We start from the raw sequence: 144,179 nt of genomic DNA on the forward strand, positions 1-144,179 counted from the left end.
ATGCACGTCTTGCTGTTATCGAGGAAAGCATTGTTCTTGACGATGCCCTTATTGTGTCAATGGCGGCTTCACTGACAAAATCTGCCGCGATCTTTATGTCTTGTGCTGCCGCTAGAATATCCTCTTTTTCTCCTCCTGAATTAACCAGATCTTCTATGTTCTTTCCCCATGTCTTGATAGCTTTTGCCACTGACGTTAATGCGATTGCCGGCTTGGTAGCTCCTGTAGATGAGAAATATACCTTTTTAAGATCATTGTCGATTCTTCGATCTAACCCATCTTTAAACATAACCGAATCTTCCATTGGGAGCGTCAAATGTTTAACCAGGTTCGAAATAGAGGCATCTACTGCGGGGCAAGATGATAAGAACGGAGCTTCTTCCTCTGGTACTGGATATAACTTTGACCATCGATTTTGGAAGGATGGTTTTTTATCTAATTTTTCCCAATCGTCAGTCATTAATTCTTTTATTTCTTCCATAAGAGGGAATGTGGCTCCTCTCTTCTTTAAATGTTGATAATATTTTCGAACTTTATTCGGATCGATTTCCATATCTTCCCACTGTATTGCTGATTTAACCGCCTGAATGAATGGTTCCACTAGAGCAAAATCAAAGTTTGAGGAGACATCCTCTTCCTGAATTTCACCTTCTTCTTCTTAATTATCATTAATCTGCCTGACCTTCCATGCCTGAAGGAGCCGTATCAGGGGTACCTTGCATAACGTGTTGTTCTGTAGAGGGTGTTGTCTTGGATATCATTTCTTCCAAGACTGTCTGTCTGATTAATTCCACTATACTTCTTGGACTAAATTGTTGCTGACTCGTTGTTGCCAACTGGGAGTCTGTCTCATTATATAACACCGATCCTCCTCTTGGCGGCGACTGTGCTCTAGGAGCATGGTAGTATGTGTGTCTAGACGTCGATCTTGAACGATCTTTCCGATGATCCGCACGATATCTGTCTCTTGATCGAGATCTTCTTGGCGACCTTCTATGTGATCTAGATCGTGATCTGTGACGTCTTTCTCTTGACCTTGATCTCCTTTTAGGAGATTTGCGAGATCTTGAAGAGAGAAAAGAAAAAAAGGACAAATTTTATTTGTCAATAGAAGTGAATATATCACTAGAGGTAATAATACCTCCTCCTTTTTTTTTATTTTTTATTATTACCCTTTGGAAGACTTTTTAGATGATTTTCCCATAATGGATCAAACGGTCAATTTGGATCTGCAGTGTTTGTGGGCACAGTACACACCCTAAGCAGAAGTATAGAAATACATAATTGTATTAGAAGTAATAAATATATATCTATATGCACATAATACATATATAGAGGAAATGGAGATAAGCAAGGTAGGCTAAGAGACCTTATACCCACACACTTACTGAGAGTAATATTTATACTGGGCTTGGCAGAAGCGAGGCTCCGATCAGCAGTGCTGACACTCTGTGCACCGACAGAGAATGCTAAGCACCTCGCTCTGTCTCGCGCCGGCCTTTAAACCCTAGGCCAATCAGCAGCGAGACAATCCCCTCGCCCATAACCAAGATGGCGTCCGCTGCCTCTGCCCTCAGTTCGCTCCACCAATGGGCAAAAGAACAGCGCATGACGCACTTCCGGAAAGACGGAGGAAGGCGGAAATGGAATGGCGGCCAGCCGCGGCGAGACGCCGAGCCGACCCAAGACTCAGGGACCAAACTAGAATGGTAGACAACCACATGTACACGGAAAAGGTAAAATCTCTAAACCTACCCCTATTAGCATACTGTGCCCTCACTGCTTGCCTCATTGCCGGATTTACCAAGCATTGGGCCCCAAGGCATTCACAGTGTTAACATGGCAAAAACAATATCTCTCACCACACTGTTATAAGAAATACCTTCATGGAGTGTCGCTGGACAGATAAAGGGCTCATTTAGATGCCATGCTGTCAGAACAGTAGGGGAAGGGTAACCCCTAACACTCCAGGTAGACCTGCTGTTTAAACCTTCGCTTTTTCTATCCATAACATGATCCTAGGAGAGAGGACAGAAAAAAGAATGGCCATAGGCCTGCTGGGTAAAACTTTTATAATCATGGTCCTATTAGAGTTAAGGGGGCGGAGTTAACCATCAGTATGTTGCCATGGAGGCACCAGGGAAAAGTGGTTTCCCTGATAGCGGCGCATATACAGGAAGTAAGTACTTGCACCGTTACAGGAGCCACTCTCCTGTCACATCAGCTCAGCGCGAGGGGCCGGTGAATGTATTAGAGGAGGCGGCCGCTGCCGAGAAGAAGGTAAGACGAGCGGCGGACGCAGGAAGGGGGAAGCAGAGTGACTACCTGTACTGGGGCAATTATGCTACCTATATTGGGGCAACTATACTACCTATACTGGGGGAAACTGTGCTAGCTACCTATACTGGGGCAACTATACTAGCTACCTATACTGGGGGCAACTACACTAGCTACCTATACTGGGGAAACTATACTACCTATACTGGGGGAAACTATGCTAGCTACCTATACTGGGGCAACTACACTAGCTACCTATACTGGGGCAACTATACTACCTATACTGGGGGAAACTATGCTAGCTACCTATACTGGGGCAACTACCCTAGCTACCTATACTGGGGAAACTATACTAGCTACCTATACTGGGGCAACTATACTACCTATACTGGGGGTAACTACACTAGCTACCTATACAGGGGAAACTATACTAGCTACCTATACAGGGGGGCAACTACACTACCTATACTGGGGACAACTATAATTCCTATACTGGGGGCAACTATACTAGCTACCTATACTGGGCAACTATACTATCTATACTGGGGACAACTTTACTACCTATACTGGGGCTACTATACTACCTATACTTGGGGCAACTATACTAGCTACCTATACTGGGGCAACTATACTGGCTACCTATACAGGGGAGAACTACACTGGCTACCTATAATCTCCTGTAGCATGTTCTGTCGCTGGCAGTGGAGCTGCAACTGGGCAGTTCTGACTTAATCTGCTTCCATTCGGTTGTGCAATCGCAATGAGTCTCATTGTCATTTGTGATCGCTCTGCAGTTCAGGGCAGCTTAGGATGCTGTCATCATTCCACCTATTGCTTGCTGCAGCTGAGTTGCAGCCGGATAGCCCTGGATTTCCTACATGCATGTTGTTACATAATACTGCATGTAATTCTTAGGAAAGTCCTTTGCATTCAGTCAGCTAGCAGATCAGACCAGCTCAGAATTGAGTGATTACCATTCAGCTGTGTGGGAATTTGCATGCCTGCACTCATTGGCTCAGGTCCACATAAAAGTCTGCCTCCCATTTTAGACCCTGCCCGACATAGCGGTCAGTACGCTGGTCACTTTGTCCCTCTGTAATAGATCTGTTAATGTAGTTCAATGTGACCTTATTACTTGTGCTTTAGCTAGTTTCTTGATAAATATATATGCAGACTTGCTAATATATATTTATCTGTTAGTTGAGCCATTTGTTATTTTTCTTTATTATTGTGTATTGCCTTGTTTCCATGCCTGATGGACGTTTGCTGCATCTGCGGTGGGTCAGTGAAGTCCATTATCCTGATAGTTTGGATTCTGCCATCACCATGTTGGTGACTGGTAGTATTCCTGCTACTCTAGTTTCTGGGAACGTAACTATAGGCTACGGTTTCTATTAGTTACATTATTTCCTGTAGTCTTGCCTGTGTGGATGCTTGCTGGTGACTGATTGTTAACCTGCTTGCTCTGCTTTTGTGGACGTGACTGTGAACGGTGGTTGCTACTGGTTACGCTCCAATCTGCCGTCCTGTCTTTTATCTGTCTGAATGCTTGCTATCGCTAGGGCAGCACTTAGTCTTGCTAGCGTTCTGTCTGTCTGTTTGTTCTTTGTCTGGTTACTCAGACCATAGGCAGTGCAATATCACACTGCGCTGCCATTGTGTCTTATTTGTAGCGATATCGGAAGCTCAGAGCTGTAGTTGCTCTGGACAACCTGTGTAGCCTCTTCCATTATCCAGCTGCTTAGCCTTGTTGCGCTTGGTGGTCAGAAAGTATGGCCCTCCAGCTTTACACCTATACTGGGGGCACCTATACCTGACTACCTACCTACCTATACTGAGGTGAACACTTTGTGTGATCATTCAAAATGCTTTATATATACTAATGAGCCAGTCGAATTGCAGTGGCAGCTCTACTGAAAAGAACAAAACACTTGTATCTGGATAATGCAAACAATCCTGATAATGGAGAGTGTTGAAAAGTCAGACTGGCATGGCTGCTGAGCACGTTCAGACTTAACCTCCTGGGCGATAATCCCGAGCTGAGCTCGGGGTATATCGCGCAGGAGGATTTCTCAGGCCCTGGTGGGCCGATTTGCATATTTTTTTTTTGTTACACGCAGCTAGCACTTTGCTAGCTGCGTGTAACTTCCGATCGCCACCGCTCACCGCCGATCCGCCTCCCCCCCCCCAGACCCCTTGCGCCGCCTGGCCAATCAGTGGCAGGCAGCGCTGAGGGGTGGATCGGGACTCCCTCTGATGTCACGACGTCCATGACGTCGGTGACGTCATCCCGCCCCGTCGCCTTGGCGACCGGGGAAGCCCAGCAGGAAATCCCGTTCTGAACGGGATCTCCTGCTCACTCTGATCCCTGAAGGCGATTGGAGTGGGTGGGGGGATGCCGCTGCGCAGCGGCTATCATGTAGCGAGCCCAGGGCTCGCTACATGATTTAAAAAATAAAAAAAAAAATTTAAAAGTGCTGCGCCCTATCCTGGGCGATGTAATTGTATCGCCCAGAGGGTTAAAATGTAACCACTTTTGAAAATAAGAATATGAGACTCTAGGAAAACTTTATTATTGCTGCTACACATATAATATATTATTTCATAAGTTGTTTTTTTTTAAGCGTAAAAATTTCACTCACCACACTAAAATGTGAAACATTGTATATTACATATTAGAATATGTCACCATATGGAACATGAAATGAGTAACTTTACTCCACTCCCTGGGGAGGGAGGATTCCTATTGGTCCATTTCAATCCAATGGGTAGCTGATGGGTCCAATTGGTATTGCATGGTGTGTTCCCAGCTACAGCAATGGGAAAGCAGAAGAAAGAAGGACAGATGAAGGCAGAAGGTGATGAGACAAGAGAATGGATAGGGAGAAGGTCTAGTGAGAGCAGACACTTACCATCCCCACGGGTTTTCACTATTTCCGTTGGCATCCGCTGCTCAGTGGTGTTCAAAAAAGTTGTGTAGGTTTGAGCTAGGAACACACTAGGCAGAAACTCTAGCCTTTTTGTCGCTAATGAAAGTCTATGGGCTGCATGTAAAAACGCATGTATATGTGCGTTTTACATTGTGCATTTTTAAAAAAGCACAACTTGCTGCATAATTTTCAAAAATGCATGTAAAATGCACATAATGTATCTCAACAGAGACGCAGAAGAATGCATTTTTAAAAATATATACATTACTGTAATTTACTCCATTGAATAGGGAAATTAATAAAAAATGCAAATGCAAAATGCACAAAAAAGCATGAAAAATGCATTCAAAACGCAAATGTGAAATGTAATCGCAAACGCAAATACAAAAAATGCACCAAAAAAATAATACTGCACAGTGCCGAAAACGCATGGTTTTCTGCACTGCCTAGTGTGCTCCCAGCCTCAAGTTTGTGTTCCTATTCCGCTGTATATTAAACGGAGGTGTTTAAAATGGTCAAGTCTGAATGCCTCCTAACGATAATATACAATACATTTGTAAAGCACTTTTGTCCCATAGGATCTATTGAATTGTCCATTTATCCGTTTTTCTTCTCTATGAAAAACTCAACGTTTTTCTGTCTAGTGTGAACCTAAACTCAGTCATTTTTGTTGAATAAAAGTCAAAAATAAACGTGAGATAATGCTATTTATAATAGGGAAATCTTGGACCACACCATCTTTCGTGATCATGTTGAGAAACAATGTTTAAAGTGAACCTAAACAGGAAAAAAAAAAAAGAGTTTCACTTACCTGGGGCTTCTACCAGCCCCCTGCAACCGCCCTGTGCCCGCGCCGTCACCGAACGATCCTCCAAGTTTCCCGCAGCTCCCTAGTTTTGATGCATGGCCCTCCTTCTGATAGCGTTCCTGTCCATGGGAGCGATCTGAGCATGCGTAGTAACAAGCAACAAGAGCATTATTGAGGATGCACGCAGCCGCACATGCGCACTGGCCTGTCGACTCGCCAGTCAGCTGGCTGGAAGAGGGTCGCTGCGGGTGACTGGAGGAACACTTAGTGACAGCGAGGGCACAGGGCGGCTGCAGGGGGCTGGTAGAAGCCTCAGGTAAGTGAAACTCTTCATCAAAAAATAAAAAAAAGCCAAAAATAATTAGTGCCTCAAAAATATATTTAAACCCCCCTTTTTTAATAGGTCTCTATTTGCTCTGCATTTTTTTTCTTTTTAACTGGTCTGGTTGATTTTGTAGTGACAATGGGATTGTGGGAAGGTTTGTGTTTTAAAGCTACAGTAGCAAGCTTATCTCAGCATGCAAATAACAGTAAACTTCCTATTTCGAATAAGATAAGGACACCATGACCACAAGGTAATTGAATCCCTCCTCCCTTTGAAGCGTTTACACAGTGAGGTAAGCCTGTTTTCTACAAGATGTTTACTATGGGAGGGACAGTAAGCTTTGACAGTAGGGAGGGAAAATTAACACTGAGCTGGGCAGGGGGGGGGGGGGGGGGATAGCAGAAGTGGTGTCACTTTTGGCATCACAGAGAAATAAAGATGGAAAGCAGCAGAAATATTATTTACATTTTCTCATATCACATTTCTTCCAAATCAGTGAGCACTAAATAAACAAGTAATGTCTTTGTATTCTTTTTATTTTTTTCAGATAATACAATACTGCATTTCACCCCACTTTAAGTGATACATGAGCTTTAATATTATACACCTGCAAAATAAATGAATCTGCCAGACCTACAGCACAGCTTCCTCTAACCTCTTATGCACATAGCATAGGCCACACATGGCATTAAACCACCACTGCATAATAACTGCAGAGTGCAGAGACTCAGCCCCATATAGTGTTGGGAGACATACAGATTACACCACGAAACAAAGCAGAGTAATCAGTTCATTTATACAGAATTAAAACTAAAAGGAATAATACCTTTACTGAAACAGAACTGCAAAGTACCTTGCCTTCTTAGCAGAGAATCAGACATGTATTTGCAGTACTACTTACAGCTCATGTTGAAAAGACAAGACCCTTAAAGGAAATCTTACAGCTTGTCGGGGGATTTTTAGGGAAGCCAGAGCTGGATCCCAGAGGCTCAAGAGAACGGATAAAGCCTCAATAGGATCCTGAGGCTTCCCACTCCAAAAATAAGTACCCAATAGGGGCACTTTTTTTTCTAACAGATTAATTTTAATGTATCGCTCCAGGATAGTAGGTGGAGCCATGCAAAGCATTCTGTTATGCCTTCATAAGCTACGTAAGTGCTCAGAACGGCTGGTTTATAGTTTCGAAACAGACCAAAACACTTGTCTGTATTAAATGTAATGTAATATTATTCATTCATTCATAATATGCTAAAAACCAGCATTTCTGGAAGCTAGTCTGACCCGTATAGCCATAAAAGTACAATTTTCATGTCTTTGCTCACTCTCTCAATGGATCCTTATGGGTTTTGATTTTCGAACACACAGGAAGTGTAACCTGCAAAGTCTTTAATATTGGGTGCTGAAATAATAATATGTGTGCTGCCCCAGTGAATAAATAGAAGCTGAAAAATATAGTAAAGTTGGGCTAAGAACTCTTAGCTGCTGCTAGCAGTCCTCACATCTCTCACTGTAAGTGAGGGCAAGTCTCTCTCTGTTTAGACATTAGCAATCCTATGCATATGGATTTGTACAAGCAGCTTGGGGAACAGTGATACAGAATCTCACTGAGCCTCTTTGAAGAGATATTCCAGGTCTGGTTGCCGGAGACGTTGTTCCATCTCTCGATTCTTGGCAAATTCCTGAAGTAGATGCATGATCTCATTGTTGAACTTCTCAGGAGGTTCCTGAGCTCCTGGAAAGGAAATGACACAATACACATTAAGCTACAGACATAGGGCTCATTCACATAGCTGTGCCCCTAGCTGGTTTACACTGCCAGGAAATCGCCTGGAAAACATTAAGGTGTACCTGAAGTGACATGTGACTGAATGCACAAAGAAACAATAAAATTGGTAGGAGTAACGGCGTAGGGGGCATCATGCATTACCCTATTAGGTCAGTGCGTGTTACTGGGGTAATGTGCGCATTGCTATGGTAACGCATGTTAGGCCTCGAGCGTACCACATGTTACCATAGCAACGCCTGTGTAACCCTTGTAACGCACATTGCGCTAATAGGGTAACACGTGCTACCCCCCTGCTGTTAGCACCGATAAAATTCCGGTGCACTGCCTAACGATGCCAATTTTTCCATTGCATCATGTATCAGACCCATGGTGAGATAATTTTGGGTACATATAGAACTAAGCCTACTAAGAATTTTTCTGTGTTCCTTTTTATGTTTATTGAAATAAACCAGTGCTTTATCCATGCAGATGAGGCAGTTTGGACTAGCAGTGAATGCTGACCAAACACTCCTAATAACAGGATAGGGCTGAAAAGAACAAAAGGTAACTGTTTTGTAGTGTGGGAGCTGAACGAACCAGATTTTACTTCACACTGACATGGCTGCTGTTTACACCTCAGACTTATAAATTCACCAAATTGATCACGCTTTTCTCCTGGCGGACTCAAAGCGCTTCAGAGTTGCAGCCACATAGGGCGTTCTCCACGGGCAACCAGACTTCTTACTGTTTTACGAACTGGCTTGAGCCAGGATTCAAACCCTGGTCAAAGGCTCAAACCTTACATCAAAGGCAGCACCCTTAACCAGTATGCAACAAGTGTGCCTCAACATGACATCAGATGGCAGTTTTCACTGGAGCTCATTCAGCCTTCCCTGACAGCTGTTGCCCACCCTCTGCTTGGATCATTGGCTGTATTGATATTGTAATCTTTGTGGTGGGACATTCCCGCTTGTTCTCCCCTCTAAAAGGGACAGAATGGGCTGCTAAGCAAAAGGCTAGCAGCTTATCTGTACACCAATCAGAAAAAAAACAGATCATGAAAGATCACTTTGTGTGACATTTATCCCAGATCAGTAACTTTAGTATATCAACCCCAGTTTGTTCTATCAGTATGAGATCAGGCAGGGGATATGGCAGATGCCACTAAAGTGACAGAACTGAATGAAACGGAGATGTGTCATTAGTCAAGGTAAAGCTAGCTAAAGGAGCAAATATAAATCTTCAGAAAAATTATAAGTTTAAAAAGTATTTTAACTCTTACAAAAGCCCAACTGTGGTGATCTTCTATAATCAGAGTTCACAAAGAGTATCCTACTGCCACCAGTAGTGTGTCATAAGTGGTAGCTCCTTCACTTAGAGCAGGGGTGGCCAAACTTTTTAGGCCAAGGGCAATATCACTATTCTTGAGAGTGTAGGGGACGAACTAACGAAATGATACACAATTTTTGCTGATTGCCATTAGAGATACTATATTTTGACAAAACATTTCTATGGGAAATAACCCATATACTGAGTGCTATTCTATCAAGATGAAACAGGCACACCATCCGACATCAAATTCTCGGGGTGCTTGGTGAGGTGGCATAGGCAGTACCACACTTAAAGTCCACAAGATCTCACCAACACACCACCAGTTAAAGCACACCTTTTATTGTGCCAATATCCACAGTATTCCAACAATTGTTTCGGGGGCCATGCAGGGTCCCCCTTGATCAAGGCATGTGGTTACCACATGCCTTGATAAAGGGGGACCCTGCGTGGCCCCCGAAACAATTGTTGGAATACTGTGGATATTGGCACAATAAAAGGTGTGCTTTAACTGGTGGTGTGCTGGTGAGATCTTGTGGACTTACATATACTGAGTGCAGTTAGCACAGTGGTAGCTGCTAATCAGTGGCTCCTGCCCGTTTCTATGGGCGTGCAAATAGTGCGACCACCCAGGGCGCTGGCCAGAGCAGCGGGGGGAAAGAGGGAATAGTGGATTTACAACTCACCTTCCGTAATCCCCTGCAGCCTCTTTTTTCTTCATTGCATTGGTAACAGCGCCCTCTGTAATGACGCAACCCATGTAATCACTGGGTGCAATTTAGCCTAGAAACTGCCCTGCAGTGGGTGTTACTGCTGTTGGCACAGTGGCAGCTGCTAATCAGTGCCTGTTACTGCTGCTGGGCCCTGTATGTGGCCCCACAGGTATGGCCTACGGATCGCATGAATTAACAACTGTAGAGAGCTTTGAGGACCACCAGAAATGGCCGGACTTTTGACAGACTTTAGACATGCATGACTTAGAGGAATGCTGATCAAATACAGTATCTAAGGCTACCATTGGTCTGTGCAGAGTTAAAGGCAGAACAGGATAGTGGTGATACTTAGAATATACAAAGCTACAATTCATCAGTGTTGGAGACTTACCTGTGGCCCAGTAGTATATATCCCAGTCATTACTCGGCTCATTAATTAACTGATCATACTGTGACAGTTGAGAGTTGGTCATGGTGGCCAGATATTTTTTGGCAAAAAGACTGAGGAAGGAAGAAATATTTTAAGGGTATGAACCCAAAAATAAGCAACGGTAACAACATACCTTCTTAATAAATAAACATTTCCAGATACCATCCTACTTGCAATTTGCTCTCTAACTATATTCTCCTGTCTTTCTCTGAGATCCTGGACAGGTATTTTGGGCGCTGAGTGGTGTCCGCGATTTCTAGGCCGTAATGTGAATTATGGCTATAGCGGCGCTCATGATGTCATTCAGCCAGCAGCAATAGCTGCAGCCTGAATTACGCTTCCTCCTACACAATTAAGTTCTCAGTAGGGGAATCGTTTTGAAAATAGCCGGGAAATTTGCAAAAGCATTGTGAGCCATCTATCAGCTTCACCCTGTGCCCAAACTTCCCGCCTTTTTTATATGCACACCTGTGATCACCCATTCTTACTCCTGCTTACAAGACTTCTTTTGATCCTCTCCCCTCCTCTGGAAAGCCCTCCCTCAATACATCTGACCATCAACTACACTTTTTTAGGTGCAACCAAAAAACTCAACTCTTCAGGCATGTATACTATCTCACTTAGCACACTTTGGCCACTTACCACCATTTTACCATCCCATACACAGCTTCCCTTCCCCTATTAACCCATTAGAAAGTAAAGTCAATTGGTCAGGGCTCTCTTTCCCATTTTTCTCTTAAAGAAAACCTGCAACTAAATAATGGACAGCATTTATACTTACCTGGGGCTTCCTCCAGCTCCCTGTGGGGCGTGAGCCTCTTGACCGTCTTCCAGGGACGCTCCGATCCTCCACTGGCTGGCCTGGTCTATTTCTTCAGTCAGCCCCAGTCGCGTTGTAGTGGCCACACGTGTGCCCCCATCATGCTAGAATTGCTGGGAGCACACTGCGCCTGTGCAGTACCTACTGTGCAGATAGGGATGTGATAGGTGCATGCAGCGGCTGGACCACACATGCGCATTACAATACAACTGAAGAATGAGGCCGGGCTGGCCAATGGAGCTGGCCGTCCCGAGAGGAGGGAGAGGGAGCCCATGGTCTTAGGTACACTTTAATGCTGTGTAATGTGCATACCCCTATGTAAAAATCTGCAGCTGATTTGTTCATTACATGAATGGTAATCCACTATTGTCTTGTACAGTGGAACCTTGCTTCGTGAGCATAATTCGTTCTGGAAACATGCTTGTAATCCAAAGCACTCTTATATCAAAGCAAATTTCCCCATAAGAATTAATGGAAACCCAGTTGATTAGTTTCACAATCCAAAATAGTTATAGTAAAATAGTATAAAATAAAAATGTAAACTAGACTTTCACTATAACTAACAAGTTTATTGCCATCTGTTGGCTCACCCCAACCTTTTTGTGGCTTTAACAGGTAACTTATCCAGTGACCGTTACTTTTGGGGATTTCATGTAAATGTGACTTTGCACAGTCTCTACACTCAGATTAAGTACAATCCTGCAGCGCCAAAGGGAGAACAACCATTGGCAACGTTGTGATGATGTGACGCATGTATACTTTTTTTTTCTTGTATTTCAAGACGTTGCTTGTATATCAAGTAAAACATTTCACAAAAATGTTTGCTTGTATTGCAAAGTGCTCTTAAACCAAGTTACTCTCAATGATAGGTTTTACTGTATTGTTAACTGTTATATTGTGTACATTGTATTGTATCTTATGTCCTCTTTGTACCTTATATCCGCTTGTACAGCACAAAGGAAGATCTTGGCTCTATATAAGTTAATAATAAAACACAATATACAGAATATACAGTGGGATGCGAAAGTTTGGGCAACCTTGTTAATCGTCATGATTTTCCTGTATAAATCGTTGGTTGTTACGATAAAAAATGTCAGTTAAATATATCATATAGGAAGACACACACACAGTGATATTTGAGAAGTGAAATGAAGTTGATTGGATTTACAGAAAGTGTACAATAATTGTTTAAATACAATTAGGCAGATGCATAAATTTGGGCACTGTTGTCATTTTATTGATTCCAAAACCTTTAGAACTAATTATTGGAACTCAAATTGGCTTGGTAAGCTCAGTGACCCCTGACCTATATACACAGGTGAATCCAATTATAAGAAAGTATTATATGAGAAGTATTTAAGGGGGTCAATTGTACGTTTCCCTCCTCTTTTAATTTTTTCTGAAGAGTAGCAACATGGGGGGGTCTCAAAACAACTCTCAAATGACCTGAAGATAAAGATTGTTCACCATAATGGTTTAGGGGAAGGATACAGAAAGCTGTCTCAGAGATTTCAGCTGTCTGTTTCCACAGTTAGGAACATACTGAGGAAATGGAAGACCACAGGCTCAGTTCAAGTTAAGGCTCGAAGTGGCAGACCAAGAAAAATCTCGGATAGACAGAAGCGATGAATGGTGAGAACAGTCAGAGTCAACCCACAGACCAACACCAAAGACCTAAAACATCATCTTGCTGCAGATGGAGTCACTGTGCATCGTTCAACCATTCGGCGCACTTTGCTGTATGCGAGAGTGATGCAGAGGAAACCTTTTCTCAGCCCACAGCACAACTTGAGGTATGCTAAAACACATTTGGACAAGCCAGTTTAATTTTGGAACAAGGTGCTGTGGACTGATAAAACTAAAATTGAGTTATTTGGGCATAACAAGGGGCGTTATGCATGGAGGAAAAATAACACAGCATTCCAAGAAAAACATCTGCTACCTACAGTAAAATATGGTGAAGTTCCATCATGCTGTGGGGCTGTGTGGCCAGCGCAGGGACTGGGAAAGTTGTCATAGTTGACGGATGCATAGATTCCACTCAGTATCAGCAGATTCTGGAGACCAATGTCCAGGAATCAGTGACAAAGCTGAAGCTGTGCCAGGGCTGGATCTTTCAACAAGACAATGACCATAAACACTGCTCAAAATCCACTAAGGCATTCATGCAGAGGAACAAGTACGTTTTGGAATGGCCATCTAAGTCCTCAGACCGGAATATAATTGAAAATATGTGGTGTGAGTTAAAAAGGACATGTGCGCTCCCACACGCTCCCGGCCGCGGATCGTTAGCCCAGGAATCAATGAATCGGCCATGGTGCCCGATCACTGATTCCTCTCCCCCGCAGAAAAAACGACAGCTTCTCTCGGAAGCTTCGCTTTTTCTACCTCCTATGTCCCTCTAAGTGTACATTGTACGCTTAGAGTGACGTCATGTAAACAAACTCAAGGTTGCTATCTAGTGGCCAAAAAGTAAAACTACATCTAAATGTAAAATTTTTTTTTAAAATACACATATATTTACCCAAATCAAATACTATTTACATCCCACCCTCCCAAAAATACCCACATAAAATGTTTAATAATAAAAAAAAAAACATTACAATAAAAAAAAAACAACACATAAATATTTACCTAAGGGTCTAAACTTTTTAAATATCTATGTAAAGATGAAATTTCTAATTTTTTTTTATAAGCTTGTAAATAGTGATGGATGCAAAACGGAAAAAATGCTCTTTTATTTCCAAATAAAATATTGTCGCCATACATTGTGATAGGGACATAATTTCTGTTTCAAAATTTTTATTAAAGGTTTTCAATAAAATAAGTGTACAACACCAGTAAGGGAATCAGTGTTCACTCAGGACTGGACCACATGACAATGAGAACATAAAAAGAGAAGGCATAACATTTACACAAGGCTAATGTTGTCTTGAGGAACCGTATCAACAATAGAGTGGGTACGCCTAAGGCGTAGCCTGAAATCAACTGGCTGGGAAACTCGACCCAGAATGGCCGGGATCCCCACAGAGTGTGAGACCGGTAGTCCCCTACCCATTGCCCGCCCAACCCCTTCCCACCGCCCCCCCCTCCACCCACGGGTCCCACCCCCACCCCCTTCAGTTCCCCTCCCACACCCCATCCCGTCCCCTCCACCACAATGGGGTGGAGAGGGGGGGAACAACATAAGAGGAGAAGGAAAGAAGAAAGGAAAGAAGGAAAGGAAGAAGAAGGTCAAGAAAAGAAGAAGAATAGAGTGGACCTAGACGGGAGATCAGATACCCCCACCTCTGGAGTTAGAGGACCATCGTTCACCCAAATAATGTTAACCTCTCCCTATTATGACCAAATAATCCTTCCATGGTTGCCAAATCCTCTCTACCTTAGTTAGCTTGTCCAGGAGAATGCCTGCTAGCTTTTCCTGGGTCATAAAATTAGTTAGTCTGTTTTTAACTTCCTCAAAGGGAACTAGTTGCTGCTTCCAGGCTCTGGCAATTGTTTGTTTGGCGGCAACAAAGATGAAGTGTACCAAAGCCCTTTGATGCTTGGAGAGGGAATCTATGCGGAAATGTAGTAGAGCTGACCAAGGGTCTTTCTGTAAGGAGATATGAAAGACTGCTTGTATTAGTTTGTAGACCTTGGTCTAAAAGTGGGTTATCATGGGGCATCTCCAAAAGGTATGTAGTAAATCACCCTTGACAGTACAACCTCGGAAACAGCTGCCAGAGCCCCCTAAATGAGCCAATCTGGCTGGCACCCAATACCATCTCATTAGAACTTTTAGGGAAGATTCAATAAGGTTGGTATTAATTGATATATGGTTAATGGTGTCCCAAGACATCCTCCAGTCCTCTATAGGTTTGGTGCCCCGTAGATCTTGTTCCCATTTTTTGGCGTATGTATGGACAAAACCATCTGGGGGGCTATTTAAGGCAGAATAAAAGGTGCTGATTAGGCTGCGGCCTCCTGGATTTTGTATGCACGCTCTTTCAAAGCAAGAGAGATTAATATCCTGGTCTTGGTGATTTACTAGTAGGGACTCAATCCAGTGCTTCAGCTGGAGGTATCGAAAATACTCAGAGCTCGGGATCTGGTATCGTTCCTGAAGGTCCGACCAGGGGATAATCTTGGAGTTTTTAATCAGGTCCCGAACCAGGAGCACCCCTTTAGAAGACCACCAACGGAACGCAGCCGGGCTTTCATAGGCCGGGGCAAAAAGCGGATTTTCCAAAATGGGTAGTAGTGGGAGAGTGGGGGAAAGGAGGCCTTGGGAGTACTTGAAGGAATCCCATACAGAGAGCAAATGTTTAAAGATTTTACCCAGAGTAGAGGGTCTGGACCTAGGAGGGAGCCATATAGGACATTGGACTGACTGTGGGGCGGCAGCTACAATTTCAAATAGGGACCAAAGTGGCATTTTTGGGCCTTTATAAAGGCTTACTAAAGGAGTGATTTGAGCCGCTTGGTAGCACTTAATAATGTTTGGGAAACCCAGACCCCCTTGATTCTTATGTATGAAAAGAGTAGGTTTAGCAATCCTGGGCCTAGAAGCTCCCCAAATGAAGTTCATCAGTTTAGTTTGCAGAAGCTTTAAGAAGTGCGGGGGGACCCTAACTGGGAGGAGACGAAATAAGTAGAGGATCTTGGGTAGGATAGTCATTTTTATGGAGTGGATTCTCCCAAGCCAGGACAACTGTAAGGGGGACCATCGGGTTATTAAAGTGGTGATTTGCTTAGAAAGATGGTAGTAATTAGCTTGGAATAGGGAATCATAGTTTGAAGTGAGGCGTATCCCTAGGTATTCTAAATGTGCTGTGGCTATCTTGAAAGGGCAGGGCCGGATTTACAACACTGGAGCCTATAGGCACAGAAGTTCTGGTGCCCTAAGCTCCGCCCCTCAGCACAGGGCACCCCCCAATTCCCTCTATTCTTAAGACAAAAAACACACAAGGTGATGGAGATATTACCAAAAAATTGTGATAGGTTCTACTCACAGGAAGGTAATAAAAGTAGAATATAGCGATTGGTAGATTCTAGTGATAGGAAGGGGGTAGTAGGCAATATGGATGGTTAGTGAGATGATTTGAATTTAGTTACTAACCCAATCAATCAGCTGCAATGGCATTGGATTGGTCCAACTTCTCTCTTCACCAATCTGAACAGCAGTGCAGTTCAGCACGCATTTTTAAAACACACAAAAACATACATAAGCTGTTACTTCAATATAAACTTACACATACTCCTATGTACGCTCTTCAGCCTTTTGAACACACACACGCTGACGCACACACACTGACACACATACACATACGCTAACACACACAGATGCACACATGCTGACGCACACACGCTAACACACACACAGACGCACACATGCTGACAGACACATACACACATACGCACTCACACACACACTGACACACACGCACAGACGCACACACACTGACAGACACATACGCAGAAACAAACACACTGACACACACACGCTAACAGACACACTGACACACACACACGCGCGCGCTGAAACACTCGCTGTTAATCCAATGTAAGCTTTCCTCCTGCATTTACAAGGGGGTGATATTTGTGAAAAAAATTAAAGAGCAAACTTGCCTTTTCCTCTCATAGTCCTAGATGTGGTCAGCTCTGCAAAACATAGGCTTGCCTAAGCATTACCATACCATAAGAGCTGGTATTACACAATGTGCTGCTCCTCGGATGTAGTTATTTGGCAGATATAGCATTTGGCAGCGGACATGTATGGCCAGAGAAAAGTAAAACATCCTGTATGTAAATATTAGGATTTATTGTGTCAGAATTCTTTAACGTTTTATGAAAAGCCAATTTCGAGGTGTTTTGCTGCCATAAATCACACATGGCAGAGATCAGAGGACACCACTATGCAGATACATGAACAGTGAGGACAGGGGGGTCAGCACAGATTCTCCATCTTACAGCCTGTCACTTGCAGACAACGGGAAACCTCATCCTTGACCCGTAATATTCAGGAGATTCAAATACCATCCGGACAAAGCTAAACAAAAGAGATCTGTCGAGAAGAAAGACAAATACTCCCCCATATACACCTTTCAGCTAGAGATACACTTTTCAGGAGTGACTCACTCTGCTCTCTGATGCCATTCTCACGCTTCTGGCCGCTGACACTGGAGGGAGGATTTCAGAGGCGGTGGAAGTTCAAGTTTCCCTCTCCTGTGCTTCCTCTCCCAGCCACTTCCCGTGTTCTCTGTGGTGATGATAGGAGGAGCCAGGAAGAGATATCATCAGAGAGACTCCCGCTCTGCACTGCAGCGGCTGCAAAAGCAGAAGGGTGCAGCGCCCCACATAGCTGTTTCAATGAGGCGCTGGGGACACATGCGATAATGCAGAGCAGATAGCCTCCGGCTGTAGGCAGCATGGAGCGGGCTATAACATTAGCGGCAGTTATGTTGTAACCGTAAGTGCGGGGGCGGAGCAGGCAGGACTCGAAGGAGATGTAAGTTAACTATGCACATTGCTACCCGCCCCTGCGCACATGGCGCCTGTAGGCTCATGCCTACAATGCCTATTGGTAAATCCGGCCCTGTGAAAGGGTAATCCTTTATTAAAGAGGACCAAGAGTTACTACCCATTGATATATTCATAAGAACTGATTTATGGGGGTTAATGGTCAGTCCAGATACCTGTGAAAAATTTTGAAGTATTGTCATTAAGTGTGGGATTGAAGATTGAGGGTCTGTGACAAATAACAACATGTCGTCAGCAAAGAGATTGATCTTGTGCTGAATACCCGCCAATTCCAAACCCTTTACCTCCGCTGCATCTCTGATTACCTGTGCCAATGGTTCTAAGGCAAGGATGAACAAGATGGGGGAAAGGGGGCAGCCTTGCCTTGTTCCCCTTTCGATGTGAAAAGTATCTGAGGAATATCCAGCATATTGCACTTTGGCTCGGGGCAAGGAGTAGAGAGCTTGTATCCATTTAATGAATGGAGAGCCAAATCCCCAGCGTTGCAATGCAAACTGTAAATAGTCCCACGAGAGGGTGTCAAAAGCCTTGTATATGTCAAGGCTAAGGCATACTCCTGGGATCTCTCTGGCTCTCAAACATTCAAAAACTTGGATGGCGCGAAAAACTGCATCAGTGGCTTGTCTGCCAGGGACAAAGCCCACTTGATCTCTATGTATCAGACTCTCGAGGAAAGTATTCAACCTAGTGGCCAGTATTTTGCTCAATAGTTTCACATCAACATTTAAGAGAGATATGGGCCGGAAGTTAGTAACATCAAGTGGGTCTGAGTCGGATTTGGGCAGCATAGCAATATCTGCTAGAAGGGAGGTTGGGGAGGGGATGTTGCCTTCTCTGTACTCATTAAAGGTCTGCCTCAGTATTGGGGCTACTGTGGACGCAAATTTTTTGTAAAATAGGGGTGAGAACCCATCTGGGCCAGGGGTCTTGGATGTTTTTAAAGATTAAATTGCTATTAGGACCTCTTCTGTACTAATGTCAGAAGATAAACTTTCGATTGCTTCTGGAGGTGGGCAGGGAAGTTGTATGGGGGCAAAGAAGGCTTCCAAGCTGGAGGAATCTGGGCGGTTGCCAGATTTATACAAATCTTGGAGGAATTCTTGAAAAATAGAGACTATTTTATGGGGGTTTGCTGTAGGCGGGTGAGCGGGGCTACGAACCCGTAAGGTTGGGGGTTTATAGCTACAGTTCTTCAGTTTGTTCGCTAGGAGTGTGTGTGGTTTATTGGCCCAGCGATAATATTTATTTTTCTGCCACCTAAGCTGTTTTTCAACCCTTTCACTAAGCAAAGCATCTAACTTTGTGCGGAGATTTTCTCTTGCTAGCTTTAGTGGCGCCGTTGGAGCCGCTTTCCAATTGCGTTCGGCCTCCTCTAGCTGTGTTGTCAGGTCAGAAATGGCCTGGGTTTTTAAATTTTTCATATGAGTAGCAATGCTAATAATGCCCCCCCTAACTGTAACCTTTAAAGAGAATCTGTATTGTTAAAATCGCTCAAAAGTAAACATACCAATGCGTTAGGGGACATCTCCTATTACCCTCTGTCACAATTTCGCCGCTCCTCGCCGCATTAAAAGTGGTTAAAAACAGTTTTAAAAAGTTTGTTTGTAAACAAACAAAATGGCCACCAAAACAGGAAGTAGGTTGATGTACAGTATGTCCACACATAGAAAATACATCCATACATAAGCAGGCTGTATACAGCATTCCTTTTGAATCTCAAGAGATCATTTGTGTGTTTCTTTCCCCCATGCACTGAAGTTTCAGGCTGCTCTTTTCTTCTTGCAAACAGCTTTGCCCTTGTTTGTAATTCCTCAGTATGTGAAAGCCCAGCCAGCTCAGAGGACGATTTATCCTGCTGATTAGAGCAGCTTCTCTCTTCTCTCTTATCTAAATAACACACAGGCAGTGTGCATAGAGGGGCCAGAAAGGGTGAGTTCATAGCAGAACCACAACACTGAAGAACTTGGCAGCCTTCCAGACACAGGCCGACAAGTCTGACAGGGGAAAGATACATTGATTTATTACAGAGACTGTCATAGTAGAAAGTGCTGCAGTTAGCCAGAACACATTAGAATAGCTTTTGGAACATGTAGGATGATAAAAAACAGGATGCAATTTTTGTTACGGAGCCTCTTTAAGGCTTCCCATAGGATGGTTGCTGAGCTCACTGAGCCTTCATTGTGGTCTAGGTAATCAGAGATGCAGTTTTGGATTTTAGCTAGGCTGTCCGGGCGGGACAGTAAGGAGTCATTAAGTCTCCATTTAAACATACGACCTCTAGGGATCAATGAGGAGACCTGTATTTGTACAGGATCATGGTCTGACCATGGGACTGTAAGAATTTTAGCTGATTGAATGTTCATGATAAGTGATGAGTGTATAAAAAAGTGGTCAATTCTGCAAAAGCTTCCGTGTGGGTTTGAATAGAAAGTAAAATCTCTTGCACTAGGATTCAACTCGCGCCAGGCGTCTATTAGATCTCGGTTAGAGAAAAGCTGCTTGACTGTTTGTGAGGTGGAGAAGGAAAAGTGCTGGGAAGCTGTTGCAGAATTAGGACCTGCTGCTCTGTCTAAGTCTGAATTTAAAACCACATTAGTGTCACCACACATGATAAGAATACCCTCAGCGTGATGGTCAATAACCTGGAGTAAATGTGATAGAAAACGGTCTTGGAACCTATTAGGAGCATAGTATGACACTATTGTCACTTTGCTGTCAAACAATGTACCCTTTAACAGAACGTATCTCCCTGTTGGGTTGAGTAGGGAGAAATCACAGATAAAAGGGAGGTTTCGCCTAAAGGCAATAGTAACCCCTCTCACCTTATCCGGGGCGCAAGAATGGTAAGCCAGGGGGAAATGCCGGTTAAGGTAGGCTGGGTGACTATCCCTGGAGAATCTAGTCTCCTGGAGGCATACAATGTCCGCATGGCATGCTTTATAATAATGGAAGGCTTTGCCTCTTTTTTGGGGAGAGTTGAATCCCTGGACATTATGTGTTATTATCTTTAGAGGGAGACTAGCCATGATTGTTTATTGTAACGCGGATATATATGAAAGGAAAGAAAATATAGGGATAATGGTATTGAGTGCCAGCACTTCTCCGAACAGAGCCAGTGCAGGGGTAGCGTCTCACGTCGTTGGTCCAAAGGAGGGTAGAGTATAATAGAAGAGGAAAAAGGAAAGGAGAAATGAAGAAGAGAAGAAAGAGAAAAAACAAGAGTGAAAGTGCCTCTATGCCCTCCACAGTCCAGAGGGAACAGAGGCTAATCTGCGTAACATTTGGGCTGTTTAGCTCGGTGGAGATACTCACCAAGCCCAGGCCATAGAGTAGGCGAATCCTAATGTTGGCGCCTACCCGGGGAGGAGGCCCTCCCCGGCTGCATGGGTTACAAGGTATAAAAACATTATAGTTCTAAAGGCATCTAGTCAATAGCCATAACAGATAATACACATTGATATGCAACCCCCCCCCCCCTCGAAAAGACATAGAGATACGAGTCATTAGTCCCTATATATATGAAAAGAAAGGGATCTACAAAACTTAATTACAGAAAAAGAAGAATGGGCAAACATTTTGGAGCGTACGCTGTCTGAGTGGGAGCCCCAGACCCAGTTCCCCGGTAGCATTCTATGACCAATTAAAAAAAAAAAAAAAAGAACCCACTGGTCTAACAAAATTAAGGGTTTCTCATGTGGGGAGGTCTGAGGCCCCCTATCAGAAGCGCAACTGGTGTCAGATCATGAAACATGCTTTTTTGCTGATTGCAATTAATAGCTAGAATTGCCATATAGACCTTGACAAGTAACCTATTACTCATAACCTAGGAGTAGAATCACTAGCAAAAGTATGCGGAAAACAACTTGCAAGCTTAAGGCGTAGTTAAGCAAGGCTAGGACTTCCATTAAGAGCAAGCCCAGCCAGAAATGCACGACACTGGAGTGTTTCAGCATGTAGCGGCACAAAGTCAGGTCCTCACTCCTGGAACCTGTGCAGGGAGAAAAGATTCAGCCTGGGTCTGAAGATGTCGTAGGTGGGGGCTTATTGCCATGGTCGTGAGTGCGTCGGGGTTTAACTGTCTCCCAGAGTGGTTGCGATCTTTCCGAGCACTGGCTCCGAGAGGGTGATGCTGCGGGAAGAGAAAGCTTGAGTTTCTCGAGTTTCTTTAAAGCATCCTCTGGTGTAGACACAGTGTGGGTATTGTTTCCGTGCGTGAATATCAACTTGAACGGGAAGCCCCATTTGTACTTAAGGTTATGTGCCTGTAAGATCTTGATGGCAGGTTTCATGTTCCTGCGGCGCTGAATGGTGGCGGGGGCAAGATCTGCAAAGATTTGGTATTGGTGCCCCTGGAATTCCAGCTTCTCATTTGTTCTAGCAACTTGAAAAAGTGTTTCCTTCGTTTTATAGAATGTGAATTTGATAACAATGTCTCTTGGAGAGCCATCCGGCCGCAAAGGCCCAAGGGCCCTGTGGATTCTGTCAAACTCAAGCCTTTCTATGGGAAGAGTATGGTCGAGCTCCTGAAACAGGGCCGTTGCAGTGGAAGTGAGATCAGTGATACTTTCGGGAAGGCCGCGGATACGTAGGTTACCTCTACGGGAGCGGTTTTCAAAGTCTTCCATGCGGAGATGAGCTTCCTGGAGGTCAGTCTGCATCTCGCCCATATCTTTTTCATGTTCATCGATCACTATGTCTACATTGTCCATACGCCTCTCTAAGTCGTTAGTTCTGGACCCCAGTTCTTTGATTTCTTAAGATAGGCGGGTAGCAAGTTTACTAGAGGCCTCCGCCAGTTCCTTCTGCAAAATGGCTTTAAATTTTTTTAGCAGGACCCGGCCGCGGGAGTCATCCTCCTTGTCCCTCTCGACTGTTTCCCCGGGTTTCTGTCTGCGGGCTTGGGCACCCCTCGTACCCGAGTATCGGCTATCAGCGTCGGACTCACTTTCTGCGTGTTCCGAGTCCTCATGTCTGGTACTTGGCGCCATCTTGGTCTTCGGGGTGCGCGCTGAAGAGGGCCTTTCAACGCCAGAGTTTTCACCCTGCCGCTTTCCTTTGCCGCCCATCTGAAGGCTGGGGTGATCAGAGGGGAGATGTGTGGGGGTCCGGTCTCAAAAGGTGGCTTCTAGATGCCGTAATCAGCTCCGATGCAGCCGGGAAGAGCAGAGCTCACTCAGAACGCGTCCATCTTGAGCGGCTGCAGGCCACGCCCCCCGTGATAGGGACATAATTTAAACTGTGAAATAACCAGGACAAATGGGCAAATACAATACGTGGGTTTTAATTATGGAGGCATGTATTATTTTAAAACTGTAGTGGCCGAAAACTGAGAAATAATGAATTTTTTCAGTTTTTTTCTTATTCTTACTGTTAAAATGCATTTACAGTAAGGTAGCTCTTAGCAAAATGTACCACCCAAAGAAAGCCTAATTGGTGGCGGAAAAATCAAGATATAGATCAGTTCATTGTGATAAGTAGTGATAAAGTTATAGGCTAATGAATGGGAGGTGAACATTGCTCGGATGCATAAAGTGAAAACGGCCAAGGGCTTAAGTGGTTAAACAATTATTGTGCACTTTCTGTAAATCCAATAAACTTCATTTCACTTCTCAAATATCTCTGTGTGTGTCTCCTATAGGATATACTTAACTGACATTTTTTATCGTAACAACCAACGATTTATACAAGCTAATCATGACGATTAACAAGGTTGCCCAAACTTTCGCATCCCACTATATATATATATATATATATATATATATATATATATATATATATATATATATATATATATATATATATATATGTGTGTGTGTGTATGTATGTATAGTATTTTTTTTTTTTAAGGCAGCCAATCAAAACACTGTACTTTTCAACCAATAAGTTTTCAGTGGTTATTTTAAATCTGCCGCCTGGTCCATCAAGATGCACAGCAGGAGAAGTAGAGACAATCAAGCTTAGTGTACTTATGTTTATGTGTTTCAAAGTAAACTATTCTTGATAATGCAATATATTTGTACTATTGATTTTAATTCCGTAGAAACATTTCACTTCTATAATTAATATTGCAAAATGTCTCGTATACTCACGGTTAGCCGAGGTCCAGATAAGACCTGTATATGGATACGGAGAGGGGAAGGGAGTCATACCAGGAAAAGGAGGGGGGAGTACTCAGGAAGTGGGAAATAGTCAGAATAACAGGGATCAAAATACACTACAGCTAGTTTGCTATCAGTATATGCAGAGAGCTCCTTATACTGCACATACCAAGGTGGACATTCCAGAGTCTTAACAAGACAGTAAAATCAATATTGCAAGTATATTGTCCTATTTCTGCTGTACTTTTTCACATGAACATCAACATTACTGATGTTTCAGGCCGGTTTTGCACCTGGCCTGTGTGATGCTCCACCTGTCGCATTGCACAAAACGTCAATCATATGACCCTTCAGTATAGTGCACCAACAGCGTCATATGCATAGAGCCACCCCCTGCCCAGTGATGTACTTCCTGCTGCACAGGAAGTATGCCACTGAAATCCCTGGGATTTCCGGATTTCCCCATCATATTCCCGTACTTTTGTGCATGTGCCTCACACCACGTTTACTTTTCCTGCTTCACCTATTGACTCACATAATTTCTGCAGCGGAACTCCGACGGTAACATGGTTTGACTTTGCGGTGACTCGGCAGCCGACTGGGCACTTTCGCCGCAACACAACATCACGGCGTAAGTGTACTGGGCCCCATTGCCTTGTATTGTCGTTGCGGTACCCTGCGGTAAAACAGGGTAACGCAATGCAGCTTTGCAAGACAAGTGTAAAAGGGGCCTCAAACAACACATCAACTATGTATATATTTGTACGTGTATTGCTGGATGTCGTGATTGTACGGTGTTTTGAACTTCTCATGTATCTATCGTCCCCAATATAAGATGTTGGTGCTGTACAAATAACAAATATGAATAATTTAAGCCTTTCCAAGATCACTTAAATACACTAATGCTTTATTTTTTTTCTCATTCTGATTTCATCTGACTTCTGTACACTGTTTAGGGTGTCAGGACGCAGGTAGATGCCTAAAATGAAGCAACATGCCCTTGTTTATCCCCTGATGACTGCAACCGCCGAAACTAGTCAGGCCAAAAGCAGGCAGCACTGAACAAGGGTCGATTTTTGAGGTTCTTAGTACCACATTGGGTGGGAAGCGCTACATGCCAAGGGAGGTTCCTAAGTGGATTAGGACCCTCTGGAAGTAAGTGTTCACCTCACCTGTACTGCCTTTTTATCCAGAAATAAACGAATTGATACTTTTCCACTAAAAGCACCCCTGTCTGCTTTGTCTGCACTCTGAGTTCACACAGGTGGTGGAGTGGAAAGGCATATATCAGAAGAAGAATATACCTGCGCTGTGATTTACTGCTAAAATATGACCTGCGCAGTGCCACACAGACAGTGAAAGCTTTCTTCCTTTTTTTGAGCCTGGAAGACACTGCGCAATAAATACACAGAATAGGAATTAGCTGAGAAGAGAAATTAAGGGTACCGGTAACAACAGGATACTGAGGGTGAGATTTGGACTTGCCACTGTGATAAATAAGCTGATCTTTTTGTAATTGGATTTGCCAGAGGCAGTAGACGGCCATGTTAAAGTATACCCAAAGTGGGCCGGGGGAGGGGGGCGGGATGGGACACGGAGGCATGTTTCTTGCTGCAGGATCGCTACCCCACCCCCGAAATTGGTGACATGCGATTGTCGCCAATTTCAAGGGGACGGGAGGAAGGTATTGCCTGCTTAAACATTCGCTGGGGGCGTTCCTGAAGGCCTTCCTTAGCTGCCATTGGGCAGCTCTGTCTCTCGCTGGCCGCTAACCCGCCTCCCTGCATGCTGCTCTGTGTGTGATGTGAGACACAAGGAGCAGCTCTTCCAACGTCGTGACATCAGGGGATCGGGTAGCATTGTTTTTGTTTAATCCCCACTTCGGGTTCACTTTAAATAGACAAGCAGGAACAGAGGATGTGCATGGGATTATATGTAGCTGAGGGGGATTCTCAATTTCGGAGATTTTCTCCTAGGAGATAATTTTTCATCTTTTGTTTAAAATAATCTGAGTATTTTCTTGCTTGCTGGTGGCTTAAAAGGCATTTTATTAATAAGGTATGACAATATCACCTAGGAGAAAACAGAGGAGAAAAACTGAATTGATTATGGGTTGCAGAGTATCAGCAATGGACAGCCGATACATTGTCAAACATCACCATAGGAGACTGATTTGATCACAGAGTAGAATGTCTGCTTGATTATGAGATATCATGTAATTTTATCATTACCTAAGCAGGATACAGTTTTCCAGCATGCCTCTCTTTCGGCTCTCATATACAAGTCTTGCCCTTTTAATTTCTGGGGTTTCACCACTGCGCTCCTTCCATACAGGTAGTTGGATTTCTGCTTCATATCCTGATGTATCACTCAAGAACTTCGGCCCTTGTCGTACAACGAAGGCCGAGAGAAAAGAGCTCTACAAATAAAGTGTGTAGAATGTTAACAGAAAGTTCATATATCACCTAGCGTTATGCGGGATTGTCAGCCACAAAATCAAATTCCATTTACCCACTTCTCTGTGTTTATTATGCAGTCTACAACCTGACTCTGAATTGCAAGCATTCCAATATAATCATAAATGTTTCTGCTCTAATGTATCTTATCTCAATCAGCCTGGCTCCTTTTTGGTACATTGCCGGGGAGAAGGAAACTTTTGCTTTTACTTTTATGGGTGTCAAAGTGAAAGAAAATTGGCACTAGTATGGTTGCAGTGACCCAGCAGGATCCCTTATAGGGAACAGTTCTTTAATCACAGCAGCCTCTACAACTTGAAGCATTCCATATCTCCCAACTTTTTGCGGTGACTTTAAGACACGCCCCTGCCCCTCTAATCATGCCCCCCTCCACCACACCCCTAGCCATGCATACCACTAAATATTCATAAGGAAAAGATGTAGTTTAAGAATTTCACACAGGTCCTTTCTATTATCACTAGTTTTTCTTCATATTAACATTTGAAATAAATAAATAAAATATATACATCTAAAGGATGGGAAAAAAGTTTGAAGCCAATTAAAAACATTCTTTTAGAAGTAAAATACCGTAATTTTTTTTCCGGAATTTTCGGAATATAAGGCACATTTCATCTTCCCTGGAACTGAGGGGAAAAGTGGATGTGTTTTATATATAGATACGGTATTGTGGGGTTAGTGTATTGTAGTGTGTAGTATAGTGTAGCTTAACTGGTAGGTGTAGCAGGGATTGGTGTAGTGCAACTTAGAGATAGCTTGGGGTGGTCCATTCCCTAATGTGTGCCCTCTAAACCTAAGTGCATCTTATATACCGGAGCATCTTATTTATTTATATTTATACCTCCAAAAAAGGGACAGATGGGAGGTATGGAGTTCTAATTGGCCGAATAGTGTGGACGTAGTTATTACCCCAGACTCTAACAAGCTTCTCATCCATGCCCTCATCATCTCCTGCCTTGATTATTGCAATGCCCCACTGTCTGGCCTCCCTTTGAAATGCATTGCACCCCTTCAATCAGTCATGAATGCAGCAGCTAGACTCATCCATTCTTCACCCCGCTCTGCCTCCACCCCCCCCCTCCCCCAGTGGAGCCCTACACTGGCTCCCTATCTTTTTTTAAGATCAGTTTTAAGATTCTGTGCCTTACCTACAAATCTGCGCACAAGACCAGCCCATCCTACATCTCTGATTTCATCCAGAGATATACCTGCCCGCCCCCTCCGGTCCTCCAATAATATCCTCCTGACCACCCCACACATTTCTCACTATCATACACGCCTATAGGACTTCTAGCAGTAGTCAATTCATTAGTGGGATTTCGCTATGAAATTTCTCACTGCCTCAACTATAGAAGCGCCAAATGAACACACCATTTTTCGTATTACGCCATGCACCTCTAGGAACAAGAAATCTTGCCAGTGACACAGACAAGAATAAAATCCGCCAAAAGTTTCTTATATTTTTTCACACTATTTAAAGCTAAAAGAAAATATATTTCATATAATTATTACTTTGTATAAATCTTTGTTGCACTTGTCAACTAATTATATTTTGAACTACCAAAACTAAAAGTACTCCCTTTTAGCTGCAATGCCATTGGCTACCAGTGCGAGCTTCTCTCGGGGGTAAGGAAGAGGTCACAGGACAAGGTCAAACTGTTGTAGTACCTCAAATCCCCCCCACCAGCACCATGGCTTCACTCACCCTGCATCTGATCAGCGACAACATCTTCAGCGTGTGACGTCACTCCGCAGCCCGGATCTCCTATACCGGAAGCTGGCGGATAGGGGTTGTCGCTCAGCGGAAGTTCCGGTTGGCGCGGGATCCTGAGAGACGCTAGTGTGAGGCCGGAGAGCTGAAGCGGACGAGCAGAGCAAGCGGGCACAATACCGGACTCGGTATCCCGGCTGCCGGGCATGGCGGACGGGACGGACTTGATTGATATATACGCCGAGGAGGAGTTCGTCCAGGTGAGAAGAGGCGCTTCCCCTTGCGCTGTGCACAGAGCCCCACTCCCCCTCCTGCTAGCGCCAAGCATTGCTATAGCTCTGCTCCCCCCCACTCCCCCTCCTGCTAGCGCCAAGCATTGCCATAGTTGTGCTTCCCCTGGCGCTGTGCACAGAGCTCCACTCCCCCTCCTGCTAGCGCCAAGCATCGCCATAGCTCTGCTTTCCATGCAGCTACGCTGTTATTGCTTATTACCATTGCAGACAAAGATCCTCGCTGTATCCTGAAAGTGTGATCCTCCGGTTGGTGTGTACTTCCCCCCTCTCTCCCAAGTTATAACATTGCAGAATAGCCAGATAGCTCATGGGGTCCAGAACCACTAGGAGAGTATAAGGGGCTAAAAGAGACAGAGAAGCGTGATGCTAAATATAACTTTGCCTTCCTAAGACCGAAGGTATTTGCAATCATTCAGCTTTAAGTGTAAGTGTGGTTTTCCATGATACATTGTTGCAGAATTGGCGCTGATCTAGTTTAGAGCATAGTTTCTTAACATTTTATTGGTATGTACCTCTTTTAAAACCCTGTACTCACCAAGTAACCCCTAGCATAGTAAACATTATCACAAGTACCCCATGGCAAATATATATTTAATCATAATACATAATTGGTTCTAAACAGTTTCCAAGCATTTACTATTGCTTTTAATTAGCTTAAACACTAATTTGGCGCTTAAATAAGATTTATCATTTTCTAAAACTATACATTTGTTATTGGCAAAGTATATCAAGCCTGAGTACCTACTGGAACCATCAGAAGTACCCCTGGGGTATGTGTACCACATGTTGAGAACCTAGGCCATAGAGCAGTGTTTCTCAACATTTTATTGGTATGTACCACTTTTAAAACCCTGGACTTGACAAGTACCCCCTAGCATTGTAAATATTATCACAAGTACTCCTTGGCACATGTATATTTGTAGTACATGATAATTGCTTCCAAACCATTTCCAAACATTTACTATTGCTTTTAATTAGCTAAAATACTAATTTGGCGTTAAGTAAGATTTATCATTTTCTAAAACTCTAAATTTGTTGTTCTTGGTTAAGTATATCAAGCCCGAGTACCCCCTGGAACCATCAGAAGTACCCCTGGGGTATGTGTACCACACGTTGAGAACCTAGGGTCTAGAGAACCTAACGGGGGACACAATGGGCTCTATTCATACAAAATTTGTGGTGAAAAAACTCCTGGAGGGAAAATACCGCAGCTGTATTTTAGACTTCTGGGTGGTCATTCCTAAAAATTTTGCCAGCTGCTATGCAAGTGCGGAGATCTCCCGCTGAAGGCTGGCGGTAAGCTGTCGGAAGGCATGCGGAAATACTTAAGCCGGCAGAGTCCCTCTGTGCGCTGCTCTCTCTGGGAGGTCTGTTCCATTCACTTGTATGTAATCCGCAGGCTTCTCGCTAATCAGAGGAAGATGCATTTCCCGTCCACATACCGCTTCCTCTAATCTTTATGAATGGCCATTTTGTTACTTTTTTTTCTAGATAAATCTAGAAAAACACTGCAGAAGGCGGAAATTTCTCACTCTGCTGGGGGATTGAAGATTTTCATGCGGGAACAGCTTTTATGAATGCCCACTTTGCTAAATGGTCGGAAAGTCCGCTGTTTTGAGCGGAAAACTTGCGGTAACATTTTATGAATAGAGCCCAATGTAGGGAATATCTGCTAATGTCATTGGATGGACAGCACCCTCTCAAACTGCTAGATTTCTGATAGGTTGTAGTATACTATGCACATGCTATTCAGCTATTCACAATGCTTTGTGCTATAGAGGGTGCTGTGGTTGAACTTTTCCCCATTGGGTTTCCTGATGGGTCCCTTAAACTAACACCCCTGAATTTGTAACTCATCTCAGCAATCCAACATGAAGGGATCTAGTATGGTTTAGGTTGAGATAGGTAAAAGGGGGCGCTGCCATACTATATGTGAAATACAGTGGCATCCAGAGGGTAATTTGGGTGTTAGCAAAAGACTTTGCCCAAATTACAAGAAAAAGCAATTCAGCTGCCAGGAATAGCTGGCAGCCGAATTGCATCTTATCCCTGAGCCCATGGCAGCCTGGAAAGAGAATAGTAATCTATGCTGCCAGGAAACTTGCAATAGCCGAGTGAGCTGTTATTTTGGACTTGTCCTGTGCCCAAATTTCCTGGGGCCCTTTTTACCTGTGTGTGGTTTAGGTGAACCTTTTTACTCTGGCCCAGGGCTGTGGAGTCAGAGCAATTTTGGGTGCCTGGAGTCGGGAAAAAATGCACAGACTCCTGATGAATTTCAACTGTAATTAAAATAGAAAATATGATAAAATGTTCTATTTCTCAGATAATAGTCATCATAAATAATTTACATATACAGTAATAGCTGTGCTTCGTCCACAAAAATGAAATAAACCAATCCAAAAAAGTTACTTGTACTGCTTCAATAAATCAGTCCCTGCATTTTTAAAGTCGATATACATGTCTGATTGTGACTGTACAGTATATATGTGTACACAGGAATCTCTTATATATGCTAAATAACATCTATGCTGTGAGAATAAAGCCTGATGTGTAGACGTGTCACTAAAAGAGATGGTCAATGAGATGGAAATAATTCTGCGTTGATGCTGATTTATGCAAATGTATGCCTTCTCTTTGCTCATTAAATCAAATAATTTGATATGTTGTTAAAATTTGGTTTGGTGGTTACGAATTAAAGGGTACCTGAGACGGATGAAAAGAGAGGTTTTATACATACATGGGGCTTCCTCCAGCCCCCTTCAGGCCAATCAGTCCCTCGTTGTCCTTTGCCACCTGGATCTTCTGCTATGAGTCCCGGTAATTCAGCCAGTCAGCGCAGTCCGGCTACATGCCGCTTCCACAGCCAGGAGCATTCTACACCTGCGTAATAGTGCTGCGCAGGTGTAGCACGCTCCCGGCGGCAGAGTGTGTGCATGCGCACTACGCCCGACTGGCTCAAGTACCTGGACTCATAGCAGAAGAATCCAGGTGGCGGAGGAGGACAGCAAGGGTCTGATTAGCCTGAATGGGGCTAGAGGAAGCCCCAGGTATGTATAAAACTTTAATTTCATCTGTCTCGGGTTTACTTTGTTACACAGTAGTACTCTACATATGCACTCCCCAGGGAGCTGCAGGGGATACACTGAGAATGTTGTGCACATTGAACACAGAGGTGTTGTCTATCACCCATAAACCTGGTTCAGATTGTGCATGAAGAATGTGTAAGGCCTCTTGCACACTGCAACCGATTCCGATTCAGATTCCGCTTTTTAATCAGTTTTTACATCCGATTCAGATTCTGATTTGCAGTGTGCAAGGAGCAAACTGCAAATCTGAATCGGAAGTAAAAACCGATTAAAAAGCGGAATCTCGGAATCTGAATCGCTTGCAGTGTGCAAGAGGCCTAATAGAGGAAGAATCCCCTCATTCTCCTGCAGAGTACCTGCACATCACTCTAAAGGCTCATACACACATCAGACTATAGTCTTTGGAAAATGAAAGATCACAGACCAATCTTACCACCCTTCATGTAGTATGAGAGCCATACTCTACAATGTCTTTTCTATGGAGCTGAACTCCACATCAGAAAAAATCTTCGCAAGATGCTGCACACACAGATGCTGTACAGACACAAAAGATCTGTTCCTGCCAAAAATCCATTCCTGCAAATTGCAATGATAGTCTATGAGATCTGCAGATCATCATACACACATGATTTAACTGACATTCATCTGCAGATCAAGCAATCATCCGCAGATCTGAAAATCCATCCTGGTGGATCTGATCTGCAGATGAATGTCAGTTAAATCATGTGTGTATGATGATCTGCAGATCTCATAGACTATCATTGCAATTTGCAGGAATGGATTTTTGGCAGGAACAGACCTTTTGCAGATAATGATCTTTTGTGTCAGTACAGCATCTGTGTGTGTGCAGCATCTTGCAAAGATTTTTTTTCTGATGTGGAGTTCAGCTCCATAGAAAAGACTGTGTAGAGTATGGCTCTCATACTACATGAAGGGTGGTAAGATTGGTCTGTGATCTTTCATTTTCAAAAGACTATAGTCTGATGTGTGTATGTGGCCTTACATATACCCACAGTTACATTGCCTAGGGCCTGATAAATGTTCTTTGTTCCAGTCTGTACCTTTTACAAGTACTCTTACCAAGGACTAGTTTTAGTCTAAAGAGAATACATATAGCAGTCTACATATCCTTCAAACTTCAGTTGTCTTTTAAAATTCCTAAGCGTTGGCAGTTAAGAGACGAATTTCATGTTACATACTTTCAATCAACAAGATTGTAATATGCAAATTAGAGAAGTCGGAGTCCGTAGAATCCTAAACTGAGGAGTCAGTCGGTGGATTTTTGTACCGACTCCACAGCCCTGCTCTGGCCTACCCCCCTCACTAGTGCTCTAAACTCTGGTCCCCTACCTTCTGTGTCCCCACCTCTCCCTCTAGATTGTAAGCCTTCGGGCAGGGTCCTCCTCCTTATGTCTCCTACATGTTTACGCACCTCCATTACCGTACACCCATCCAATGGATCTGAGTTGGGGCTCTTTTCCACTATGAAATGCGATCGCAATTGCGTTTCAATTTCCACCATGCGATTGAGCTACTATACTCATAGTACAGCTCCAGTGTTCTCCCCAGACTTTTAGCCGGGTGCTCCACCCGGCTAGATTTGGTGACCACCCGGCTGTCATCGGCTCACCTCCTCACTTCCTCCTATGCTGTAAGCAGAGTTGCCCTGCATTTTCATCTCAACCCACCGGGCTACTTTTTCATGCCACCCGGCTACTATTTCATCTCACCCAGCTAGAAAAGAATTCTGGGGAGAACACTGAGCTCAATCGCATACAAAAGCGGCAGGGCGGCGATTGCGCTTTGACCAAAATCGCATCGCAATCGGATCGCACTAATGGAAATTTCTGCTGCAGTTTCCATTAGTTTAATGTACCTTGCGATTTGCGATCAGAATCAAATCGCAAATTGTAGGCTGGTGGAAAAAGTAGCTCAATCGCAATCGCATGGTGGAAATTGAAACGCGATTGCGATCGGAATCGCGATCGCATTTCATAGTGGAAAAGAGCCCGTAGGGCTCTTTTCCACTATAAAATGCGATCGCGTTTCAATTTCCACCATGCGATTGAGCTACTATACTCATTATAGTACAGCTCAATCGCATACAAAACGCGGCAGGACGACGAATGCGCTTTGACCAAAATCGCATCGCAATCGGATCGCACTAATGGAAATTGCTGCTGCAGTTTCCATTAGTTTAATGTACCTTGTGATTTGCGATCAGAATCAAATCGCAGGCTTGTGGAAAAAGGCCCTTAACTCAACTTGCTTTAATCTCCATGCTCCCATCCAGTGACCGACTAGGCATTACCTTGTACTCATACTGTGCTGCATGATCTGGTTTGCATTTATTTCTGTATTGTCTTATCGCTGTATGTCACCTCTAAATATTGTCTGTAACCTTAACTAATATGTTGGTACTTTATAAATACAATAAATAAATTAACCAGCGACAAGGTCCACCGCAATGGTTCTCCATTCAACTTGAAACATTGGCCAAATAGTGTGGGCATGTCATTTCTATAACCTTTCTGAAACCTAGACATTTGAGCCAGGACTGTGCAGTCGGTACAAAAATCTGACTCTTCAGTTTGATGCCTTGACTCCTAATCTGCATATAATCTTGTTGGGCTGGTGCAGTTCTGAAGCGTTTTTTAAAACTCTTGCAGCGGGAAAACCGCTTGGCTAATGAAAGTAAATGGGATGGTGCACACCAGAGCGGCTCAATTTTTCCACAAACGCAAGTTCGGAGGCTGCAGCATTTTTTAGATTTTTGAGGCGTTTCTGTCTCAATATTAAAGTATAGGAAAGTGGAAAACTGCTCTGAAAAACGCTAGATCAGAGCGGTTTTCCAGGCGTTCTTGTTACAGAAGCTATTCAGTAACAGCTTTACTGCAACAATACTTGTAATCTTCTACACAAAAACACTTAAAAAAAAACCGCTAGGCATGTTTAGAAAATGTCTCTAAAGATGCCTAGAATTGCTCTGAAATCTTCTTCAAAAACCTCTAGCGTTTTGCAGATCTGCTAGAGGTTTTTGGTGTGCACTGGGCCGTTGATTGAAAGTGACATAAAGGGTATTTCTTCACTGCCAAAGCGTAAGAATTTTAAAGCTGTATTAAAATGGCATCTGCATTTGGGAAGAAAACAAAGCTCCTGGGCAGGAAGCTAACTCTACCCTGCTAGTGCTTCAGGTGGCAACAAACTTTACCATTTTTTGGGGGATTTCTTTTCAATTCAGTAATGTTTAAAAAAAAAAAAAAATCTGATGGTCACGTTTGAAAAATCTGACCAATGTATCACACAAGTTAAATTCTTCCCCAGTTATAACAAAAATGAAAACTCTGAGGAAAAAAAACAAGTTAATGTATTGATTTAGACCCAAGCAATCTATCCTACATCAGATCCTATGCAGATTAGAAGAGAATGATAGTGTTTAGATGTTAAAACGATTGGGCACAGTAATGTGTATGGATTGTCCACATCAGACTGTGAATGTGTGCAAAGGATAACTTGATTGTCGCAGGAACCCACACTGACTTGATGAAAACAACTGTTCAGTTATAAGAGCCATTATCGTACACCTGTGTATGTTGATTTGCATTTCTGTTTGACTGATTACATAGATAATGTATAGGTAGCTTGCATCCTTTTTTTCAGTGTTTGTCCTTGGTGGCAAGATTATTTTCTGCTCCTGAGGAAGACTGCGTAGTTATAATCAGATGAAACACGTTGAGTTGTTTTCATGGATTTTAGCAATTTCAATTTCCAGTGTCTTATAGCGGTATGAAACTCAGCATTTCTTCTTTGCTCTAAAAGATTTACAGAGGCAGTACTGTTAACCACTTGAGCCACACCACATGTGGCCAGCGGGCGTGGACAGTGTAGGGGCCCTTGTGGTCTGGCTGTATGGGGGAACGCATCTGCCTGCCTGGGATTATCGCGGACTACATAGAAGTGCTGCCTACATACCGCAATCCGTTTCAGAGTGACAAGTGTAAATGGCTCCTGTTTAAAAAATAGGAGCCGTTTACTGTCAGTTTTGTGATGAGCAGAGAATGGGCAAAAAAAATCTGTTCTGAGCTCAAGTGGGAATAAAGCCTAAATCCTACTACCAGAGGGAAAAAAATGTAGAAATCGATCATTTCTGGCATGTCCGATCTGCTCCCAATTGATAACGTGACCGATTTTGTGCAGTACTGATCTGAAAATCCATCTTGCTATTGTTCGGGAGCAGATTAGATATGTTGGAAATTATTGATTTGATACATCGATCTGCAGGGAATTGGATTGGATTTCCAATTAGAAACGATCACACATTTTCAACTGAGGAAGCTCTAAAGTTTGTAAGTTGCTCAGCACTGCTACAGTATCAGACATCATTGGGTAGTGTCTGAATCGCACACCTGAAACATGCATGCTGCTAATCCAGTCTGACTCCAGTCAGAAATGCCTCCATCTGCATGCCTGTTCAGGATCTATAGCTAAAGCTATTAGAGGCAGATGATAAGCAGAACAGCCAGGCAACTGGTATTGTTTAAGATGGAAATAATCTTGGCAACCTCCGTATCCCTCTCGAATAATTTTTTTTATTTTTTTTTTTTAAAGCCCCGCTTCAAGATTCCTCTGACAACCCATGCTAAATCTCTCTCATCAAACCTAACAAAGCACACTCCATCCCTGGCTATGGGGCCCTCAGATTTGGCAGTCACATGACCACGGCATCAGACAGCCACAATCGTCAGTATCACTTTAGCTTGTGCCGACCACACCTTCTGCACCTTCCTCCTGTTCTACATTTCAGAAACCCAATCGTCCCAGTTGCTCTCTTCCACATCACATACTGCACCTTCCCTCTAGTTTGGTGAGGGTGAGCGGAGGAGTGAATGTAATCAAAACCATATCCCATCACAGAAGTGACTGGGAAGTGTTATACATAGTGATCTGCATTGAAAAGCTGAGGGAAACTAGTGCAGAAGTCGTCAACTGGAACCTCAAGGATCTGTGGATGATGGCCAACCTTGGAGGAGGGAGGGGTTAGCAAAAAGTTTAGAAAGGCTTTAATAAATCTTCTTTCCTTCATAGGAATCTGAATTTGCTGTAGAGCAGGTGGACCTGTATGACGATGTTCTGGCAGTGCCATCTCTAGGATCATCTCACGGAGATGGGAAGTCCGGAGCCGTTGAACCCACCTCCCATATACAGGCTACCTCTGCCAAATCAAGCAGCAAGTCGCCGGCCATTTTGTACACATACAACAATGCACGCAAGAAGGCTTCTGTATATATTGGGAACTTCTCATGGGTGAGTCTCTTTATAATCTCAAACCTACCGGCACCATAGATTTCCAAGTTTGTGCCTGAAAGACTGCGCATACTTAACCGTTTGTAATGCATTATTGTATAAGGCATCTCCAAAATGTAATACTTGTGGATAAACTATGAATGTATAAAGGCACTTTTTTTTTAAAAGAAAACTTGAAATAAACATTGATGGGTGTTTCACAAATCTGTTTTCTGTTTAATTTTCTGTTTGTAACAAAAGTTGAATATCAACACCCCCAAAAAATGTTTTTTCTATGCATTTTAGAAGTGCAGTGCCACTGTAGATATAAATCGCATATTGTTTGCATCGTTTATATTTCTCACAAACCTTAAATTGTGTTGCTGTTAAAGTGTATGGTAATGACATTTTAATTTGAAATAAAGGTATAATTGTTCTTCCTTGTGTACTTTTTTTTCTTTGTACTGTTTTAATATAAAGACTTAATCGTACCAATCGGAAGTGCGCATTACCAGAATATTTTTGGCTGTATTTGCTGTGTACAGCAAAAAATATTCTGGATGGGAGAACATTTCTTTTTTTCATATGGGGGAGGGGGTATCCACTCAAGTGTGCTTTAAAGGATACCAGAGCCAAAATCAATATGAGAAACGAGCATGACATCATGCGTAGAGCGCTGTAGGAAGCTTGCAGCCGGGTCAGCACAGGAGCACTGATGCCCGACCCGGAACAGGGTGCCAGAGGGTATTTAAAAGGCAGCAAAGAGGGAGAATGCTTGGAGTGGTGGGCATCACCATACATGCCTGTTCCCCCTGTTTCTTATATTGATTTCGGCTCTGGTATCCTTTAAAAAGGGGCTTAATTGCTTGTTTTTTTTGTTTTTGGACTTAAAATGTTGGTGTGGAGCTGCTAATTGTTGTAATAAGCAATGCCATACTCTGATTCCATGTTTTTCCCTTCTAATATGACTTGGTGTGCTCTGTTCACAAAACCTCTCATAAATGACTTATTTATGACCTAATTGATAAAAATCATTCAGCACATTTACAAGCAAAATAATCACTCAAAGTAAGTTGTTCCAGATTAACTTCATTTCAATATTACCTTTAATGAAAACCGGAGAAAAAGCTATGTGAATCATGTCCAGTGTGTCTCAATAATACTGCCTTAATAATTAGTGCCTGCTATAAACCATTCCCCCCCCCCCCCCCCCCCATTTTTATTATCCAACTCCTCCAGGATAGCACATCAATAAATGCCATTGCTAGAATATTAGCTGTGTTTACCACAGGGCTGAGGAGTCTGAGCAGTATTTGGGTACTTGGAGTCAGGAAAAAATGCACTGAAAATATGATAGAATGTTCTGTTTCTCAGATAAGTCATCATAAATAACATAAAGCCTGAAGTGTAGTTGTCGCTAGAAGGGATGGTCAATAAGATACAAATAATTATGCGGTGATGCAGGTTTATGCAAATTTTGTATGCACATTTAGGCACTCCCTTTGCTCATGAATTCAATTCATTTGGTATGTTAAATTTGGAGTTGGTGACGGCAAATGAAGTTACACAGCAGTAGTATACACTACATAAGTACTCCCCGTAGAGCTGTTCTACTGTGAATCCACTGATAATGGTTTGCACATAGACAACACCTCTGTGTTCAATCACCTGTAAACGTGGTTCAGATCGAGCATGAAGAATGTGTAATAGAGGAAGAATAGCTTCCTGCAGAGTACCTGCACATCACTCTTACATGTACTCAGTTACATTGCCTAGGGCTCGGTCCATGTTCTTGGTTCCTGTCAGGACCTGCTACATCTTACCAAGCACGACTTTTGATTTCTGTTTAACAGCTACTCTACAACTATATCCTAAGTTAGTTAAAATGCATCTCTGGTGTACATAAAAAAAAAAAAAGTACACAAATGCTTAAAAGCTAGAATGTCCCAACACATAGGCCCATATGCAATTTATATTTTCACCTGCGTTTTTCTCTTTAAATGAGATTTTCACACTTGTCAATAACATGCCTTTTAAACCACCAGCGAACACAAAAAAATACTTAACATTTTTATAGAACTTTTTCAGCTACTTTTTGGTAATTTTTTTTCCCAATGCAAAGTCCTGAAATGTTGTTCTAAAACAAAGTTGAAAAATGATCTAGGAGAAAACTCAGGAGAAAAAGTTAATTGCATATGGCCCACTGTCTGTTTAATAAGATTCAAGGGAAACCTATATCATCAGGGTTTCGGTCCATAGATCTGCCCCCTTGCAGAAAATGGTCCTGGCTTTTTCTATATCAGATATAGAAAAGGTAGAGGCCTTTTTCTGCAAGGTGACAGGGCTATACGCTGAAACCTGGCTGATATGGGGCTTCGGTGACTCTCATACAGACAATATGCTGGGGCATTCATTTTGACAATGACAGGCAGGGATGGCTAGCAGGGGAGTGTCTGCTTCCTGGCCAGGAGCTTTTTGACCCCAAAATCAGGTGCCATCTTTATTATTATTTATTGTATTTATAAAGCGCAAACATATTATGCAGCGCTGAAAAATAAATAGGGATACATACAATGTAAACTAAGGGTGACAGACAGAGAGGTAACAAATAGTTATACGACATAGCATAAGTTTATCCATGCAAACGGGGGTATAAGATGCATGATCGTGTGATTTATTTATTTTTTTTTTTTTTTTGAGACCCAGCAATTCAAGTCAGTTAGTCCATGGGAAGGGTGTCATAGCTGGGATTGCAAGATCAAGGACACACTACCCTGCCAAAGGCTTACAATCTACACCTTAATATAGCTTTAAAATTCCTAAGCTTTGGCAGTTATGAAATGCCTTTTATGTTACATACTTTCAATCAACAAGCTTGTTATGCAAATTAAGTCGTCGGTGGAATCATAAATTGATGAGACGGAATTGGATGATTTTTGTACTGACTCCACAGCCCTGGTCTATCAGCTGTCTCAAGGACTTGGAGGATATTCCAGCAAACAGGCAGTTGATCTAGCAGAGCTGTTCAGGGCTTTAGAAGGTCCTTAACTCATCAGCAGGACTAATATCTGTTCTTTTGGGCAAAGAGACATAAGCACTGCCAGAGCCCTACAAAATGACTTCTACCAGGACACTAGTGTGACTGTCTCTGACCAAACAATTAGAAGCAGGTGTTATATGAGCTAATGTCCTCTAGAAGACCCTGTGCTCACTGTTTGGCACTGTGGAGCCTGAATTGCGTTTGCCTTACAATACCAGAATTAGCAGGTCTGACACCTCGTTCTTCTCACAGATGTCACCAGGTCCACCTTGAACACATGTAACAGATTGGACACAACAAGGCCCTGTACAGAGTCTACTGCTCACTATACTGTGGGAATAACATGAGGGTGCAAATATATACAGTGACACCAGTTTCACACCAAAAGGCTACGTCAGGAAAAGTGTACAGTGCAACAATATGCAAAAGACATACGAACCCCCCCCCCCCCCCCCAACAAAATTCCCAGCAGCTACAGCGCAAGTCAAAGCTCTAGTGTCACTTAATATATTTGCACCCTCTGTTATTCCCACAGTATAGTGAGCAGTAGACTCTGTACAGGGGCCTTGTTGTGTCCAATTAGGGCAGTGATTCTTCACCCATTGGTTACACTGACCTGCATCTGTCACTGCTCAGCCCTACATGTGTGTGAGGTAGCTACACCCCTCCCTACGATTCACATATTAGGGTGGGGATCAGTGAGAACCCTAGCACACCTGTTGGGGCATGTGAGCCTCCCACACTGACTCCTGTGCACAGGTCTCTTCACTTGTCCTGTATATTCTGTTGTGGCCCTTACTATTGACCTAAAGTACCTTATAGTGCTGTCCTTTGGACTTAGATTAGTAGTGTTTGACAAGAGTCAGATTGCACTTGCTACACAGTGGGCTCAGAGCATCTGACAGGAAGTACTTCCAGGTTGCAGGCTAACTAGAACTAGCATGTCATTGACCATGTCTGTTTAGCAACAACAAGCCTTACTTGAAGATAACGAAGCAGGTGAGTGCCTTGTCGACTTGCTGCATGATCCCTTGGCCATCCTGTGATTATGTTCCGGAGACAATGGTGAGCCTACAAAGCAGCCCCTAGCCAGTTACTACACTTGCACATAGGTATTCACTATCTTGCACACAAATTTATGTGAAATGCCTCAAACGCTTCCTGCCATTAGCTCAGGAAAAACATCGGCTGGAGTCTACTCAGAGGGCCCCAAACTGTACTGAAGCAGAAAGATCACGTTGCCAGGAATTGATGGTAGACATATTAAGCTTGTGGGCATGTCTTGAGTAGGTGGGAGGAGCTATCCCTCAAGGTTAGGGTCTGGATAGGAATAAAGTTTAAAGAGAACACGAGGTGGGTTTGAAAAATCCTATTAGGACACAGATGCAAGTGCTGTATACAATGAGCAGCCTCTGTCCTTACAGACTGTCCAGGCTTCCCCCAGGCTCTGCTGTCTCCCATAAAAATAACCCTCCAGGCTAGAGACACGCAGATTGTCGCTAGCCCGGCTGTTTAACTAAGGCTGTCAGTCACTGCCACTTCACCGCCTCCTCTATAGCACGTGTCCCTTCCCTCCCGCCTCCGTAAGCCAATTGGAGGAAGCTTACAGAGGTGGGGAGGGAAGGGATACAGGTGGGGAGCTGCGGTGACTGACAGCCTTAGGTAAACAGCCAGCTAGCGACAATCTGTCGCTAGCCTGGGTGTTTTTTATGGGGGACAGCAGAGCCTGAGGGAGCCTGGAGATGTTCTGTAAGGACATAGAGGCTGCTCATTGCATATAGCACTTGCCTCTGTGTCCTAAGGATTTTTCACATCCACCTCGGGTTCTCTAAACTAGATTCTGAGAGTCCATTTACCTATTGCTATATGATGGCTTGGGTTGAGGTGTGTGCACTTCCCGACACCTCCGCAAAGGCCTTGTTGGTATCTTTGGAAATCTTGGTTAGTGATGTCAAGCCTGTGCACAATGCTCTAACCTGCTATTTCAGATGCTGAACTTGCGCTTTCAAGATTTTACATGAGTCTATGCTATCTGTAAACAAAAAATAATGTTGGAGTTCTCCTTTTAAGTCCCGCTGGACTTGCTACAGTGCTTGACAGTAGCCAATTGCATAAACAATTTCATTCTTCATCTGTCATTGACCAGCATTGATACAAATTTGAGAGTTCTTCTTTTACAGTATGAAATAATGCAGAGGATGTCCTGAGTTGCGCTTTCTTTCCAGTTATTATTTTAATGTTTTTCCTTAGTGGACAACAGATCAGCAGATCATCACAGCCATCCGTGCAATTGGCATTCGTGAACCTGTAGAAGTGAAGTTCGCAGAGAACCGTGCAAATGGCCAGTCCAAAGGGTGAGCGGTTCAAATGAAAAGTATTGGAAAGCCTAACTGAAAAAAATCTTTGTAACATTCACAGATATGCTTCAACACCTTTACCCATTCAATTTCAAGGTACTTTATATATAAGTGGCCAGGGAAAGTGTTTTTCTAGAAGTGGGCTTTCCTTTGAGCATAGAGTTTGGTTAAAGTGGACCTGAACTCAGAACTTCCTCTCTGCTTTAAAAGATAAGTACTTTATATACTTAAGTATAAGCCAACCCACAACTTTTACCCTACAAAAAAAAAAGGAAAATGATTGGCCCGAGTATACCGTATTTTTCGGAATATAAGATGCTCTGGAATATAAGACGCACCTAGGTTTAGAGGGCAAAAATCTGGGGAAAAAAATGTATACAGTATATTCTAAACCTGGTGCGTCCACCACCCATTGTCCTCTTATTTCCACTATGTGTCCCTTTCTGTCCCCCTGTGTGTGGCATCCCTTCCTGCCACCTTGTGTGATCCTCTTGCCCCATGTGTCCCCTCATGTCCTGTGTGTCTCCTCCAGCCCCCCCTCTGTGGTCCTCCAGGCCCCTTGTGTCCACTCCCTTCCCCCTGTGTGTTTCTGTGTCCCCTTCACCCCCCCCCCCCCCCCTGTGTGGTCCTCCAGTCCCTGTGTCCCCTTCACCCCCCCCTGTGTGGTCCTCCAGTCCCTGTGTCCCCTCCTGTGTGTGCCCCCCCCCCATATCGAGCTCCCCCCCGTAACAATAACTGCAGAGCAACTCACCTTTCTATGGATTCCATAGCTGTGTGGTCTGCTGTGTGGTCCTCCGCCTCCAGCATGTCAGCTACACCTGTAAATGAAAAATTAGCACAGAGACACTCACCTACTCGGCGGCGGCAGCACGATCTGCAGACATCCCGTCCTGGGAGGCTTCCCCTAGTGACGGCTCCTGCTAATGACTCATTGAGTCATGGGGAATGACTCATTGAATTATTCACAGGAGCCGTCTCTAGGGGAAGCTGCGCGGCTCCTGTGAGAGATGTCTGCAGATCGTGCTGCCGCTGCCGTCGTGTAGGTGAGCGTCTCTGCGCTAACTTTTCATTTACAGGTGTAGCTGACATGCTGGAGGTGGAGAACCACACAGCAGACCACACAGCGCTGGAATCCATAGAAAGGTGAGTTGCTCTGCAGTTATTGTTACCGGGGGAGCGGACCCGGCAGACCACACAGGGGGACAAGGCAGGGAGTCCCCGTCAATGCGGCGGATCGGCGGTTGGCATCGGCAGGCGGTTCTGAAGTCGGGGATTCCCTGCCTTTGGAATATAGGACGCAGGCACTTTTTCTTCCTATTTTTGGGGGAGAAAATGCGTCTTATATTCCAAAAAATACGGTAAGTCGATTTGCCAGGCATAGGTGCCCCCAGTATAGGTAGCCAGGTGTAGCTGTCCCCAGTGTAGGTTAGTCAGTCAGCCATAGGTTCTCCAGGTGTAGATGTAGCCAGGCATAGGTGTGCTCCCTTCCCCTGCAGGCAGCAGCAGCACAGCAGGACTCCTCTATGTACATCGCCGCTAACAGGAAGTAGTGTTATTACTACTTCCTGGTGGCATTTAACCACTTAAGCCCAACTGGACGAACATTCTCGTCCAGTTGGACTACGCTTGCTCCCGCCGCCGGCCGTTAGGCCAGCGATCAATGAATGGAATTATAGATCCCATTCATTGATCGAAGCCCCCCGCAGAAAAACCGACAGCCTCTTAACAGAAGCTGCTGTTTTTCTGATAGTCAAAAAGTTTCCTGTCGTCCTAATGCATCCTGGAAGCCTGATCTTACTTTTCCAGGACTTTTTGACTGTGGCCATCTTGTGGCCAAATAGTAAAACTACACCCACATCTATTTTTTATTAAACAAATGTATTTTACATTTAAAATTAGCTGTTTACCTCTGACACCACAAATTACCCAAATACAATTTTTAATAAAAAAAAAAAATTACAATAAAAAAAACAAACCTAAATTGGTTACCTAAGGGTTTGAACTTTTTAAATAAGCATGTCAAAGGAGTACATTAATATAATTTTTTAAATTATGGGCTTGTAAATAGTGATGGATGCAAATTTAAAAAATGCACCTTTATTTCCAAATAAAATATCGGCGCCATACATTGTGATAGGGACATAATTTAAATGGTGTATTAAGCGGGACAAATGGGCAAATTAAATAAATAACCCTTCGGGCTTAAGTGGTTAATCATCGCCTGGAGCCGCCCAGAAGATGAGTCTCCCTGCTGCCATGAATTCAGCCATGGAGAGGGGAGTGCGGAGTGGGACCTGATAAGAGGGAGGGAGAAGTTTTGGCCCCCTCCCCGCAGCTGAGTCCCGCTGTGCCACTGCTCCCCTCTTCTATCTAATATTCCAGCCTGCAGGGGGAGGGAGGGAGCACACTACCTGGGGGGGGGGCTCACTTGTACTTGACTCGAGTATAAGCTGAGTCCCACACTTTGGGACCACTTTGGTCCCGAAAACTCAGCTTCTACTCGAGTATATGCAATCACAGCATAACCTTTTCAGAAAAACATTTTTGTTACAGCTGATGCATATCCTGCAATAAATCTGCAGTGTCTACTTCCTGTTTTCATGGAAGCTGATATAGGATTAACATCCTGTGTTTACAAATTATCTTCTCTGTCAAGGCTGCTGAAATTCCTTAGCGGACACAGCTGAGAGATCAAATTGCCCTTGTGCTTATGCTGCATACACACTTGAGATAAAAGTCTCTGGAAAAGGCAAGATCACAGACCAATTTTACCCCATTCCATGTAGTATGAGAGCCATACCTACACAGTCTATTCTATGGAGCTGCACTCCCCATCAGATAAAATCTTTGCAAGATGCTGCACACAAAGATGCCCTTACACATTCAAAAGATCATTATCTGCAAAAGATCTCTTCCTGCAATAGATCCATTCCTGCAAAATGCATTCATAGTCTATGAGATCTGCAGATCCTCATACAAACCTTGTTTAACAGACTTCATCTGCATATCTGGCAATCATCTGCAGATCTGAAAATCCATCCTGGTGGATCTGATCTGCAGATGATTGCCTGCTAAACAAGGTGTGTATGATGATCTGCAGATCTCATAGACTATGAATGCATTTTGAAGGAATGGATCTATTGCAGGAAGAGATCTTTTGCAGATAATGATCTGTTGAATGTGTACGGGCATCTTTGTGTGCAGCATCTTGCAAAGATTTTATCTTATGGGGAGTGCAGCTCCATAGAATAGACTGTGTAGAGTGTGACTCTCATACTACATGGAAGGGGGTAAAATTGGTCTGTGATCTTGCCTTTTCCAGAGACTTTTATCTCAAGTGTGTATGCAGCATTAGTCACAGATGAGGGGGAATTAGACAGGCTAAACTCTCTAAATACATAATGGGCGCATTTGTTTCTTACCTTCTGTCCTGTGCAAGAGTTCAGGTCCTCTTTAATCAGGGTGGTCACATGATCCGAGACCAGGCATATCTCTAATTGCTGTCGGAGTGCTAAGGGTGTGAGGTGCAGTATGGAACTAGAGATATTTGTGCACATGGTACATTGTGTAGTCAGTAAATTTATAAAATCTAATGCGAATCTCTTTTGAAATCTTAAACAGAATATCATTATAAGACCATATTTATTGTGTTGTGGCCACACTATGCTATGTGCAAAACCTGTATGTGATCTATGATTGCCAAGTCTGAGCATCTTATGCAGCCTCCATCTTTTCATAGCAATAGGTTTAATGCTACATACACACTTGCGATAACGATCGTTCGCTAGGAACGATAATTGAAAGACCAACGATAGGAATGCAACGATGGGATGCCGCGATCATCATTCATATTTTAACGATCGTTCTCGCAGAAAAGAACGATCAGAAGGAAATGTTGCGTACATGTTTATATAAAATTAAAAAAAACACACTAACATGGAGTTACAATAGATACAAATATATGATTGTTAACTTGAAAGCAAAGTTTAATTGAAATGAGCAATGTAACAATCTTTACCTCCGCGCTACAAAGGAAGTACTGAAGCTGGGCAGAATTCAACGCAGGCGCATTGGCCCTTGTAACGATCGTTCTCGGCCGATGTCTGTACACACTATAGTTTTGTAACGATTGTCGGTAGATACGATCCGTCAGGTTGGATATTTCCATCTTCCCGATGTCGTTCTTTTGTCCGTGTTAATGATCGTTGGGTAAAGTTTTTTTTTTTTTCCCCGATTGCCGGCGGAACGATCGTTAGCTGTTTCAAACGACCATAGTCGCCAGTGTGTACGCAGCATAAGATTTCAGTATTTGCATTAGATATTATGGAATGAGCATGGTGCAATTTAATGAGGTACCAAACTAAACAAAAGCTTTGACCATATTGCATCCAAAATATTATAAATAGAAAATGCAATACTACCTCACTACTGCTCCACCATTGTTTAAAATCTATAAGTTGCTGCATCATATTCAGCCTACCACCCTCTTTAAAAATGAAAAACACATGCAACTTTTTTTTTTTTTTATCCCGCAATTGTTTTTGCATTTGCAATTCTGGGAACCTATATAGTAGTTGTCCCAGCATGCAAGAGGATACTGCCTCAGTAGGATGCCCTGATACTGCCTACAGTTTAATGAATGGTTTTACTTTAAAAAAAATAAATAAATAAATGTTAAAGGAAACCAGTGCTGGCTAAACAGAAGTGTTATACATACCTGGGCTCCTCCTGCAGCTCCCACACTGCCGTCCTCCGCCTCTTCCTGCGCCGGTACTGGGCCCGTCCCTTCCATTCGCAGCCAGTCTGAGCAAGAGAAATTGCGCATCTACGTATCTCTCCAGTGGCTGCTGGAGAGATACGTAAATAGTGCACTTCACTTGCGTCAGATTGGCCGCGACTGGAGGAAGTTACAGGACCCGGTACCGGCGCAGGTTGCTATATAGATTAGCAGCATGCCGGTTTCAGGTGTGTGATTCAGACACTACAGATACCTGAAAGATTAGGACTGCAGAGCAACTGGTATTGTATAAAAGGAAAGAAATATGGCAGCCTCTGTCTTTTACCTCAGGGCCACTTTGCAGACCAGAGCAGCAGTGGAGTTACCGGTAGCTTTCTCTTGAAAACACATGGAGGCAGATATTGGAGCATGTGTGAGCATGCACATGTGTAAAGGTCAACAGCTTAGTTAAAATTGCCCATGATGCCATTCTCAGCTGGCTTGTACTTTGCTGTACCGACTACAGGAAAATCTATTTTCCAGGTAATTCTGAGAGGACAGCCGTCACACTATTCACTGCGTTTATGGAATCCTTCTCAAACAGGCAATTGAAACTAAAAGGAAATGCTTAGACAAGATCACACACATTATGAATGACATTTTCTGCATTACTTTACACTTGGGTTGGCCACCCAAATTGTCAAGTGGCCTTAAATACACATTACTGCAGTTCTAATTAGAAGCTAGGAAATCAAACAAAGAAGAAATGAAAAAATGCAAAAATAAATTGGCCTAGAGGCCTTGCAAGCCTCTGAAGTGGCTGCTGAAGGGTTAAAGAAGTAAAAAAAACAAAACCTATGCTGTTGATTTGTCAGTGGAGAAGCACCTTAAAGGTGCATAAACGTCTGATTTTTGCAAACGGCCGGTCATTTGAACGTCCAGTCGTTTGGACGTCAAATTGGGCATGTGTTCGGTCGGTCATTCACCTGATGAAACTAGATTTGAAATGATCCGCCAAGCGGATGCATCAAAACCAGTCTTATCAGGTGAACGACCGACCTTACACACGCCCGATTTGACGTCCAAACTACCGGTTGTTTGTCACATTTGTATTAAGGTTCATACACTTGTCAGATTTTTGCACAGTGTCCCTAATTGGTAACCCTGCAGTGCTTGTTTGGTAAAATGAGAGATTCTGTCTCTACTTACTGCCCTTTGTGCATTTGACAAAAGGAATACCTCTCAAATATACAAAAATCTGCTGTCCTCCAGTAGCGCAGCATAAAAATCTTTTTCATCTGTGTTCTTACTGCCCCCCTAGCTGACCATCAACCTCTGCTGTGGAGCAGATCCTGGCTTGTAGTCAGTGAAGGTAGGCTGCGGCCATACTGTCTTCTTGTTACATGACTATAAGCTAGGGCATGGCTGCAGTTGCTGCACAAGGGTAGAAGCCAAGAAAACACTTAAGCTACAGATGTGTTCTCTGTAGTCTCATGGTTTAAATGGAGTGTTGCAGAGACGGTGGAAAGGTTGCATCGAATGCTTTCTTATGGTTAGTGGGCATTGTCGCATTTGACACACTTTAAGCACGTTTGAGTTGTACAAGCCTGGATAAAATTCATGCATTAGTAAATGTTACTGAGTTATTATACAGAAATGCTGTGGAAAATGTTGCTCTGTATATATAGTGTGCTTGTTCTCAATCCTTTTTCTATCTCAGGTTTGCTGAAGTGGTGGTTAACTCGGAAAAAACTGCTAACCAGATTTTGGAACAGTTGCCTCGTACAAAGCTTAATGGAAAGAAGCTTGATGTTCGGCCAGCCAACCACCAGAGCCTGACCTTTTTTGAAGCTTTAGCACGAAAGAGTAAGACCTTTTTTTAGGATGTAATGTATGTGCCTTTATTGTATTAACTGGGGATTCTGAAAGACCAACGCTGATTCCAGAGTATCCAAGTAGAGAATGTAAACCACCATCTCCCTTGTTTCCAATTCCCTGGCTTTCAGTTTTGGTGCAGTTGCGGACCTGCACATAAATCTCCATTAACCTCCCTCGCGGTATGATTATTTCCAGATTTTACTTACTAACAGCAGTAATTTTTTCACAAGCTTTTAGACCCTAAAAATCATACTGCTAAATAGATCTGCTTCAGCCCCGTACAATACACACCTCCCATGGATCCAGCTCGGGGTTACCGCTCTGAGCTGCGGATTTCTGGCACAAGCCGGACTCTGGGTTACTGCTAAGGAGGTTAAGGCGAAAAAGGGGTTAATTTTAATGGGAAATGTATGTATTTTTACTTAAAGGACTTACGAGGTGAAAAATCGTAATTTTGGTCTTTACCTGTTTACTATGTGAATCCATAGGTGTGTTACAATGTGTCCTCCGTTGCATTCTGCCTCAAAAGTATATTTTATATTCCCCCCAGGCTACGACCCGACCCCACAGCACGGGTCGTCTCCTATGCCACATTCAAGATGGCCGCCGCAAAGATCCACGGCTGCGCAGTACGCATGGCAGAGAGTGCGGCTGCGCAGCTCTCCACCCTCTCCCAGCCGCGTACTCGCTGTTAGCGTCATCCTACTGTGACAGCGGGCGCGCTCACAGCGAGGGCGGAGAGCTGCGCAGCCGCAGTCTCCGCCATGCGTACTGCGCAGCCGCGGATCTTTGCGGCGGCCATCTTGAATGTGGCATAGGAGACGACCCGTGCTGTGGGGTCGGGTCGTAGCCTGGGGGGAATATAAAAGCTACTTTTGAGGCGGAATGCAACGGAGGACGCATTGTAACACACCTATGGATTCACATAGTAAACAGGTAAAGACCAAAATTACGTTTTTTCGCCTCGTAAGTCCTTTAAAGAAAATCTGTAACAAAAAAACTTCCCTAGGGGGTACTCGCCTTGGGTGGGGGAAGCCTCCGGATCCTATTGAAGCTTCCCCCGTTCTCATCAATCCCACGGCGGCGGCGAAAATCCTCCCGAAGCGGCGGCGGCGGCGATGTAAATATTTACTTCTTGGCTCCAGCGCAGGCGCAGTATCCGCTCCTTCCCACGGAGATAGGCGGAAATAGCCGATCTCCATCGGGCCTCTCTACTGCTCAGGCGCAAGTCTCCTGCGCCTGCACAGTAGCGCAGACCCGACGGAGATCGGCTATTTCCGCCTATCTGGATAGTGTAATAGGTGGCTGGATAGTGTAATGGTTAAGGGCTCTGCCTCTGACACAGGAGACCTGGGTTTGAATCTCGGCTCTGCCTGTTCAGTAAGCCAGCACCTATTCAGTAGGAGACCTTCGGCAAGTCTCCCTAACACTGCTACTGCCTATAGAGCGCGTCCTAGTGGCTGCAGCTCTGGCGCTTTGAGTCCGCCAGGAGAAAAGCGCGATATAAATGTTGTGTGTCTGTGTCTGTTTGTTTCTCTGTCAGAAGAGCCGCAACAGCGCCCCCGCTGGAGCCTGGAAAGGTAAATATTGAACAGGCTGTCGGGCCGCTGTTCGGAGGGCTGCAGTGAGACCCCCGTGGGACAGAGGAGGACAGGGGAAGCCTCATTAGGATCCGGAGGCTTCCCCCTCCCGAGGTGAGTACCCCCAGGGGACGTTTTTGGTTTTACAGTGTCTCTTTAACAAAATTTATGTAGGGTGTAATTTTACTGTTTGGCCACTAGATGGCCCCCTAGTTTATTCACGTGTACTGTGTGAAAGTTGCACTGAAAATAGTGTGTGTGGTTTCACTTTCGTTGTGTCAATGACCACAGCAATCTCATTGATGCCAGTAGTCATTAATCACCAGCACTTTGATCAGGGAATGGGAACATAGTTTCCATTCACTGATCAGTGTACTATTACACCGTCCGGGGGTGTGCTAGGGGGACATGCGGGTGCCGCGCATTGAAAACAGCAGACTAATATCTATGTCCCTGGACCAGGAACAGTCTTTCTGCAGGGCGTAGATATACAGCTGCAAATGTGGCTAGTGATTCATGTATGCCTTACGAATGTGCCCTACTGTGAATTCAGCCTTAAGCTGGCCATACACTGGCCCGATTTACCGCCGTTTCGACAGCAGATTCGATCACTGGGATCGAATCTGCTGCCAATCGTTCGCGCTACACGACGAATTTCGATTCATTTCGTCCGATCGCGCCGTGCGGAAAATTACCGTCGATCGCCCGCGGGTAAAGAGCGCATCGCTAGCGGCGTTCGAGTGCCCGACGACCGTCGCAATAGAGCCCGCATACATTACCTGCTCCGCCGGCGCGACTGCCCCCGCTCGTCTCCGCTCTTCTCCGCTCTGGTCTCAGGCATGCCTTCACTTATTCCTGCCCGGCAGGAAGTTTAAACAGTAGAGGACGCTCTACTGTTTAAACTTCCTGCCGGGCAGGAAGAAGTGAAGCATGCTGGAGCCGGAGACCAGACCGGAGAAGAAGAGCAGAGAGAGACCCGGGAGTCGCGCCGGCGGAGCAGGTAATGTATGCGGCGGGGGGGAGCGGCGGCAGCAGCACCACCACCACAACAGATTGTGATCGGTTTCAGGCTGAAATCGGTTCACAATCTGTTTGCAGGAAAGGTAGCCATACGATCCCTCTCTGATCAGATTCGATCAGATAGGGATCTGTCTGTTGGTCGAATCTGATGGCAAATCGACCAGTGTTTGGCTACCTTTAACCACCCTGGCGTTCTGATTAAATCGCCAGGGTGGCTGCGGGAGGGTTTTTTTTAAATAAAAAAAAAACTATTTCATGCAGCCAACTGAAAGTTGGCTGCATGAAAGCCCACTAGAGGGCGCTCCGGAGGCGATCTTCCGATCGCCTCCGGCGGCAAGAAATAACACGGAAGGCCGCAATGAGCGGCCCTCCGTGTTTCGCTTCCCTCGTCGCCATGGCGACGAGCGGAGTGACGTCATGGACGTCAGCCGACGTCCTGACGTCAGCCGCCTCCGATCCAGCCCTTAGCGCTGGCCGGAACTGTTTGTTCCGGCTACGCTGGGCTCGGGCGGCTGGGGCGACCCTCTTTCGCCGCTGCACGCGGCGGATCGCCGCGCTGCAGCGGCGATCAGGCAGCACACGCGGCTGGCAAAGTGCCGGCTGCGTGTGCTGCTTTTTATTTGGTGGAAATCGGCCCAGCGGGGCCTGAGCGGCAGCCTCTGGCGGTGTTGGACGAGCTGGGCTCGTCCAGACCGCTCAGCAGGTTAATGTTAAAAGTACCTTTTAGATTTAAAGGACAACTGTAGTCAGTGATTTTTGATTTTAGATGTGAACAAAGCCTAGCGGTTTATTGCTCAGTCATGCAACTTGGCACCCAACCGAATTTTATCCCCTTTTCTTCTCACAAATAGAGCTTTCTTTTTTGATTGCTGCTGCTATTTTTTTATTCATTTTAATGTATTAATCAAAAAAGACCTTTTAGAGATTGAAAAAAAAAAAAGACCTTTAAAGATATTTAAACAAAAACTATTTTTTTTATCTCCCCCCCCCCATACACACACATTGGTCCTTGACTAAGATACATACACCACACTATATCTACATAGACATGCCTATGATAAGGGTTAGATTGTGAGCCCCTCCGAGGAACAGTAAAGTTACAAGGCTATACTCTCTACAGCGCTGCATAAGATGTCAGCGCTATTTAAATACACCCCATTACATAAATGGAAAAAAACGATCACTGGCTGGCAGACTGATCGCTGGGGCCCACTGTTTACTGACAGGAGCTTGTGCTCATACGACTGCAAACCCACGTCAAATCTTGCGAGATGACTTCACATGGCATCGCTGAGACCTGAGAGCCACTGTCCTGCCACCGTCCTGCATTAGATGGACAGGAAGCTGTTAAAAGGAAATTAATATGGAAGCCTCTCGCTACAGTTATCCTTTAACAGATCAAAGTAATGGAATCGGATGGTCGAGCCGGCTCAAAAGCACTAGATGTACTGCCATCTTTTTTAATCCAGTACCGTTTATCTTATAGCATAGGTTATCTATTTAATTAGAATTATTTTGATTAGTATCTAACCACTTTATTTCTGTTATTTTCTCATCAGAAATTCCTCCCAGAGCTAATGCAAAGGGCCCAGGGGACTCTACAGATGGTTCTCCCAACATGAATGATTCTGCAGTTTCATCTCCACATTCAGAGACTCCTAAAACCATAGCACCGTTCTTTGCACGAGCTCCTTTCATAGAAAGCCCCTCCCGCATCCCTGTCATGACTCTTCCCAGACCTCCTATATCAGTTCCACCTCCTGTAACCCCAATGCCTCTTACATACCGTGCTCCTCCCATCCCTCCTCTGCACTATCCACATCTTATGCCGCCTCCTCCAAGGCTACCACCTCCATTAGGCATGCCTCCCCCCAGTGGTGTGCCTCCTGCGCTTCATTTGAACCCTGCATTCTTTCCCCCTCCAAATTCTCTGCTGGGCCCACCGCCTGATCCCTTCAAGGTTCTTTCCAACCCCTATTTGCAAGGAAGGTAAGTTGCTGTAATTGGCTCTGAAACCAAGTTTTGTTTTTTTTTGTACAAACCTTTATCAGGTTGAATGCCCTTTAAGACTTAACTTGCCTCTGCGTTTTATTTATATCTTAATTCAGTATTTATATCTTAATTCATTGTGTGAGGTATAACAACTTTCCAGAAATGTTACACAAATTATATCATCCAGACTTTAGGTACGTACACATGCACTACTATCAGGAACAACGGGTCCATTGGACCACCCCGCTGGGCGGGCGTTCCAGCGATAGCAGAGCGTGTGTACAGTCTGTCTGCAGACTGATAACACTGTTTCTGAACGATCCGCTCAGCGGATCACTCAGAAACAGCCTTATCAGTCTGCAGACAGACTACACACTTTACTATCGCTGGAACGTCCGCCCAGCGGGAGGGTCCGACGGACTCGTCGTTCCCTGTAGTACAGCGTGTGTACAAGCCTTTACCAGTATTTTTTTCTCACCATGACACTTAAGGTTTGTGTACCTATTCTTAACTTGATTAAAATGTTGTAAACTGTGCCACTGATAATGCAGTGTACTTGTGTTAATGATTTTAGCTAAGTTTTAAAGGCACTTTCCTTTCACTACTACTTAAAGTGGATCCGAGATAAACTTTTACTCATTGCATAATTGTGTTCCTTTCCTATTGTTTATAGGGCATTCCTCAAGCCAAATACTTTTTTGTTTTTGTTGTAATGCTCTAATTCCCTATAAACTAAGCCACGCCCATAGGTTTTCAGAGAGCCAAGGCACTTTCACACAGTAGCAAGGGCTCATGGGAGCTCAGTCTGGGCAGGAGGAAGGGGAGGTATTACTAGCCAGAGATTTCAGAGGCAGAAGGGAGGAGGAGGGGGATTAGGTTTTTTTTTGCTCAAGATGTAGATAAGCCTGCCTCTGTGTAATGTTTACAAAAATGTTTACAAACAACATGGCTGCTGTCGTATCACAGGAAGAAATATTTTTATTCTATTAAAGCTGTTTGCAGATAGAGTTGCTGTGTAAACTATCTAAACTTTAGATAAGATATATAGACAAGTTGCTTGTTATAGTTATTTTCATCTCGGATCCGCTTTAAACAATTAAATGACTCACTGCTAGGTTTCTACTCTGACTCTTGTGTGCTCTCATAAGAGCTGCAAAAAAATCGGCGTTGCGGACACACAAATTACGACGAGAGAAGGAAAGGACCTTCTAATCTGAGCACGTTTTTCAAGCCTGGATTTACATTTACAGTTTACCCGTAAGGGCACAAAGTAACTGCTTATACATTTAATAATAATGGAGGTGGCATCTTAAAATTATAAAATGGGCTGAAAAGCAATTGGGCAGGTCTATTGCATCATTGGCGAAGACCCCCTTAAAGTATATTTTCACTTTTAGTTGCTGCCATCTCCAGCTAAGAGGATAGTGCTGATCAGAGCAGCTGTGGTACATGGACCTCATCCTCTCCCCATAGCTTGAATGATGGGGGTGTGTAGCAGCCACCAACCTTTCCCCCTCACATCCTGCCACAAGTTATGGCATACGGACATGGCATGTTTCCCTTCTTTAAGTGTATTGCAAATGTTGTGACAGCTGGAATCCTGGATGTTGCAGGGAGAAGCACGACAGTCCACTAAGGGGAGTGAAATTGAGGATCGGTGGGGGGCCTTTTAATATTTTAGGAGGTCGGGTAGATGACTAAAAGCTCCTATAGATATTTTTAATAGATTGAAATTTTAAATTGTTAGATTTGATAAATGTAGAAGCTAACCAAAATTTGTTTAAAAGGTTTATCTGATTCTTTGTCCATTGAAAATAATTGATTGGGATAAGCTATTCTCCCTGCAGGCTGACATGGCCAGAGTGTTGTGGTGCTGCAGGAGGAGAGATACGGGTGCGAGGGTGCCTTAGCATTGTACTGTGGAGATATTAGATCTGATATCTGATCCTATCAAGTAGGGCAACATGAAAAATGGTCAACATTGGATATAGATCCTTTACTGCGTCTCACAGCGTATGCCAATTTTGTATTCGTTTTTATGAGCATTGACTTTTATAGCTTTTGCTCACAGCAACCAGATTAAGAAAATGTGGTATTCTAGAAATTTTAGGTTGGATTTTAGAAGCCCCTTTTTTGGTGATGTGAGGCAAAGTGTGACGCAGTGATGTATGACCACCTTGTATTTGTCTATTTTGCATACTCTTATTTCTGGGCTCTGTGTGGTGTCCTTCCAGCTTAGCTCTTTCTGCTTTTATGTAGGGACATGAAGCTTCATCCGCATCAGCCGTCTATCAGTGAAGCAGAATTTGAGGAGCTTATGAACCGAAACCGGACAATATCTAGGAGTGCGCTTTCCAACGCAGTGTGTGCAGCATCATCGGGTATTTGCCTGTTACTATATTCAGCTCCCTGTATCTTCTTTGCTGTATATAGCTTATTTGGAACTGTTTTTTCATGGGTAACGCCTATTTGTTTTTCTTTATGTTCATAGGGGATTTTTTAAATGCCATAAAAACACTAGAAACAGCAATTGCTGTTATCAAGGAGTCCCGTGTAGCCAATGATGAGCGGTGCCGTGTTCTGTTGACATCCCTTCGAGATTGTCTACGTGGAATACAGGACAAGGCCAATTCCTCCAGGTACCGGCAGACCTTTCCTGACTAGAAATAACATCCCAGTGGACTTTAGTCTGTAGCTGACTATAGGCACAGAGCTGTCTGTGGTCTAGAGTTTGCTATTGAACACATTTTAGATAGTTAAAGGGATCTGTGCAGCGATTTTTGCATTCTAAAAAACCTCCCAGGGGCATGCATAATGTGTGCCGAGGGGAGGGAGGGTTGGGGGCTAGGGGAACACAATTACCTACAGGGTGCTTATCCCCAACCCCCAGTCCACACGACATACCCCATCCTCTTCTCCCGACCATCAGCTGCTGTGGGTTTTCCTAATTCCCGGGCGGGGTCATGTGCAATGCAAGCCGGGAGATGCCAGTACAGAGCTGTACTTGCATCTCCTGGACTACATCTCTCTGCATACAGCCTTATCATATATTTTTTTTTTTTTTATCTTCTATGAAGTACTAACATTTGCAAAATAATGAATGCAAATAAGTGTTCTCCATTTTGTTGAAGTAAAACTGCAGCGATGTAAAGAAAAACAAACTTGCCAAAGTAGAGGGAAGGCTCTGGATCCCATAGAGTCTTCCGGATTCTTTCTGCTGCTCTTGTTCCACTGCTTTCCCGCATTCGGTATTTGTGCCTTCAGGACTTCTCGGCAAGCTATAGAAGCACACATGTCCCCAAGGTCTTCTGAAGACGGGCACATCCGTACCATGTATGAGTGAGCCTAGGTTTGCCTGTAGAAGAAGGGAGGGAACACCGAGAGCCCAATATAGTGTAGTATGTACTGGTTATTGTAATATGCTAGAAGACTGCAAAGTAGATACTCACAAACCAGGGTTATCTCAAAGGTAATCGCTGTAACTGCAGGTGAGGAGATTAGACCTGTCACCTGCAGGATTAAGAAGTCGCTCTTTGGAGATAGGAAAAAGGGGATATATTACCCCTCCACCAGGGGTGGACACAAGTATCTATGTAGTAAACAGAAGTGCCAAAAGAGTAAAATGAATAAAAATTGTTAAAATTGCTTGGAAGGCAGACTTATCTCCATACCTCCTTAAAGCAGACACACAAACTGTCGATTTCAAAATGATACAAATGTATTAGATATTCTACAAAGTGGATTTGCTCATCTTCAGAAGTTCTTGGGAAGAGAGTACTGCCTAAGCCTGCACGAGGCGGCCTGAAGAGTTATTCAGCTGAGCTGGTTGAATAACTACTGGGAGTCAGCAGCGGAATGAGAGCATGGAATCATGGAATAGATACTTGCGCTTTTTTTGTTTTGTTTTGTTTTCATACACACACTTCATTTCAGGTTATAAGGAGGTTAAAGGTTGTTACATCACATGCAGAGAAGGGTTTGTTTTGAGATGATGTATCTGATGTTTGCTTTTTATGCCATCAGAAAACGACATCGCTCCAGAGACAGATCGCCCAGCCGATCACGGGAAGGCAGCAGCCGGCGTCACAGAGATCCGCATGAAGACAGATCGGATGACTATTATCATGACCGTCATCGTGATAAAGACCGACACCGCTAGTGAAGGTGATGGCAAGAACTAGAAGATGGTAGATGTGGTTTTATGTGTTTGCTATGTTCTGATGCCTGGAGCTGGAGTACATAGGAATCAGGAAATGTAGTGTCTATTAGGTAGAAAACCTTTGCAGACCTTGCCGGAGTTATGAGATATACCTTAGTCTGTTGAAAGGTCTGGAAGCAGTTGGGAAGGATTCAACCACGTGTATGAAGCAAAGTCTCAAAACATTCACTTAACCAATGTTTTTTGTTTTTTTTCTCCACAGGTCTCCAGAATATTGCACAGATGCTTTTTTTTCAGTTTTAATGAAGAGACTCACATTTTGTTGTTGTGACATAGAGGCGTTGCCTGGCCCTCCAGCTACAACAGAGACGTCTGTTAGCACAGCCCTAATGGATTTCTTCCATTTCATGCAGGGACCAACCTCTCTCCTTTGTAAATCACAGCTCTCTATCAGTCTCAACCCCAATGTCTTCATCTGGACACTGAAATGGCATTCTGTACGTGGCGCTGGCCCACTCCGGCAAAACCCTTTCTTTGCTAGTGTGGAATTTTTTGTTCTTTTCCACCAGAAGTAGTGTCTGTTGATCAGTTGCAGTCTTCCCTGTGTCCTAGCTTTGCCCTGTTGCATTATGTTGACGTTGAGATTATCTGTATAAAGTGACTTTTAACATCTGTACACTGATGTACATAACCTTTATGTCTGTCTATAGGTGCCCTTGCTTTGTATGCCTGACCCCTTTTGTGGGTCGTGAATGCGCACTGGCAAAGGCTGACCAGTATGTGGTGGGTGGGAATGCCTAAGGTGTTCAGGGAGGCTTCAGTCACCTGTGTTTATAGCTATCTTGTTGCAAACCTGGGCAGAGGATACTGATCTTGTGGAAAATAATGCATTGGTATGAGATTACTTTCAGTGAAAACTGCTTTTCATAGTTGTCGGCTCCTGAGAGAATGTTATTGAAGTCAATAAAATTGTGTTGCATGCTTGACATTTTCTCAGAGAAGGATTAGGGTGAAATGGGGCCCTAGGCAATGTAGTGGTTTTGGCTCCCCCTTATGATAATCTGAGGTGGAGAAGGGTCCGTGAAGGTGACAGCTGGGCCCCTCAACCTCCACTAAGCCCCAGGCTCCTGCCTAGGTTGCATTGTGGATGATCCTGCTCTGCGTTTTTTAATTGGTTAGTGACAGCATTTAGCAAGCTAAAGTTAAAGGGCTTTCCACTGTGAGGGAGAATTGGTGTTAATAGCCTCATTCTCTCTTCGGTTGAGATGGAGGTTTTGTCGATGGTATAGGAAGGGGTTGAATATAGGTCTGTTTAATAGTAAATGTGAAGTGCCCAAAAAATAAAATCAGAAATTGTATCTGACGGGGAACGCTCTGGGTCCTATAAAGCCTTCCTGTTCCTCTCCTGGTCCTCTTGTTCCAGCGCTGGTCCCCCTTTCTAATCCCCTGCCGCAGGAGGCTTCGGAAGTCTGAGTGCTCCCGAAGATGGGTGGCTCTGTACTGCGCATGCGACTACACGTGAGAGAGCGTGCTCACGTAAGTGCAGTACAGAGCCGCCTGTCTTCAGGAGCACTCTGACTCCCGAAGCCTCCTGCGGCGGCAGAGAGCAGTATTCAACCGATCGGTTGAATACTGCTACTCGGGGTGACAGCGACAAACAAGGGGGCCCTGAGAGGAGCGGGAAGGTTCTAGCCTTCCCTCTCCTTAGGTAAGTATCTGTTTGATTTTTTTATTTTTTTTTATTTTGCGCTTCCCATTAACTTTAAAAGCCTGGTAAGGTGGCCAGGGAAGAGGTGAAGCCAAGCTTGATCTTTCATGAGAAAACTCAGTTGTCTCAGAAGGAAACCTGTTTTTTTTCATCAATTCCTCCACTCCATTCAGTTATCCAGGTTTGCTTCAAGGTAACCTAAACCATTCAAATCCTATTATTTGTGATGTATGGAGGTACTACATGGACCAGGCATGCTATGGACTGCTGATGACTCCAGAGCTGACGCTGAAAAATACAACTATATCTGTATATATATCTTTTCTTATATTTGAAAACATCAGAAATTTTTAGTTTTCCGTATGTTGTGGGTTTTAATAACTCGCCAGACAGTCTGCAGGGAATTCACCTTTCCCATAGGCATTCATTCGCTTCTCTTGGAACTTGTGAATAAACCTGATAAAGTTGTCAGTCTTTTACTTGAGTCTGTGTTTTCTTTATTTCAGGGTTAGCTAAGAAATGATCTATTCTAGAAAATACTGTAATGCATTCTTTGTTAGACATTACTATTCCATGCTAGTTTTATTTGTAGATTCGGGGGAAAGTTAGATCCTTTCTAAAGGTGATCATTAACTGGGATTTTTTTTCTTTTGCCAAAACTCATATTTTTCATTAGAAAATATTGTATTTAATATATCCCTTGCTTTAACAAATCCAACTTACAATTGTATCTAAAACAGTTGCGATTGGGTCTATGAAAAAATCTGCTGCAAGTATCAACCATTTCATTGAGGAAACGATCGATAATGCAATCGTTCAGGATCGATTTGGGCCCACCAGCTTCTTTGTTTTCAAACAATATCTTAAAGTGACACTGAAGCTGAAAGAAAATGTGTAGTATGGATAATTAATAGAACATTAGTAGCAAAGAAGAGTCTAATTTTTATTTTCAGGTATATAGCTGTTTTTTTTGTAAAACATTGCTTCCTTCTTCAGTATTTGCAGATTACAAACTACACGCTGCATTTTAAACTATAAAACAGAGCAGAGCTAATAACCCTTTTCATTTTCCTACAGTAAAATCTTATTTCAGCCTGAAAATCTCATTGTTTGTTAATCAATGAGCCTGATAGACACTTTTTTTTTTTAATAACTATTGTATTGTAGCACAGAGGGTGATTTGCATCACAAAAGGGCTGCTTGTAGCATTTTTGGAGTGATCGCGATTCTGCAACAACTCTTAGAAAAGCAAAATCGCTTCAAAACTGTTAGAGCTTTTTGGTGTGACAGCCCTTAAAGTGAATGTTTACCGTTTCCAAAAAGAAAAAGTCAGATACTCACCTAAGGAGAGGGAAGGCTCGGTCCTAATGAGCCTTCCCTCTCCTCTCCCGGTGCCCGGTCCCGCGCAGGATCCCCCGTGGCAGTATTCGACCACTTCGGTCAAATACTGCCACTTCCGCATGCCGAAAGGAGCTTTCGGGAGCACTCAGGCTCCTGAGGACGGGGCCGCTCTGTACTACGCATGCGCGAGCGCCCTCTGACGCTCTCGCGCGTACGTAGTATGGAGCGGCCCATCTTCGGAAGCCCGAGTGCTCCCGAAGACCTCCGAAGTCCCTGCGGCGGCGGACACGAACGGGGGAGCCAGCGCAGCACCGAGGGCACCGGGAGAGGAGAGGGAAGGCTCATTAGGACCGAGCCTTCCCTCTCCTTAGGTGAGTATCTGACTTTCTCTTTTTTTTGAAACGGTACCCATTGTCTTTAAGGTGCGTACACACGCACTACTATAAGGAACTACAGGTTTGTCAGACCCTCCCACTGGGCGGGCGTTCCAGCGATCATAGAGCGTGTGTACAGTCTGTCAGCAGACTGATAACACTGTTTCTGAAAGATCCACTCAGCGGATTGTTCAGAAACAGTGTTATCAGTCTGCCGACAGACTGTACACACGCTCTACTATCGCTGGAACGCCCGCCTAGTAGGAGGGTCTGACGGACCCGTACCTTATAGTAGTGCGTGTGTACGCACCTTTAGAGGCACGTACATGGAATAAGGGTGCCTGGAAAAATGTGGGCGTCTGATAATGCCAAAAGTAGACTATGGGTAATGTTACCAATATTCTACTCTGTCTACCTAACCTACCTCTCACTTTAAAGTGGTATAAAGCGCAGTACAGCAAAGTCACCGTTATCTGGAATTCTGGCAAATGGAAGTCTCAACTAACCGGCATGCCTGTGTAATGACTGCACTTTTGGAGCATTTTAGGGGGGTTTGGAGGCATTTTAAATACTGGTACTCCAGCAATGTCTGGCTGTCTCCCGTACCTCCCTGTGAGCTCCTAGCGGCTTTGAGACGCAGTGCACGGAAGCTGCCTTGTCACATAACCCGATGCGGGTCATGTGACTTGCCGCTCGGAGCCTGCGAAGAGGTGTGCAGAGACTGCCAGACATCGCTGGAGTCCCGGTGAGCATTTGCAGCGGAAGGTTTGTGCTTTTTTTTTTTTTTAGCACATGTATCCAGCATCAGGCGATCCCTGCCGATGCCAGGGACTTTGCTGTATTTCTTCTTTGCACTAAAAGATTCTTTACAACATAAAATCTACTACCAGAAAAAAAAATGTATCAGCACAGCAGTTCAGACAGCTAAACACAGAACTTTCTTCTTCAGTGGGAAGCTTAAAGAGACTCCGTAACAAAAATTGCATCCTGTTTTTTATCATCCTACAAGTTCAAAAAGCTATTCTAATGTGTTCTGGCTTACTGCAGCACTTTATACTATTACTGTCTCTGTAATAAATCAATGTATCTTTCCCCTGTCAGACTTGTCAGCCTGTGTCTGGAAGGCTGCCAAGTTCTTCAGTGTTGTGGTTCTGCTATGAACTCCCCCTTCCAGGCCCCTCTATGCACACTGCCTGTGTGTTATTTAGGATTAGAGCAGCTTCTCTCTTATCTTTTACAAGCTGGATAAATCGTCCTCTGAGCTGGCTGGGCTTTCACATACTGAAGAATTACAGACGAGGGCAAAGCTGTTTGCAGGAGAAAAACAAGCAGCCTGAAACTTCAGTGCATGAGAGCTGCAGGGGGAAAGAAACACACAAATGATCTCTTGAGATTCAAAAGGAAGGCTGTATACAGCCTGTTTGTGTATGGATGTATTTTCTATGTGTGGACATACTGTACATCAACCTACTTCCTGTTTTGGTGGCCATTTTGTTTGTTTATAAACAAACTTTTTAAAACTGTTTTTAACCACGTTTAATGCGGCGAGGAGCGGCGAAATTGTGTCAGAGGGTAATAGGAGATGTCCCCTAACGCACTGGTATGTTTACTTTTGTGCGATTTTAACAATTCAGATTCTCTTTAAAGCCAAAGTTTTATATCTGAAGTTGAGATCGGCTACATAATATGAAAACGCCACTATTCACCCTTTCAGACATTTGTTTTAACCCTCTGGGCGATACAATTATATCGCCCAGGAGGTGGCGCAGCACTATTTTTTAAAATTTTTTATTTTTTAAATCATGTAGCGAGCCCAGGGCTCGCTACATGATAGCCGCAGCGCAGCGGCATCCCCCCACCCACTCCGATCGCCTTCGGCGATCAGAGCAAGCAGGAAATCCCGTTCAGAACGGGATTTCCTGCTGGGCTTCCCCGGTCGCCATGGCGACGGGGCGGGATGACTTCACCGACGTCATGGACGTCGTGACGTCGGAGGGAGTCCAGATCCACCCCTCAGCGCTGCCTGGCACTGATTGGCCAGGCTGCGCAAGGGGTCGGGGAGGGGGGGGGACTGCACGGCGATCGGCGGCGATCGGAAGTTACACGCAGCTAGCAAAGTGCTAGCTGCGTGTAACAAAAAAAAAATTATGCAAATCGGCCCACCAGGGCCTGAGAAATCCTCCTGCGCGATATACCCTGAGCTCAGCTCGGGATTATCGCTCAGGAGGTTAATAGAGTTTATTTGTAGCATGGAGTGTCTAATATATTGGAGCAGACGGGACATTTTTTGAATATGGCTCTCATTAACTGCTTTGGAATGGCTCAGTCTTTGCCTTGACATCAATTCAACTGAGAATCTGTACTATAACTTAAAGGCAATGAAGCAGAATGGGTGAAAATCCCAGTGGCCAGGTGTGCTATACAGATGGTATATTTTGGCTGATTAATGTACGCAAATATGCCTCATAAACCGTGGTGGGAAGATATTTTCTGTGATCACGGATTAGCCGTGATTCATGAGCATTTTTTCACTATTCGGCTTCGGTATTCTACACCGTGATAGATTCTGAATCACAGAAATCAGCCATGGCAATGCTGTGAATAAGAATATTTGGAACGCATTCACGGTCATGATTGCGGTGGGTAAAGCAGTGATTAGTGGAAATGACATCCCCTTGGCCAATCAGAGGCCCCCCAGCCAGGCCCTAGCAACCAATCATAGGAGGGGAGGCTCTGCCCTCCCCTCCTGTATATAAAGCGGTGACCATGATGAAAAGCTCCGTCCTTGCTAGACTGGCACTGAGAGGATCATCTCCAGGCTAATTTGTTGCTTCAGCAAGCGCGTTTTGTTCTTAAACAGCGTTTTTACTCCTCTAAACAGTGCTCTTATACTGCAGTATATACTTGTATTCAGCTAGCTAGCCAGTGAGTGATTACTTAAAGGGAACCTAAGCTGAGAGGGATATACCGTATTTCGCGCCGTATAAGACGCTCCGGAATATAAGACGCACCCAGGTTTAGAGGGCAAAAACCAGGAAAAAAAAATACTAAACCTGGTGCGTCCATATTCCAGGAGCGTCTTGTACATATCCTTGTGTGTCCTCATGTGTGCTCCTGTGCCCCCCATATCCTCATGTGTCCTTCTGTGTGTCCTCCTGTGCCCCCATGTGTCCTCCTGTGCCCCCATGTGTCCTTCTGTACCTCCCATGTGTCCTCCTGTGTGTCCTTCTGTGCCCCCCCATGTGTCCTTCTGTGCCCCCCATGTGTCCTGTGTCCTCATGTACCCCCCCACGTGTCCTTCTGTGCCCCCCCCACGTGTCCTTCTGTGCCCCCCCATGTGTCCTCCTGTGCCCCCATGTGTCCTTCTGTACCTCCCATGTGTCCTCCTGTGTGTCCTAATGTGCCCCCCATGTGTCCTTCTGTGCCCCCCTGTGTCCTCATGTACCCCCCCACGTGTCCTTCTGTGCCCCCCCCACGTGTTTTTCTGTGCCCCCATGTGTCCTTCTGTACCTCCCATGTGTCCTCCTGTGTGTCCTAATGTGCCCCCCATGTGTCCTTCTCTGCCCCCCATGTGTCCTGTGTCCTCATGTGCCCCCCCACGTGTCCTTCTGTGCCCCCCATGTGTCCTCCTGTGTATCCTCATGTGTGCTCCTGTGCCTCTATATGTCCTGTGGCCCCCATATGTCCTCCAGTGCCCCCCATATGTCCTCTACCCCCCCCCCCCCAGCCTTCCTCCCTCCCACCTGCGTCTCCTGGCCCCCCCGGATGGAGTGTTAATAGCGGCGGCAACTGCAGAAGAATAGCGGCGATGACTGCAGACGTCCGGCTTCCAGGCACTTCTCGCTCTAGTGGCCGGCTTGAACTGATGACGCGCAGTTCAAAGCCGGCCACTAGAGCGAGAAGTGCCTGGAAGACGGACGTCTGCAGTCATCGCGGGCGCACTGCGGAGGTAAGCTGCCGATACTTATTCATTCACCCGGGGGGGCCAGATACAGAGGGGGGAGGCAGAGGAAGCTAGCGGGGGGGGGGGGGGGGGGGGGGGGGGCAGCGCGATGATATAGGATCAGCGCAGGAGCCTGCCAAAGGTAAGTTGCAGCCGCTATTAACACTCCATCCGGGGGGGCCAGGAGACTCGGGCAGGCATGGGGATAGCAGGCAGGGAATCCCCAACATGGCGGCGGGTCAGCGGTTCGGAACGGCGGGCGTTATTAAGTTGGGGATTCCCTGCCTTTGCCGTATAAGACGCAGGGACTTTTTCTCCCCATTTTTGGGGGAGAAAAAGTGCGTCTTATACGGCGAAAAATACGGTAGATGTTTCCTTTTAAACAATACCAGTTGCTTGGCAGTCCTGCTGATCTCTTTGGCTGTAGTAGTGGCTGAATTACAGATCTGAAACAAGCATGTAGCTAATCCAGTCTGATTTCAGTCAGAGCACCTGATCTGCATGCTTGTTCAGGGGTTATGGCTGAAAGTATTAGACACACAGGATCAAAAGGAGAGTCAGGTAACTGGTATTATTTTAAAAGGAAAGATCTATATCCTTCTCAGTTTAGGTTCCCTTTAAGTTAGTTGTAGTTGGTGTAGTTCAGTGAGAGGGTGTACTGATTGCTACGCTAAGGGCCCTTTCACACCAGAGGGCTTTTTCGGCGTTTTAACGCCACGGCCGAAGTTGGCGTTTTCCTTGGTAAATGAAAGTCCATAGACTTTCATTTTACCATTCACACTAAACGCCGCGTTTTGGAGCGTTGCGTTCCAACGCTCCCAGGCGCTTTTTCTGGGCCTACCGCGGCGTTTCGCGTCGCAATTTAAGTCAATGAGAAACGCCAACCTTAGCTTTTTCAATGCGTTTTTACAACGTTTTACAGCCCAAGAAAACCCCAGAATTCAATAGGACGTCTTCCTGTGATGTCACTTCCTTTTCAGAGCAGATGGGAAGGAAGGAGGACGCGTGGAAAGTTCCCGGAGGCCTGTGGCGCAGCTATAAAGTAGAATGGCACCTAAAATCTCCTATTTCGAGATAGAGGACCTGATTGTCAAGGTGCAAGAACAACCAGCATATGTGGTATAACAACAGAGGCGCCAAGTAGAGTAAAATTAGTTAAAATTGTTAAAAAGGGGGAAGTGGGTGGACTCACCTCCCTTCTGAAAAAATGGCCAGACAACGGGCAGGTTACTTCAAGTTTAAAGTAACATTTATTATGAGCTCCAAAAGTGCAACGCGTTTCACGGGTAACAGTCCCGCTTCTTCAGGCAAACAATTTTTGGAGGGAGCTGGGGAAGGGAAACAAAAGAGAAAAGGGGAATGCCAGAGGAACGCTAGATACAAGCACCCGAAGATGCACCAAAACTACAAAAATGTCATGAAAGACTTACAAACAGTGGTAAGGCTATGCATAAATCATAAATAGCATAATAACTTACATAATAAATTACAGCAGAATCCATAACACATAAATAAAATGACTGTGCAATTGTAACAGTTACATGGGGGTGCATCATAAAAACAAACGGCAATAATATAGTCAGTGGGTATGAATGAAGGTGTTGTTATGCATATAGAATGGATTGAAGCATTATTCAAAATGCATATGTAAAGCGACGGTGCGATTGTAATGGTGTTATTCGAAATGCATATGTGAGGTAGCATGTAAAGTAGCATAGCGCTGCAGTTAACTCTAGGATTTTGTGTGCATAGAAGCCACTGATCTTAATGAGTTGCATATAATATGGACAAGTGCAAAGTAATGTAGGATATACAAAACATAATGGTACTATGCATCAAAATAAATGAATATACTAAAACAATTATATATGTACATGTACATGTACATTGGCGATGTGATACACCGTTCTGACAAATTAGCTATCAGTGGAGGAGGGGAGAAGATGTATAAAAATGTGCTTATACAACAGTGGAAGGACTATCCATAAATTATAAATTGCATAGTAACTTACATAATAAATAACAGCAGAGTCCATAGCACATATATAAAATGACTGTGCAATTGTATCAGGTACATGGGGGTGCATCATAAAACAAACCGCCAATAATATGGTCAATGAGTATGAATGAGGGTGTTATGCATATAGAATGGATTGAAGCATTATTCAAAATGCATATGTAAAGTGACAGTGCGATTGAAGTGGTGTTATTCAAAATGCATATGTGAGGTAGCATGTAAAGTAGCTACTTTAACCAGCACTTTATGACAAAGGTAACGATGATTACAAGAAGACAAACTTGAAAAACAAAATCTGGAGATCAATAACAATGGAGTTGTTTGTGGAAGATTGGCCCCTCTGGTCAGAGAATGTGAAAGAAAAAAAAGGTATGGTTTTTTTTTCATATGTGTAATCAGCAATGCAGTATATGTTATTTGTGCTGAGGACATAGAACTTGGTATATTGGACCCAAGTAGCTATATTGTGGCACTGGTAGTTATAATGTGTAATGTAATGATTTGGCTACCTACAGAGGATGCATATAAACCAGGTTTTGTATACAGGTAGCGGAGCGGAGGAGGTAAGGCTTGTTCTTAAAGTGAAAAGCTGTGTTTTCTCTGTTCCCTTCAAGTTTCTCCTGTGTCTGCCACCCTCTGTCTCTATATGCAGCTGTAGCGTATACTAGTGAGCAATGTTGATTTTGATGCACACACTGCTTCCGTTTTTAGGAAGGGGGGACATGGTTCCCCAGGCGTTCATATAGGTGACCTATTCATCACCTTTAGCCGGCTGCATCCAGTAGGTGGCGATTAAATGTCAACAGAGTTATATCTTTCCTTATTATTCATGGCGTCCTGGAGGGTAATTAACAACACCTGGTGGTTGTGCCCGGTGTTCCAACATTTTAGCATACATTGACAGAATAGCATACATTTAAAGTGATATACCCCTTGTTAGTAGAATCAGTGTCCCCTTGCCCGCTCGCTTTGCTCGCTGGGCTGCGGGCTCGGTCCTCGCTTTGCTTGGACAACTTTTTATTCTAACTCTATGTCCACTTGGATAGTGGAGATTGCACGTCAGCACACAGGCAGCTAACTGGGGTTGAAAAGGTTAATGCTGCTGATGGGTATTATGGGGTTAATGTATGCCCTGCATGACTTTGCACATGCTCAGTAGCATTTGTATGGTATTCTGTCGGGTTTGTTAAAATGTTGGAACACCGGCTTACGGGAAAGACCCAAGTATGTAATTGTGCCAAGCTTGTAATAGGACCAATGTTGTTTCGCGGCAATCGTACCAATGTAATAGTACCAATGTTGATTAGCGACAGTGATGACGCTAGTTAATGTGTGTGGTGCAGTGGGCTGAGCACTAACTGAGACTTAAAGGGAAGGTTCAGGGACTGTTTAAAAAAAATAAAAATCCGCATCCACTTACCTGGGGGTTCCTCCAGCCCGTGGCAGGCAGGAGGTGCCCTCGGTGCCGCTCCGCAGGCTGCCGGTGGTCTCCGGTGGCCGACCCGACCTGGCTGGTGGCCAGGTCGGGCTCTTTCCGCGTTCCAAAATGCGCCTCACGGCGGCGCGCTGACGTCATCGGACGTCCTCCGGGCTTTACTGCGCAGGCTCAGTAGTTCTGAGGGCGCCGAGGGCACCTTCTGCCTGCCACGGGCTGGAGGAAGCCCCAGGTAAGTTGATGCGGATTTTTATTTTTTTTAAACAGTCCCTGAACCTTCCCTTTAAAGGGGCCTAGCTAACTGGCCTAACTGCTAACACTACTGATCTTAAAAAAGTGACAGTTTTCACTGTTTGTAGTTCACTTGGATATTGATAGGGTGGTGATCTGGGGTACGGTGGGTGGGGGGTTTTGGCGAGTGGTGAATGAGAGGCAATCAGAAACAATCACGGGACAATCAAAGCCAATCACGGGTAATCAAAGCCAATCACAAGGAAATCAAAGCCGATCACAGGACAATCTTCCCTTTTCCAAATGGTTCATGTCATCACTCATATTGGTCGTTGTCTCGCCCAAATGTGTGATGACATACTGCTTGGTGATAGGAAAGTAACAGTTTGTTAATACACAATTTTTGACATACTTGATATTTCTCAACCACATGTTCTTAAATTTGAATTGTACACATTTCCGATGTATGTTTATGTAAATTTTGTTGTTTTTTTTTTGTTGTTTTTTTAAGTACAAGAAATGAAGGCAAAGTGGAAACATGTTCGAGACAATTTTAAAAAAGAGATGAGACTGGAGTTAGCTGAGCAACGAAGTGGATCTGGTCGTTCCAAACGGCAGCCCTATAAGCATACTGGAATCTTGGCTTTCCTAAGACCATGCCTGGAAATGCGCAAGTAAGTGTAGTCCTCATTTCCCCCTAACTTTATCGAATGTTGGTGTAAGTGCTTGTGTTAGTATCTTATGTTTCTTATGTTTATGACAGTACTGAGGATAATATTCGTTGCTCAACTGATGAAGAATCAAACCAGTCTATGGATACATCAGAGCTTGAGATGAATTCCGAAGACAGAAATTCAGAAATTGACCTGACACAGGACATTTCAGAGGGCACGTTTTCCGAAGGAACTCCAGAGTGTAGTGTTGGTAAGCCTAGTGCCAAAAAATTTGCTACTGCAGATGTCAGAGCAAAAAAAAAAATAGCAAGAAAAATGAGGAGGACCTGATGTCATCTTTGAAAACCTGCATGACAGCAATTAAAGAGAAGGACCAACTACTCTCAGAAGCTCAATCATTGGCACAAAGTTTAATTCCTCTAATAGAAAGAGTCCCACAGGAAAACATGTTTGCACTCCGACATGCTTTGCTGGACGCAGTTTATGCTCAAATTCCAACAACCACTGGTAAACATGTTGTTGCAGTTCAATCTCCTGCCCAAGGTCAATACTCACCTCCAAATTATCGCCAGCATACAGTACACCCTTCCGTTAAACCTATGGAGAGTGGAATGCCACCTAGTAGCAATGTAAGATCATCTATGCATGCCGAATATTTGAAAAAATATTCTCTTACACCGGCACAATACAATGTACCGCCACATGCCGAAGTTCAACGTACGTATCAACAACACCATCTACAGTCTTTTGAGCATTTACAACAAACAAATGTTCGTAATCCACAAATTGGAACATCACGTCCCTTTACTTATTTTACACAACGGGATTATAATCAAGGTGATGATTGTAATGTTCCCTATCTGTCCTCCTCCTATGGTATTCCTGCCAACCCAGAAACAACCCAAACATTCAATGATACAGCACTGCCTACTTCATTTATTAATGAACTAAGGTCAGGATCTCCGCATCCACGAAATTGTCCAGATAGAGTTGGTGATAGAAACAGAGAGGCACACATTGAGTATACTCAATCTCAACAAAGCTTTCCTTTGGTTGAGACAAGTAATACTGCAGGCACTTCTTCCACAGAAAGAGAATTCTATGCAGATCTGTAGTTGAGCAGTTATGTAGTGTACAGGAAAAATGCTGACACGTTGCACTTATTTTAAGGTTTTAATTGGATGTTTGATGTTTAGTTGATAGTACTTCTATCCAGCAATGTTGTAAAGGTGCTTCAATAATTACTTGTACACCAGTTACTTGTGTTGAACTGCTTTGGTATTACCAAAAATTGCACAATTATCTCAAAGTACTGGTAAACAGGTATGCACAAAAGTAGATCGGGATGTGTTTCATTTGGTTTACATTTACATTTACATAATCTTTGCTGGTGTGGGGGAAGGAAAATGGTGTTTCAACATACCTTTTGTTAGGTATTTTTCTTTGGTACTTATACGTTAGCCGGGCACATCCGGCAGGTGGCGCTGTTGATGTTAATTCCAATCATAATTACTTCACGTCAACCTGTGAATGTAAACGCTGGATGCGCCCGGCTTAAAGAGATCAAGCCGCCGGCTTTCTTCGTGTCTCGTCTCCCCCTCTTGCCCTCTCTCCTATAGAACACTGGGGAGGGGACATGCGTGTCCCCCCCAGAGTCGTTCGTCGCAATGCCGCGACGAACGACTCTGGGGTGACACACATGTCCCCTACCCAAGGCTCATACGAGAGAGGGCAAGAGGGGGAGGAGAGCGAGACACTCACGAAGCAAGCCGGCGGCTTGATCTGTTTAAGCCGGGCGCATCCGGCGGTTTACATTCACAGGTTGACGGGAAGTAATTATGATTGGAATTAACATCAACATCGCCACCTGCCGGATGCACCCGGCTAACGGATAAGTACCTTTTATTTTTCCAACAATTAGTCTAAATTTGCGCTCAAGTGACTGTAGCACTTCCTCCTTCAGACAGTAGGAAGAAGTGCGGTAGTAACTTCTCCAACAATCGTCCTGCAGCATGGGACGTAGAAATGTTACTACTCACTCACCCATTCTCCACACCAACAATGGTCAACGTGATGTATTTTGAATGAAACACATCCCTGTTGAAGCTGCGTAGAGAAATAGGCTTTGTTCACGTTACAGTAGGGATTTTCCCTAGATAGAAGATGGAAATATTTTAAGTGACGATACAAAATGCTATGTATGTAAACTTTATTGTATTAAAAATTGTAGAATGCACTACTAACTTAGTGCGGTAGCACTTGCCACCTCTACAATTTACCGGGGACACACCACCACTTCAGGTTGTTGAAGCAAGGTCGACATCAAAACAAATGTCCACTTGTAAAGTTTGACAGGTAATGGTCCAATAATGTTTGCTGGCGTTCCATTGGTCATATATTTCAATAGCGCTACTACTTAATTAAACAATTTGCTACCTTTAATAATTGCAAGGTACATCATTCCATTTTATTATAACTACCTTCTTAAAATGGCCTTTCCCACATTAATAAACAATAGTATTTCTACCCACGGGCTAGTACACACGCGTGGCCTGAATCACGCAGAATCTTCCTCATATTTCCCCCTGATACTTATACAAGGTAAAAAAATATAATGTGAAATGCTGGGTATCTACAATTTCCTCTCCACTAAATTAGTTTTTTGGACGCCTAGTAGGTAGAGCTTTGGAAAGCATAAAAGTTGAAAGAGACACTAAAGCGAGAGTAAATCTTCTTGTCTCCTAGTCAGCAGGGGTATATGTGCCCCTGTTAAAAGGCCGCTATCCCGCGGCTAAACGGGGGTCCCTGACCCCCCAAATCCCCTCTGCAAAATCAACAGCCAACTAGCTCGTAGATCTTGCTCCTCCTGGCGGCAGGTCTAACGGCTGCAGCCCTGCCTCCAGTCGCGTCTATCAGACGCGCATCGCCGCCTCTCCCCTGCCCATCTCAGTGAAGGAAGACAGAGGGGCGGTGGAGAGGCGGAAATACGCATCTGATAGACACGCCTGGGGTAGTGCTGTGGCGGTTAGCCCTGCCCCAATCTGGAAGGGCTCCCCCGCTGCTGGGAGGAGATTTCAGGGGGGGAAGGGACCCCCGTTTAGCCGTTGGATATCAGCATTTTAGCAAGGGGCACACATGCCCCTGCTGACTATGATGTCTGAAGCTAGATTTATTCTCGCTTCAGACTCTTTAAGAATTACAAAGGAACCTGTTGTGTGTGTGGGACTGTTCAATACCCCAGGTAATTAAGGGTTAAAGGGTCAGGTGAAGGGGCAGTACATATTAGGCAATTTAGTCTGACATTTGTACCTGAGGGGGCCTTGTTTCATCATCTTGCGGGTGTCCTTTACAACAGTTAAAGGGCACACACCAACTATGTGTAAGTTATGAGCACTTTGTTTAATGTTACAAAAACAATGTATGATTGTTCGTAGTGAATGCAGAGGTTTGTGTTTGAATTTAGTACAGAAGCTGTTACTTGAAATGTTTGATTTTTTTTTTCAGCTACTAACAAATACTTGAAGATGCACTAAAATTTCGCTAACTCAGGCGCTGGGTACTTACCTTGGAGGTGTGTAGCCTCTGGGTTTTAACGAGGAATTGTCCCTACTTCACCATTCCATGGGGTGTCTATTCAACGCTTAATTGCGGGTATGTAAAAAATTACCTGTTCAATTTTAAGTGTAGGTTCAAAAAAAACTCTGTTGGATAAGCATATTGTATAATATGCAATGAAAACCATTACGGTTTTTATATTACACAAGCTTCATTGAACCAAGCGTGTGTAATATATTGGTCACAATTGGTTGTGATTATGAATAAATTAAAACAAATTGGTGAATTTCATCAACTCACTGTTGCCCCGCTACATGCTGTAGAGATAATGTCATTAAAAAAGTAAAACATGAGTATGCTAGATACACACTTGAATTAAAAGTTTGTGGAGAATTCAAGATCGCACACCAATTTTACATCTTTCCTTGTACGATGATAGCCATTCTCTATGCAGTCTACTATATTGAACTGTAATCTCAATTAGATAAGAACCTTTGGAAGATGATTCATACAAACCTGTTCTATACATGTAAAAAATGAATATCGGTGAAACACACCTTGTTTCACAGACATTCAGCTGCGTATTAGATGAACCAGGATGTTCAGATGTTTGTCAGATATGCAGATGAATGTCTGCAATGATCATCAGAAAACATATAGTAATAATTATTATTTTTTTATGTAATGTGGAGTTCAGTTAAATATAATAGACTGGTGGGAGTATGGTTCTCATAGGTCATGGAATAGGATAATATTGGTGTCTAATTGTGGCTTTTACAACACTTTTTTTCAAGTGTGTACATAGCATTAATATAGACACCCATGGAAAGTTGAAAGTCAAACAAATCCTCGTTACCACACAGCCAAATCACCCCTCTCAAAGTAATGAGAACAGTAGATGTACTACCCATGTACTTAATCATATATTTCAACGTCAAGTGCATGAAAAATACTTAATCTTCTCTTTCTTTCATTTTTTTTGCAGCTAACACTGCCTGTTGTAACTAGTGTTGGGCGAACAGTTCGGCTGTGTTGGCCGAACAGTTCGGCTGCCGAACCTCTCTGGACCTCTCTGGGCCTCTTACTACTTCCGGGTCGCAATGACCCGGAGTAGTACGCCTGCGCTGGCCCGGCGGAGCGTGTCCTAGATCGCGCTCCCGTTGCCGGGCACTCTCTGCGCATGTGTGTGACGTCATGAGTGAATCCCATAGTAGACATTCACTCTTCCTTTGCAAAAAATGATTATAGTTGGAATAGTCTTCTGTGTTATCTTCTCCAGCTCCATTCGCCATCATACTGGCTAGGCTTTCGTGCTATGCATCCTCATAGTAAGAAAGTAAAGTCATCAAGGTGACAGGCTTTGACTTTACACAATATCACAGATGACCGACTCAGCAATAATCATTTGGTGCATGCTGCAGTTAATGAAGGTAGGTAGATTCCTATCAGAGGTGTAAATTTGTGTAGTGAGTGAAAAATAATGAAAGAAAGCTCATATTTTGTGTTTACGGTCAAGTTTTTGTTGATCTGTTTTTCTAGTAAAAAACATATGGTTTTCTCTCTCGTTTTCTTTAATCAACAAAGGAATTTGTAATAATATTTCCAACATTGTCATTATACTGGAGAATGTATTATTACAAATTTCTATACAACTGGTGCTTTCTCTACTCCTCTTGACACGAGTTGCACTCAATCCACCATCTTTTCATGGCTAACGTCTCTGCAGTTCATCACGTCTGTCAGTTAGAACCAGTGTACACAATTGTTTGTGCCCAATTTCTAATATAAATATTGCTCCTTTCAGAGAGATACATAAAGAGAGAACGTGTTCATCAGAGTAAAAGACGTTAATGATACCAATACATAAAACATTGCCTTTGAAATATGGCCTTTAGTGCACAACTGTAATCAAACGTGGATGAAAGCATCAGTTTTGTTTTTTTTTCTTTAACATCCTCATTACAGGAATTGAGACGAGAAATGTTAAAAAAAAGTTTTGCAAACTGTTTTTATTGCACTAAAGTGTACTTTTTTTTACTGTTACTGTGACCAGTGTTACATAGTTACATAGTTATTTTGGTTGAAAAAAGACATACGTCCATCGAGTTCAACCAGTATAAAGTACAACACCAGCCTGCTCCCTCACATATCCCTGTTGATCCAGAGGAAGGCGAAAAAACCCTTACAAGGCATGGTCCAATTAGCCCCTAAAGGGAAAAATTCCTTCCCGACTCCAGATGGCAATCAGATAAAATCCCTGGATCAACATCATTAGGCATTACCTAGTAATTGTAGCCATGGATGTCTTTCAATGCAAGGAAAGCATCTAAGCCCCCTTTAAATGCAGGTATAGAGTTTGCCATAACGACTTCCTGTGGCAATGCATTCCACATCTTAATCACTCTTACTGTAAAGAACCCTTTCCTAAATAAATGGCTAAAACGTTTTTCCTCCATGCGCAGATCATGTCCTCTAGTCCTTTGAGAAGGCCTAGGGACAAAAAGCTCATCCGCCAAGGTATTATATTGCCCTCTGATGTATTTATACATGTTAATTAGATCCCCTCTAAGGCGTCTTTTCTCTAGACTAAATAAACCCAGTTTATCTAACCTTTCTCGATAAGTGAGACCTTCCATCCCACGCATCAATTTTGTTGCTCGTCTCTGCACCTGCTCTAAAACTGCAATATCTTTTTTGTAATGTGGTGCCCAGAACTGAATTCCATATTCCAGATGTGGCCTTACTAGAGAGTTAAACAGGGGCAATATTATGCTAGCATCTCGAGTTTTTATTTCCCTTTTAATGCATCCCAAAATTTTGTTAGCTTTAGCTGCAGCTGCTTGGCATTGAGTACGATTATTTAACTTGTTGTCAATGAGTACTCCTAAGTCCTTCTCCAAGTTTGATGTCCCCAACTGTATCCCATTTATTTTGTATGGTGCTAGACCATTAGTACGTCCAAAATGCATGACCTTACATTTGTCAACATTGAATTTCATCTGCCATGTATGTGCCCATATAGCCATCCTATCCAGATCCTGTTGCAATATGACACTATCTTCCTGAGAGTTAATGATTCTGCACAATTTTGTATCATCTGCAAAAATAGCAACATTGCTCACTACTGCATCTACTAGGTCATTAATAAATAAATTGAAGAGCACTGGACCCAGAACAGACCCCTGTGGGACCCCACTGCTAACAGTCTCCCATTTTGAGTATGATCCATTGACCACAACTCTTTGTTTTCTGTCCATTAGCCAGTTCCCTATCCATGAACACAGACTCTTCCCCAGTCCTTGCATCCTCAACTTTTGCACCAGACTTTTGTGGGGAACAGTGTCGAAGGCCTTTGCAAAGTCCAAGTAAATCACATCTACAGCATTCCCAATATCCATATTAGCATTCACTACCTCATAAAAGCTGAGCATGTTAGTCAAACAGGACCTGTCTTTAGTAAACCCATGTTGATGCTGAGAAATAAGATTATTTTCTACTATGAAGTCATGTATAGTATCTCTTAGTAACCCCTCAAATAGTTTGCATACAACTGATGTTAAACTTACAGGTCTATAATTTCCTGGATCAGATTTTTTGCCCTTCTTAAATAATGGGAAAACGTGGGCTGTACGCCAATCCACTGGGACTCTGCCAGTTGCAAGAGAGTCACAAAAGATAAGATAAAGGGGTTTATCTATAACTGAACTTAATTCCCTTAGGACCCGAGGATGCATGCCATCCGGGCCAGGTGCCTTGTCTATTTTTAATTTATTTAGTCTTGCCTTCACTTCTTCCTGCGTTAAGTATTTAATATTACAGTTAGAAGATTGAGACTCTTCCGCCTCTGTAGTTTGCAACAGTGCTCTTTCTTTTGTGAAGACAGAAGCAAAGAAAGCATTTAATAACTCTGCCTTACCTTGGTCATCCACCATTGAGTTCCCATCCTCATCCTTTAGGAGTCCTATACAGTCAACCTTTCTTTTTTTAGAGTTAATGTACTTGTAAAACTTTTTTGGGTTAGATTTGATATCCTTAGCGATTTGTTTTTCAGCTTCAATCTTTGCCTGCCTAATTCCTTTTTTACAATTTTTATTGCACTCCTTATAATTGCTTAGTGCAGCCTCTGTCCCCTCCTGTTTTAAGACCTTATAGGCATTCTTTTTCCTCTTCATTTTATCTTTAACCTTTCTATTCATCCATAGAGGCCTTTTTTTATTCCTAGACATTTTGTTTCCATATGGGATATACATACAACAGTATTGATTGAGTATAAGTTTAAAAGCTTGCCATTTCCCTTCAGTGTCTTCCCCTTGTAGTACATTATCCCAGTTCACCAAACTTAGTGCCTGCCTAATTTGAGTGAACTTTGCTTTTCTAAAGTTCATAGTTTTAGTGGTCCCGCTGCCCCGTGGCCTATCAGTCACCAGCTCAAACGTTATCATGTTGTGATCACTATTTCCCAAATGTTCTTGAACCTGCACATTTGATACATTATCTGGTCTATTAGAAATGATCAGATCCAGTAACGCATTCCCCCTAGTTGGTTCAGTTACCATTTGAGTCAAGTAATTGTCCTGTAGTGCTGCCAGAAATCTGCTGCTTTTACCAGAATGGGTAGCCTCAATACTCCAGTCAATGTCTGGAAAGTTGAAGTCGCCCATAATTATGACCTCATTTTTACCTGCAGCTTTTTCAATCTGCTGTAGTAATCGCAGTTCTGCAGCTTCATTAATAAGAGGTGGCCTGTAGCATACCCCAATAAGCAATTGGCAACTTTTATTTCCACCATGAATATTTACCCAAACGGACTCCACATCTTCGCAATCTTCCTCCATCTCATCGTTGAGGACAGCTGTAAGAGAATTCTTAACAAAGAGACAAACCCCTCCACCTTTTTTCCCTGTTCTATCCCTCCTAAACACATTGTATCCTTTTAAATTGGCAATTGAAACGTTGTCTATTGTTTACAAGGACACTAAACTGTCATATTAAAGAAGTAAACGTCTGTTTTCTAAGTTTATTTTTCAAATAAAAAACTTTTATTTGGAACAAAACACTCTTTTCTTTTTATTTCCTATTTTATTTGTAAAGATAGATGTTTCAATAAAAAATGTTATACTGTACATATTAACATTGGTACTTGAAATACTTTATATGTTGTAAAGAAATTTTTTTAACATCAATACACAAAAAAGTACAACAAAATAATCGGAAGCATGTAAGTTACTGACCACTACGACCTCTTACAAAAAAAACCTTCAGTTGGTCTCGTAAGTTTAGGGCACTGGATGATCCTCGAGGTACATTTCCTGAAATGTTTGTAAAAGGTTGTTCCAAGGTTTCTGTTACTATTCCTCCCTCCTTGTCCCTTAAAAAATTATGTAGCACACATGCCGCTTTTACAACCACAACAGCATTATCAGGGTGCAATTGCATGGCAGTGTGCAACACTCTCCACTTGTTAGCAAGAATGCCAAAACTGCATTCAACAACACGCCTTGCAATCGTAAGTCTGGTGTTGAAAGTGTGTTTTGCATCATCCATATTTTTCTGAGAATATGGCCTCATCACATTTACGGAAAGTCCAAAACCCTCATCAGCGACGAAAGTAAATGGCTGAGGGTCATTCGTTCCAGGCCAGGGTCTTGGTGCGGGCAAGTCCAGTTGTCCATCTCGCAGTCTCATTCCTAGTTTGCAACGTTCAAAAATACTCGCGTCGTTGCTACTCCCATAATTGCCCACATCGATGTAAGTGAACCTGTAGTCCGCATCCACCACAGCCATTAGAGTTATTGAAAATAATTTTTTGTAATTGTGATACTTGCTTTCACTACAAGGAGGACAAATAAGCCTAATATGTTTCCCATCAACTGCACCGATGCAGTTTGGAAACTTGTGCTTCACCCAGAAATTGTCAGCAATTTCAATCCACTTCTCTCTGCCAGGGAATACCATGTGTTTTGGTTGTAATTTACTCCACAGAACACGACATGTAGTAATCACAATTTTCTGTATGGTCGAAATTCCCACTCTAAATTCATAATGTAAGCTGGTGTAACTATTTCCTGTTGCTAGGAACCTACAAGAAATGTACAAAATAATTTTAAGAAAAACAACCATATGTATGATTGATCAGCAGTCTTACACTACTTTGAAGCGCATGAAAATTGTTATTACTCACACAAGTCCGAGAAACAATGAGGATGATATTTCAAACCACTACATAGAAGTGATTTGTACTCTGCGGTGCACTACAGAACTCAGCAGTGCACCGCAGAGCACAAAGCACTCGGTCACACAGGGACCACAAACAACTGGAGGGTATTGGCAACAGTGCAGAGAAGTGATTTGTACTCTGCGGTGCACTACAGAACTCAGCAGTGCACCGCAGAGCACAAAGCACTCGATCACACAGGGACCACCAACAACTGGAGGGTATTGGCAACAGTGCAGAGAAGTGATTTGTAGTCTGCGGTGCACTACAGAACTCAGCAGTGCACCGCAGAGCACAAAGCACTCGGTCACACAGGGACCACCAACAACTGGAGGGTATTGGCAACATTGCAGAGAAGTGATTTGTACTCTGCGGTGCACTACAGAACTCAGCAGTGCACCGCAGAGCACAAAGCACTCGGTCACACAGGAACCACAAACAACTGGAGGGTATTGGCAACAGTGCAGAGAAGTGATTTGTACTCTGCGGTGCACTACAGAACTCAGCAGTGCACCGCAGAGCACAAAGCACTCGGTCACATAGGGGCGTGTATATAATAATTTACATGTTCAACTCACCTCAAGGTAATCAACAGTCGTTCAGCTGGAGCAATGGGCTTCCGAAACTTGGTTGTTTGTTGCAGCAAGTCATCATGAACCAATTCAAGGAGATAATCAAAACTGTATATTAAATACATACACTTTTTAGAAATAAAAAAGTAAACGAAATGAAATAAAAATGATTAAAAAAAAAAACAAATTACCTGGTGCTTGTCATCCTCGTGTAATTGAAGAATTTTTCAGGGTGACTCCTAATATCCACAAATAATGTTGTGAATCCACCCTTCTCCTCTCTATCCGTTAACAGTGGATGAATCCAGTATCTTCGCTTTCTGGAGCTTTTCCTCAGTTGCACAATAGCAATCAAAATGATTAAAGCTATGCCAATGTATGCATACATTTTGCAAATGACATGCACTGAAATAAAGCACTATGAACTATGTCTGCTCAAACTCCTATCTGTAAACCCACAAACTAATTTCCCTATAACACGGCCTTTTATACAATATCAAAAACCAATCACAGGCTAGCAATTATATTATCCAATCCTGTCACATTTAATTTAAAATACAAACAAATCACAAGACTTCAGTTGACCAATCACTTCTGTTTCAAATACAACCAATCAGGTAACTTTATATGAAACTGCATTTGTTTACTTCTTAAAAAAAAAAAAAAAAGAGAGCGTTTTCAAAACTGCAAAACGCCTTGAAAACGCTTTGAAAAAGCCTCAAAACGCCTACAAAATACCTGCAAAAAGCTCCAAAACGCTCACAGCCAAAGGCAGCGTTTTGGCCTTTTCTACCGCAGCCTCTAGTGTGAAAGAGCCCTTAGTGACTGTATATCCTTGTATTTAGCTAGCCAGTGAGTGATTAACTTCAGTTAGCTGTAGCCAGTGACAGTGTACTGATTGCTGTGCTTAGTGCAGGCAGGTTCAACTTAACACTGATTCCACTGCTCTATTACTGTATACTTGTTAGCTAGCTAAGTCAGCCAGCGATCAACTTCAGTTAGTTGCAGTCACTGCCACTGGTCAGTCACTACGTTTAGTAAGTGACATTGTACTGTTCTATTAGTGCAGGCAGACCACTACTGTATGCTACAATTTTTTGGGCTGATTTGTCGTGCTGTGGTGCCACCAGTGAGGTGCCATACTCTTCTTCTGTGCTGCCGCAGAGTGCTGCTTAGTCGTCCTGCTGCCGCCTCTCATGTCGTATTTAACGACAACAGCAGTCTGTGTACCCACCACCAGGGTCCACGGATGTTACAATTTTTGGGCTGATAATTTATTGTGCTGTGGTGCCACCAGTGAGGTGCTATAATCTTCTTCTGTGCTGCCGCCTCTCATGTCGTATTTGACAACAGCAGTCTGTGTACCCAACACCAGGGTCCACAGATGCTACAATTTTTGGGCTGATTTATTGGACAACTTTGCTGCCATCTCATTGCTATCGATGCAAGAAAAAAAAACTTTACAAAAACCTCTCTGGGTGTTTTTGTGGCGTCGCCCACTCATCCTCCTCCAGTGGTACCTCCACCGCCAGGTGCCATTGGGACTCACCATCACCTCTGCGATTGCTTAAAGTGTATTTCCCTGTTTAAAACCCATTATTACCAATTAATAGCCCCATTTAAAATGGTGATTTAAATTTAAAATCCATTTTCTCAAAAACTAAAAGTTCTTTTTGGTATTTTTGTTTAAGTTGTAGCCCCTTATCACCTTTTATAATCCATACTATTTAGGGGATTGTAGCATGTATGGGGACTTTAATAAGAGCTGAATGAGGCTGTGATTGCCTCATTCACGGGAAAAATCTGTCGAATTTGTGAGTCCGGCTCAAATCCTGAAATCAATCACGCCGTTCCCTGATTTATTTATTTTTTCAATCACGGCCAAATACAGGTAGTTGAATCTGTGATTGGGGGGTATCTGAGCACCACTGCTCATAAACAGCAAATACTTAATATACTAATATGATTACATTAAGTTTTTTTTTCCAGCTATTCAACATTTTTCTCAATTTGAATTCAAGAAAGTTGACTGGAACTGGTGTAGTAAAAATATCAAAATTTGCCAATTTGATAAACCTATTCATGTGTGTCTTTAAAGCACTGTGATCTTAATTAATTCATAGTGACAATCACAATCTCAAAATATAGCAGGAAAGTTTTTTTTTTTTTCTCATTACTATTTAGAAAATATTCTCTGACCTGTGAGATGTTCTTTTCACAGAACACTATAATATTTAAAGAGCAGCAAATATTTTTCACATTCAGGGAATGACAAGCAAACATGACTCAAAAGTACATTATTGATCATGGACAGCAGAGGGCAGCAACGTCTCTTCTGTTGTCTCTAAGTTACAGATTTGTTGTCTGAACTCTGCTGTGGAGTGACAAAGAGCACAGGAGTGATAATGAAGAGTGCAAGCAAAAAAGTCCAAAAGGATATCCAAGAAGCTCCAAAATGCACAGAAGATATTAAACAGGTGGAGCCAAACCAAGAAGGTGAGAACAGCCTCAGTAACTCTCTTGTAAGCCAGAAAGCTTGGTAGATCTGTGTGCTGTAGAACTGTAGTGCTGACATGAGGGTGCTGGATGGCACACATGCAAAAAGGGCACCGGGGAAATTGGAGTGCCCAGAAATGCTGATAGTATAATATTGGTTCATTTACCGATATTCTACTATTACAGTGGAAATGATGTAAAATATCAGTAATATTGATATTTTACTAATGTTAAACATAACCCTATTCTCACTTATCAAAACCTAACCTTAACCACCCCACCCCCCACGGCTTCCCTCAACCCCCACAGTTAGCCTTTACCACCGCGATTCAGCATAAAAAACCCACAATTTTTCAGGTGGTGCAATTGAGGGGAATTTTGGGCAATCGTGGTGCCCAAATTTCTTCTCAATGCCAAACTTCTGGTACTACTGGGTGCCCAAATTTCCTGTTACCACAGGGCATACTCCACTTATGAGCCCAGAGTCATCAGGGACTGAAGTTGCAACAAAGAGACACGATGAAAAAAGGTTGGCACTTGGTGGTTTTATTGCTAATGCACTTACATTCGATTCTTGTCAAAAAAGTTCATCTTGTGCAATGACATATATCAATGAAGATGATACTTATCGTGTGCAGAGTGAAGGGGATGTGGGATTGGCAGTGGGTGCCACTTGGTGCACGGCCTGATGACTGCCATGCTTCAATAGCTGCTTCTGAGGCTTGGATGTGCACGTTTCTCTTCAAAGTCAGATAAAAAAAAGTCATCAATCCTTTTAAGATTCTCGCTTTTGATGCTGCCTTTTTCTACATTTTAAGACAACCAGTGGTCTCTTTATCAAGTCAAAATCACTGGGAATACCTGCAAAATAAGAAAAATGAACATTCGGGATATTCAAGTGTTAGAAAAATACTTAAAGAGACTCTGAAGCGAGAATAAATCTCGCTTCAGAGCTCATAAATAGCAGGGGCACGTGTGCCCCTGCTAAAACGCCGCTATCCCGCGGCTAAACGGGGGTCCCTTCACCCCCAACCCACCCCCCGCAAAAGTGTGTCGTGAAAAGGTCGCTGGCTGTCTCTTCCTGGAGGCAGGGCTAACGGCTGCAGCCCTGCCTCCAGTCGCGTCTGTCAGCGGCGCATCGCCGCCTCTTCCCCGCCCCTCTCAGTGAAGGAAGACTGAGAGGGGCGGGGGAGAGGCGGAGATACGTGCTGACAGACGCGCGTGGGGCAGGGCTGCGGCGGTTAGCCCTGCCCCAACCAGGAAGCGCTCCCCCGGTGTATCGAGGGGGATTTGGGGGTGAAGGGACCCCCGTTAAGCCGCGCTATAGCGGCGTTTTAGCAGGGGCACACATGCCCCTGCTATTTATGAGGTCTGAAGCGAGATTTATTCTCGCTTCAGACTCTCTTTAAGATGCTATAAAGAAATAAAAAAGAAAAACTAACATGACATCAGAAATAAGTCAATCCCAAGCGTCATGATGGAAGTGTAACGCCTAGTTGGCAATTAAAACTGTGCCAAGGATTCAGCTGCAAAGATGGCGTGCAGTATAAGGATGCAATATCCGCACGTATAGTAGAGTCTAGGTGTTTGGGTGATGCCGGGTAAGTGCTTTCTGGTCCCCCGAGACTCGATGTTAAAAATAAAAAACCAGTACTATTACCTCTCTGTATATACACACCATGAACTCTGTATTTAATGTTAAAATACAGTAATTGAAGGTGTATTAACCTTGAGGGAACTGGTCTTTAAGCACAGCAGATCTCACAAACAGTCTAATAAGTTGGCCTTCACCACTGTGAGTACTGCTGGTGATTTGAGCTGGTTGGTTGAGACTACTGGTTAGTTGAGTTATGGATAACCTATTGCTAATTGGAGAAAAAGCCTGTGGTCATAAAGAAACAAATTACTGAATATTCTCGCATATAAGCCTAATTTTTCAGCAAAAAAAATGTGCTGAAAAGTTACCCCCTTGGCTTATGCGAGTCAGTGGAGCAGAATGGATGGTGGAGAAAGTTTTTTGTTGCTGGAAGAGGAGCATGAGGATCTTGCACTAGTGAGCCTGCTCTTGCCCTCTGGCTTCCTGCGGTGTCCGTGCCCCAGATCCCCTGCAACATGGTGTGCAGAATGCGCTGCTCAAGAGTGCCTGTGTCCCCTGGCTTGTGTAGCAGAGTGTGCAAGCAATGTGTCAGCGATGCAATGATCTTCCTGCGTGGCAAACGTTGTGTCTCATATCTATGACGCCTTCTAGTGTCATCTTGAGACACGGCTGTATCATCCTTGGGGCACATCTGGCTATGAGATGGAATTACTTGTACCGGGAGCACATCTGGCTACTATGGCAAGGGGTTATACCAGGGAGGGCTTATATACAAGTCAATAACTTTTTCCTGTTTTCTGGGGGGAAAGTGAGTACCTCGGCTTATACATGGGACAGCTTAAATATGGTAATATGGTACGCCAAAATACACAAAACAAAAGTCGTATAAAAAGTATGCAAATAATTTACAACAGATAAGCCCGTAATACTAGGAGTAGGTAAAATACAAAAAAGGCACCACCAGTGTGTCAAATAAAAAAACAAAATGCTATTCTTCAGTGAGACACTATGCATTCTGCAGTAAGGGCTGGAATTCACTAGAGCGTTTTTTTGAGCGTTAAGGGATCGTGTTAAGTTGCTAATGATTTCCCTAAATGCTCTGCCAATGTAAATGGATTGGACAGATTCCAGGAGAGCGATTTCGAGTAGGCAAATCACAGGGCATGCAGCATTTTTGGAGAGTTTCCATTTTAATGTATAGAAGCAGGGAAATCACTCCCAGAATCGCTTGCAAAGTGCTACTACAAATTGCTAGTGATTGCAATAGCAAGAAACTACGCTGAAATGTATGGCGGTTTGGATGGCAATGTGCTGCTGTGACACTCAGCCTGGGAAATGCCCATAACACTTTTGCACCATCATCATTCGAAGTTATGAACATTACAATGTGACTGGCCATGTGATGTCCTCCTTTCTCACAATTTATTGTACATGGTCTGTTTTGTAGGTGAGGAACATACACACAAGAGTGGTAAACAACCCACAGTACCAGAACAGAAAGTAAGCAGCCAGAGACTTGTCACAGAACACACCTTACAGCACAATATGCATATTATAATGGGCTCCTGCTGTCTTCCAGGATGTGATGGTGTTCGAAGGTCTGTGTGAACAAATGTTATCAGCACTTTGCCTCCTACAGACCAGTGTGACTGAGGTGAGTATACCTCGATTGTACGAGAAAAGGAATTGGGGCTTCATAAATAAAAATGAAAACACTACACTTGAGTTGCAAACGACAACCAGCCGCATTGGCCACATTTTTCCTGTTGTTTTTCTGATTGGTCACTGTGGGAAACACTCCTGTTGATGGTTACAATAATGAATTCTGGGTATCATGTCATTGTTAGACTGGATTGACATTACAACGGGGTCATGCTGAGGACAGTCACAGAATATCCAATGTCTCATCAGTCCTCACCACTCCATTGTGACAGACAAGTAATGCATTTTTAACATAGCATGCAATCATGACATGTCCAACTTGCGTCCAGTATCTGTTCAGGACAGACTTTGCGTTCTGTCACTGAATCAGACACAACATGCACATCAGAACATGTCAGGTCCTAAACTTAACCAGTTGTCTGTTGATACGTTGTGGTCCATTGTGTTAAACAGACAAGTGTGAACCTTCAGCCCCCTTTTACATTTGTTTTGTGCAATGTGATGTTCCTGCCACATCCCTCCGCAACGCAAAAAGCAACAATCATATGACCTGCTGGCAGAGTGCACCGACAGGGTCATTTGCATAGCGCGACTCCCCCCCCCCCTCCCTCCCTCCCTCCCAGAGGTGGCCTTAGATTACGCGGGGCCTGGGGTGAGTGTCATATGTGGGGCCTAGAGACACAGAGGTATGCTGTGGACACACACACACACACACACACACATGTTGTGGACACACACACACACACACACACACACACACACACACACACACACACACACACACACACACACAGTGGATACACAGAGACACACACACCTCTAGGGTCTGTAAGAACGAGGTAATTTGTCTACTGCCAGTGGCCCAAGCCAGCACACGATTTTTCACTTTCCCTACACAGTAGTTGTGCCTGTCTTTTACCTTGAAGGGGGGGGGGGGGGCAATCTATCTGCCTTTCTTTTCACACAGGCGCTCCCTCCACATTCAGAGTCCCTCCACCCTGATCATACCTCTCTGCTCTGTCCTCACTGAGGGCAAGGCACCCTGTTAGCCATAGCAGCCCCGCAGACGCATTGCCCGGCAATATAAACACGGTGACTGGGAAGCACATATCTGCAGCATGGCTGGTGGTCTCTCTCCTGGATCTCCTCCTTGTTGGTAGCACAGCTGGGGGTCTCCTTCTGGGAGCACGAGAGTCAGCTGGGAAGCTGTAGCAATGCCTGGAGGCTGAGCAGCACTTCTTCAAAATACTGTCCCACCCTCCTATATGATTGGATGGCCAAAGCAGCACCAGCATTGGCTAAGGGGAACCTAGTGCTGCTACTATTGGCCAGTCTCCCCCTGCTTGCTGCTCCATGACAAGATACTGTCACTGAGAAATCCAAGGCCCTGCAGAGGGTGCGGGGCCCTCTTCAGGTGCGAGGCCTGGGGCGATTGCCCCACTTGCCCAATCCTCCATCCCCACCGAAGGCAGCCTCTGCAAAAAGCATGCAGCCAGTGGAGTCAGACCAGAGTCAAAGCATCTGAATGCATGATCATCATGGGCTCTATTCACTAACAGGCAAAAACACCGCAAAATTTTACTCCGCATTTTTTCCACATTCACTAATATTTTCCGCATGTTTTCCGCATGCGGGAAAAAAGATGCGGAAACAGCGATTATTCATGCGGTAAAAAGGTCGCATGAAAAAGTGTTTAAAAAAAAAAGTCCACCAAGCACAGCCTTTAAGCCTCCACACTTCATTAAAGTCAATGGGATGCGGAATATATCACCTACTATTTGTAGGTGATAAAAAATCGGTAAATAACGACAAAATGATGCGCCTGAACATTTTTGAGAATTGATTTTTTATGGCGGAAAATACCGACTTTTATCCCGCACTTTTTCCGCATGCGGAAAAAACATGCGGAACATTTTGAGAATTTCAACTTGACGGTATTTTGGTCGCAAACTTCCCGCATGTACTTTACCGCATGCGGGGAAGTCTTTGAGAATAGAGCCCTATGTAGTGAACGGGTTTGTGCTATTGCTATCACATGCAGCACCCACAGCAACATGTAGATTTTTACTGTCGGGTCCTGGCAAAACACGGCTATACATGGGGATTAAACTAAAGCAGTTTACAAGGGCTCTTCAGGGCTCATTTAATTTGACAATTTAAAAACCACTTCAGCTAATACTTCTTTGACAAACTAACCCTGTGTGTCTCTAAAGCTTTCTCAGTCACTGATCCAAAACAAGGATACAAATCAGATGTTCCAGGCCCAGTCTGACTTAATTAACTGCAGCCTTGTGACTCACACACTACTGAAGCCAAAGCACAAACATGATAACCAAGCTACTGGCATTTTATAAGATGGAATTAAAATGGCTACTACCATGTGATTTTGTCATTGGAAGGTTCTGGATGTAAAAGATGAGTTGGTCCGGCACAATGTGCCCAGTGGTGTGCAGGCCCAGCTGTCCCTGTCCACATCAAGGCTGTTTAGAAGGTAAGTGGTATTATTGACCGGTCATTATCCAGAAAATGTCACAACTCATATTTCACTAGTGTGTCAGAACAGCTTCCAGCTTCTTCTCTGCAGCCATTAGTCCTAATCTTTGAACCTCTCCATAGGGCTCATAGGTCTGAGCTACCAGGAAGGCTGCTTTCCCTGGCTTTCAGCTGTTACTGAGATGGGAGTGATCATTCACATTTGCCAGCATACTCACAGTATGAGGATCCTGTCTCCTATTACAGTGATTATGTCATTGCAGCAAACTGTCAGAGATGTAGGGCTATAAAGGTGGGTGGTGTTATGAGCTGGTAAGGAGTCTATAGTAAGTCCAATTATTTCACGAGGCCAACAGTTCATGGATCTGTAGTGAATGTGTTTCCAATATTAAGAATAAAATTGGTTAAAAGCAGTAAAATACACCAAAACTTTATCAAACCATACAATTAGGTAAGGTCTTGTAGGATATGTAAATTGGAGTTATATAAAGTAGAACAGTAGTAAAAGAATATTGCAGTGCTTGCAGTAAGCTAAAAATAAACAACTGTATGGGGCCATCATATGAAGCCTGCATCCCTCACATGTACTAGATCAGTGCTGTCTAAATGGCAGCCCGCAGGCCATATTTGGACCTTGAGAGCTCTTGCTATGGCCCGTCTGTTTGTCGTGTCATACCCCCTCCTCTCACTACTTCTGCCCGACTGACCTCATTCCACTTGGCTCTTCCCTACAAAGGTTGCTGCCCCACCCCCTCCAGTAAAGACTATTGGGAGCTTGGCCCTCCACATCCACAAAGCTGGACAATAATGTACTAGATTGTATGCAGTACAACACTTGCTGTCAGAGAACCAGATGAATGTTATATACTGGTTATACAGCAAAGTCCCTAGTATCCAGCACTGCTTGAGCAACCGGCCGAAAAAGCACTAACCTTATTCAGGTTGGAGTGAGCATATGACCAGGCCATGGGACTGATAACCTGAAGGGACAATGGGGCCGCATCACTATCCACTGAAGCAAAGATGGCAAAATCACAGCAGCAGCTTAATGCATCTACAACACTGTAGCAGGGGATATCCTGGAGTGGGAAGACTTGTGACATTAGCCCCAAATCAGCAGGAAAATTGTCAGTGTAGTCCTGTGTCATTGGCTTAGCTGTCATTACGATATCTTTTTGCTGATAGTTGGTGCTTACTGTTTTGAGCACTCCGATTAGCTCAACCCCAATCACATTGTACTACAATTTGGCTGTAACAATCCATTTCCTCCTTAAGCTTGACAGATCTGTACGTCCCCAGCACAGAACTTGTCCGCCTGGTCCGTGTGTTTGGGCCTGACTGGGAGCAGAAGCGAATGATCCTTGAGCAGCTACAAGGAGAACATGAAAGGTAATGATGCTGACTGCAGAGCTTGGGAATATGGAAAATAAAAGGCCATGCAGGGAGGATGAATAAGAATCATATAGAGCAGAGTTGCTCACACATTTCCTGATGAGGTCTCCCTTACCATATCCTGGTGACTCCCTGGGTAAACTTCGATACCCGCTCTCACGCTAAATATGTTATTATGTGTTAAAGCCATAGTACAGCCTCCATTTTCTTAAATGAATATTATATTAAATTTGCATTAAATAGCAATACGCAAGAGTTTGTACATTGCAAATCTGTACTTTTTTTAAATAAATATTTTTAAAGCACCAATGTGGTTTCCAGCAGGCTGCATCTAGTAGATTCTTATTGTGAGAATGGGAGTTCTTTCCTAGAGCAGAACAGATAATCAAACCCCACCATTTTCCTTCCACTTCCCTCTTTGTGGCCAGTACTGCAACTATAGATCCTACTTCCTCAATGTGTAATAAAGCATTTAACCCTTCCCATACCCACCTCAGTGTGGAGTCCCACATTTAAAGGACAACAGTAATGAGAGGGATAAGGAGGCTTTTAAACAATACCAGTTGCCTGGCAGCCCTGCTGGCCTATCTGGCTGCAGTAGTGTCTGAATCACACCAGAAACAAGCATACAGCTAATCTGTCAGATCTGACAAGAATGTCAGAAACACCTGATATGCTGCATGGTTGTTCGGGGTCTATGGCTAAAAATATTAGAGGCAGAGGATCAGCAGGATAGCCAGGCAACTGGTATTGTTTAAAAGTAAATAAATATGGCAGCCTCCATATCCTTCCCACCACAGTTGTTCTTTAAACCTTTTCCAGGACATTGTCAGTTCTGGAAGAACATTTGATTGGCCCAATTCCAAGTTGCATATAATTTGCAATACATTTGCATGTAAGCCAGAATTATTAGCATCTCATTGACTATCTTTACCTACCATTGTGTAGCAACTAGTTCCATTTTCTGTGCTTCCTCCTCAGGCTCCAGCGGCTTCTCTCTTTGGCCCTCCAGCGGGTACAACATTTAGAAACTCAGGTAGGACATTGAAGGAAACAAAGCCTGTATGACCAGTTCAGCACTAACAAGCAATGCTTATTACTCCGTCTCTGCTTTCTGTAGGTAGTAGGGAGTGCAAGGGCAGCTTCCTCCTCTGAATAAGTGCGTGTGACTCCATGGGCCCCCAACCATCAATAGAGTCCTGCTTACCCAGCCAGTCTGATGGTCATATGTAGATACAAAGAGATTTGCCTCCTCTATCTCCTGTTCTTCCTGTCTCCTGCCCTTATTTTGCCTTTAGTATGGACATACAAATCTGGTGGTCCTTATGTGGATAGATTTAGGTAGGTGATATAGGGAGACACTTTTTTTTGAGTATTGGCATAATGTTCGGGATGTATGGTGGTGTGCAGTAGTGTAACAATGAGAAAACAAAAGCTTTCATCAGCGTGGGGGATGGGGGGATTCTTCAATGTACTTTAAGGCTGGTTTCACAGTGGGACGTTAAAATCCCACGTTACAGCAGCCAGTAACGCAGCCTAACTCACAGCACTGTAAAATCAATTGTGCTGTTCACAGTGCACACGTTGCGTTACATTGTAATGCTGAACGTTCTGGGAAAGTGCAGCATGCTGTACGTTATACTGGGCTAAGCAGCGTTAGACTGCTTGCACATGCTCAGTAATGTTGGAGCAGGAGGTCTCCCCTCCTCCTCAGCAGCCAGCCACATGGCTAATTAATATTCACTGAACTGCAGAGACTCATGGTAGGACTGTAGTGTTGTCCGGATCATGAATGAATAGTTCATTTGATCCGGATCTTTTTTGTGAGTCGAATCATCCGGATCATCACAATGAAAGATGCGGTTCACAGTGGATGTATGTCTGGAAGAAACAGGGACATACAGAATGTACAGTGCAGGGAAAGTCCTGTCCTGCTAGTCACTTCACCCCCAGTCTGCTTCCCTAGTAAAATGATTCAAATGATTCGGTTCAAAGATCCGGATCTTTTCAATGATCCGATTCAAATGATCCGAATCCTTAAAAAGATCCGGACTTCCTATCACTAACCTGCTGCTTTGAGAGCTGCATAACGCAGCTCAATCTGACGTCCAACTTCAACACCACCATACGTTGCGTTAGGAGCATGTTATGCGACCGTAACGTCCCCTAAAACGCAACGTCTTGGTGGGAAAGCAGCCTAAACAGTTTAGAGATGTCACACTTGATTACATTCACACTTTCCCATGGATAAATAAAGGCAGAGGAAAAAGGGGGGGGGGGGGAGCTCCTAAAGGGGGGGGGGAGCTCCTAAAGCTATTAGAAACCAAGACAAACTGCAGAATATAAAAGAACTGCTTGAATGCCTTTAAAAAGGTATTGTCACCATAAAAATCAAATTTCAACAGCAACTGGTCTGAGTGTATTAAGTGATAAATATGCTAATCCTGCATTCAAAACGTTCAAAACTTTTTCTGCTGTTATTATTTGGAGTTATCAGATACTTCAGGAAACACTGGCCCTTTAGTAGTCGTGCCAAAGAATTGCTTGCTGGGGGTTCTTTTTTATCTATAATCTATTCCTCCTCTTCCCTTTATTTCCCTGCCAGCTTCTTATCTGTTCTCCTAATCTTTATGATAGGCTGATGCACTGTATGCTTGCATACTCTGACTATGCATTTTATAGGGCTACAGTTAGGACACATATAAACTCTGGGGAACCTCTATGCTGCATATATGACTACGCAAGAAAATACATTCTTTTGTAACAAAGACCTGGACTCTTAACTTAGCTGTAGGGATAGCAGTGGTCATTTGGTGTTTTATTTGCATTAAAGTGAACCTTAAGTCGAGTAAAAAAAATGAGTTTTACTCACCTGGGGCTTCCCTCAGCCCCCTGCAGACGATCGGTGCCCTCGCCGTGTCTCTGCGATGCTCTAGTCCCCGGCGGCAACCACTTCCGGTTTTGCCATCAGGACCCGACAGGCATGGGAACGCGAGTGATTCTTCGCGTTCCCAGCCAAAATATCGTGGCCGCAATAGCAGCATAGGGGGAGATATTTTGGCTGGGAACGCGAAGAATCACTCGTGTTCCCATGCCTGTCGGGTCGTGACGGCGAAACCGGAAGTGGTCGCCGCCGGGGACTGGAGCATCGCAGAGACACGGCGAGGGCACCGATCGGCTGCAGGGGGCTGAGGGAATCCCCAGGTGAGTAAAACTCATTTTTTTTACTCGACTTAAGTGCCTCTTTAAAGCATTTGCATGTGAGTGTGCAAAGCGTTAATTGATTTTGCCAGCCTCCCACTATAGGTAGCTAGAGAGTCACACAGTATCTGTAGCCAGAAAGCACCCCTCAGTAAAGGTAGCGAGGTAGCCCCCCTGTACAGGTAGCCAGAGAGCCCCTCCAGTATAGGTAGCCAAAGCAGAGCCGGGACAAGGTCTTCCAGCACCCAAGGCTGAGACACCAAAGTGCGCCCCTCCATCCCTTCCACCCCAGTCTTCACACACTGATTGCTATTAGACTAAGAGGGCCACAGGGCCCACAACCTCCCCAACACCTTAATATCTAGTTATCTGCCTTGCAGTCACTGCTATGTATCCCCTTTTCTTATTTCTTTCTGCTTCATACACAATTAGGAATGACAGCTGAATGAATTGTGCGCCCCCTCCTACTCTGCGCCCTGAGGCTGGAGCCTCTCCAGCCTATGCCTCGGCCCGGCCCTGAGCCAAAGAGCCGCTCAAATATAAGTAGCCAGAGAACCCCTCCAGTATAGGTAGCCAGGGAGCCCCTCCAGTATAGGTAGCCAAAGAGCCCCCCAAGATAAGTAGCCAGAGAACCCCTCCAGTATAGGTAGCCAGAGAGCCCCTCCAGTATAGGTAGCCAAAGAGCCCCTCCAGTATAGGTAGCCAAAGAGCCTCTCAAATATAAGTAGCTAGAGAACCCCTCCAATATAGGTAGCCAAAGAGCCCTCCAAATATAAGTAGCCAGAGAACCCCTCCAGTATAGGTAGCCAGAAAGCCCACCAAATATAAGTAGCCAGAGAACCCCTACAGTATAGGTAGCCAGAGAGCCCCCCCTTACGGTATAGGTTGCCAGACAGTCCCCCCCCCCTAGTATAGGTGGCCAAATAGCCCCCCACCCACAAGAATTGTTAGCCAGAGTGCCCCCCCCAAGTATAGGTAGCCAGAGAGCTCCTTGGTATAGGTAGCAAGACAGCCCCCCCAGTACAGGTAGCCAGAGAATCCCCAAATATATGTGGCCAAAGGGGGTGGAAGTAACTCCCCTATCTGGTATACACAGGTGGCCCATCTTCTTCCTCCTAGGCGCCCCATCTCATTGGAAACAGCCCTGAATGTGATCACATAAGCGTCACATATTCACAGGTGTAGCTGCCTGAGAAAGGCGATAGAGCGGCATGTGGATCCTGGAGTGGTGAGTTAACTTCACTCCTCCGCTTTGCACTCTACAATACGCTCGTGCTCTCCCCTCCGCCACAGCAACCCCAGATGGTGATCCGCTCCGCCTGCCCCTTAAAACTGGCCTGGGGTGATATAGTGTATGTGATAATTGTTGGAAGCACTTGAGAAAGTTCAGATGTAACCAAAACATGCAGATTAATCCTATGACACAAAGAAGGTATTTTTTCCCCAATAAATCCAGGTAGAGTTTAGGGTTAACCTCCTTGGCGGTAACCCCGTGTGTGACACGGGGTAAGCCGCCGGAGGGTGCCGCTCAGGCCCTGCTGGGCCGATTTACATAATTTTTTTTTTTTGCTGGACGCAGCTAGCACTTTGCTAGCTGCGGCAGCACACCGATCGCCGCCGCCCCGCTCCCGATCGCCGATATCCGTTGCGGCGCGCGCCCCCCCCCCCCAGACCCCGTGCGCTGCCTGGCCAATCAGTGCCAGGCAGCGCCGAGGGGTGGATCGGGACTCCCAATGACGTCACGACTTAGCTGACGTCGGTGACGTCATCCCGCCCCGTCGCCATGGCGACAGGGGAAGCCCTCCAGGAAATCCCGTTCTTTGAACGGGATTTCCTGATCCGAGATCGCCGAAGGGCTCGCTACATGATTTAAAAAAAACAAAACAAAAAAAAACTGCTGTGCTGCCTCCTGGCGGAATGTTTCATACCGCCAGGAGGGTTAAGCATTCTGATTCAGAACAGAACTTGAATGTTAACTAAAGTGGACTGTGGCAGGGGCGGTTAACTTACCCTTGTCGCCACCTCTGTGCGCTGCGCTCCACATTGCGTTCCAGATCTCCAATTACTTCCTCCTTCTGGCTGTAGGAAGTATATGAGAGCTCGAATGCAACGTTGAGGGCAGCGCACAGAGAGGTCAACAAGGGCGAGTTAACTGTTCCTTTAGTTAAAGGTGCACTATGGTGAAAAATTTTAAAATTTTAAATATTTGCAAACCTATACAAATAAGAAGTACATTTTTTTCCAGAGTAAAATGAGCCATAAATTACTTTTCTCCTATGTTGCTGTCACTTACAGTAGGTAATAGAAATCTGACAGAAGCGACAGGTTTTGGACTAGTTCATCTCTTCATAGGGGATTCACAGGGATGTATTTATTTTCAAAAGCACGTAATGGCAGTTGCTCTGTCCAACTGCCAAAAAACTGTGTAGTGAGCAGGGAAGCTGGCCAGCATCATTGTTTAAATCCTTTTTAGGGAATGTCTTTATAAAGAATAAAAGCCTTGCTGAGAATCCCCTATGAAGAGCTGGAGTAGTCCAAAACCAGTCACTTCTGTCAGATTTCTACTACCTACTGTAAGTGGCATCAACATAGGAGAAAAGTAATTTATGGCTCACTTTACTCTGGAAAAAACTTACTTCTATTATGTTTGCACATATTTAAAATTTTACTATTTCTCGCCATAGTGCCCCTTTAACATTCAAATTCTGTTCCAAATCATTCGGAACACAATCCAAATTGGAATGCTCATTCCTAGCGGAGTCCCAAGTCTCTTAATTGGTATTGGCTAATCACCTATAGTGGATCTGGGTGGTTCTGGTGGTGACTCCCTGTCGAGAATTAGTTGGATAGGGCTGAGAACAAGGTTGCTTTTGCATAGCTAATGTTGGTCCTAACTCCCCATAAAATAACACTAGATTGTTCTTAGCCAGTTAATCAGAGAATATTAAAGGCAGAGGATCAGCATAATATCAACATATTTCAGAGTAAGTCAGGAAGGTCTTCATTATCACATTATGACTTGTCTGCAGCATTTGATACTGTGGATCATGAAACACTAATCCAGCGACTGAAGAATTACTGTGGCCTAAGGGGTACTGTTTGTTAAGGGGTTATGCTGCCACCTAGTGGCAGCCCAGATATTATCACAGGAAATGTTTATTAGATGTCATCACAGGAAGTACTTCGTTGTTGTAACCTCGTTGCTTCTCACAAGACTAGCAGCATGAATAAAGCAGCTCTGAGTTGATTTGCAATCTGCACCTTCTCTGAATTATTGAACTAACAGAAACATGGTGTCAGAAGCCTGAAACACACACACACCATCCAATCATCCAGCTGGAAAAGAAACCTTCAGCATACAGAATAGAACTCAGTATTCAAGCAACCATGTATGCAAACACAATACCTCCACCATCTGAGATGAAGATGTCTGGTGACCTGGCTAACAACTGGGAGACTTTTAAAGCTGAATTTCAGGACTTTATGTTAGCTTCCGGACTGCATGAGAAACCGGCAGAGGTACAGGCAGCCACTTTGAGGCGTGTAATGGGAAGTGAGTGCAGACACATCTATCGCTTTAATCTGAATTTGAATGAGGAACAGCAAAAGAGTGCTACTGCTATCTTGGATGCCCTGGAGGGGCATTTTAAGCCAACAAAAAATGTCATCTTTGAGCGCTTTGTTTTTGGATCCCTCAAGCAGGAAGAAGGTGAGACAATTGACTGTTTTGTAAGTAGATTAAGGGAGAAAGCAGCCACATGTGATTATGGACAGCTAAAAGATGACTTGATCAGAGACATGCTGGTGTTAGGTATTGCTGATGAAAATGCACGCCGTCGCTTGTTAAAAGAAAGGACACTTACTCTGGCGTCTGCCATTGATATTTGCCGAGCTGCAGAGCAAACAGACTTGCGAATAAAAGTGCTGACGCAGGCCAGAGTGGATGACAGTATTAATGCGACAGTTTCCCAAAAGCCAGTGCCTCAAAGCAACACAACGCCAAGCACAGCACGATATTCTAACTACCCCAGAATCCCTGAAAAGTGCAAGTATTGTGGCAGCACACACAACCGGGGGAGATCCCAATGCCCAGCTTTTGGCAAGAATTGCCGACTTTGCGGAACCCCCAACCACTTTGCAACAGTGTGCCTAAAAGCAAAACGAGACCAGCGTCAGCTGCATACAGTAGATGATCAAGCTGAGCTTGAACAGGAGGCAGATGATGAAGATAATGGCCAGATATACACTGCTAGTGCTATGGGGTCACCCAACTCCCGAGGGAAAAAGTGGTTTGTCAACCTACAGCTCCACGGCACCCGACAGCGTTGCCAGCTTGACTCAGGAGCAACATGTAACGTTATGAGCCTGCAGGATAAACGCAAGATAGCTCCCAAGGTAAGACTGAAGCCTAGCCAGACAAGACTGAAGCTGTATTCAGGTGAGGTGATGAAGTCATTGGGCCTTTTTCAGACTGAATGCTTCATAAAAGGTCTCTGCCACAAACTGGAATTTGAAATAGTCAAAGCAGACCAGAACCCACTCCTATCAGGTTCAACGTGTGAACGTTTGGGTCTGATGCACATTACTATTCCAGATGAACTCCACAATATGGAAAGCCATACCACAGGGGTGCTAACAGAAAAACAGCTTACCAGCACATACCAGGATGTGTTCAATAGTCCAATAGAGTCTCTACCTGGGGAAGTGCACTTTGACCTAGATCGAACTGTCACACCAGTACAATGCTCTCCACGCAATGTTCCAGTTGCACTTAGGGAAGCCGTCAAAGCCCAGCTGGACAAACACATACAGGATGGGAACCTAGCCTCAGTGACTGAACCCACAGACTGGATAAGTAACATGGTTATAGTCAAAAAAAGCTGACAAAATTAGAATTTGCATTGATCCAAGGGCATTGAATAAAGCACTAAAAAGGTCCCACTATATAATGCCGACACTTGAGGATGTCCTTTATAAACTGCCCAAAGCCCGCATTTTCTCCTTGGTGGATGCCCGAGATGCATTTCTACAAATCAAATTGGACACAGAGAGCAGCTTTCTGACCACCTTCTGGACACCTTGGGGCCGAATGCGCTGGCTCAAACTACCCTTTGGTGTGTCGGTAGCCCCAGAAGTGTATCAAAGAAAACAGCATGAACTACTAGCCGGCCTGCAAGGTGTGGAGCCAATTGCAGATGATATACTAATAGTGGTTTGTGGAGACTCACTAGAGGAGGCCACTCGTGACCATGATGCTAACATGATTGCTCTTATGAACCGCTGCAGAGAAGTGAAGCTTAGACTGAGCATCAAGAAGCTACAGTTTAAACTAAATGAAGTTCGCTTTCACGGTCACATTCTATCAGCAGGGGGGTTGAAGCCAGATCCTGAGAAGGTAAGGGCAATAAAAGACATGCCTGCTCCAACCGATTCCAAGGGAGTACAAAGGTTTATCGGATTTGTCACCTACCTGTCAAAATTCATGCCCCGTCTCTCGGAGGTTTGTGAGCCTTTGCGCAGGCTTGTGGATAAAGACACTATGGCACTGGCTGCCAAAGCACCAGGAAGCAGTTGATGAAATCAAGCGACTAGTCTCCACAGTGCCAGTACTAAGATACTATGACATTAGGGAAACAAGCAAGGGATACCGCTCTACTGCACCGTGGCAGACAGTGCAGGAACACAGGCAGCCAGGCCCAGGTAGTCAAGAGGTAAAGGAAGGAAGGTCCGCACCAATGTCTCCAAAATCGTTATATCGACTATGATTAAGGACTTGGCGTCCGAAACATGTTAGTCAAGTGTTTTCTGTATGTCTGGATACGTCCTCAATAAATATACCGATATAACGATTTTGGAGACATTGGTGCGGACCTTCCTTCCTTTACTATGACATTAGCAAGCCAATTACAGTTCAAAGTGACTCCAGTCAGAATGGCCTCGGCTGCTGCCTATTGCAGGATGGACAACCTGTAGCATTTGCTTCCAGGGCTCTCACCCCAACTGAGCAGAATTATGCTCAGATCGAGAAAGAATGCCTAAGCATTGTGTTTGCTTGCCACCGTTTCCATAGCTACTTGTACGGTCGGGAAAAGATCACTGTTGAAACCGATCACAAACCACTAGTCGCAATATTCAACAAACCTTTGCTTAGTGCTCCAAAACGACTTCAAAGCATGTTACTCTCGCTTCAAAATTATGCTCTAGCGGTAACCTACAAACCAGGCCCATATATGTATGTGAGTGACACTCTGAGCAGAGCCACACCACGCTTGCATCCAGCAGACGCACCTCATGTTCAGCATTCAGTCTGCAGCTTGCACAGTGAAGAACTTGACATAGAGTGCATAAACCAGGCTGACTATTTAAATGTCACGCATCAGCGTCTGTCACAGATCAGAGAGTCCACCGAGCAAGATGAAAACCTCAAGATCCTTAAATCAGTTGTGCTCAATGGATGGCCTGACACAAGGGCAGAGACACCAGTTGCTATCAGAGAGTATTGGGCCTACCGGGATGAAATAAGCCTACAGGATGGAGTGTTCTTCAAGGGGCAACGTATTATCATCCCAAAGCAACTACGTGCAGAGATGCTACGACGCATTCATTGGAGCCACATTGGTGGTGAGGCATGCTTCAGACAGGCTCGAGAAACGCTGTTTTGGCCGAATATGCATGGGGAGATTAAAGTCTATGTAGGGCAGTGCACTGTATGCAACGAATACGCACACGAACAACAAAAAGAGACTATGATGTCACATCCCCTCCCTACACGGCCATGGCAAATTTTGAGCATGGACATATTCAACTACGCTGGCAAGGATTTTCTGCTGATCGTTGACCACTATTCAGACTTTTGGGAAATAGAACTATTGCCAGACCTGTCAGCAGGCACAACCATTAAAAGATGTAAGGCTCAACTTGCCAGGTATGGCCAACCTGACCGAGTTGTAACAGACAATGGTCCACAATTTGCTTGTGCTATGTTCGCCAGGTTCGCTCAGGAATGGGGTTTTGAGCATGTTACATCGTCTCCAATGTACCCTAAAGCTAATGGCAAAGCAGAATCGGCAGTGAAGATTGTCAAAAGCCTGTGCAGGCGAGCAAAACGTGCAGGGGATGACCCATGGAAGTCAATCTTACTTTGGAGAAATACACCGACAGCTGGCATGGACACTAGCCCTGCACAACGTCTAATGGCCCGCAGGCTGAAAACTCCTCTCCCAGTGACTGATGCACTGCTGGAGCCATGTGTTGCTGTAGAGGTACCCAGAAAGCTGCAGTACAAAAGACAAGTGGCAAAACATACCTATGATAAAACGGCCAGGGACCTTCCTGCACTAAATGTGGGACAAAACATAAGAATGAAGCCTCTTCCAGGTGACAGGACCAGACTATGGAGATTAGGAACTTGTCTCCAACAAACAGCTCCTCGCTCTTATCTGGTTGAGGTGGAGGGTACACTGTACAGGCGCAACCGGGTGGACCTCAGACCAGCAGAGTCTAGTCCTACTAGGCTTACAGGAACAGAGCCCAGTGAAACGCCAAGACCAGAAATGCCAATGGAGGCCACAGAGGAGGCAACAGTGGAAGTTCAGCCGGAACGTTTGCCTGAAACTGACAGCACATTGGCCTCTCAGTCTGGGGGCACACCTGAGATACCACGCTACACACGCAGCGGCAGGCGAATCCGGCCACCAACAAGACTTGACCTCTAAATAGTTGTAAGCAGTCATGTTTAGCTACCGTTGAGCATTTACATACTGTATATGCATATTAGTAAGTACAGTGGACTAAATAACCTTACTATTTGAATGCTTGAAAGTTTATTTGAAAGTATGTTATATATATAGTTAGAAAAGGGGGATGTTAAGGGGTTATGCTGCCACCTAGTGGCAGCCCAGATATTATCACAGGAAATGTTTATTAGATGTCATCACAGGAAGTACTTCGTTGTTGTAACCTCTTTGCTTCTCACAAGACTAGCAGCATGAATAAAGCAGCTCTGAGTTGATTTGCAATCTGCACCTTCTCTGCATTATTGAACTAACAAAAACACTGTTCTTAGCTGGTTTCAGACCTTCCTATCTGGCAGGACACAGCAAGTATGTCTGGGCACACACTACTCTAATCCAGTGCCACTTGCCTATGGAGTTCCACATGGTTCTGTACTATCATCATTACTCTTTGCAGTCTACATGCTCCCACTGTGCAAGATAATCCAGAACTTTGGCCTAGGATACCATTGTTATGCAGATGACACACAACTGTATCTGTCCTTCAAGCCTGGCACACAAGACCCATCTGCATCCATATATGCGTGTCTAGTGGATTTATAAAATTGGATGAACACCAGCTGGTTGAGGCTGAACTCTGACAAAACAGAGGTGTTGGTGGTAGGTGGTCCACACATGATGGATAAAGTTCAAAATGCTCACCACCTCAAACTAGCGATTGGGGGAGATACCGTACAGTATAAAGACTCTGTGCGAAACCTTGGGGTGATCCTGGATGGAAATCTAAAACTCAGACAGCAGGTATCAGCTGTCGTCAAGTCTTCCTTCTTCCATCTAAGAAATATTGTGAAAATCAAACACCTTATCCCAGCTGAAGACCTACCTGCCCTGGTTCATGCATTTGTATGCTCCCGCCTAGACTACTGCAACGCCCTGTTCATCAGATCTACAGATAAGGTTCTGCGCCCCTTACAACTAGTACAGAACGCTGCCGCCAGACTCCTAGCCAATGCCCCCCGCAGCTCACACATCACCCCTGTACTGCAAACTCTTCACTGGTTGCCAGTAAAATGGAGAATCCATTTTTAGATCTGCCTGCTGACATTCAAGGCCCTAAACCACATGGGACCCAAATACATAGCAGATCTATTGGAACTTTATGCCCCTCCACGCACCCTCCGCTCTGCCAACAAGATGAAGCTGGTTATTCCCAGGACACACTTAATATTTGGTGCTCGGGCCTTTTCCTATGCAGCCCCTACTCTATGGAACTCATTTCCACAATCAGTATGAGAGGCTCCTTCTCTGGACAGCTTTAAAAAAAGGCTAAAAACTCACCTCTTCTCCCGAGCCTTTGAGACTGCATAATGCAGGGTCACAGCGCTTTGAGTTCCCAGGGAGAAAAACGCTATAAAAATATTATTTATGGTTATCTGCAGCAATGACAAAAGGTAGATTTCAGAAGCAGAATATAAATTGAGCCTTTTGTTTCCACAGCTGCACAGAGATGCTGAGTCCCAACATTACAGGAACTGGGAGAAGCTCTTCATCAGGCTCATGGTAAGTGCCCTTCTTTCTGCCTCTCTCTTTCTCTTAACTCCATGACATGCTAATGCAGCCACTGCAATTAATTGGCCGCTTTTCAAATTGCATATATTTGCATAAAATTAGTGTTGAACTCAAAATTATTGGCATATCCTTGACCAGTGGTGTAGCTTAGGAGCTTTGGGACCCCGGGGTGAGTTTTTCATTGGGCCCTCCCAAACATTCTATACATAACAATTCCTATAGTGAATTAAACCTGCCAAAGACAGCTGCAGTCTCGATATGGTTTAAATATGGGAAGAGAACAGTTTGTTAGTGATTGCCATTATTCAAAGCACATACAGAGGCGATCACTACTAGCATAGCACCAATTAAGAGTTAAAACAGCCACTGATGGAGTGACCCTAGTGGGGCCCTCTGGCCCAAGGGCCCCGATGCGATCACAACCACTGCAATCCCTATTACTACTCCACTGTCCTTGACCATCCCTTCTCAGAGATAGGCAATCGTGTATAGGGACATCAGGTCATGGAAGAGTGTCTCATCATTTAAATAAAACAAACAAAAAAAAAACTACAGACTACAGAAATCCATGCAGACATGTCTGAGAATATTATAACTGATATTGGCACAACAATCAGCATTTTAGAAGCAAGTTGGAAATGACAGGGGCTCTTTATTGGTCCTATGCTGGTAATGATCACTTATGTAGATGGCTCACATAGTGGTAATCAGCAACAAACTGTATCCTTACCCTTGCTTGCACCTCTGACACTGCAGCTGTCCACATGCTGCTTTATACAGCGTTAGCTCTTATTGCAACCAAGTGTTATGTGGCATTTATAGGACATTAATAGGGTTCTTTGAAATAGTGCGGGGTGGAACTGCATTGTTTGGATGGATGAGACCGGTCTAGGCATAGGGAGAGCGCTCTCCACAGGATGTTGGGGCCCCTTGGGGGTTGTTTTAAATGATTTTTAATGATTCTTGTTGTGCAATAAAAGTTATGAATCTTGTAGCTGCTGGTTAAGTTTTTATGTTTCTGGCTGTAGTTTTTGAAACAAGCCAGCGTGCTTCTGCCTGAATGGTGGTAGTAAATCTCAAACTGGCTCCTGTTTAAAAGGGACTCCGAGCAGAGGAGTAAAACTGAAAATCGGCACAATAAGGCCTCTTGCACACTGCAAGCGATTCAGATTCAGATTCCGCTTTTTAATCAGTTTTTACATCCGATTCAGATTCCGATTTGCAGTGTGCAGGGAGCAAACTGCAAATCTGAATCGGATTTAGAAGTAAAAACCGATTAAAAAGCGGAATCAGAATCTGAATCGGTTGCAGTGTGCAAGAGGCCTGAAAATCGCAACAAAGTACCGTACTAATGGGGCCGCCAGCAAGACCACAGAGGGGACCCGGAGGACGCAGAGGGACCTCTCAGGCTACGGGGGCCTGGAGGAAGCCCCAGCTAAGCACCGATTTTCATTTTACAGGTAGTCCCCGGGTTACGAACGCCCGACTTACGAACGACCCGCTGATACGAACGCCGCGACCATAGCTCCGCCCCATCGCATGACGTCACGCCCGCCGGGGACTACCTGTTCTGCCCCGTTTAAAATGCAGAGTTATTGCAGCGGAAGGTAAATAGAGGACATCTCACCTGATCCTCGGCGGTAGAAGGTCCCCTCGTGGTGCCCGAAAGCTGCGCAGCCCGTCCTCTCGCTCCGTCCACTGTTCCCCGGCGGCTTCTGGCTTCACATGCGGCGCATAATGACGCAATTAGGAAGCGCCGCCACTAGGGAGCTCTTCCTGATTGCGTCATTATGCGCTACATGTGAAGCCAGAAGCCGCCGGGGAACAGTGGACGGAGCGAGAGGATGGGCTGCGCAGCTTCCGGGCACCACGAGGGGACCTTCTACCGCTGAGGATCAGGTGAGATGTCCTCTATTTACCTTCCGCTGCAATAACTCTGCATTTTAAACGGGGGCAAAGGTGGCTGTCCCGACTTAAGGACAGATTCAGGTTAAGAATGAGCGGGCAGTCCCTATCTCGTTCGTTAACCGAGGACTACCTGTATTCCTCTACTCAGGGCCCTTTAATACATTATGTTGTAAGATTATTATGCTTATCTGTGTTTTCATTCACCTGAACAGAGTATGGGACAGTATAAAGACTCTCCGGGAAATCTACAGGACTTGCAAGCAAAAAGGTAATATAAAACTCTACCAATTATTACACCTCTTATCTTGGAATACACAGGCAGCTCATGGTGTCCCAGAACTACCAGGGTCATATAAAGGTCTAAAACCGACCAAAATGCCCTCTATTGAAAAGCAAAGCTAAATGTAATTTTTCATTCTTAAAACATAAGGTATTCGTGATAATTCACCTTAAAGTGAGCAACTGTGGTTTCCCATGATGCATCACTCCCAAATATGCAAATCTCTTTATGCCCTTGAAAGCAAGGAACCGCTGGTGTATAGCGAGTTTATACATTTTACAGCCTGTAGCCAATATGTTTGCATAATGTGGTCTGGCTGAAGGCTGTAGCTCTCCTGCCCCTTGTGCCAGTACAGATTGTTGCTCCTGGGCAATCTCAGACTGATTAATGTGCACGCCTGTGTTCCCTAGGATGGTTGAACCAGACAGTGCCTCAGTGTGAATGCCAGGTTACGAGCATGGAATGTCTGCTTGCGTGCTGACTGGTATAGGTAGAGTAGGGTCCCTTACCATAACGGGAAAACCTCATCACTGGTGTAAAGGCTCATACACACATCAGACTATAGTCTTTGGAAAATTAAAGATCACAGACCAATCTTACCACCCTTCATGTAGTATGAGAGCCAGACTCTACACAGTCTTTTCTATGGAGCTGAACTCCACATCAGAAAAAAATCTTTGCAAGATGCTGCACACACAGATGCTGTACAGACACAAAAGATCAGTATCTGCAAAAGATCTGTTCCTGCCAAAAATCCATTCCTGCAAATTGCAGTGATAGTCTATGAGCTCTGCAGATCATCATACACACATGATTTAACTGACATTCATCTGCAGATCAAGCAATCATCCGCAGATCTGAAAATCCATCCTGGTGGATCTGATCTGCAGATGAATGTCAGTTAAATCATGTGTGTATGATGATATGCAGATCTCATAGACTATCATTGCAATTTGCAGGAACGGATTTTTGGCAGGAACAGATCTTTTGCAGATACTGATCTTTTGTGTCTGTACAGCATCTGTGTGTGCAGCATCTTGCAAAGATTTTTTTCTGATGTGGAGTTCAGCTCCATAGAAGACTGTGTAGAGTATGGTTCTCATACTACATGAAGGGTGGTAAGATTGGTCTGTGATCTTTCATTTTCAAAAGACTATAGTCTGATGTATGTATGTGGCCTAAGGGTCTAGTACACAATGTTCTTGCATTCCATCCATTTTGGAAGCAAATGTTCTCTTTGTGCATAATCTTGCAACCTAGATGTTTTTGATTAATCTAACGTTCCAGCTAGATGTGGAGCAGTGATGCATTATGGGAAACAACAGTAGCTCACTTAAAGGAGAACTGTAGTGAGAGTTATATGGAGGCTGCCATATTGATTTTCTTTTTAAGAAATACCAGTTGCCTGGCAGACCGGCTGAGCTATTTGACTGCAGAAGTGTGAATCACACCAGAAACAAGCATGAAGCTAATCTTGTCAGATCTGACAATGTCAGGAACACCTGATCTACTGTATGCTTGTTCAGGGTCTAGGGCTAACCGTATTAGAGGCAGAGGCTCTGGAAGGTTAGCCAGGTAACTGGTATTGCTTAAAAGGAAATAAATATGGCAGCCTCTGTATACCTCACATTACAGTTCTGCGTTAAAGAGGAACTCCAGTGAAAATAATTTAATATAAAAAGGTGCTTAATTTTTACAATAATTATGTATACATGATTTAGTCAGAGTTTGCTCATTGTAAAATCTTTCCTCTCCCAGATTCACATTCTGACATGTATTACATGGTGACATTGTTACTGTGGGCAGATTATGTAGCTGTTCTGGCTTTAACAGACAGCTATAAACAGCCATTTCCTGTGTGTGTCATTGTTACATTGTGGCAGTTTGCCCAGAGTACCGTATGGTACCAGAGCCTCTTGTGGGAGGGGTTTCAGCACAAAATCAGTCATACAGCGCCCCCTGATGGTCTGTTTGTGAAAATCATTATATTTTTCATGTAAAAGTGGGTATCAGCTACTGATTGGGATAAAGTTCAATTCTTGGTCGGAGTTTCTCTTTAAAGGGAACCTTAACTGTGGGCCAAAAAAAAAAAGTTCACTTACCTGGGGCTTTCCCAAGTTTCCTGCAGCCGTCCTGTGCCCGCGCCGGTCCCTCGGTGCCCTCCGGTCTCCCTCCGTGGCTAAGTTTCGCTTTCGGCCGACTGCCAGTCGTCCTCCGGCAAAGCGTGCTCTTTCTCCGCATTCCCCGTCGTAAAGAGCCGTAAAGCGCGTCCGCATGACGCAAGACGCATCATGCGGACGCACTTTACAGCTCTTTACGATGGGGAATGCGGAAGAAGAGGACGCTTTGCCGGAGGACGACTGGCAGTCGGCCGAAAGCGAAAATTAGCCGCGGAGGGAGACCGGAGGGCACCGAGGGACCGGCGCGGGCAGAGGACGGCTGCAGGAGGCTTGGGAAAGCCCCAGGTAAGTGAACTTTTTTTTTGGCCCACAGTTAAGGTTCCCTTTAAAGCTAAATTATCACAAATACCTTCTGTTTTAAGAAGGCAAAATTACATTTAGCATTTCTTATCTTAAAATGTGAACTGGTAAATGTAACAATGGAAGGCTAGGCAACCTCTGGGCCCCCATGAGTAGTCTGCATGTCACTCTTGTAATAGGCAGAATGCCACAAAGGAGGGCATGGATGCTGAACACTCGGGTCCTGGTCCACTTTCTCACATGACTTTTATTTATTTGAGAACTAGTCACAACCAGGATGATGCAGGAACTGTAATCAGTGACATTATTGTGACTATGTTGGCTTACTAAGGAAATGTATTGTTCCCTTATCTCATTTTTTTCCGTTTGTAACAAGAATATGATAAATAAGCTCCATTAGCCCTTGCTCAATAATAGAATTCTAATGCATTTATCACGTTGTCCCCCAGAAGAGATCTGAGGACTCTCTGGCAGCTGCCGCCTTCATGCTTGAATACAATTTAATATTCCTCTATATTCCAAGCATTAGTCACATATTCATGGTCTGTCCTACCCTCACTGCAGTGTCAGTAAATTTGCTTTTCTTTTGTTGTTGGCAGTGGTAAATAAATGGAGATGGCATCCATAAACAACCAAGCTAGAGAGAAGCATGAAGACTAGTGGGCCTAAACTCAAAATTGAACTACCAGCATCATTTGGTCTTCAAATGATTTCTACTGCCTGGGACCATGTTTCTTTTTAAGTGCTCTTTTCATATGGACATTTTATGCAACTAGTAAACACACATTTCAAATATGACTTTGTATGAATGTGTTGTTGTTGCTACATTTGCCTATGGTTATCCATGGATCTGCAACTTAAAGAGTACCTGAACTGACAGAAAAGGTAATAAATACATAGAAAATGGCTTCATATACAAAGCTTGTTGCACCTACCCTCAACATTATCCTTCTCTCCTCCTGTTTAACCGATTGACCATTATGCTCACGTAACTTACCTGGGGCTTCTACCAGCCCCCTGCAGCCATCCCGTGCCCTCAAAGTCACTCCCGGATCCTCTGGTCCTCCGCAGGCAGCTAATGTCGTTTTTGCCGACTCTCAGTCAGCTGGCCGCAACACATATCATTGCACGCTTTCCCGAGGGTACAGGATGCTATTGTGGGCGTCATCACGTATCTTTGTATGCGTTGCAGGTGCAACGCATACAAAGATACGTGTTCACACCCGCAATAGCATCCTGTACCCTCGTGAATGCGTGCAATGATACACGTGGAGGTCGGCAAAAACGAAACTAGCTGGTGGCGGGGGACCAGAAGATCTGGGAGTGACTTTGAGCTAAGGTTCCCTTTAACCTCCCTGGCATTTTGGTTCTGTGCGACGCACGGCCGCGGGAGGGCTTTTTTGACCTATTTTTTTTTTCATGTAGCTAGCCTTTTGCTAGCTACATGATTCCCCCCTCCCCGCAATCTCCCTCCCACTCTTCCGATCGCCGCTGGCGTGAATACCTATCAGCAAATCTCGTTCTGAACGGGATTTCCTGCAGGGCTTCCCCCGTTGCCATGGCGACAAACGGAATGACGTCATCGGGAGTCCCAATCCACCCCATAGCGCAGCCTGGCGGTGATTGGCCAGGCTGCGCAAGGGGTCTGCGGGGGGGGCCCCTCTTTCACGGCGGGTAGCGGCGGATCGGGTAAGACACGCAGCTAGCAAAATGCTAGCTGCGTGTATAAAAAAAATTATGCAAATCGGCCCGCCAGGGCCTGAGTAATCCACCACGGCATTACTGGACGAGCTGAGCTCGTCCGTAACGCCCAGGTGGTTAACCACTTCCCGACCGCCGTATATACAATTGGCGGCCGGGAAGTGGACGCCGCAAGGACCGCCGTATTGACAATTGGCAGCGGTCCTTGTATGGGCATGGGCGGAGCGATCGCGTCATCCGTGACGCGATCCTCCGCCTCCGCCTGGCGCCGCTCACCCGCCGCAACATCCCGCCGGCCATACGGAAGCGCCGGCGGGATGTTAACCCGACGATCGCCGCATACAAAGTGTATAATACACTTTGTAATGTTTACAAAGTGTATTATACAGGCTGCCTCCTGCCCTGGTGGTCCCAATGTCCGAGGGACCACCAGGGCAGGCTGCAGCCACCCTAGTCTGCACCAAGCACACTGATTTTTCCCCCCCCCTGCCCCAGATCGCCCACAGCACCCATCAGACCCCCCCTGCCCACCCCCCAGACCCCTGTTTGCACCCAATCACCCCCCTAATCACCCATCAATCACTCCCTGTCACTATCTGTCAACGCTATTTTTTTTTTTATCCCCCCCCTGCCCCCCGCTCCCTCCTGATCACCCCCCCACCCCTCAGATTCTCCCCAGACCCCCCCCATGTACTGTATGCATCTATCCCCCCCTGATCACCTGTCAATCACCTGTCCATCACCTGTCAATCACCCGTCAATCACCCGTCAATCACCCCCTGTCACTGCCACCCATCAATCAGCCCCTAACCTGCCCCTTGCGGGCAATCTGATCACCCTCCCACACCAATAGATCGCCCGCAGATCCGACATCAGATCACCTCCAAAATCCATTGTTTACATCTATTCTCTCCTCTAAACACCCACTAATTACCCATCAATCACCCCCTATCACCACCTGTCACTTTTACCTATCAGATCAGACCCTAATCTGCCCCTTGCGGGCACCCAATCACCCGCCCACACGCTCAGATTGCCCTCTGACCCCCCCTTATCAATTCACCAGTGCATTAATTACATCTGTTCTTCCCTGTAATAACCCACTGATCACCTGTCAATCACCTGCCAATCACCTATCACCCATCAATCACCCCCTGTCACTGCCACCCATCAATCAGCCCCTAACCTGCCCCTTGCGGGCAATCTGATCACCCACCCACACCATTAGATCGCCCGCAAACCCGCCGTCAGATTACCTCCCAAATGTATTGTTCACATCTGTTATCTTCTCTAAACACCCACTAATTACCCATCAATCACCCCCTATCACCTACCGTTACTGTTACCTATCAGATCAGACCCTAATCTGCCCCTTGCGGGCACCCAATCACCCGCCCACACGCTCAGATTGCCCTCAGACCCCCCCCCCTTATAAATTCGCCAGTGCATTAATTACATCTGTTCTTCCCTGTAATAACCCACTGATCACCTGTCAATCACCTGCCAATCACCTATCACCCATCAATCACCCCCTGTCACTGCCACCCAACAATCAGCCCCTAACCTGCCCCTTGCGGGCAAACTGATCACCCACCCACACCAATAGATCGCCCGCAGATCCGACATCAGATCACCACCCAAGCGCAGTGTTTCCATCTATTCTCTCCTCTAAACACCCACTAATTACCCATCAATCACCCATCAATCACCCCCTATCACCACCTGTCACTGTTACCCATCAGATCAGACCCTAATCTGCCCCTTGCGGGCACCCAATCGCCCGCCTACACGCTCAGATTGCCCTCAGACCCCCCCTTATCAATTCGCCAGTGCAATATTTACATCTGTTCTCCCCTGTAATAACCCACTGATTACCTGTCAATCACCTATCAATCACCCATCAATCACCCCCTGTCACTGCCACCCATCAATCACCCCCTGTCACTGCCGCCCATCAATCACCCGCTGTCACTGCCACCCATCAATAAGCCCCTAACCTGCCCCTTGCGGGCAATCTGATCACCCACCCACACCAATAGATCGCCCGCAGATCCGACGTCCGATCACCTCCCAAGTGCAGTGTTTACATCTGTTCTCTACCCTAAACACCCACTAATTACCCATCAATCACCCCCTGTCACTGCTACCTATCAGATTAGACCCCTATCTGCCCCTAGGGCACTCAATCACCCGCCCACACCCTCAGAATGCCCTCAGACCCCAGCCCTGATCACCTCGCCAGTGCATTGCTTGCATCTATTCCCCCCTCTAATCACACCTTGAGACACCCATCAATCACCTCCTGTCACCCCCTAGCACACCTACCCATCAGATCAGGCCCCAATTTGCCCCGTGTGGGCTCCTGATCACTCGGCCAAACCCTCAGATCCCCCTCAGACCCCCTTCCGATCACCTCCCCAGTGCATTGATTGCATCTATTTTCCCCTCTAACCACGCCCTGAGACACCCATCAATCACCTCCTGTCACCCCCCTAGCACTCCTATCCATCAGATCAGGCCCAATACAACCTGTCATCTAAAAGGCCACCCTGCTTATGACCGGTTCCACAAAATTCGCCCCCTCATAGACCACCTGTCATCAAAATTTGCAGATGCTTATACCCCTGAACAGTCATTTTGAGACATTTTGTTTCCAGACTACTCACGGTTTTGGGCCTGTAAAATGCCAGGGCGGTATAGGAACCCCACAAGTGACCCCATTTTAGAAAAAAAGACACCCCAAGGTATTCTGTTAGGTGTATGACGAGTTCATAGAAGATTTTATTTTTTGTCAAAAGTTAGCGGAAATTGATTTTTATTGTTTTTTTTTCACAAAGTGTCATTTTTCACTAACTTGTGACAAAAAATAAAATCTTCTATGAACTCGCCATACACCTAACGGAATACCTTGGGGTGTCTTCTTTCTAAAATGGGGTCACTTGTGGGGTTCCTATACTGCCCTTGCATTTTAGGGGCCCTAAACCGCGAGGAGTAGTCTAGAAAACAAATGCCTCAAAATGACCTGTGAATAGGACGTTGGGCCCCTTAGCGCACCTAGGCTGCAAAAAAGTGTCACACATGTGGTACCGCCGTACTCAGGAAAAGTAGTATAATGTGTTTTGGGGTGTATTTTTACACATACCCATGCTGGGTGGGAGAAATTTCTATGTAAATGGACAATTGTGTGTAAAAAAATCAAACAATTGTCATTTACAGAGATATTTCTCCCACTTAGCATGGGTATGTGTAAAAATACACCCCAAAACGCATTATACTACTTCTCCTGAGTACGGCGGTACCACATGTGTGGCACTTTTTTTTACACCCTAAGTACGCTAAGGGGCCCAAAGTCCAATGAGTACCTTTAGGATTTCGCAGGTCATTTTGCGACATTTGGTTTCAAGACTACTCCTCACGGTTTAGGGCCCCTAAAATGCCAGGGCAGTATAGGAACCCCACAAATGACCCCATTCTAGAAAGAAGACACCCAAAGGTATTCCGTACGGAGTATGGTGAGTTCATAGAAGATTTTATTTTTTGTCACAAGTTAGCGGAAAATGACACTTTGTGAAAAAAAACAATTAAAATCAATTTCCGCTAACTTGTGACAAAAAAATAAAAACTTCTATGAACTCACCATACTCCTAACGGAATACCTTGGGGTGTCTTCTTTCTAAAATGGGGTCATTAGTGGGGTTCCTATACTGCCCTGGCATTTTAGGGGCCCTAAACCGTGAGGAGTAGTCTTGAAACAAAAATGACCTGTGAAATCCTAAAGGTACTCATTGGACTTTGGGCCCCTTAGTGCAGTTAGGGTGCAAAAAAGTGCCACACATGTGGTATCGCCGTACTCGGGAGACGTAGTATAATGTGTTTTGGGGTGTATTTTTACACATACCCATGCTGGGTGGGAGAAATACTTCTGTAAATGACAATCTTTTGATTTTTTTACACACAATTGTCCATTTACAGAGGTATTTCTCCCCCCCAGCATGGGTATGTGTAAAAATACACCCCAAAACACATTGTACTACTTCTCCCGAGTATGGCGATACCACATGTGTGGCACTTTTTTGCACCCTAACTGCGCTAAAGGGCCCAAAGTCCAATGAGTACCTTTAGGATTTCACAGGTCATTTTGAGAAATTTCGTTTCAAGACTATTCCTCACGGTTTAGGGCCCCTAAAATGCCAGGGCAGTATAGGAACCCCACAAATGACCCCATTTTAGAAAGAAGACACCCCAAGGTATTCCGTTAGTAGTATGGCGAGTTCATAGAAGATTTTATTTTTTGTCACAAGTTAGCGGAAATTGATTTTAATTGTGTTTTTTCACAAAGTGTAATTTTCCGCTAACTTTTGACAAAAAATAAAATCTTCTATGAACTCACCATACTCCTAACGGAATACCTTGGGGTGTCTTCTTTCTAAAATGGGGTCATTTGTGGGGTTCCTATACTGCCCTGGCATTTTAGGGGCCCTAAACCGTGAGGAGTAGTCTTGAAACGAAATTTCTCAAAATGACCTGTGAAATCCTAAAGGTACTCATTGGACTTTGGGCCCTTTAGCGCAGTTAGGGTGCAAAAAAGTGCCACACATGTGGTATTGCCGTACTCAGGAGAAGTAGTAAAATGTGTTTTGTGGTGTATTTTTACACATACCCATGCTGAGTGGGAGAAAGATCTCTGTAAATGGACAATTGTGTGTAAAAAAAATTAACAAATTGTCATTTACAGAGATATTTCTCCCACCCAGCATGGGTATGTGTAAAAATACACCCCAAAACACATTATACTACTTCTCCTGAGTACGGCAATACCACATGTGTGGCACTTTTTTGCAGCCTAACTGCGCTAAGGGGTCCAAAGTCCAATGAGCACCTTTAGGCTTTACAGGGGTGCTTACAATTTAGCACCCCCCAAAATGTCAGGACAGTAAACACACCCCACAAATGATCCCATTTTGGAAAGTAGACCCTTCAAGGTATTCAGAGAGGGGCATGGTGAGTCCGTGGCAGATTTCATTTTTTTTTGTCGCAAGTTAGAAGAAATGGAAACTTTTTTTTTTTTCTCACAAAGTGTCATTTTCCGCTTACTTGTGACAAAAAATAATATCTTCTATGAACTCACTATGCCTCTCAGTGAATACTTTGGGATGTCTTCTTTCCAAAATGGGGTAATTTGGGGGGTATTTATACTATCCTGGAATTCTAGCCCCTCATGAAACATGACAGGGGGTCAGAAAAGTCATAGATGCTTGAAAATGAGAAAATTCACTTTTTGCACCATAGTTTGTAAACGCTATAACTTTTACCCAAACCAATAAATATACACTGAATGGCTTTTTTTTTTTATCAAAAACATGTTTGTCCACATTTTTCGTGCTGCATGTATACAGAAATTTTACTTTATTTGAAAAATGTCAGCACAGAAAGTTAAAAAAAATCATTTTTTTGCCAAAATTCATGTCTTTTTTGATGAATATAATAAAAAGTAAAAATCGCAGGAGCAATCAAATAGCACCAAAAGAAAGCTTTATTAGTGACAAGAAAAGGAGCCAAAATTCATTTAGGTGGTAGGTTGTATGAGCGAGCAATAAACCGTGAAAGCTGCAGTGGTCTGAATGGAAAAAAAGTGGCCGGTCCTTAAGGGGTAGAAAGCCCTAGGTCCTCAAGTGGTTAATAGGAATAATAAGACAGTAATGGGGGAAAAAAATCATTATTTCTCAGTTTTCAGCCATTATAGTTTTAATATAAAAGGTTCTACTCTGAATAAAAGCTACCATTTTATTTGCCCGTTTGTCCCGTTTATTACAGCGTTTAAAATCTTTCCTTAGTACAATGTATGGCGATAATATTTTATTTGGAAATAAAGGTGCATTTTTTGAGTTTTGCGTCCATCACTAATTACAAGCCCATATTTGCAATTATAACAGTAGTATACCCTTTTGACATACATATTAAAAAGTTCAGTCCCTAAGGTAACTATTTATGTATATTTTTTTATGCAAAAAGTGTATTTGGGTACTATGGGAGAGTGTGGGAGGTAAGGAGTTAATTTTAATTGTAAGTGTAGGTCTTTTATTAAAATAAATGTATCTAGGTGTAATTTTAGGACACAATACAGTCGAAGGAGGACACAAGGGGGGAGCGCAGGACACAATACAGTCGAAGGAGGACACAAGGGGGAAGTGCAAGATACAATACAGTGGAGGAGGACACAAGGGGGGAGCGGGGGACACAATACAGCGAAGGACACAATACAGTGGAGGAGGACATAAGGGGGGAGCGGAGGACACAATACAGTGGAGGACACAAGGGAGGAGCGGAGGACACAATACAGAGGAGAACACAAGGGTTGGAGCAAAGGACACAATACAGCGGAAAACACAAGGTGGGAGCGGGGGACACAATACAGCAGAGGAGAACACAAGGGGGAGCGGAGGACACAAGAGGGGAGCGGAGGACACAATACAGCAGAGCAGGACACAAAACAGCAGAGTAGAACACAAGGAGGGAGCGGAGAACACAATACAGTCAGAGGAGCGGAGGACACAATACAGCGGAGGAGGACACAAGGAGGGGGGAGCGAAGGACACAATACAGTCAGAGGACACAAGGAGGGAGGGAGGACAATACAGCGGAGAACACAAGGGGGGAGCAAAGGACACAATATAGCGGAGGACACAAGGGTGGAGCGGAGGACACAAAGTTGGAGGAGGACACAGGAGGGGAGCGGAGGACACAATACAGCAGAGGAGGACACAAGGGGGGAGTGGAGGACAATACAGCAGAGGAGGACACAAGGGGGGAGCGGGGGACACAATACAGCAGAGGAGGACACAAGGGGGGAGCGCAGAACACAATACAGTCGAAGGAGGACACAAGGGGGGAGCGGGGGACACAATACAGCAGAGGAGGACACAAGGGGGAAGCGGAGGACACAAGGGGCAGTGGAGGACACAAGGGGGAGCAGAGGACACAATACAGTGGAGGACACAAGGGGGAGAGGAGTACACAATATAGCGGAGGAGGACACAAGGGGGTGGGGGGGGAGAACGGAGGACACAATACAGCGGACGAGGACACAAGGGGGGGAGCGCAGGACACAAAACAGCGGAGGAGAACACAAGGAGGGAGCGGAGGACACAATACAGCGGAGGAGGACACAAGGGTGGAGCGGAGGACACAAGGGGGCAGTGGAGGACATAAGGGGGGGAGCAAAGGACACAATACAGTGGAGGACACAAGGGGAAGAGGAGGACACAATACAGAGGAGCGGAGGAAACAATACAGCGGAGGAGGACACAAGGGGGGAGTGGAGGACACAATACAGTCGAAGGAGGACACAAGGTAGGAGCGGAGGACACAATACATCGGAGGAGGACACAAGGGGGGAGCGGAGGACACAATACAGCGGAGGACACAAGGGGGGGAGCGCAGTACACAATACAGCGGAGGAGAACACAAGGGGGGAACGGAGGACACAATACAGCAGAGGAGGACACAAGGGGGGAGTGGAGGACACAAAGCAAAGGACACAAGGGGGGAGCGGAGGACACAAGGGAGGAGCGGAGGACACAATACATCAGAGGAGGACACAAGGGGGGGAGCGCAGTACACAATACAGCGGAGAACACAAGGGGGGAGCAGAGGACACAATACAGCAGAGGAGGACACAAAGGTGGAGCGGAGGACACAATGCAGTGGAAGACACAAGGGGGCAGGGGAGGACACAATGCAGTGGAAGACACAAGGGGGCAGGGGAGGACACAATACAGTGAAGGGCACAGGGGGGGAGCGGAGGACACAATACAGTGGAGGACACAATACAGAGGAGGACACAAGGGGGAAGCAGAGGACACAATACAGTGGAGGACACAAGGGGGGGAGCAGAGGACACAATACAGTGGAGGACACAAAGGGGGAGCGGAGGACACAATACAGCGGGAGGACACAAGGGGGGAGCGGAGGACACAATATAGCGGAGGAGGACACAAGGGGGGAGTGGAGGACACAATACCGTGGAGGACACAATACAGCGGAGGAGGACACAAGGGGGGAGCGGAGGACACAATACAGGGAGTCCCCAACATCGCAGTGGGTCAGCAGTTCGTATCGGCGGACATTCCTAAGTCGGGGACTCCCTGTATTTGGCAAATAAGACTCAGAGACTCTTTCTCCCCATTTTGGAGGAGAAAAAGCGAGTTATATATTGAAAAATATGGTATAGAGAATTAGAAATAAATGATATCTTATAGTCTATGCGATTTAGACTTCCAATAAGGTACAAAGAAAACCACACATTAAAAAAAATACCAATTTATTTCTGCCAAATCTCACAATAGATAGTCACAAAATCACACACGCGCACACAAACAACAGCCCACCCCAGTACACAAAGATGCGGCATCCAGTGGTCACATCAAAGTCTTTTCCAGTAGTGAAGAAACACTTAACACTGAATAACGTCCTCGATGGAAGCCCAGGGCTCCATGATTTGCACAGCAAACAGAGATGAGACATTCAGGAAGTGTCATCCTGGCGTTGGTCTTGTAATACTCAATATGATGGTTCTCTGCAAACATGAAGAAAAAACTGTGACATTATGCTGAACAAACCATTATTATAGCTACACTAACATCATTTTCCCTTTGTAATATGTATTAGAACACTAGCAGTCCTGTGGTTTGAATCCCTGTGCATGCAATGCAGTGCTAGAACTGTAGGTCCTCAAGCCTGGTTTAACACATACCCCTTAAAGGATTCTACAGTGCTGTCACCAAATCAAGCCTCCCCCAGACCTGTATAAAAGACATTCTCATCTAGATGTTATACATCATGGGAGGCTCACATTTACTGCATTCTTAAAGTATATCGGAGCTGAAGCTCGGGTAAGAAAAAAAAAAAAAATCAGTTACTCAAGAAGAGGGAAGCTTCTGTATCCTAATGGCACTTTCCTAACTGTCCTCTGGTTCCCCATCCCAGAGGGATAAGGGCTTGTTGGTAATCTGATTGGGGCCGCACTCCTCTTCAAGGATGAGAGGCTATGGGCCACTGCGTGGGCACGACCATACCAGAAGAGGACCGTGGATCCAATCAGCTGGGGGGCCCGTGAGACGCCATGGAGCACCAGAGGACAGTGAGGGAGTCTCATTAGGATCCAGAGGCTTCCCTCTCCTTAGGCAGGTATGTGTTTCTGAACCAGAGCTTTGGGTCCAGTTCTCTTGAAGGTAACAGGAGACTTTTTTTTTTTTTTTTTTACATTTTACAGCCCTAGTTAAAGTAAACCTGAAATAAAAGTAAGCTGGTGAAATAAATAATGGTATCTACAGGGAGTGCAGAATTATTAGGCAAGTTGTATTTTTGAGGAATAATTTTATTATTGAACAACAACCATGTTCTCAATGAACCCAAAAAACCCATTAATATCAAAGCTGAATATTTTTGAAAGTAGTTTTTAGTTTGTTTTTAGTTTTAGCTATTTTAGGGGGATATCTGTGTATGCAGGAGACTGTTACTGTGCATAACTATTAGGCAACTTAACAAAAAACAAATACATACCCATTTCAATTATTTATTTTTACCAGTGAAACTAATATAACATCTCAACATTCACAAATATACATTTCTGACATTCAAAAACAAAACAAAAACAAATCAGTGACCAATATAGCCACCTTTCTTTGCAAGGACACTCAAAAGCCTACCATCCGTGGATTCTGTCAGTGTTTTGATCTGTTCACCATCAACATTGCGTGCAACAGCAACCACAGCATCCCAGACACTGTTCAGAGAGGTGTACTGTTTTTCCTCCTTGTAAATCTCACATTTTATGATGGACCACAGGTTCTCAATGGGGTTCAGATCAGGTGAACAAGGAGGCCAATGTCATTAGTTTTTCTTCTTTTATCCCCTTTCTTGCCAGCCACGCTGTGGAGTACTTGGACGCGTGTGATGGAGCATTGTCCTGCATGAAAATCATGTTTTTCTTGAAGGATGCAGACTTCTTCCTGTACCACTGCTTGAAGAAGGTGTCTTCCAGAAACTGGCAGTAGAACTGGGAGTTGAGCTTGACTCCATCCTCAACCCGAAAAGGCCCCACAAGCTCATCTTTAATGATACCAGCCCAAACCAGTACTCCACCTCCACCTTGCTGGCGTCTGAGTCGGACTGGAGCTCTCTGCCCTTTACCAATCCAGCCAGGGGCCCATCCATCTGGCCCATCAAGACTCACTCTCATTTCATCAGTCCATAAAACCTTAGAAAAATCAGTCTTGAGATATTTCTTGGCCCAGTCTTGATGTTTCAGCTTGTGTGTCTTGTTCAGTGGTGATAGTCTTTCAGCCTTTCTTACCTTGGCCATGTCTCTGAGTATTGCACACCTTGTGCTTTTGGGCACTCCAGTGATGTTGCAGCTCTGAAATATGGCCAAACTGGTGGCAAGTGGCATCTTGGCAGCTGCACGCTTGACTTTTCTCAGTTCATGGGCAGTTATTTTGCGCCTTGGTTTTTCCACACGTTTCTTGCGACCCTGTTGACTATTTTGAATGAAACGCTTGATTGTTCGATGATCACGCTTCAGAAGCTTTGCAATTTTATGAGTGCTGCATCCCTCTGCAAGATATCTCACTATTTTTGACTTTTCTGAGCCTGTCAAGTCCTTCTTTTGACCCATTTTGCCAAAGGAAAGGAAGTTGCCTAATAATTATGCACACCTGATATAGGGTATTGAGGTCATTAGACCACACCCATTCTCATTACAGAGATGCACATCACCTAACATGCTTAATTGGTAGTAGGCTTTCGAGCCTTTACAGCTTGGAGTAAGACAACATGCATAAAGAGGATGATGTGGTCAAAATACTCATTTGCCTAATAATTCTGCACTCCCTGTATAGTTCTAATCCTAAATAGGAATTTCCTGGAATCTCATATTTTACAGGTTAAAAATCTAGGTTGGCTTTGACGGTCTTGATTTACCGAACTTTTTTATAGCTGTTCCCTACTCTCATAAGTGTTTTTTCAGCCACACAGGCATTTTATTACCACTAATTAGTTTTCAGTGACAGATACACTGTAGTGCAACTGCAGAGAAACTTATTTATGGTGCTGGATTCTTAATCTTTCCAATTAGAGAAAACACAGGGTTTTTTTTCTAGCTAGAATTGGGACCATATATACTTATGTTTATTTCATCATGTTGTATGTTACTTCAGGGTCCCTTTGAGATTCCATTATATCTACATTTTATCAAAATGTAAGTACGGTATATAAAAATATTTCATGTTTCATGTCTACAATATAAAGTTCACAAACTCACACAGCAAGATGCTTGCAGCTCCAATATTGCACTGATATTTTTATCATATTATAGAATTATCTCATATTATTATTGATTTATAAAGCGTCAAAATATTCTGTGGCACGGACATATATATTTGCAAATATGTACACCCGATACCACTTCTCTTAGTTGCGGTTGCTGAATTGGTGTGTGACAGAGAATCCCTTAACCTCCTTGGCGGTTCATTGTTTCTGCCAAAGAGGCTGCATTGCAATTTTTTTTTGTTTGTTTCATGTAGCTACCTGAGTGGTAGCTACATGAAACACCACTACAGGGCGCATGTGTCCCTCTAGTCCGATCGCTGCCGGCAACAACAGCAAACAGGAGATTGCGTATAGAACGCAATCTCCTGTTTGGCTTCTCCTGTCGCCATGGGTACGATCGGAATAACGTCATGGACGTCAGGCGACGTCCTGACGCCAGAAGCATCTGATCCAGCCCTTTGCGCTGCCCAGGAGTGATTGGTCCGGGCTGCGCAGGGCTCTGGCGGGGGACCTCTTCCGCCGCTGCGTGCGGCTGATCGCTAGCCGATCAAGCTGTACCCGCGGCTAGCAAAGTGCTAGCTGCGCGTACGGCAGTTTACAGATTGGAAATCTCCCCACCAGTGGCTGAGATATCCTCAGCGGCGGCTTACCCCTTGTCCAGCACGGGGTTACCGCTAAGGAGGTTAATGTTCTAAGTTGGTTAACTGCTAACTAGTATATTATCTGACGTATGCGTCTCACTGTGGTATTACGATTTATATTATATGGCCTACTGGTTATAGCTACGGCCACAAATTATAGACAAACCTTCATGTAGACCCTCGTCTTTATACGTCTTCCCTTATACATTCAACTCCTATCTGTTTATTTTACTTCTGCTAGAGAGGTACTCGCACTGACTTGATGGGAATGAGGAGTCCGATTGCCTGTTGGAGTGATTTTATTTGTGACAGTTGGGCTAGAGATATAGGGCTTGATTCACAAAGCGGTGCTAACTGTTAACACGCCTGTGAAAACCCCCTTAGCACGTCTAAACAAGCTTTTCACGCATAAAACTTTACGCGCACAAAAAACTTTATGTGCGTAAAACTTTACGCGCGTACTGCACAGAGCATAGGGCGCTCCGCGCGAAGTGCCCATTAAAGCCTATGGGACTTAGCGCGCGTAAAACTTTGCGCGCGCAAAGTTAGCACGTGATCTGATTGAGAAATCCGGTGCTAACCTACTTAGCACCCTGGTTAGAGCGTCTAAAGACTTTAGACGTGCTAAGTAGGTTAGCACCGCTTTGTGAATCAAGCCCATAATGAGCTGAATGTCAACATTTGAGCAGGAACATACATAGGCACACATATACAGGAACACACAGCATCAGTACACAGACAGTTTAAAGAAACGAACTCTGCTGCCACTGACAGTCCAGGATATACTCTGAGAGATTACCACAGTCTGACCTCCAGCCTCCTCCTCACAATAGTGTCTGTCCAGCAGTGAGAGGGGAGAGGTTTTCTGAGTTCTCATACATACAGAGTGAGAGCGCTCTGCTGCCTGATCACCACTCTAAGGGTCCTTACACATTGCATTGCGTTACAGTAGTGGTAAAAAGAAAAAAAAAAGTTGCACCGCAACAAAGTCCCAAAAAGTTGCATGCGGTACACACAGCTGATCATTTCTGGGTGGCCATGTCCCCTCTATATGTGCGCGCACGTGCCCCTTAAAAGGTGCAAGCTGCACAAAATTACATGCGCACCCTGATTAATAGTCGCATTACTTTCAGGCAAACTTGCATTGCCATTTGTTAATATCAGTGCGTCATGACGCACATTGACGCATAACGCACGGCAACTGTGCGCTGTGTCACAACGCAGTTTTTTCACATCGCAATGCAGTAGGTGTGGGCTGCAATCGGAGAATAAGTCACATTGCATTAGCGTCAGTTTCAATGCGATTTTAACACTACTTGACACATTCGGTGTGTAAGGGCACTAAAGCTTGAGATTAGATACTGAGGTGCAAAAACTGCAGTCTGCCACTATGGGTGCTTAGACTGAGCTAGAATTACTTTAGATATTTAAACTCCACTATTGTTGCATTGCACCTTATGTGGTGAATTGAATGGTTGGTCTGGAGATTACGAATGCTGGATTGCACTTTGTATTTTGAATAACTGCTGAATATTTATCTACATGTAATTTTTCTGTAGGAGATTCTATTTATATGTAACTAGCTGATGACCAGCCGTTCCCCGGGTATGTATTTAGCTGCTTTTGGCTCTGCCCACTTTTTCTAATCCTAACACACAAACATTCAATAACCAAGTTTGTGAGCTTTGGGGTCCTTGGCATCAATAATTTGTATTTTCCCAGTAAAATTAAACAAATCTGTTTGGCTGTTTGTGGCTCCACCCCTTTTCTAAATTTGAACCCCAGTGACACAATGACCAACTGTACCAGGTTTGAGGCTTGTGCCATTGACAGTGCAGGAATGGCAGCAATTTTAATATTCCCCTTGAAAATCAACAGGTGAATTTTGATTGGCTTTTAGGGGCTTGATTCACAAAGCGGTGCTAACTGTTTAGCACGGGTGTGCTAAACAGTTAGCACGTGAAGTGCCGGTTGCGGACTTTTGCACGCGCAAAGTGCCGTGATTCGCACTGCTTTGTGAATCAAGCCCTTAGGCTCCACCCACTTTTCTGAATATTAATCCCAGTCACCAACTGTACAAAGTTTGAGAACCCCGCCATTAACAGTATAAGAATGGCTGCAGTTTACATTTTCCCAGGGAAATTTGTTTTTGACTCCACCCACTTTTTGTAACCTTGACACACTGTCACTCAATGATCAAGTTTGTGAGCTTTCGGGTTCCTGGCATCAAAATTGCGTGAATGAAAGCAGTTTATCCAGCAAAGAAATATGATTGGCTGTTTGCGGCTCTGCACCTTTAGTGAATTTGAACCCCAGTCACTTAATAACTGACTGTAGCAGGTTTGAGGCCTCTGCCATTAACAGTGTAAGAATAGCTGCAGTTTCAATATTCCCCTTGAAAATCAATAGGTGAATTTTGATTGGCTGTTGTAGGCTCCACTAACTTTTCTGAAGATTAATCCCAGTCACCCAGTGACCAACTGTGACAAGTTTGAAAACCCTGCCAATAGCAGTGTAAGAATGGCTGCAGTTTATATTTTCCCAGGTAAAAAGTTAGTTGTTTTTGGCTCCGCCCACTTTTTCTAACCTCGACATACAGTCACTCAATGACCACATTTATGAGCTTTGGGGTCCTTGGCATCAATAAGTTGCATTTTCCCATTGAAATTAAACAAATCTGATTGGCTGTTTGTGGCTGACCGCCTTTTCAGAATTTAAACCCCAGTCTCCAGTGACTGACTGTACCAGATTTGAGATCTCTGCCATTAAGAGTGTAAAAATGGCAGCAATGTAAATATTCCCCTTGAAAACCAATGGGTGAATTTTGATTGGCTGTTGTAGGCTTCTCCCACTTTCCTGAATATTAGCCCCAGTCATCCAGTGACCAACTGTGTCAAGTTTTAGAATCCTGCCAATAACAGAATGGCTGAAATCAATTAACAAATCTAATTGGCTGTTTATGGCTCCACCCCCTTTAGTGAATTTGGACCCTAGTCACCCAATGACAGATTGTACCAGGTTTGAAGCCTCTGCTATTAACAGTGTAATAATGGCAGCAGTTTAAATATTCCCCTTGAAAATCAATAGGTGAATTTTGATTGCCTGTTGTAGGCTCCACCCACTTTCCTGAATCTGAATCTCATTCACCCAGTGACCAACTGTGCCAAGCTTGAAAACCCAACCCAACAGTATAAGAATGGCTACGGTTTACATTTTCCCATTGAAAATGAATGGCTGAATTTTGATTGGCTGTTTTATGCTCTGCCCACTTTTCCTGAATTTGTAACCTTGGTCACCAAGTGCCCAACTGTGGAGACTCTGGCTTGATTACTGTGAGAATGGCAGGTTTTACATTTTTTCCATTGACTTGAATGGGTGAAATCTGATTGGCTGTTTGTAGCTCCGCCCACATGTGCAGGGGGGACGCGAGACCCCCAGAACATATCATCCCAGGTAGTAAGGGATCTGTATAGCAAGTTTTGTTGGTGAAGGCGTTTGAGTGATCGCCGTGCGCGCGCGCGCGCGCGCGCGCACACACACACACACACACACACACACACACACACACACACACACACACACACACACACACACACACAAAGATATTAGATCTCAATACAATGAGTTTGATGCTGGTTGAAGAATTGTACACTGCGCTGAAAGTCCAACCGTCCAGAGGAATGTCAACTGTCCACCACCGTTTAAAGTGGTAGTGCTTCCTCACGCACAGCATGCCACAGAAACACACAGCATCAGCACATAGACAGTTAAATGAAACAAGTTCTACCATCACTGACAGCCCAGGATATTCCCTGGGTCCTTCCCACAGTATGCCCTGACCCTCCAGCCTCCTCCTCACAGTAGCTTTGTTAGAGGGTAAAGTAATGTGCAGGGCTGCCACAGATCTCTGCACTATGATTTTTCCTGCTTTTAGGGTGAAAAATCCAGAAGTAATCATACCACCAGAGGGGTTAAAGTGTACCCAAGATGAACCTTGGGTCAAAAAACGGATACTTACCTACGACGAAGGAAGCCTCTGCATCCTGTTGAAGCTTCCCACGCCTTCATCAGGACCACCGGTGATACTCTCAAATCTCCCATTAAATTAACCAGTGTGCTGTGCACCCTTTTTAACTGATCCAGATTCTTACTTTCTCTCTTGTTGTATTCTACCTGACTGAAGTGTCAGGGCTCGTTTCCACTATTGCGGTGCGGAATCGCCTGGATTCCACCGCTGATGAAATCACATGCGGATGCGATTCCCCATACGTTTTTTGCCACGAATTAGCATAGGTGAGGGTATATGCGATTTTAACCACCCTGGCGTTCTGATTAAATCGCCAGGGTGGCTGCGGGAGGGTTTTTTTTAAATAAAAAAAAAACTATTTCATGCAGCCAACTGAAAGTTGGCTGCATGAAAGCCCACTAGAGAGCGCTCCGGAGGCGATCTTCCGATCGCCTCCGGCGCCCAGAATAAACAAGGAAGGCCGCAATGAGCGGCCTTCCTTGTTTTGCTTATATCGTCGCCATAGCGACGAGCGGAGTGACGTCATCGACGTCAGCCGACGTCCTGACGTCAGCCGCCTCCGATCCAGCCCTTAGCGCTGGCCGGAACTTTTTGTTCCGGCTGCGCAGGGCTCAGGCGGCTAGGGGGGCCCTCTTTCGCCGCTGCTCGCGGCGAATCGCCGCAGAGCGGCGGCGATCAGGCAGCACACGCGGCTGGCAAAGTGCCGGCTGCGTGTGCTGCACTTTATTTGATAAAAATCGGCCCAGCAGGGCCTGAGCGGCAGCCTCCGGCGGTGATGGACGAGCTGAGCTCGTCCAGACCGCTCAGGAGGTTAACCATGTCACTGCCTGTGTGAATTTACATTGGTACCTATGCGAATTCGCTGCAAAAAACGCATGGGGAAACCACATGCGATTTCCCTATTAAATACATTGCATGTGATTCGCATGCATTCCACTCGCAGGCGAATTTTGCGGCTCTTTTGTGCGTTTTTTCACCGCTGACAAAAACTCACCTCAACAACACTACAGTGGAAACAGGCCCATCCACTTGCATTACATGTGCGATGCGGATTCGCGATAGTGGAAACGAGCCCTCAGGCAGAATATACAGAAGAATCCCCTTTATTATCTCCCTATACATCCTTCCTGTATAATCAAGATGTTCCAGGTTGAATTCACTTTGGTATCACTTGTTTCACTGTACAAGTATTTTCAGTACATCTTTCTTACTGGGAGTTAAACAGCATTTCATAAAATGAGAAAAAAATAAGCTAAGATAACTCACAAGATAAGTTTATAGCCATTGTGGTAATATGGAGGAGATCACGTCAAATCCAGTGCAGGGGACTTGGGAGCAGCCGGCGCCACCATAGACCGTAATAGGAATTACAGCTATAGCGGCGCACAGTGAGTAACTTCAGCGCCGTCTGAAGACGGATCTGAAGTTACTTTTAAAACACTAAAGCTGGCCATACACTGGCCCGATTTGCGCCCGTTTCGACAGCAGATTCGATCACTGGGATCGAATCTGCTGCCAATCGTTCACGCTACACGCCGAATTTTGATCCATTTCGTCCGATCCCGTCGATCGTGCCGTGCGGAAAATAACCGTCGATCGCCCGCGGGTAAAGAGCGCATCGCTAGCGGCGTTCGAGTGCCCGACGACCGACGCAATAGAGCCCGCATACATTACCTGCTCCGCCGGCGCGACTCCAGTCTCCCGGTCACCGCTGCTCTGTCTGCGCTCTGGTCTCCAGGTCCGGCATGCCTCACTTCTTCTAGCCCGGCAGGAAGTTTAAACAGTAGAGCGCCCTCTACTGTTTAAACTTCCTGCCGGGCTAGAAGAAGTGAGGCATGCCGGACCCGGAGACCAGACCAGCGCGGAGACGGAGCAGCAGTGACCGGGAGACTGGAGTCGCGCCGGCGGAGCAGGTAATGTATGCGGGCGGGCGGGGGCAGCAGCAGCAGCACCACCACAACAGATTGTGAACGGTTTCAGGCTGAAATCGGTTCACAATCTGTTTGCAGTAAAGGCAGCCATACGATCCCTTTCTGATCAGATTCGATCAGAGAGGGATCTATCTGTTGGTCGAATCTGATGGCAAATCGACCAGTGTATGGCCACCTTTAGGGCCCTTTTACACTTAATCAGTTGCTCTCAGTTAAAACGGAAAGAAAACTGATTTTCAAAGTAAGTCCCATGTTTTCCTATGGCATCTTTTACACTTAACACGTTTTAACTGAAATCTTCTTCCCAATGCACTGCTATGGAAAAAAACGCACACTAAGGCCTCGTTTCCATCTATGCACTTCTGTCCTCTTTTCAGCAACATGTCTCAATCTGTAACATTGATGTGCTGAAAAAAAGCTGAAAGAAGCGGACAGATGGAAACAAGGCCTAACGCACACCAACTGATTAAAGGGGAACTGAAGAGAGAGGTATATGGAGGCTGTCATGTTTATTTCCTTTTAGATAATACCAGTTGCCTGGCAGCCCTGCTGATCCTCTGCCTCTAATACTATTAGCCATAGCCCCTGAACAAGCATGCAGCAGATCAGGTGTTTCAGTGGTTCAGACTTATAAGTCTGATCTGACAAGACTAGCTGCATGCTTGTTTCTGGTTTTAATCAGATACTACTGCAGAGAAATAGACCAGCAGGGCTGCCAGGCAACTGGTATTGATTAAAAGGAAATAAACATGACCGCCTCCATATACCTCTCTCTTCAGTTCCCCTTTAAGTGTAAAAGGGGCCTAATTCAGCCGCCAGCAATAGCTGGAAGCCGAATTACACCATTCCTCACCATCCACGTGGACCTAGAGGGGGAATAGTAATTAACACCGCCGGGACTTGTGCAGGAGCAAGATAAGCCGTATATCAGCTGTATCCTGTGCCCAAGTCTCCTGGTGGTGATTTCACTCGTACGCCCATAGTGGTGATATGGAGGATGCATACTGGTTGAAGCGCACATTGGCCAATCATGAAGCCTGTATGGATGGTCAGTAAGATGCAAATAATTCAGAGGTAATGCAGGATTTTGAATTGCAAATGTAGGCAGCATGCAAATGGACCAATCGAATTCTACGTTGCGAGATTTGATTGGTTAGTTTTTAAGCTGCATTAATTTGCACACAGAATCTGCATACTCCTGCATCAGCTCAGAATTATTTGGATCTTATTGTCCATCAACAGCAGTGTTACAGAGCATCAGCCTTTATCAGATAGGTATGTAGCAGGGTGGAAGGTGCTTCTAATGTCTCTCCCTGCTGTCTGTATGGAATGTTAGTCTACAGAAGCCATAGTGTCTGTGTGTTGCACTGAGGAGATCTAACAAGCTGGATCAACTGCATGGAATCTTAAATTGTTTGTTTTAGTTTTTTTTCTTGCTGTTCAACAGTAACGCCCGGTTCACACTGGCACAAGCATCAGTTCTTCATCTTCGACGCTCTGTAAGCGCGTGGTCAGTGCGACGCATCCTTCGATACAGAAAAATTACTGCAGATCCAAACTTGCGGTCCGTCCGGGTGGATCATGCGGAACGGATCAGTTCAAACGGACCAGTGTGAACGGATCCATAGATTAACATTGGATACATTAGCATCCGTTCAGATCCGTTCCATTACGATCTGCTAACAATAAGTTTTTTAGTGCCAGTGTGGCCCGGGCCTAATGCTTGATGCGCTTGACGAGTTATTTCTTCCCTTTTCTTGGGATGTGAACCTTGCCACACCCAGGCAATGGGAACTGGCAGCTCTATACTTTGTGCATGGATCCCTGAGTCATGTGTCTGACTTTTCCAAAGGGAATTTCCCTAGAACGGCTGCATCAAATATGAAAATATGTGTGATTAGTGGCATAGTCCCCTATTCACTTTTATTGACAATAAAAGCCAAAGAGAGTAGACTAGGGCTTTAATCTCTCTTAGCAAGCGGAAGAGGTGGGCTGCGTAAGGAACGCCTGGCAGAGGCCAGGCAGATATTTTCAATACACTGTATATAAGGTATAAAACAATATAAAAAAAATGTGCATTGTCAACTAACACAAATTTACTATTCGGTGGGGTTGTTTAACTAAAGGAAATAGCGCAAGCGACTTCCTGTTATTTGCACTATTAAATCAGCGTGCTTTAATGTTAGGTCCCTGTGCGCTAGTGGCAGCGTAGCGTAAGTAAGCGACGGATGCTTATAATAGCCATGCTGTATTGATGTATCGCTACTACAATACTTCACTAGCACGGCCGCTACTATGTTATTAACATAGCAGCCACACTAGTGAAGTATCGCGGTAGCAATACATCACTACCGCGTGGCTATTATAAGCAGCGCCTGTTGCTTTCTTACGCTACGCTGCCACTAGCGCGCAGGGACCTAATAAGGCAAACTGATTTAATAGCATGAGTAACAGGAGGTTGCACCCACTATTTCCTTTAGTAAATCAACCCCTATGTATAAAAACAAGGCTAAACTAATCCCTTGCTTATAGCTTCTTTTCATCTTATATGAATAAAAAATCTGCAGGAACAGAGTCTTGTAAGCAAAGCTGACAGCTGGACTAGAAGTGTGTGAGTGGGCATTACCTGCAGAATGTTATGAGTGCAGCACAGCTCAGTATAGCCTCTAAAGCATAGAAGAGCAGGAGAATGCAGCTCAGCACTGTCTCCAGCCGCAGTGCATATGTCTGAAGGAACAGGAAATACAGTGCAAGCAATCCTGCTGGAATGGTTAGACCCACACTGACCAGAAGAGGGAGTTTCCGTTCACATTGGTTCCCACGGCATCCTGCCAAACAAAATAAAACAGCTTTATGAACAGATACAAAAAACTGGGGGGAAAAATATGCAGCAGCATTTGAAAAGACTATGATTTAGGGCTCAATAAACAAGTGAGGCGCTGCTCTGTGCTCTTTCTACCCTACAGATTCCGTGAAATGGAGCAGGGGCAATGGTTCCAATGTACAGCAAATATTTATTCTCGAGTCTAGGGCTATTCCGGACACACTTCACATCAGAAACTCCCATGGCAGAAAATGTCATCCATTTTTATTTCTTGCATTTTAAAAAGGAGTTGCGCAGAAAATAAGGTCTCCATTTGTTCTGGTTCAGTCACATCTCTTTAGCACCTCCCAATCTCTATACAAGCGCTATTTGGATGAGTGAGTGTGAAAGTGAGAGAGTGAGAGAGAAAGTTTTTCCAACTCAACATCAGCAGACTGACACCACATTTCAGCCCTCAGTACACACCCAAGCAGGGCTGGCTGGATGAGTGAGTTATTGAAAAACGGGTGGATGGTAAGAAACAGAAAATCAGTAAAACATGATAAGTACGAGAGGTGTGAACTACCCGTTTTATTCCAACTGCAGTGTTTAGCCTCCTCTATTAGCAGCCAATTTATTTAGAAGCTCTATTTAGTGCTTCAGGACAATTTATTTTAGCACTTTTAAAAAAAAAAGTCTTATTTGTTACATTTCCTTGCTATAAATAAGTACTGCTGTAATGTGTATTTATGGCCACTCATCACTAGAGGGCAGTGTGAGATGATAGAGGACTTCTGCTTAAAGTTTATATATCCTCTGCTACCAGAAAGACATCAAAGCATTCCAAGAACTTACAGCACAATGAGTTCTGCTGGCTGAGGTCAAAATCAAAACGAGATAATTCCTTTGAAGTCGCTAAAAAATTTACTGTGCTGCTTTGTTATTCAGCATACTAGGGGCTATATGCAATTGACTTTTTCATCTGAATTGTTTTCCTAGGGGATAATTTTTCATTGTGACTTAAAAATAACCTTTCAGCACTTAGCAATTTAAAAAAAGTACTAAAAAGTAGGTGAAGGGTGAGATCAAAATAATTTGGAGCATTTTCTTGTTTGTATAAAAGGCATTTCATTGACAAGGTGTGAACATATCACCAAGGAAAAAACTCATGAGAAAAAGCGAATTGCATATGGGCCTAGGTCTCTCCATAGTCATTCACTGAAATTGAAAAAAATAAATAAAATAAATATATATATATATATATATATATATATATATATATATATATATATATATATATATATATATATATATATATATATATATATATATAAATAAAATTTTATTATTATTTTTTCCCATTTGAAAAATATATATCAGTTGTACTTGAAACATGGCATTGCTCTTCATGGTGTCATCCCTGTAGAGTAACCCTCCTATGTGAACTTATCATGCATGAATTATAGATGACACAGCTCACCAGGTACAAATGTCCAGAGAGTGGCATAATGAGATCGTATAGGAGAGACTTTGGATTCAGGTCAAAGCAGATATACCGTAATTAAATATTAATAAACGACCACATGGGAAAATCATTAAATATTTACAGCTGCTGCTGTCCTGGTGGTTTTCTTAGAAACCCCTCCTGTCAAACATCGAAGACACAAAAACCAACACAAGGTTTATTATGTCAGACAGAAGCCTACAAGCAACACTCAGCAGTTCCAGCCTCCTGACTATGCCAGGGAAAGACATTTGCAAGAATAAACCATTAACGGATATCCATTTTTCTAACTGCAGCACTGAGCACAACTGGGTTGGATATGCTGAGCCCACATTCACACAAATAACTTTCACGTTGACTAGCTGTCACTTTACCACTTGCAATTCAAATACAGTAGTACTAAATAAGGCCGCAGGGTGCAGTACCTACCGTGTTTCCCCTAAAATAAAGCCTCCCCGAACATAAATAAGCCCTAGCTAAATGGGACGCTTTTAGTGTATGGGGAGGTGTGTAGTCTCTTAGCACACCTACCTTGTAGCTGCACCCTCCTCCATTCCCTGTAACTGCTCCGATATACTATTCAAGATGTTCTGCATCCTTTAGCCCAATCTACACAATACGATTCTTTGTACGATTCGATTGCGATTCTATTTACGATTCAAATTAAATCCAACATGTCCGATCGGGATTCGATTCTATGCAATTCGATTTGCCATTGTTTTGCAATTGCAAATCGAACTGAATCGAATCCCGATCGGACATGTCGGATTTAATCGAATCGTAAATAGAATCGTAATCGAATCGTACAAAGAATCGTATTGTGTAGATTGGGCTTTAGACCCTCACATGCTGTACACTGGGTCAGTTCCGTGACCGTGCCCTCCTCTCGTCATATGTGCGTCGAGGATGCATCAACCGCGCGCTTATTGTTTACGACAAGAGGGGATATACGAAGAAGCCCTGCTGGTGGACATTAACGGACCGTTGAGAGCTTTATTTTGGTGAGCAGGGGAATTGGCGACTGAGCCTGCAGGTGGTGGACCTTCCCCAAAATGTGTTGTTCCCTCTAAAGCTTGTGTCTGTCACATAAGGGTGATGCATGTAATGACTTAAAAAGGCTGCACTACTTTTGTGCTCTTATGTTTTGGTGTTGTGTTGTGTTGGTCCGATTTCATGTGCGAAGGATCATAAGTAGGAGCTGGACAGAGCGCTAATGTATAAAAAGGAATATTTCAAGAGACGGATTGGGGTAATCCAAGGATAGTGCACGCCTCTGCTGGTAAACCGCTATAGTAGAGGCTCTGTAATTAGAAAAATTATCGAGGCTTCCTCCGTCCCACGGTGTGCCCCTCCAAAGCCACAGCCAACAATTTGTCAGGCTGTTGCGCAATATCGCCTGCAATATTTACCTTCCCTGGCTCCAGCGCAGACACAGTAGCAGCTTTCAGCTTGGGATCAGGTGGAAATAGCTGATCCCAGTCGGGTCCGCTCTACTGCACAGGCACAAGCCGCCTGCGCAGTAAAGCAGACCCAACTGGGATCGGCTATTTCTGCCTGACCCCGAGCCGAGAGCCACTACTGCGCTGAAGCCATGGAAGGTAAATATTTACATGGCCACTGTTCGGAGGGGCCCAGCGAAACCACAGCTGTACTCAGAGAACTGTTCTCTGTGAGTTTTAGTGTATGCAAATAGACAAATCTGACGCATGAACTACTTACCAAGAAACAATCGCGTGACTTCAATACCAAGGTAGAGAACAAGAATTACCACTTCCAGTACCAGGTTAGAGGTGGGGTAAGGTAAAATTAGACCTGGGGTCAAACATAACACACTTGTCAAATAAGTAAAATATTGCTCTTCGATATTCACATATTATAACCCTCCTTCTTTCATTGCAAAACAGCATAGACGGTCTCTGGTCTCATTCTTGTACTGTGAGCACTTCATACAAAAGCACTTTCTAAGGGTAGGATTCCTTCAGTAAAACAAGCAGATCACAACCCCATCCAGAATAACCCCCGGTCCCCTTTATATTGCATCAACATGTTAAAAGCTGTTTTCTTACAAACAAAGTGCACCTTAGCTCAGAAGCCCCCAACCCCCATACCACTACTAGTCACTGAGATGTGTTATGCAGATCTGAGCCCCCCCCCCCCCCCCTGCCTCTCTCTAGCACAGCTATGCAGTGCAGACACACTACCATTCCAGGTGCACCATCCACCACTCTCCTTACAGCAGCTGGCTGTGCTGCATTCTATGTAGGCTCCCGATGCATGAGTGAATCGAATACTGGGAAAATTCTGCTATGTTGGGGTGGGGGGAGAGGCACATTCTGCCTTATTTAAAATGGGAAGGTGTGTGTGTGCGCGTGGCTACAGTGGCAACAATAATTGTGAAACAAATAAGGGGGTTCACCGTTGGGGCATGAAACTTCCACAGGGGTGCCTTATGGTTTGTAGTTAAACCCCTGCAGCAGCTACATCGCAGCAGCCTTGCATGCTGTCAATCGATTGTTAAACCTCCTCCGGCTACTACCTATGTGATGGAGGGCAAGTGTCCTTGGAAACACTAATGGGGGCTATGCACAGATCGTAACCTCCCTAAAGAAAAATGAAAGTAATAAATTGTCTTACAGGAAACTTGGGGACACTGCCTTAGCTGATGAAGGCAAGTATAAAGAAAATAGCAAAGGAACAATAGACTGATTACGATTTCTACTCACCTTTATATATAAATATAAGAGCCTCAATCAGGAAGAAGGAGGCACAATACCATCCATTGAGGAAGAAGAGCACTTCTAGTGGAGTGGATGAGAGCTATTCTTGTAAAGGAAATCTCATTAGAATTGTTTACAGTTTATCGTATACGGTATGTGCAGTTCCTAAAGCTGCACCAAAACGCTTAATATCTCCCACTGCATGAGTTTCAACCAACACTCAGCATGTAAGGAGGATTGAGGCCCTTCCACACTAGGACTTTTTGATTGTGTTGCGTTACCCGTTTTTACCGCAGGGAAAAGCAATGAAAGTCTATGGGACATTTCAGATCGGATGCCATGCGCCGGAAGCATCCAATCTGAAGTGAAAGTATCAGCGCGTTACTGGTCAACATCCGCGCGTCGTGCATTGACCAGAAGTCATGTAAGTCAATGGCAATGCAACATTTTCATGTAGATGTGTGCATGCGCAGGAGGGTATTTTTTCACTACACTTTCATGCAACTTGTATTGCAGGAAGTGAGCGATAGAGAGCCTCACTTATAGTTTGGCTTGCTGCCAGAAATGAGAACACTGCGTATTACTGTCAGTATCTCCCAAGCCTTACACGGCAAACACCTTCAGTAAAATACATAGTAGTCATAAATATATTTACAATATTGCAAATAGCCCCCACACCCACAAAAAAAATAAAAAATGATGCAAAGTATAGGTTGTTACAGACTGATGGATTGTAACAATTCAATTTTTAGACTAATTACATGAAACAAACCTGAAATGTTTTCTTTCCTAGAGATCAGTTTATAAATTCAGGTCAATTTAAAAACCACTTAACGACCGCCTAACGCCGATAGGCGTCGGCAGGTCAAAGTGGTGTTACCATGGAAACGGCCGTTCGAGCGGCTGTTTCATGTCAGTTCACGGAGGGTGTCTCCGTGAACAGCCTGCGAGCCTCCGATCTCGGCTCGCAAGCTAAATGTAAACACCCGGGGAAGAAATCCCCACTGTTTACATCATACGCCGCTGCTGCGCAGCAGCGCCGTAAAGGAGATCGTCGATCCCTAGCCTCTGATTGGCCGGGGATCGCCGGCATCTGATAGGCTGAAGCCTATCCTAGGCGGCGCAGGACGGATGTCCGTCCTGCGCAGCCCACAACGTAAGGGAGAGGGGAGGGAAGGGCAGAGAGGGCGGAAATCGCAGCGAAGTGGGTCTTTGAGGAGCCCCCCCCCCCCCCCGCAAATCACAGATAGCCGGGCAACGATCAGACACCCCCCAGCAGGACATCCCCATAGTGGGGAAAAAAGGGGGGGAAGTTTGATCGCCATGCTGCAAACCTGATCTGTGCTGTGGGCTGGAGAGCCCATGCAGCACAGATCAGGAAAAAAAGAGCCTGGTCCTTAAGTGGACCAAAAATGTGACTTGGCACAAAAGAAAGCTCAGCTGATCTGTAGTCAGGGCAATGGTTTTGTACTATATGTTGTAGGCTTTGACCGACTTTCTCCATGTAGCACTTTTAACATAATGGGCTCGATTCACAAAGCCATGCTAATGCATTTAGCACGCAATGTGACACACGTGAAGGTTTATGCGTGCGTGCTAACAAAGTTATGCGCACGTTACCGCGCCACAATGCACGCAATGTGTAGCGGTAACGTGCGCAAAACTTTGTTAGAGTGCACGTGAACCTTTGCGCGAGTCACATTGCATGCTAAATGCATAGCACGGCCATTCTATGCATTAGCACGGCTTTGTGCGTCGAGCCCAATGTTTGAAGCCCAATACCTGTGTGGGTGCAAAAAGTAAAATAAAATCAAGTGCAGTTTCCTTTTTCAGTGTATGCAACCTGGAGATTATAGAGGAAACAGAGTTAAACTGGAGTGAGTGACCCACCTTCTAAAGAATATTTAGCAGCCTATACATCCCAAGAACCGACAACTATTCAGTTTAGCAGGTTAGAGCTCTATGTGATGCACCACAAATCCATCCAGATGTCCCCCCTTGTCACCTACTGCTCCTGCCATTGTCCATATCTCAATAGAAAGGATACAACACCACGTCTTCTCCCTGAAAAGAACAGCACATAGTCACAAACTGTAATCCTTTCTTTGCTGTCACTAATCCCCTTCTGTCCCTGATTACTCAGTCAGGCCAGGCAGACTAGTGATACTGAAGTGGTAAGGCAGTTAGGCAAGCAGCGACTCCCTAAAGTATCACTTTTATCTACACGCGTAGATGAGGCTGCGATCCAGGGGCTCGATTAGCCGCCGGATCGCCTCTTCCGCATCCCCGCGCGTGCCCGCCGCGTCCCTGCTTGCCGCGCGTGCGCCGCATTCGATTCCCCGCTCGTCCCCGCCGGCGCCGCTTATCTTCCGCTCGATTCCCTGCCATTGTCCCCTCGCGGGGAGCGAGCAGGGAATCGGCGGAAGCAAGATCCGTCCTGTCGGATCTTATCAATTCAGCCGCATCAGCGGCTCGATTGATAAGGAGGATCGGAGCCGCATCTACGCATGTAGATGCGGCTTAAAGGACAACTGAAATAGGGATATGAAGGCTGTGATATTTCTTTCCTTTTAAAGGATACCTTAGCACTAAATGTTTTTAAAAAAGGATGCCTACTGTGTGTGGGGCAGTTGTGCAGATGCTATTGCGCATGCACAGCGTAGTATGTCCACACTGACCACGCCAACCAGGAAGTGAAAAACTTGGGCAATTACAGAAGAACGGAGGGGGATGCCGGAGCACGGGAGGTGTGATAAGCATCTGCACAACTCCCACACACACAGTAGGCATCCTTTTTGAAAAATATTGAGTGCTAAGGTATCCTTAAGCAATACCAGTTGCCTGGCTAGCCTACTGAACTTCTCTGCCTCTAATACTTTTAAGACATGGACCCTAAAAAGGTTTTTCTGACAGTATTGTCAGATCTGACAAGATTAGCTGCATGCACCTTTCTGGTTTAATTCAGACACTACTGCAGCAAAAATAGTGCTGGTACAGGACATGGTCAAGAGCCCTTCGCCAGGGTAGGTAGGTAAGAGACACTGCAACATTTAATAGAGATATGGGTCCCCAATGTATGGTATAGGGCCTGGATGAATCTTGCAGCAAGATTTCAATAACCTGTTCTTTTTAAAATGTTATTGATATTGTAGTGATTGTGTGGTGGTGAATATCAGGAGCGAAACTACAAATCATGGGGCCCCCCAGCAAAACATTGATGGGGCCCCCTTAAAGTGTACTGGAGATGAGGCAACAGCAATAAAATATACATACCTGGGGCTTCCTCCAGTCCCCTCCAGCCCAGCCAGGCCGCGCATGCACAGTTGGCCCCCGGACCGGAAGGACATTCTGGGGTCAATTGCAGGCGAACAGGCACTCAAAAGAGGATGGCATGGGAGCGATTAGGCCAGAGGGGGCTGGAGGAAGCCCCACGTATGTATATTTTATTTCTGTGGCCCCATCTCAGGTTCCCTTTAATGTTCACAACACTTCCATTGCCTCCCCGTGGCGACCCTCACAACATGGGGGTCCATCATACAAGGTTCATAAAACAAGTGTGACCATCAGGATCTTTACACCCATAACATGTAGCCACAAAAACACCTGATCTGGAGTATCAGAGAAGGGAAAGGTTAGCAGTTGGGGCCCTCACAAACCTAGCCCCCCCCCCCCCCCGCCCGGAATCGCTGAGGCTGCTCCCCCCTAGTTAAACCCCTAATGGGTGCATATTTATAGCCTTAATGCTAATGCATCTGACATTCAGCTTTAAGGTACACTGTGGAAGAAATGCAGAGGCAGCCATTGTTAATAAATAAAAAGAATCTTCTGTCATGATAATTTTTTCTTGTCCTGTATGTACTAGAATTACCATGAGCTAACCAGATTTCTTGCACAGGGATAATCAGAAACTAAAATCGAATTACCCTTAACTTGGGCGTTCAGGAAATCAGTCACTAATCTTTCTGATGTGATTAGCGTTGGCAAGATTTCCTTCTTCATATATGATTTTTTTCTTTACTGGAAAACAACAAATACAATAGCAAGGACTGAATTTCCCATCACTACTTGATAAAGGCAGAGGATCAACATGGCAGGCAGCATTCCCAGAGGCCAGCAATGATCGCTTGCATCATTCTCAGCATACACTGAAGGGCTGTATCCCTGAGAGGGCACTTGCATAGCCTCTTCTCCAGCCTCCTCCTACACAGTGCCCAGACCCCTATACGGCCATAGCCGAGCACACAGTGCAAAGTGGATATAGGACGCTATATTAGGCGCTGCCCGCCATAAGCCTGCGCTGCTGCCCTGTCACATCTGTCACTATTTGCCTTCCAAGAGCCCTCCAAGTAAACATCATTCATTGGAGCTTTGTCCCAATACTCACCTTTTGACGCCATCTTGTTGCTCTAAGGACGCGACTGGCGTCACTTCCTGGATACCACGGCAAGTACCGCCCCCAACACGCATAATTCGCTCCACTGTAGAGAATGAGTTCTGTACGGTGTAAGGTCTGATTACGCTGACTCTAAGCTGCCCTTCATGGCAGTGATGCGCAGACATGACTTCCTCATTCTGTCTGTGGCGATCGCTTCCTCATTCCACAGGCAGCACAATCGGACATAGCACAGGTCAGACTGCTTCTGCAGAGCTGCCCTCCAATGGTAATTAATCCGCAGCACTTCCGTGCTGTGAATGGGGTCTAATGTAATGCGCTGAAGGTGGCTGATGGTAGGTGAGGATTACTGACAGGAGGACAGGACATTAGGTTAATTTGCAGGGCAGACAGCAGTCAGAAGTGCTTGATTAGAATACTGAGAGTGTAATCCAATCAGCCGTCAGCAGCTGTTCAGTTTCCACATTAATACAGTCACTGCACTTTTTTTTTTTTAACAGGAGAGACCTATTTTATGTGACATAACTACCAGGAGCAAAGACACTTTTTAGTTGGGATATATTATCGTTATTTAGTATTTATATAGCGCCAACATTTTACACATCGTATATATTGTCTTGACACTACCTGTTACCATGAAGTTTAAGTATGTGTCCAGTCACAGAGTAAAGTATTGTTTTCTGTGCAGTCAGGGTGAATTCCAAGAGCAAATCACCATAAAGGATACAGGAGCCGACTCGCTTATTAGAAATGTGGGGGGACAGGCATGTACAATGAGCTTTCATGATAGCCACCAAAACCCCCTCCCCCCCCCCACCCCATTCCCCTCCTTTGCCTGCTAAGTTCCCCACGGCTCGCTGAAGATGGGCAGCACCGCGCCTACCCTGGCCCACCTGTGCGCATCATACAGCACGCAATTGCGGCCAGGAGTGCACTGCGCATGATGTCATCTTGACGTCATGCGCAGAGAGTTCCCAGTTGGGTTCGAGTGCTGTCGGGTGTACGCAGCCGGTCCAGCGTAGGCGTGGTGCTGCCCGGCTCCGGCGACCCAGAAGAGGTTGCCGGTGTTAATTTATCAGGCAAAGGAGGAGAACGGGAGAGCGGTGGGCATCTGGACAGCTCATCGTACATGCCATCTCCCTCAGTTTCTCATCTTTTTGGCTCTGGCCTCTTGCACACTATATGCGATTGCAATTTTGATGTGGTTTTACATGCAATCGATTTGCGATTTTTAATAGGTACTGCATGCTGCGTTTTTGTTTGGAATGGAGCCTTCGAAAAGCCTTTGGGAGCCTGAGTGCTCTTGAAGATGGGCCTCTCTACACTGCGCGAGCGGCCACTGTGTGTGTGTGTGTGTGTGTGTGTGTGTGTGTGTGTGTGTGTGTGTGTGTGTGTGTGTGTGTGTGCGCAGTTTGGAGACGCCTGTCTTCGGGAGGACTTTAGGATTTCACAGGTCATTTTGAGACTGTAATGAATAGCAATATGGCAGCAGAGGTTGATGATGTTGCCACCGCAGCTGCCTCTGATTCATTGCCTGACAGTCTTCCTGCACCTCGGGAGTCTAGCACGCCGAGGACTAGGATCTCTGTTGATCACAGGGGTGCTGGGAGGAGTAGTGCTAGGGCAGCGGCGGTGGATGGCGTGTCCACCACGGCTGCCTCTGATTCTCTGCCTGCCAGTCTTCCAGCACCTCGGGCGTCTGGTACGCCGAGGTTGGGGATCTCTGCTGCTCACAGGGTTGCTTTAGCGTGTGCGCGCGCTCACCGTCAGGATCTTTATGCCAGGGTCATCGGGTACGCTCGCCGCTGCTGATTGGAGGAAGCGTGGTGGGCGTGCCTCAAGGGTCTCCTCCGCTTCTTAAAGGGAAGGTCCAAGCAAAATAAAAAAATTAGTTTCACTTACCTGGGGCTTCTGCCAGCCCCATGCAGCCATCCTGTGCCCTCGCAGTGACTCACTGCTGCTCCAGTCCCCCACTGGCAGCTGGCCGCATTACGTACATTTTTACGCATTTCAGCTAGTGCAGAAACATTAATACATACATTTTTACGCGTTAGTGGATTAATGCCTGTGTCTGCATTAGCTTGAATGCGTAAAAATGTACGCAATGCGGCCCGCCGACCTCCGAGGTCGGCATGCTGCCAGTGGGGGACTGGAGCAGCAGTGAGTGACTACGGCGGATTCAGTGGCAACTTGTCTACTGTTGTGAATACTTCGTGTTAGCGCTCAGACCTTAAATAGATCCGGTGTGCTTTGATCTGAGAGGAAACTGGGGATTTCACACAGCTTAGGATTGAATTGATAGCTTTAATTATAATCATACATTGGCTATCATTCATGAACAGGCTGTCGGTAAAGAGAATCAGTGCGGGAAAACACCGCTGGCGGATTTTTAGACTTCTGGGTGGGCATTCATAAAGATGTATCCGTGTGCAGAAGCAGTGCGGAGATTCCCCGAGCTAAGCTGGCGGTAGACAGGCGGTAGGCTTGCGGAGACACGGAAGCTGCCGAGTTGATACATTTCTCCGTGTTCCGCTCTGCTGCAGCTGCCTGGGAGGTCTGTGTTTCTGCATTCATTTACATTGATATCGCCACATCAGAGGGAGCGGAACTTCCCGACCTCACACCGCTTGCGGTGATCTTTATGAATGAACATTTTGCTACATTTGTACCGATAATCACCGCACAAGGCGGTGATTTATCACTCTGCTCGGTAGTGTCATTTTTCCATGCGGAAAGAGGCTTTATGAATGCTGACTTTGCCGAGTGGTCGGTAAAGTCAGCTGTTTTAAGCATTTCCGCATGCGGAAATGCTTTATGAATGATAGCCATTGTATTATCTGTTATGACTCTGGCTCGTTCTGACTACTCTTACTGCTCATCTGATCTCATTGCCAACCCTGCCTGTTATAACCTTCCTGTCTCTGCCTTCTGACTTTGTACTGTATTTGCCAGTCTGTTGCCAAACTCTGCTAGTCTAACTACTCTACTCTAACCAGAGGGGCCTATTCTCTGGTGAGGGGTTTGGTCAGGGATGCTCGGATACCCCTTTTTATTATTCGAGTTAGGTCGAATTCGAATAGTAAGTTATTCGAGGTCGGTCGAATATTCGAGTCGAATATTTTTTACTATTCGATTCAACCTTGAAATTCGAGCTCACTATTCGAGTCGGTATTCGAGCTCATTATTCGAGCTGACTATTCGAATTGGCCTTAAATAGCTTCCAACACTTGTTTTGGGGGTGAATGATGCAAGAAACATCTTTTTTTCCAAGTAACAACAGCAAGTGATTATGTGGGGATGTTCCTTTAAAAAAAAAAAAAAAAAAGGTGGAAAGAGAAGTTGTGTCCAAAATTCTGTTCCTCCTCCTCCTCCTCATCTTCTTTTTCTATATCTTCTTTTTCTATATCTTCTTTTTCTATATCTTCTTATTATTATTTTTCTATATCTTTGTTATCTTCAATGGTATCTTCAGACGCTGTTGACCTTTCCACTGAAGGAAGAGGCGTTACCCAGAAGTGGATCTAAGCGACCACGGGTCTTCGCCCACACCCCCAGGAGGGGAGTGCAGGATTTCGCTGCCTAGTGCCCAGCCAGGTCACAACTGGGATAACCTCAGCAAGTGGTCAGGAGAACAGCGACGCTAATATGTGAGATGAGTAAACGTAGTCAGACAGTTGCCAGAGGTCCAGGGCAGGAGAGATCAGCGTAGTAGGGTCACAGGCCAGAGGTCGGGGCAGGCGGCAATCAGCAAAACGAGGTACAATCCAAGAGTCGGGGCAGGCGGCAATCAAGAGAAGTCGGGGTCACAAGCCAAGGGTCAAATCCAGGAATCAATACAGCAAACAATAGGGCAGAGCTTCCACGGGGCTTACGCCAAGCTGTCAGAACGAGCAGCACTGGAGTAATGGCCAGTGCTGCTTTTATACTGGATTTTGGCGCCAAAATTAACGCCCTGCGCATGCGCACTGCGCGCACAGTGATGCGCGCATGCGTGCGCACGCGCAGCGCCGCGCACAGGCGCGCGGAACCGCGCACGCGCGCAAAACCTTGCACATGCGCGCGCACAACAGCCCGCGCGCATGCGCACACCGCGCAACGCCGCGCACCGCCAACCAGGAAGTCCAGACACAACAGCCAATGACCCCCTGTGCGTGCGCACCCCGGAACGGACACGAGACTGACGCCGGGACCTGAGATGGTGAGTGTGACATTGCCCCCCCCCCTACGGGCAACCTCTGGGTGCCCTCAGGGGCTGGTTTTTCAGGGAACCTCTGGTGGAACTGTCTGACCAGTCTTGGGGCATGAACATTAAGAACAGGTTCCCAGGTGTTTTCCTCCATGCCGAATCCCTTCCATTTCACCAAGTACTGGACAGAGTTCTTAACCCTCCTGCTGTCCAGGATCCTCTCCACCTCAAATTCTTCAGCTCCATCCACCAGGACTGGTGGAGGGGGAGCAACCGAACGGTTCGGGAAGGTACTGGGCCTAACCCTCTTCAAACATGACACATGGAACACCGGGTGGATTCGCAGGGATTTAGGAAGGGAAAGCTTGAAGGCCACTTGATTGATCTGAGACAATACTGGAAAAGGACCAATGAATTTAGGGCCCAACTTCTTGGAAGGGCAACGTAGTTTCAGGTTTGTAGTGGACAACCAGACTAGATCTCCAGGAAGTAACTCAGGGCCCTCTCTTCTCAGTTTATCAGCGGCCCTTTTTCCTTTCTCCACAGCTTGTTTCAGGACTTTCTGAATCGTGTTGAAGTTGTCCTTGAGTGCTACCACCCTCTCCTGGACTCCAGAAACTGTTGATGTAAAGTTAATACCGGGTAGAAAAGAAGGGTGGAACCCATAGTTCACCAAGAAAGGGGACTGGTTGGTAGCAGAATGGATGGAATTATTATAAGCAAATTCGGCTGTAGCTAACAGAGGGACCCAGTCATCCTGTGAAGCCGAGATGAAGCACCTTAGATACTGTTCGAGGGTCTGGTTGGTCCTCTCAGTTTGTCCATTGGATTGAGGGTGATAACCCGAGGACAGAGATGAGTGTACTCCTAGGTCTTTACAAAGTTCTTGCCAGAATCTGGATGTGAATTGGACCCCTCGGTCAGAGACCACATCCAAAGGTAAGCCGTGCAGACGAACAATCTCCCTGAGAAAGAGGTCAGCTGTCTCAGCAGCAGAAGGTGTTCCTTTACAGGGAAGGAAATGAGCCATTTTAGAGAAGCGATCCACTACAACCAGGATGGTGGTAAAACCCTGGGAGGAAGGTAATTCGACAACAAAGTCCATGGCTATATTTTCCCAAGGTTTCTCGGGTATAGGCAAAGGGTTCAAGAGACCCCATGGTCTTGTACGTGGGGACTTTGAACGGGCACACACTTCACATGAAGTCACAAACTGCCTACAGTCCTTGGAGATGTCAGGCCACCAGAAATCCCTTCGGACCAGATCAAGGGTCCTGTCTTCACCGAAGTGACCCGCAAGCTTACCGTCATGGCAAGCTTGGAGAACTGAGAGACGGAATTCAGAGGGAACAAACAGCTTGCCTTGGAAAAAGTGTAGCCCTTCTTTGGCCGTTAAATCCGGGAGCAGATCTTGTGGTATCTGAGCTTGCTTGATAGAATTCAGAAGGTCGGACTGAATCATGAGGAAGTGCTGAGGAGAGAGTATCCCCTCTACTTCTGGACCAGGAGCAGTTTCTGAATGGAACATCCGGGACAAGGCGTCAGGCTTAGTATTCTTGGAACCTGGCCGATATGTAAGATGGAACTTGAACCGGGAGAAGAAGAGGGACCACCTAGCCTGGCGTGGCCTGAGTCTTTTTGCTGAGCGGAGGTACTCAAGATTCTTGTGGTCCGTGAGAATGAGTATGGGATGCTCCGCCCCTTCCAAGAGATAGCGCCACTCTTCTAGTGCGGCTTTGATGGCCAGCAGTTCCCTGTCTGCCACATCGTAGTTTCTCTCCGCGGAGTTCAACTTTCTGGAGAAAAAGGCCACTGGATGGAGGATGGAACTCGGGCCAAAGCGTTGAGAGAGGATGGCCCCGATAGCAATCTCGGACGCATCAACTTCCAAAGTGAAAGCCCTGGAAGGATCCGCATGCTTGAGAATGGGAGCGGAAGTGAAACTGGCCTTGAGTTGCTCGAAAGCCCCTTGAGCCTGTGGTGTCCATCTGAATGGAGTACAAGTACTTGTCAGCTGAGTAATGGGAGCCACGATCGACGAGAAATTCTTTATGAACTTTCTATAGAAATTGGCAAACCCGATGAATCTCTGGACTGCCTTCCGGTCAGCCGGTACGGGCCACTCCTGAATGGCAGAGACCTTCTGGGAGTCCATCTCCACCCCCGCAGGGGAGATTTTCAGGCCTAGGAACTGGATATTCTCCTTGTTGAACTCACACTTCTCTGGTTTGGCATACAGCCTGTGAGTGCGGAGACGAGCAAGGACCTTCTTCACATGCCCTTGATGTTCCCTTTCCGAGGTTGAGAAAATAAGGATGTCATCAAGGTAAACCACTAGGAAGTCATCAATGAAATCCCTGAAGATGTCATTTACAAAGTGCTGAAACGTAGCAGGAGCGTTGCAGAGGCCGAAAGGCATCACTAGATACTCGTAGTGGCCAAACCGGGAACGAAAGGCGGTCTTCC

At 44.8% G+C, this 144,179-nt stretch overlaps 4 protein-coding genes across 5 annotated transcripts; 2 read left to right on the forward strand and 2 right to left on the reverse strand.

The window, feature by feature from the left end:
* Nucleotides 1–6,855: 6,855 nt before the first annotated feature.
* On the reverse strand, nt 6,856–28,258 carry SDHAF2 (succinate dehydrogenase complex assembly factor 2). Its single transcript, XM_068260843.1, has 4 exons — nt 28,197–28,258; nt 26,249–26,436; nt 10,539–10,648; nt 6,856–8,072 (listed from the first exon to the last, which is right to left on the reverse strand). Exons 1-4 carry the CDS (start codon nt 28,218–28,220, stop codon nt 7,942–7,944), a joined length of 453 nt encoding a protein of 150 aa, XP_068116944.1. The 5' UTR covers nt 28,221–28,258; the 3' UTR covers nt 6,856–7,941.
* A 14-nt stretch (nt 28,259–28,272) lies between these two features.
* CPSF7 (cleavage and polyadenylation specific factor 7) lies at nt 28,273–59,794 on the forward strand. The gene is made up of 9 exons (XM_068260842.1): nt 28,273–28,462; nt 36,667–36,885; nt 42,155–42,258; nt 48,699–48,844; nt 53,016–53,445; nt 55,708–55,829; nt 55,940–56,087; nt 57,472–57,612; nt 57,870–59,794. The coding sequence occupies exons 1-8, from the start codon at nt 28,409–28,411 to the stop codon at nt 57,605–57,607; spliced, it is 1,359 nt and encodes a 452-aa protein (XP_068116943.1). The 5' UTR covers nt 28,273–28,408; the 3' UTR covers nt 57,608–57,612; nt 57,870–59,794.
* Nucleotides 59,795–82,056: 22,262 nt separating this feature from the next.
* On the forward strand, nt 82,057–107,531 carry LOC137538085 (uncharacterized). 2 transcript variants are annotated; one of them, XM_068260081.1, is made up of 9 exons: nt 82,057–82,167; nt 85,212–85,264; nt 85,344–85,418; nt 87,826–87,917; nt 89,195–89,308; nt 90,293–90,347; nt 101,743–101,805; nt 103,935–103,990; nt 107,082–107,531. In XM_068260081.1, exons 1-9 carry the CDS (start codon nt 82,077–82,079, stop codon nt 107,089–107,091), a joined length of 609 nt encoding a protein of 202 aa, XP_068116182.1. In that variant the 5' UTR covers nt 82,057–82,076; the 3' UTR covers nt 107,092–107,531. The 2 variants fall into 2 exon arrangements, with proteins under 2 accessions (XP_068116182.1, XP_068116183.1); XM_068260082.1 differs by having other exon boundaries at nt 89,219–89,308.
* An 8,955-nt stretch (nt 107,532–116,486) lies between these two features.
* TMEM216 (transmembrane protein 216) lies at nt 116,487–137,762 on the reverse strand. The gene is made up of 6 exons (XM_068261585.1): nt 137,519–137,762; nt 135,182–135,198; nt 133,141–133,234; nt 132,137–132,229; nt 128,737–128,938; nt 116,487–116,758 (listed from the first exon to the last, which is right to left on the reverse strand). The coding sequence occupies exons 1-6, from the start codon at nt 137,529–137,531 to the stop codon at nt 116,743–116,745; spliced, it is 435 nt and encodes a 144-aa protein (XP_068117686.1). The 5' UTR covers nt 137,532–137,762; the 3' UTR covers nt 116,487–116,742.
* Nucleotides 137,763–144,179: the final 6,417 nt, after the last annotated feature.

This window comes from Hyperolius riggenbachi, chromosome 11 (genome assembly GCF_040937935.1).
Source record: "Hyperolius riggenbachi isolate aHypRig1 chromosome 11, aHypRig1.pri, whole genome shotgun sequence".
NCBI classification, from domain to species: domain Eukaryota; kingdom Metazoa; phylum Chordata; class Amphibia; order Anura; family Hyperoliidae; genus Hyperolius; species Hyperolius riggenbachi.

Bases quoted from the DNA above. Each gene is read 5' to 3' on its own strand.
- SDHAF2 (XM_068260843.1), bottom strand. From the start codon at position 28,220: ATGTTGTCGCTGATCAGATGCAGG. The intron at 26,437-28,196 runs GTGAGTGAAGCC...CTTTATTTGTAG, and splicing joins TGTCGCTGATCAGATGCAGG to AGCTCTTTTCTCTCGGCCTT. The intron at 8,073-10,538 runs GTAAGTCTCCAA...TTTCCTTTCCAG, and splicing joins TATATACTACTGGGCCACAG to GAGCTCAGGAACCTCCTGAG.
- TMEM216 (XM_068261585.1), bottom strand. The intron at 132,230-133,140 runs GTGAGTAGAAAT...GTTTGACCCCAG, and splicing joins TCTTATATTTATATATAAAG to GTCTAATTTTACCTTACCCC. The intron at 128,939-132,136 runs GTAAGTAGTTCA...TTTGTTTGGCAG, and splicing joins AGTCACGCGATTGTTTCTTG to GATGCCGTGGGAACCAATGT.
- CPSF7 (XM_068260842.1), top strand. From the start codon at position 28,409: ATGGCGGACGGGACGGACTTGATTGATATATACGCCGAGGAGGAGTTC. The intron at 55,830-55,939 runs GTATTTGCCTGT...TTATGTTCATAG, and splicing joins AGTGTGTGCAGCATCATCGG to GGGATTTTTTAAATGCCATA. The intron at 56,088-57,471 runs GTACCGGCAGAC...TTATGCCATCAG, and splicing joins GACAAGGCCAATTCCTCCAG to AAAACGACATCGCTCCAGAG.
- LOC137538085 (XM_068260081.1), top strand. From the start codon at position 82,077: ATGAAGAGTGCAAGCAAAAAAGTCCAAAAGGATATCCAAGAAGCTCCA. The intron at 89,309-90,292 runs GTAATGATGCTG...CTTCCTCCTCAG, and splicing joins CTACAAGGAGAACATGAAAG to GCTCCAGCGGCTTCTCTCTT. The intron at 90,348-101,742 runs GTAGGACATTGA...TTGTTTCCACAG, and splicing joins TACAACATTTAGAAACTCAG to CTGCACAGAGATGCTGAGTC.